The sequence below is a fragment of the Phalacrocorax aristotelis genome, chromosome 1 (assembly GCF_949628215.1).
Source record: "Phalacrocorax aristotelis chromosome 1, bGulAri2.1, whole genome shotgun sequence".
NCBI lineage: Eukaryota > Metazoa > Chordata > Aves > Suliformes > Phalacrocoracidae > Phalacrocorax > Phalacrocorax aristotelis.
Genome location: NC_134276.1, coordinates 153,465,127 through 153,609,305, shown reverse-complemented (window position 1 = coordinate 153,609,305; position 144,179 = coordinate 153,465,127). Strand labels below are relative to the sequence as shown.

Here is a 144,179-nt window from a genome sequence, read left to right as displayed (position 1 = left end):
AAAAAGACTGTTGGAAATCTTAATAAGCAACAGAAAAGGTAGTCTGAAAACTTTTATTTTTTGCTGCTTAGAAAACTTACTTTGTTATTAACAGTCCCTTCAGATATAACAGTGTCCAATGTAGCAGGGAGATAATTTTTAGTCTGGTTTGTTATTTTTATGTTAAGAACATCAGATAGAAAATAAGGAGAAGATCAAGAATCAAAAGAACAAGTTCATGTAATACGTCCTGAGTGTTGGAAGAACCTTTTTTGAGTGAGACTATGTCCATGGAGTGGGGCAAGATTCACGCCACTGAACATTAAGCTCAGATGCCAAAGTCTGAGCTTGGTTGCATTCTGTTCCATGGAAGTCAATAAAGAGAGAGGCGCTTCAGAGAGAGAGGTTAAGGACTTCTGTTCAAAGTCTGAGGTTTGGCAGGTTGAATCAGATCTTTGCTGTGGCCATATTCACATTAGGGATGTTTCATTCAGGACACCAGACTATATCTAGTCCAGAGTAAAACCCCATGTAGTATAGTTAGAGTGCCCCCAGCAATGTGTTGTGCTAAACTGTTGCTCCTGTAAACGTGTGTGTTTGCTGATGCAGCACTCAACAGAGAACATCAGCCTGGACAGAGCACTGAGGAGACACAGTTATACTGTCCCCAAGCTAACTCATGCAGAGATAGCTCAGAAGATATTTTTTGCAGAACATTGCCTTTGCCTGGGATTGCTAGGAAGACCAGGGGTGCCAAACATCAGTCACATGGTCCCCTCAAATTAGCCAAAGCAGTTGTCCAACACCCTGCCTTGTGGCACGCAGGCTTACCCACTGGCTGACATGCTGGAAAAGCAGGGCCAGTGTTGGCAACAAGGTGACACAAAACTGCAGCCTTAATACTAAGGCAACCGTGAATGCTGTTGCTTTTTCTGGTACAGGAGAATGTCAGGCTCTAGAGGCAACAAGTCCATCACAGCAGAGTCCACCAGGGCTTTGGTAAAGCAGATGGGAGGGAAAATGAGCCACAAAGGTGGAATCTGGACTTGATATTGAGAAGAGAGAGAGAAGTAGCCAGGAGTCAACATCAGCGCCATGTTCCTGTTGGCTTTTGTTTGCATGTAAAGATGGATTATATAAACGTATGCTGATCACATCATCCATTGGTGAGCTTCACTTGGGAAGTCTCAGGCTTTTAGTTTTATTCATCAATATTGGGGGCTTCCTATGATGACAGCATCAAGTCCAGTGAAGGGAAGGGGACTGTATTTGACTAAAGGTCTTATCAGACCAGTAAGAACTTCATACTCCCACTGCTGAGTGTCCTCTTGTCAGTTCAGCACAGGTGTTGAACTGGTTGTATCCTGGTTTCTTTTTTATGCACAGCCAACCTGATGTCATGAAAAAAATTGCAATAATATTTTTGCATTTTTAATCTAAATTTCTCCCAGTTGGTTTTGACCTTTCTAAAAATATAACTTACATGTGAGTTTTGACTAAGGAACAATTTTAATTCCTGTAATCCCTGACTAGAATAGGATGTTGTGATCATTCCCAGAACTATGGCAAGTTCTGGCAGTGCTGGTGAGCAGTCAGAAAGCTCTTTGGAGAAAAACAGGATATTTACAGGATGGGAACCCATCCTTCCTTCCATTAGCATAAGCTGCCATGGGCCAGTAGGTGATGTGCACTGGCTACACCACATACCTCTTCTTCTTTCTTTCTCCTGGCAATAGACATTCTACTGGCCCCTTTTCCAGTCCAAGCTATTCAACCTGAGACAGCTCCAAACCACAAAATTGAAACAAATTTTAATTTCCTAAAGCTTGGGGTAGGGTTTCCATCCCATATCTAGTTAGAAGGTTCCTTCTCATAACAAAATAATTTCTTTAAAATATACAAAATGTTGCTGACAAGTCCACATGTGGCATTATTTCAATGATTTGTTTTTGTGTTTTCAGTCTAGCCTAGACTCCCAAGAAGAACTGACATATAACTCCACTGATACTTGCCTCCTCTGACTTTCAGCTGGATTTCACAGAATCACAGAATCACAGGTTGGAAGGGACCTCAGGGAACATCTAATCCAACCTTTCTAGGAAGAGCACAGTCTAGACAAGATGGCACAGCACCCTGTCCAGCTGAATCTTAAAGTGTCCGATGTGGCCAAGTCAACCACTTCCCTGGGGAGATTATTCCAATGGTTGACTGTCCTCAGTGTGAAAAATTCCCCTCTCATGTCCAATCAGAATCTCCCCAAGAGCAACTTGTGTCCATTCCCCCTTGTCCTCTCCATGTGACTCTGTAAAAAGGGAACCTCCATCTTCTTTGTAGCTACCCCCCTAAGTACTGGTACATGGTGATGAGATCCCCTCTGAGCCTCCTTTTCTCAAGGCTGAACAAACCTAGTTCTCCCAGCCTATCCCATGGCAGGCTTCCCAATCCTTTGATCATCTTGGTGGCCCTTCTCTGGACCCCTTCCAGCCTGTCCACATCTTTTTTGTATAGCTGGGACCAGAACTGTACACAGGACTCCAGGTGTGGCCTGACCAGTGCTGAGTAGTGGGATAATGACTTCTTTCTCTCTGCTGGCGATGCCCTTTTTGATGCAACCCAGCATCCTGTTGGCCTTCTTGGCTGCAGCAGCACACTGTTCACTCGTGTTGAGCTTCATGTCCACCAGATTTATAGCTTAATTTCCCCAGGAGCCTTAGAAACTCCCAGCTGAATGATTTTTAACAGGCTCACTTCTGAGGCAGATCATTTCTCCTCCCTGCCCCATATCTCTAGGAAAACTCACCTCTACTCTTTCTAGTGAAACGTTCTGCCTATATACCAGGTTGTTTTAGGAAAACCCCAAACAACTGCAACTGTTTTAAATGGGATGTACTGGATATGAGGATATGAGGCCCTCCTCATAGCCTTGTTCACAGTGCAGGGGAGCCAATTAAGGTCTCAGAGGGTGGGTGAAGGTGTGTTACTAATTGCCTTGGGCTAGTATGAAGGAAAGAAGTTATTGTATTGTTTAAAACCAGTCCCTGGAGGTTTTAGATCAGAACTCCAAAACCCTGGCTGGCAATTTTTTGTTATTTTTATTATTTTCCAGAAAGAAAAAGTAGGTGACCTTATTTCAGCTCCTAAAAGTTTTTGCAAGCCACAGAACATTGTATAAGAAAGCTTTTCCCTGCTCTGCATTGGTGATGGCATCTGTTTTCTGAACCTGGATCTGGTTGCTGCTAGGCTGTGTATGGATGAATTGCACAGACAGTTTTCTGTCTCTGTGCTTTAAACCACATCATTTATAAGAAGTAGCCCACAGTATTATTTTTGGCTGGAGTTTGCCAGACTGCCTTGAGATTTTAGTCTTGCCAAATATTGCTATCATGATCAGTGAAATTCTTCACTGCACTTACTTCCTTCTGTAAAGAAATCAAGTTCAGATTTTTTTTCATATGACTGAAAAAAAAAGACTGCACAGCAGTGCTGCAACTTTTCCTCTACAAGGCCCTAAAATGATTAAAGCTAATGGGAGAGCACTCTCCCCCTTTGTCCCATCACCCCAGTGAAAGTGGATGCTATTAAGTTTCCCCTTTCCATTTCTATAGCTTTGTTAGAGGCTGAGGTTTGGCCAGGAGCTGGCATCTCAGGTATGGGTGAGCCCTGAGCCTTTTTGAGAAATCCAGCAAAGAAAGATGCTGGAGAAGAAACTAAGAAGCTACTAGAGGCATTGCTCTGAAGCAGATGCTGCAGAACTCTGAGAAACAGGGACACAAACAGGGAAACACTGTGACCAGACACTTAGTAAGGTCACTGATGGACAACTGTCCTTTAAAACCAGGTCAATCCCATTATAACTCCTCATTCATTACTCTTCCCATGCCTCCTGAGTGTGCAGGTCAGCCTGACTTATAAAAATAAATGCATTCAGCTGTGCCTTTGGTAATACATATACAGGAAGAAGAGGAGAAATTTTGTAAAAATTCTCTTGCTAACTAGTGACGAGAGTCAGAATGACTGAACCTCAGCAGCCAGTCCAGATCAGGAGCTGGGATAAGAGATGAATCTGACAGAAAGCTGCAAATAGGCTACATATTTAAACTGAATTGACTCCTGTGCGAGTCTGGCCCAAGGAAGAGCTTCTGGATTTGTCCCAAGCAATTTAAAAAATGCAAGACAGATTTAACCAAACATAATCAAAAAGCCTTTCTCTCTCTACTGAGAAGCCTAGTATTGGGAAATGGGACAGCAAACCAACACTTTGGGGATGTCCTCTCAAAAAAATGATCAGTGATTGTGATTAGCAAATCTCTAACAGACACTGGAAGTAGTGTCCATCCTTGGATATATTTACAACTTGTTTAGACAAGACCCTGAGCCACCAGTTCTTGTAGCTGGGTCTGCTTTGAGCAGGTTGAACCAGGTGATCTCCAAAGATCTTAAATCTTAACTTTTCTGCGATTCTATGAATCTAGTGTTACAAGAAGGTTCTAGCACATTATTAGTCATTCATTAAGTGTTATTCATGAATTTAAGAGATGACGACTACACCATTTCAGAGCCTGTTCCAGGTTTGCGTTCTTATATGACTTCAGGAATTTCTGGTGAGTTACTGAGTGAGACAATGCAGGGTACATGAAGTACAGATTAGGCCAAGTGTATAGGATAGTGAATACCAGTTTCACCTAACCATTTTTAATTTAACAAACAGGGCAACATATAAAGCATGTGGTTTAGAGAATCTGGTCACATTTAAAGGCTTTTCTGAGGCTTGCCTGACTTCAGCTCTTCTGTGTACTTTTTTACTATTAAGAAACAGATGATGTTTATTGTCTTGACTCACTCTCCCTTTCACCAAAAATGAGACAAGCACTGATAAAAATTATTTTGGTCATGCAGAGATGACATTACATCTTCACACCCTAAGATGCCCCTGATCTTATAAATGTTCCTTAATGTTTGTGCACATGTATTTCCCTAATTTCAGTTGCAATGCCAATGTGCTGGGTGTTTGGTCTGTGGGATCAAAGACTTAGGGCAGTCATTTGTCTGACAAATGAAAAGTGTCAAAACTGTTTACATGACTTCAGGCTAAATGGGCTAAGTTATTTAGGTGTCTAAACATGCAGAGGAAGACCATGGATAATTTTTGAAAGCCTCTTTACTGGTTGGGAGCAAGAAACTAGGTTCTTAAAGGTCCAAGTCTACAAAAGGGTGTTGACATGTAAAGTGAAATTTAGGTACCTAAATCCAAAATATACATCCTGATCATCTGCTACCTGTTTGGAGAGGTTCCAACAGAGTTTCCTGACTAGTAGATGTTAAGGTACATACCGCACAGTAGATTTAGTCAGCTCTTTCTGTTGAAGTTGTGCTTTTGCGTGGAGTAACTGAACTATCCCACGATTAGAGAAAGATGGCATATGTGATTCCCCCACTGAGTTAAAGAGGGTTAAGTTAATCCACTGAGGAAAAAACCAGATTTCCTGCCTAAAAGAGTGAATGCTGAATCATTCTGGTTACTTTATAAAGGAATAACTATCTCATCAAATTTGCCTTAGGACCAGCAAGAAAGTACAAGCACTCAGCTAGAAGAGATGAGGCTCCAGCTCCTAATCCCAAGGTTATTTCTGCTTCTTTTAACAGGTTAAAATCATGATGCCCAGCCCTAGACTTTTGGCTAGGTGAGCCAAGGCAAAGCTTTCCTGCCTGTGTGAGGGAAAGGGCACATACCATCGATCTTCTTGTATCATTGGACTGCTGTTATGCCTGGGGCATGATGGGGCTTTGCACTCAGGCCCAGAAAGAGTGCCCAGTTGATATGCAACAGACCAGACTCTTCCCAGAAGCATTGCTCTTTGACATTCATGCAATAAATCAGTCATCCTCACTTTGAGGGTTTATTTATGACAATGTTAACAATAGTATTTTTGCTGGGTTTATAGTTAATTATTTACTGGTTTTCTATTCAGCTTCTGAGGGGGTAAAGTTGTTTATTTTCCCACAGCTTAGTGTCGCTGAGAAAACGCCATTGTTGCAAACCTTATTAAAAGCCTTTTCATGTCTTTCTGCTTTTGTTTATAACAATACTAACTGTAGCAGTTAATACGCCAATACCTACTTAATGGTAAGCGCTGCTTTTTATTGTTGCTAAAAAGCAACAGCCAGGTTAGCAATCCACGTTTAATATCTAGTCTCTAATGTCCTTATCTCAGTAGGTAGAGAGAGTGAGAAACACCTGCCTTGGAGAACTCAGGTCTTTCACATTATTTACAGACTTACACGGACCTGGTAATAAGTAGTTGTAACAGGGAGGGGATGCTGGTTTTTGGTTGGGTTTTTGTTTGTTTTTGTTGGTTTTTTTTTAATTGTTGGTGAGATGCTATAAAGAAAGGAGCAAGGGCTTATTATCAGTGAGCATTCACAAGGCAGGCTGCTGAGAAATATGTGCAGGCTGGGGATTTTTTTGTTTGTTTGTTTTTAAGAGGAAGCAGATGTAAAGTTCAACTATTAATTTCCAGCCTAATCCATGCCTGGCAGAGAGGTTTCAGGCTCCTGGCCTGGCTTATTGCCCTGCTAGATGAAACCTCACTGTTGCTCTTGTTCCCGGGAGAAGCAGGGAGAGCCACCCTATGCGCTTCCCCGGCAGGGCAGTGCTGCCATCCTGCATGGCCAACAGCACAGTAACCAACACCGAGTGTAGCAGCTTCAGAACAAGGAACCCTTGGGACAGGGGTCCTTGGAAGTGGCACATTAAATACTGTTAATGCTGCTACTTGAGGAGCAGAGCGAGCTAAGCTCTCCTGTCCTGCTGGAGTTTAGAACAGTAATCATATGCTGCAGGTGGGAAGGATGCTTTTGTAATTATGTGAAAACCCAACAGTAAGAAGGGAAAATGTAACAAAGAATAATCCTCTACTAAGGAGCTTGCAATTTAAATACAAGCACATTGTTTCAGGATTTAAGGAGATTAGCACAATGTAACATGGAGGCTGGGCTGGCTAACTCCAGCCTTCCCAGCTCACCCTTCCTAGCCATCACCTGAGTTAAATGACCATGCGTGGAGGGGAGGCATCACAATTTTCTGTTGCTTTCTGACAGGTCTGTGCATTTCAGTCCTTGTATTATCGTCTGCAGTTATCTCAGCAGGTCCAGCACAGGCTGAGCAATGCGTTTCTTTTTCCTCCAACAGCACTGAGAGAGATTTTCAGTGGGCAAACAACTTCCCCAAACCAAAATGTTTAGAATGAATCCCTTAAAACTACTCAGTCTATATGCCTAGTGGATAACCGAGGACCTGTAATTTCCTGCTTTTCAGGAAACTCAGCTTCTTTAGGCTACCTCTTGGTCACAACAGACCACTGCAAATCCTGTGCCCTCCTCACTCTGCTCTCAACCAGACTCCTCAGCTTCATGGCCTTTTTGAGGACTGATTTCAATACTGGCAGAGAAGATGTCTCACTGTGGTTTGGTACCTGGAAATAGACTAGTAACCTGCAGTTACACACATACACTCCCTCCACTAAGTTGCTGGGAGAGAACATTTCCATAACATTGCGTTTTTGCAGTTTATGCCTTTCTCGTCCTCCATTAAGGCAGAATGGCACATTCACATAAAATCCTTTCAATCTTTTATAACTTTATAACCAAAACTGATGCACAGTATTAAAAATTGTCATGCTTGGGTTAGTCCATAGTGATTCCATGCCTATCATGTTAAAAGTAGATATATTTACTTTTATAAACAGATCACATCAGTCTGTTTACTACAAGTACTCTCCTGTTTAGCAGGTGGCTCTGCTTAGGTAAGAGCTTCAGTCACTCATACTATCCAAGAAGATATTGTGTGAAGCATCAAGTACTATATATACGTGAAATATAGAAGTATTCCTTTCAGGATGTGAAAATGAGAATATTTTTATGTTCAGTTTCATTTACAACTCTATGGAAAAAAATTAAACCTAGCAAGGATCACTCTGTTCTCCATCTCGTCCCTTAATGTACATGTACTTACTATTATTTTCTATATTTTTATATGAAGTAGTTATGGATTAAGTTTTCTGGATTGATTGGCTCAGCCAAAATAAATTAACTTGTTATGTTCTTTTTCAAGTGTCTTTCCAGCATTTTTTTTTCCAGATACTGGGCTTTCAGATACTTTTTCAGTACTTTTTAGATACTGGGCTCTGTAACAGGTAAAGTCAGTGCCCTGTAGTTAGTTCCGTGAAATTAGTTTGCGTTGGAGTCACCACCCAGAGAAATATAGCAATGTTTATTGACAGTTCTTCAATTAAAAGAGTGACTAGGTTCACTGCTTTATGAGCTTTTGTAATTTAATTACCAGCTTGTGTATCAACAGCACTTGAATGTCAGCCCACTTCCTCAAGCAGGTGAGCAAGTCCTAGGAAAAAGCCCCTCTGAGCTCAGGTCCCCACCTGAGGTTCAGTACAAATTAGTATTGCAGCAAAGACAAGCTCTCCATGAGACCAGTGCAACGAAGCTTGTCCAGCCCATTAATTTCAGTGTATTTGACTGTGACAGACAACAAAGGACTGATTATGACCTAATAAATAATTACTGAATGACTAACTACTTTCATATATAGCAATCTACCAATTTATGTAACTGTTAATACAGTGAATCACTTCTATATGTATAAAACAAATTACTGAGTACAAAAAGGTACAACAAAGATTAGGTTTCAGTTCTTCCATGCATGGACATGTTGTATCTAGTTTCATCTAAAAGGCTCGTGTTGGACTTCCCAGTGTAAAAGTCAAAAGCTAGTTGTAGAGTAGCACTGTGTGTATGTTTATAGAATTACTTGAAAACAAAGACCTATAAAGATCAGTTATTTCCAGCTTTATACTGCCTTCATTTTCAGTGCTGTTGGAAGAGGACAGGCACAACAGGTAAGTTTTTGATAGCCACTTCCAGATCACACAAACGTGTGCCCAATATTATTATTGCAATGGGGCTTACAGATGCTTGACAGCACATAGCAGATACTGTATCTTCTTTCATTTCATTGCTTCATTTACTGAAACAAGAATTTTATGAGAATTTGTTATTCTTGTCATTGACCTTTCCTCCTCAAAATGTTTACTACCGTGTTCACCATCGCTATTCCTTTCAGTGGCACCTATGTATAAGGAAAAATAAATCTTTTATTTATGCTCTTTATATACCAATATTTTTTCCTGTTATGTTTTGACGTAATAAAAGGCTTTTTAAAATTATCAGTAAACCATGCCTGTGAAATGTACCATCTGGGAGCAGAAAAAAACCCGGAATGCAGATGAGTGTTAAAAGAGGGGAAAAAAAGGGCAGTATTTTACAAAACAAACCAACCAAACAGAAAAATATGTTTTATCATTCTACTACACCAAATCTGAAAACAGCAGGTAGCTGCTTTCTGTTAAATGACAGAAAGAAGGGAGAACTAGACAAGGCAGTGCACTAGTGAAAGACAAATAGGCACATGAATGTCATTTTCAGATTATTTGCCAAACTACATCTGGTTTTTGTTCTAAAATTGTTGTGGAGTTTGTGTCAGCAAAATTTTTCCATTAAGATACTTCTTTAAGACAGTGCTGTCTAGGGACTTGAATCACTTCAAAAAACAGTAAGGTGGTTTTCAACAAATGGTTAATAGGCTAAAATAAGAGTGGTTTTCAGGATAAAATTACACTTAAGGCTTAAGCTGATCTAATGACTTCCTACCCCTGAGACAGGAAGCTCTCCTTTCCCCTGCCTTCTAAGCTGCACCCCTCAGTCTCAGCTGCATACTCGCAACCCCATGCCACACCGGGGGTGAGGGTGGGAGGGTGTTTCATGCCTACTGGCAAAACAGAAGACCAGAGATCTCATTTGGCCCACAAAGGATCCAGTAGGCACCAGAAGGGGCAGAAGAAGGGGAGCAAGGTCACTCACTCAGAAGCAGGGGTAGTGGGAGTCGGTCCTCCCCCCATTTCGGCCTGGAGTGAACTGTTGGACTGACACAGCTATTCATACTGTGTAACTTACTCTCAGGGTTATGATGCAGGAAATACTTAAGCCTGCTGTGATTCAAGGTTCATATGAAAAGAAGCAAGCCCTCTGATTTAAAAAGAAATAAATCACTTTAATCCCAGGCTATGAACTGTGGCAGTGATGGGAATATTCTCTCTTTATTTCTGCATTTATGATGTTTTTTTTACATCACTATAAAAAAAAAAAGTTAGGCTATGAACATGACAGTATGTGGCAGGCAACAAAAGTAATCTTGGAACACAGAAGAACTATAGGGAAAAAATGGCCTCCGATGAAACTGATTATTACATGCCAGATTTCTGTCCAATCCTGCAGCATCTGAGACACCCCTCAAGAAGGTCCATACTTAATGCTTTTTCATAACCTAGTCCTATTACAGTCTGAGAGCTCTGCAAATGCTCTTCACCCATGTGTGTTCAGCAATTACTGCTATCACTAAAAGGCAGCCATCCCTGACATGAAACACCAAGGTCATTTTAAACCATAAAAAACCCATCTGTGGAGTGGTTGGAAGGGATAGTAAAGGTTTGCTGTCATGGAATGCTTCTACACAGTGCAGTCCTAGGAATGATTGTAATTAAAGTGACTGTTTTACCCTGTGGAAAAATATTAAAAACTTTTGTGCTTACCATCCGCCTTATGAACGCTGTCATGCATTGTCATGAGGAGAGTGCCTTTAAATAGCTCATGAGATTTCCTGTGTTTGTGACTCTTTTCCAGGTTTCAGAAGCCATGTTTCCCATGTTTCACAAGGATCCTTCTCAGAAATATAATGTGAATCATTAGCTGTTCAAGGTGTATCTTGATAAAAAGGGGCATTTGCCATGCAGGAAGTATTTATCTAGGAAACGTAGTAATTTGTTCTCCTTGGTGCTCATGTGGTTCCTCTATAATACAAAAGTGTGTACAATCAAAAGATTTACCAACTACATCAACAACTAAAATGTCAGAAAAATGGACACGTAACCTGACAGTTCAGACACTCTAAGTTGGGTCTCTCCACACCCTTTGTCTAAAAAGATGAGACTGTAGAATCATAGAGAAATTCAGGCTGGAAGGGACCTTGGGAGATCATCTAGTCCAATCTCTTGCTCAAAGCAGGGACACCTTCAAAGTTAACTCCAAAGCCTTGTCTAGTTAAGTTCTAGATATCACCACAGATGCAGTTTCCCCAGCTTTCCTGGGCACCTCTTTCAGTACAATCCTTGGGTCAAAACCTTTTTCCTCATTTCCTACTAGAATTTCCCTTGCTGCAATTGTGTCCATGGCTGCTTCATGGCCTCCCACTGAACATCTCTAAGAGGTTTGCTCCATCTTCCCCATAGCCTCCTTCTAGGTGGGTGAAGACAACTCACTCCAGTTTGTCTAGCTCCCCATTTAGGTTGCTCTTCTGCAGGCTGAACAAAAACAGTTTCCTCAGACTTTTCTCATACCTCATGTCCTTCAGCCCCTTGACCCTCCTCTGGATTCTTTACAGTTTACTGCTTTCTTTTGTACTGGTATGCCCTGAAATTGGACACAGGTTAGATGTGGCCTCTCTGATACTGAGAAGGAAATAACCACTTCCCTCTACTTTCTAGCTACTCTTCTGCTAATGCAAACCAATAAATACTTCAGTGTGTATCTCATGTTTTCCTTTCAAACCATGTAAATAGGAGATTTCCTGTATGTGTTGAAGGCTGGTATTTCAGGCTTCTTTATACTGCCATGAAGACTGCAGAAATGGTGTTAACTGGTTTTGTTTTATTTTCATATTAAGGGAAGCTGGATTCTCAGGAGAACATTAGACCCTGGCAGCTTGTGGATTAGGGGAAGGCATTAAACATCTCAGAATGATTTGAGCTAGCACTAAGAAACATCTGCTGCTATAGACTTCATAAAAGGGAAGAACAAAAAGCACCTTGGAAAGAAGGTGAAGCTATATATATGGTTTGAAAGGTGTCATTCAGCCACTGGGAATGTTATTTGATCCAAAACAATATTCTCCCCTAGGATGCTGGCCAGTCAAGCAGGGGTGAGTGTGTCTCTGTATCCTGACACAACCCCCCCTTGCTGAGGAACCAAAGAACATAATGAGTCCCTGACTTAAAATTTCACTTCACCCTTTCTTTGGCCCATAGTGATGTTTCCTTCACTGGGAACTGCATCAAAATGCCAGTACTCACCAGGAACAAAGAACTAACAAGTGGAAAGCATAACATGAGGCTTGGTCTTCAGCCCAGCATAACAAAAGCTCTTCTCATTAATACAATGTCCCTTTTTTTAGCTCAGAAGTGAACCATCTCATTTTTTGCACAGGCAGGTTTACTGCTTCTTACAAAGTTTTTTTGAGCCTTAAAGGCAGTAATATTGTAGTTTCATAATGACTCATGATATAGATCAATACTGGAGCATCTGTTCAACCGAGGCACAAAAGGATTAATTCTTGTCCTCCTCTTACCGACCAGTATGCCACCTTTTCCATGCTCTAGCATACCTGCAAGTCTTCATGCTGAGGTGGTTTTCCATAGTGGTTGTAGCTCTAACCTATGGCTATATTCAGCCTGTCTTGCTGAAAACTCCCAGGATAATGGTATATTAAAGACAGAGTAACATGTCTGAAGCCATGTCTATGGTCCCAGTCCAGAGCCTTGATCACCACAAAACAACTATTCCCCCAACTTGACAGGTAACCTCAGTACAGATTATCTGTGTTAAATGTACACTTTTTTCACTGAGGATAGATTGCTACTAAGTTTCCTTCGCAAATTTTTTGGCTTCCAGTTAAACTTTTTACTTTTTCCTGATTGCAAATCACAAACTAAATTACAACAGAAGTCCTAGTATGCCGGAAATGCATGGCAAATTATGTCTCTGCTTAAATGGGGTTAGTAATCACAATGCAATAAGTAAAAAGAAAATGCAGGCTTTTTTTTTTGTGCATGTTACTGAATTGTAAGAGCAGTTAATCAACTTGAGAGATTTAACATAAGGCATTTACAAATTAAACAGTGTATGTGGAAGGGAGAAAGACACCAAGTGTAATGCTTGCTGCCATTTCTGTACTGAATCATTTCTAAGCTTAACTTGCCTGTATTTGGGTCAGCAATCAAAGTAAACATTAGAACGCTTGACAGCTAAATTATCCAATAAACCAACATGAATTCAGCCTTTTGATCACCTGCAGGAGCTTGCGATTAAGACAAACCCCATAACAGTTTCCTCCTGGAACAGCCCTGGGAGTCTTCATTTAGATGTCCATTTTCTAGGAAACCTTAGCAATCTTGGCTTAAAGATAATAGGCAAAAGTGAGAATGCTCTTTTTAAAAAGTATGCGATTGTTTATAATTTTATTCTTTCCTGGGTGGCTTCAGATTAAAGCACTGCAGTCTTGATAATGAGACACAGCTTTATGATGTGCATTAATCTCAGCTGCACCATCTGAAAGTACAGTAGTCGTGGTTAAGGCCTGGTTTGCTTTGCATAGCCATAAAAACAGTACAAAGCTGGTGTAAGATATTATTCATATGCAGTGGAAGAGCCAAAGGCACAGAGGATGAATTCCTGTGAACTCAGCAGGTTCTGTGGTATTGAGTTCATCCTTTCACTGTATTACTGTAAAGGGTACCTTACCTGTGCCCTTTTGCTCATATGACTGTGCTCTGCATCTTGATGTTCTCTTTAGCCATTCATTTCAAATTAACACCCAGAGGGCTATGTAAGTTCCATTTAAGCAGTGATTTTCCTCATTTTCCAAAAGGATGAAAGATTTTTCATGGTGAAACCTGTTTATCATGTGTGAGATTAAATATGGTCAGAGATATTCTTGTAGATGTTTCCATTACCCTTAGTGCTGCTTCGTTTTGGCAAGAACTCCTGGTCACCTGAAGGATGTACTGGGCAGCTGTAAAAATAAGGACAATTAATTTTGGAGCAAATTTAGAAGAGACTTGGAAAATTCACCATAAATTTGCACAATTTTACCAAGACAGGGCACCTTCCCAAAGGTGTAAGTCAACCACATCTTTGGTTAGTGAAGCAATCGTGGAAATTATTGGATCCAAATTTGTGACCGGTGCTTTGCTATAGTTCAGTTTTTATGACTTTCACAGTTCCTTTAGATGCTTTGATAGAATGATTGAATTCCAAGCATGAAGATGCCCATTGCAGCACTTTTGCTTCTGGTCCTCATCCAAAGATGTCTTCTCCTGCCACTCAGCAGTTTGTGGACAGGTACAGGGAGCAGTGGGGAATACAGCAGTAACGTTGTGTGGCTGTGTCGGCAGTGCTTGCCCGCTGGCTTTGCATACAGCAGGCTGTACCTACAACACCCAATACTTGATTACACAGCAGTGTGGAGGGCATCCTAGAATATGTAGTGTTGCAGCAACAGGTATATTTGATCCAACTGCAAAGATCCATGCCAGCTGGAAATGCAATACTAGTCAATTGAGAATGGAAACACTTGAGTATTATTTAAAGTTCAGCTTTCTTTGTAATGACTTGCTTTTTAACTATTTTGTAGAGGATGTTTATTATTTCCTTTTATTTCAGAACACATTAAAGCTTCAAAAGCCTTAACAAATCTCATCTGTAGCCAAATCCAGACTTTTCTTTTTTCTGTTTTCATCCAACCGCAAGGAATGTAGGGTAATTTCTTGTCTCCTTTAAGTGTTTGTAAAAGAAATCACATGAATCTGCAAATTTAGCAGAACAGATTTTTGTAGTCCAAATGCCCAGAATATAGATCATGTTTTATGACAGAGAAACTATTTCAGATTAAGTAATTTCACATTTTAGTTACAGTATTTTTTAGAAATACTTTTTCAGAAGTTTTTTTGTGTTTTCAGAAAGTGTGTTCTGGTGGCATTCAAAATAATAATTCAAATAGGTTTTCTTTTCTTTTTTTTTTTCCCCCCTGTGGCTTCATGCTGGTGTCTTAAAGCTTAAACTTTGAAATAGGAGAAACACAACTTGTTCCTCTTATTTCAAGAAAAAGCTAGAAAAAGTCTTGGTACAAAAACTGAAACAAAGTTTAAGGAAGTCCTAAAGTCTGGCACTACCAGAAGGTGGGAAATGCAGCATTCCAATCAAACATGAACCTCAGCTTTATCTGTGCTTAAATTCAAATCCAACCTCTTTCTTCAATTTCATCAGGCATTGAAAATTTCAGGAAAAAAAAAGACAAATGTTTCATGACTTTTTTTCTCCATTTTTGGGTAATTGGAAAGCCGATCTTTTTCTGGCAGAGCAGAGACTTTGTTGACTGGACCCAGCTGTCCTGTGCTTCATGGCCTTTGGCCATGCACTGGGTTGGTGGAGACAGGAGCAGCCACAGCCCCACAGCCACCAGGCAGCTCCCAGTTGGGATGTCTGCCCACCTGTGGGCAAGGTTCAGTCCCATGCCTCATGTCTTTCCTTGGATACAGGCAGCACAAGCCCTAGGAGGGAGGGGAAGAGGTTACAAAGGCTGTGGATTCCCGTGTGAGGTTTTCTCCTCCTCTAGTGTCAAAAGATTCAGGTCTCTACTGAACAAGGTCATACCTGAAATCTTAAAAGCAGCTACTAAAGGCAGTACTTAGGTAGCAAGACCAGCATTTCACCCTTTTTTGGTAGCAGCCGTCTGCCCCATGAGGCATTTGGGAAATATATTCCCAGTGCAGTGCCTGCTTAATTGAGTTACACTATTTCCTTTCTACCACACAATTTGAGATTTGTTTTTACAAATTTTTTCACAGTGTACATTAATTTCTTATTTCTTAACCTTTTCCAGTGCTTCTCCAAATATTGATCTGTACTCAGCAAATATTTTCTTATTTTTCTGATTATATGTAGCACTCACATATTTACAGTTGCTGTTAGAAGGGCTTTTACCCTGCAGGCAGAATTTTAGTCTTGCCTGACTTTCATACACTGCGTGAATTTCATACACTGAAATTTTTCTTTCAGAAACCAAGAATTCTTTACCTGCAGTTGTGGAGCAAGGCATTTTAAATACAAAAATAGCTCCAGTCCCAGGCTAATGGCTCTAAAGATCATGACATTAATTTTCTCAAGACACTTTAAACCAAATGCAATTTGTGTCAAACAGCAACATACCTTTCTAGCTAGCACAGACACCAAACATCAATGATGTCATTTTCTCACCACAAGCTGCTAATTAAAAAAAGTAATCTATGTAATGGTCCCTTGTTAAGAACAAACAGTTAATTTAAATAGGTTTCATAGCTTTTAAGCCAAGATTGAGAACCTGAAAAATAATTTTCTGTGTGGGAGGAAGAAGTGTGCTTTTTTCCCTAAATACAACTTTCCTCATTTTAAAAAAGGGGCATCCAAAGCACGGTGGAACTTCTTCCTTTGGTCTCCCAGATGACCTGCCAAGGTGTTAGCAGAAACACACGCCATATGTTCCCTTTCCAGGCGTTACTGTGGCTGCAGAGCACCTGTGTACTGCTAGCTTCTTCAGAGAACTTCTGTTTCTCCAGTACAGACTGTTTCTGTGACTGAAGGGTTGCACCTCTCTTTCCACCATTGTATACCTGGATTGCACCAGGTGGGATGGGCCATGGTGTACCAGGACACAGCAAATGCTGACTCGTTTGTTTTGACTCCTGGGTGTGCAGGTCTGTGCTAGCCTACGGGTGTCAGCACCCCTCAGAAGCACCCGTGGTCGTAACACCATGTCTCTTATGGGGGTGGCCTACAGTGCTTTCCCAGCTGATTGCAGTAAAACTATTCTGCCTTTTGCAGGGATGGGAGTGGAAAGTGAACTGGTAGGAAAGGCTTGAGGGGCTGCAGGTCTCCTTCTGCACTCGTATAGGTTGGTCTGCCCCCCCGGGCAAGGAGAGGGGATACCAGCCCAAGCAGATCCCAGAGTATGACCACTGGGCAGAGAAATCCAGTAATCCAGGTCAGAGACTGCTTTGTCTAGGAGCCTCCTTTAACTGTGCAGAGAAGATTCAGGCTAAGACACAGCCACAAGCTAAATAAAACACATTTTTCCTTTCCTTGTCACAACAGTGAAAAGTAATTTTTAAAGTATGTGCTCATTATGAGCCTGACAATGACCCTGTTGGGCGTCTTCCTAATTCCTTCAATAGCCTTGGGTGGGGTCTTGGACATTTTGGTTACCTTTTCTGCCAATGGGGTCAGCTGCTTCCTCTGTGGTGATGTGTGTGCATGTGGGAGAGAGAGACAGTATTGGGAATGCATTGGCACGTACATCTTCTCTGCCTCTCCTGGAATTCAGTAATGCCTCAGCAGACTATTTAGCAAGCCACAGGGAACCACTGAGAGTAGGCACTTGTGGATATTATAATTAGGAGTAGACTAATGAGAGTATTGGACAAAGATGGAGGCAGAGTAAACAACCACAGGTAAACTGCTGAAAACCACAAACTTGGCATACAGTGCTTGGCTCCCAACTCTCCTCTGCTCCTCCCATTCCCCCTGCTCCAGAGGCTGATACCAGGAGGAAGCAAGACACTAGGTCACTATATGAGGAACCTGTGGGACAAGGAGGAAGACAGAGGTAAGAACAACAGCTAGAGCAACCGTAGCTGCTGGAGAGAATATAAATCCTCCCCGCTTTGTGGCTGCTAGTAGGTCAAAACACTGGGGGAAGCAGTGTCTGCTTCAGCATCTGAATGTCCTATCTCCTTTCCCGCATTCAAACACCAAACCTAAAGTTCCTCCCCATTCATCTGTCCACAAAGACCTAACAGCTCTGTTGCAAATATTAGTCTGTGATTAAAATGGGACTCCTGAAATATGTACAGCCCCCTCGCCTGAGAGGGTGTTTCAGAACCAAGCCCTAGTTTACTAGGAGAAAATCAGAATAATGTCAGAGCTATTATCTCCCTAGGACACATGCTTGAACCCATTTATCTGCTAAGTTTCTTTCTGCTTTCCAACTAAAGACAGCAGGACATCCACATCCCCAGAGGGAGGGAGTAGAGGGAATAAAAGAGGTTATTGTCACAGACACAGTAACCTGCAAAATCTGCAAAGCTGCCTTCATCTTTTCCCTTTGCTGTCCAATGTTTCAGAAACTTAGCTCAGCTGTTGGTGTTTTCCATTAGGCTTACTGTCAAAATAAAAATAAAAAAGGAAGATAGTGGCTAAAAGAGAGAGAGAGGGGGAGAAGAGAAGGGATCAACCCTCTTTATTTTATCATTTCAAAAAAGATTACATTAAATTGCTTTTTTTCTGCTTCCCCAGTTTGTTAACATTTACATTTAATCTCACTTTGATACTTACCAGCATCTGCTTCATCATGATCTGTGTCCTTCCCTTATTCTCCCATTTTGACTCATATGTGGCATAACCATTAGATCCAGCTCTTAAAGGTACAGAGTCACATTTTGCTTGTCCCTCAGTTATGCTGGCAACGGCCAGCATTATGTGAGGAGACAGAGGGACCTTTTAGAAGGGAAACATACATAATTTTGGAACAGTCTACTCATCTGGTCCTGTTGTTTTAGTTTAATGATCAAGAAGTTATTCAGGCCACAAAAGGATGTTACCTAATAATGACCTTAATAGTGTGACTATTAAGTGAATGGCTATTAATAGAATGACTCTACAAGTCAGAGATTACTGGGGTATAGAAGTGGTCTCAAGAGGACTGTGTCTGGACATTTTCTCCTACTCTTTTTCAAGTGCTGCTTGGTTCCTGAACAACCTGCCTGCACACACTGTGCACAACACCGTTGTTATCACTGTAGTTGTGCCTACCTGTTTTCAGATGAAATTTGCCATGTTTTCCATATCCAACCAGCCCTGCATGCCTTCATTAGCACAAGGCATGAGATCTGTCCTGGAGCAGAGCCAGCTCCAGACCAGTGAGGCCAAGCAGTTCCCAGCTGCACCAGCCTGACCAGAAAAATGGCCAGGAAGACAGAGCAGTTAGGAACCCAGAGTCGTAATGAGGCTACAGGAGTGAATAAAGACATGCTGGCCAGAGCAGAGGAGCCTGTCCTCATCCCCCAACACAGAGAACAGGCTTCCTCTGGTGTCTAGGAGGAATGGCGGTGTTCACGGCCCAATAAGCCCCTCAGTAAATCAGCTCCTGTAATAATCAGTGGAAACATCAGGCTGGGAACGCTGAGTATCCTGAGGCTATAAAGCTCCTGAGCCATGGTGCAACTAAATCCTCAGAACATTGTGCTAAGATGGATTTTCTGTATTTTTTTTCTCATGTCCAGCCATGCTCTGCAGTTTGGCTCAAACCTTTGCTTCCACACCGCAACTGCACGTGCATTTGTCAGGATGTTACATCTTCCACATTTCTTCTTCTGTGCTTTCTTCTCCATTTTACTGTCTGCCTTGCAGCACTACACCAGTGGGGTTATTCCTTATCTCCCGTTACACCTCTGCATGCTCTCCTGACCACCTTATTTCTGCATGAGAGCACTGTAAGAGCTTTCCAGCCTCTCAGTTAATGCCACCATGCCAGTAATGTTGCACAGCTGTCCTACTGTGGGCTCCTACAAGTGGGGACCTAGTACAAACAGTGGCATGGGTCTGGTGTGGTTTTGCCCAGCTCTCATCATACCTTCCTCTGACTCTGTTGATAGCACCTAGCCTCTGCAGCCAGTAGGCTAAATGCATTTGTATTTCCTGCACTCTGGCTAGCTATACTAACGTATCCTCTTAATGCCGAGCTCTTCCAGGCAGATCCACATCATCAGAGACATAAATTCTGCTTGATGAAACCTAATATCTGAAGCCTGGTTTAAAGACAGAATGTCACAGCCGTGTGAACACAGGTGTATGAAAGAGAGACAGACAGATAGGCATCTTGTTTTGCATTAGCCATTTGCATGTTTCTCCAGAGAGGATATTCATAAAACCTGTATCTGTAGATAAAAACCTACCACTGCTTTCTGTGAAGCCTGACATAATGATTTGGCTCCAAGAGAAGCCAAACTGGAAGGGTTTCTTAAATTGTTTGCATAATCCTTTTGAGATTTGTGAGTTCAGCTAAAAGAAGTATTAAATCCAACCCACTCTTGGTTTGGATTTTAGTACCCAAACCTCACATAATGAGGTTTATTAAGGCTAGTGCTGCTTATCATGTCTCCTGTTACAAAGGCACAATTAATGCTGAGTGGAAACCAGGCTTCCTGCTCTGTAAAAGTTTTTCCATTGTCAAAAATGTTCTGTCTATGTTAAGACAAATACAACACCTTTCAGAGAGAGAGGTTGGCTCCTGTTCTTTTGTTAAAGTGGTTTCACTTTGTGTAAGTAATTACACATTAAGAAGAGTGAGGAAGGTGTTAACTAGGGTTATAACAATCTCATAGAATGTGGAGGAGCCAAGCTGGGATCCCTGTCTCAGTTAGTAGTGGCTTGCTTGAAGGAAATAGAGTGTTTACAATGGAGGAGCCTGGAGGACTCCCTTCTCATGTAGTCAATAGGCAGATAAGGCTCTTTTGTCAGATGTGGGAGTTATGAGGATTTGAATCTAAGTTTTCCATACCTTGTAGCAATGCACTATAAGATTTCATTTATATGCTGAGGACTGTGAGCTCTCTCAAGTTTGACTAACAATTCTTTCTGGGGTTTAGAAATGTTTCCTCCCAGAACTGGTACACACATTTTCCCATACCTTGGAAAATTTCAGTTTCATTTAAATGATGTTTTCCAAGAAGAAACATGCTCATCATACAGTTCCCTACCACCTCTACAGTACCTGAATCTCACTGGTTTTACTGTATAGAAAAGGGAGACGGTACTTTATCCTCTTCTGCAGTATGGCTCATTTTGTGTAAACATGTCTCTTTTTTAGCCACAGGTGATGTACAAGAAATGAGGTCAGTGTGGCCACCATTACAGGTTTTGCTATTGTGTAGTATAGAACGCGTTGGAAACAGTGGTAATTGTTTAAGCTGCATCGAACTAAAGCAACTTAGCAACAGGGAATTGTTCAGCTTACAGATACAGGACAGGTATCTCTCAGTGTGGCTCGTACCATTAGTTCACTGGAGGTCTGGTGCAAGTCTGGAGCTAATTAGACTGTTGTCGTGGTCTCTTGGCACTTGAGAGCACAGCCCAGGATCCAAGGAGCAGCTGATACAACTTCTGATGAACGGACAAGCTGAAACACCAGAGAGGTAAGGTTGCTGCAGTGCAAGTGATTCTGTACCTCCATGCTTTGCAGCTTTCCCTCTCACTGAGGGATCTGCTTTAAGCTGTACGCTCTCTCCCTCTATATGCATACACACAGAGATACGTATACACTTATATGTATAGGAAAAAAGGAGGTGAGAATTTGCTGGTTTTTCCATCACGTTTGCTTTCAAACTTTTGTGCCAAGCTGAGGAAGGAAGAAAGTGAGAGCACTTCAGAGACAAACCAGCCCACACCCTTCTCAGCAATGAGAAGGTAATTTGGTTGTGTTGTCACCCGTGCACTGTGCCATACACAATCAAGAAATCTTGGTAGATAATAAGAACATTACACTGTTAATTTTGGTGGTTTGTGGGTGCTAGGCACAAGAGAGGCAGCCTGTTCTGGAAGGGATCAGAGAAATGTAGCAGTCAGCGGCACCACAAGCTAGATTTTCCCCTGAGACAACGTCTGACACAATTGGCAGCTCATTTCTCCTACCCTTAGATGTGAGCTGCTTCTGAACGCCTCCCTTGTGCTCGGGCTGGTACTGAGCTAAATGTGGGCCTGATGCCAATGATTACAATTCCCATTAGCTGGAATATACATTAATTTGAGAGATTGTGGACCTCTCCAGTGAGGGAATAGCCTGCCGTATGTACCCATGATTTTTCTGGAGAAGGAACTGGATTGTGTGCATATTATTCACTCGCACAATCTGTTTGTTTGGCTTTCCTTTTTTGTTGTTGTTGTTGGTTTTTCCAGGTTTTTTTTAGGAAATTGGCACTATGAAAACAGTTTTATAATGACCCTGGGCCAGTTTCATCACCACACTGTAGCATTTTAGGTTGTCAAGCAACGTGGCACTGGGCGGCTGCAGCCTGCTGGGGATGAGGACATATCCCAGTAATAGGTGGCTCCTCAAGCACAGCAGGATGATGGCCGGGAAGTTTGCATCCCCCCCTGCCCCACCACATATATACATGCAAGGCGAGAGGATGCCCTGTAACCTGAGCAGAGGCAGAAGGATCACTGCTGGGAAGAAAGTCTCTTAAAAGCTGCAATGGTTTAAAGCAGCTGTGAGAGCTCTTTTGAACCCAGGGCATTAACTATGGTTTACACTCACCTTTGCTTCTTTATCCTTGAATGAATCTGCCATCCTGGACAGATTTTAGCTATAAGCACGAGTTGTTAAATCAGTGACCTGTCTTACCTCCTGAAGCCTAAGATACAGTCTATGGCTTTAAGATGCTATTCACTTTACAGCTGTTTACCAAGAAAAGCCTGGTCACAAGTGGGAAAAGTGTCTTGAACAATCATCCAACACTTCATGTGTTCAGGGTATTGATTACTACTTTAGCCTGTGCAGCCTAGGAGATTTAATTGGTTCTGACCTCCACTTCCTCTCCAACCTGTGTGTTATTTTCTGTGCTGTCAGTAAAACTGTGTGTCTCAGCTCTTATCATTACGATCAAGTTGCTGTTTCACACAAGGGACCTGAGGAAAGGCCTGGAGAAGTGAGGAGCTAGTATCTGGTGCTGCTCTTGTGTGTCCTCACACACTCCCACCATGGAAACCGTTGTCTTGATTTTTAACTTGGAGGGTCTGGTCATTTTTTCATCCCCTAAGGCTGCTAAACCAATCTGTGTGCTAAATATCTCTGTTGGTTAGGTCATTCAGGAATTAATCAGGATGTGACCTTTTTGAATAAAATAAGATGAAAATTCCCTTCTCGCCTCTTTCATTGCTGTGGCTCACTACAATCAGAGACACAGTATGGTAGATTGATTGGACACCTAAAGCACCCCAGGGCCTCAGCAGAGGTGAAGGCTCATCTGAGCTTGCTATGGCAAAGACAGTCTCTGGCCAAAAGGTTTGAAAGTCTAAAGAGATAAACAGATGAGGAACAAGGGCAGCATTGTCCTCCCTTTTCTGCACACAGATAACCAGGGCAGAGAAAAGTCAATGGTTTACTCAAAGTTTGCCTTTTGCCTGAAGCCTGCATCACACAGAGAAAGAAATGGAAAGGTCCGTGAACTCCTCTTGAAGACCTTTGCCACAAAGTTGTTCTCATATTTGAAAATTTTGCTGCTTCAGAAAATGATTAATTGCTTCTCTGGAGGTCTGACAGCCAAGCATGCTGGTAGCACGGAAAAGTAACTCTTGCATCTATAAATATCTGCACATTCTCAGTAGGTCTGAGGTGTCAGGCACACATCAGGCCTCCCATTTTTTGAGGATGTTTTGACTCCCGGCATTCTCTCTACCTGCAAACTGGTTTAAGGGGCTTATTTAGGCAACTAGGAAATAGCAAGATTTCATTTTGCAGCAGAAATTAAATTGCTTTGTGATTTTTCAATGTAAAAAACTTGATGGGGTAGGGAATTCTCATTTTGCAAAGGTGAATGTTCAGGATACAGACTAGAGTATCTTAAGGTTCAGCCTTTACTTTTCATGTCACCTGTTCCATCTCTCATTGCTTTGCCCACATGGCTGCTCAAGCAGAAAGAAAGAGCTGGACCATGCTTCTTCTTCCATCTGGAGGGAACGGGTTAAGTTGTCCTCTCATCTCACTCCTGTTTTAAATCACCCACACTCCCCTGAAGGGTCCCACCAGTGCTACACTGGAGTACAGAAGTGGGCATGCCGGTGTGTTAACCAGAAGAGGCAGTAGGCAGAAGAATTTTTCAGAGCAGGAGCAACTGGGTTCTAACTTTCATGTTGTGCTTCCCGTTGACTCAAGTTTTATCTCAGGCCTTTTAGAAAAGAGTCCAGCTCTTTTCAGTTCCTGTGCCTGTATGCTGATGCCATAACCTCACCTGCATCTGGTGCTCATTCTTAATCCCACCTTTCTTCTCTCGTCCTCTGTGTATGATCCAGCCTCATCCCATTCCCTTTTGGCTCTTTAAGTAATGCCACTGCATTACACCCCACCTCTAATGCTATCACCATCTAATCCATCTTTACTATGTCTCTAAGCTCTTAGTAGTATAATTATTAGCCAGAGACTTTGCCTGTCCCTTTATCCCAGGACAATTTCCTTCCACAATGTCAACAAACTGATGAACCTAGGGTTATACTCTGAACTAAAACATAAGATCTGTAGAGAGCTCTGGTCTCGCTGCTCTTGGTAGTGACTTGTGGTAATAAGCTTATGTTTATCACTTGGTGTTTCTCTCAGCTCCAGAGATGGTATCAGTTATTCTTGGTTTTGTATTGTCAAGCTCTGTTTTTGTTTTGCTTTGGATTTACCATTTCATTACTATATTTACTGAATATAATTTTTTTTTCTGCTGATCTGAGGATTTAATCATAAAACTCCCCCTGTGAATGTTCACTGCTGTCATTATTGACTTTCGAGGCTGAAAGGCAGGAAATTCTCTGCATAGCTGACCTTCCTTTATGATATTAGCAGTGATTTGTGACAGAAAATTCTTGTCTGCTTCATTTCAGACCTCATCCTACAGTAGCACTGCTAACAGCATTTTCCGTTGCTTAACTGCAAGTCATGGCCTTCATGTTTACATTGGCTTTGTGCCACTGGAGCTTACACTGGCGGCCAACAGGTTGCAAAAAAGCAGAATTGATGGAATTTTTGAAAAGTTTAATTTTCCAAAAGGGTTATGCTGCATTACCCAGCAAGGACTACAAGCTTATAAACTGGTATAAATCAGCACAGAGTCTCTAAGTTAGGTGTAGCTCTAGTGATTTACATCAGCAACTGCCCTAGCAGCCACACAGAAAATTAACACTCTTGTTATTTATAAGGTGCAGGAAGAAAAAGAAGTCAGGCTCCCATGAGTGACTTTCCATACTAGCTTCTGCTGACTACTGTATCTCCATGCTCCTTCCTCTGTGGGTTGGTGTGAGTAGTACCACCTTGACTGATGCTTGAGGAACTGAACAAAAAACCACTTGCATATTGTCTTGAAAATTTTGGGAAAAAATTTTGCATCCTTAATTTTTATGTAGTGCACCATACATCTGGCCAAAGCAGCCTTCCTAGCACATCAGTTTTATGAAGGCTTGATTTAGGAGAGACCCTGGCTCAGCATTGCTGGACTTAACTGTCAGCATGCTTAACCTTGCTCTGAGCTGTATTCACAGCCCCAGTTTCAGTATCTAGGCTATATTGTACAGCGCCTGGGGAGAAAGCCTGATGTCTGAGAATGATTCACATAATCCAGGCTGAAACACAAAGACTGTCTAAGCTAGTCAAGAGGAAATACCAAGGAGAAAGGGGCATATTAAATTCTGTGTCTCTTTTGAGCTTAAAGCTAGTGGGAGTTATTTGTCTCTGCTCAGCTTTTCACTGTAAAAGTGAATCCTCTCCTGACTTTTTATATCTAAAACAGGGGAGGAGTCTCTTCATAGTTAATTAGTTAGCGTACTTGACTAGGATCCAAGAACCTGGATTCAAATACCTCTTCTTCCTGGGGCAACTAGAACTTTCACCTTTTTTATGAACCTGAAGAATCATGAACTGTCAATAGACTGTATCGTGCTTCTAAATAAAAAAACAGGTAGGCATCTCGTGTGAGTGATGTGATCATGGTGAAAGAGCCACCCTCTCATTCCTTCTCTCTGCCACAATGAATATTTAATTACCTCCCCCATATAGTAACAGATTCAGCAACAGAGTTGAAAAGCTCCATCCCAGAAGATCCTGAAATTCAGGTCTCGGAGTAATCTCTTATGGTATGTGTATACATCTCCTCAGGCAGAGAAAAGATCTGAACCAGGACACCTTATAAAGCAGGCAACTTCTCAAACAATCGAGTCAGTGTAAAATATAGCCCTTTCTGCTTCCTGATTGTGTGGAAAAAAACTGAAATGTGCAACATGGGACTTGAGAAGGGGCATTTACAGTCATATATTTTTGTAAATATTAAGGCAAGTCTCAATATTTTCTTTGAAATATGAAATAGGATGTGGGCGGCTCAATACTTTCAAGGTAGATACAGTGATACAGGCATTTAAGGAGACTCACAGGGGAAGCTTAGGCACACAAGAAATTTAGATACCTGCAAAGCTGCATGGGCAGAATTTAAATTTTTGTTATTTAAGTGTAGATCTTTAAAGTATAGGCTCAGCATCTAAGTGCTCTTGTGACTGTGAGCTCAGGCATTGAGATCAAGGTAGCAAAGGAGCTCTGGGATGGGACAACTAAAAGGTGCCTCAAAGTCCCTTCCAATTTACAACTCCATTGCACTGTATGACTATGCAAGGTTCGTCCTGGCTGCTGCTCCTTTGAGGCTCTGTGAGATTCTGCCATCCAAACTGTTGCTGCAGGAAGATGCAACCTCAGCTGAGGGGCCAGCAAGGGTCATTATGGTTAACAAGGTTCAAATGCCACTAGTCCAGTTTTGAAAGGACTTATTTTCTTCTCCTGGGAGCCTGTGTACAGCTATCTTTTTTTCTGCTTCCGTACTCCTAGTTATGATGGTATTTCTTGGTCTCATATGGAAGCTACTTTTTCTTTTTGGTAGATGGTACTGGTGCTGTGTTTGCTACTGCCGTAAATATTTTGGACAGAGGAGTGGGTCAGCTCTTGGTTTCTATCCCCCACTCCACCATTCCAGTGAGTGAGTCACTTTGTGCGTATGTCTCCGTTTATCCATGTCTATGGTGGGAAGGAGACCAATGCCTGCGTCATGCACCAGTATCGTTTCACTGTGTTGGCACACTAGCAGGCAGATGCTGCACTGCCTATGGTGCAGGGCAGAGCTCTGGCTGCAAAGCAGAGTTTCTGGTTCAGAGGAACTTCCTCCCCGCAAACACTCTGTTTTCTAATTGAAACAGGGCAAATCTAAAAAATATATGTCTGTTTGATAGAAGATTTGCAAGGGGCTACCACAGCGACTGAGGTGTCAGGGCAGACTGCAACCCCGTCTTGGGTTTGGCAGAAGCCCATTAAAGCCAAAGCTGAACAGACATCATAAGCTGGTGCTCTCCAGTGAAAAAGAGATTATTTGTCTTGGAAGGCCCAGAGGCTGCTGATCTTGGATTACCCATTGCCTTGTTTCCCCTTCTATTCTCTTTTTAGATTATAAAATTTGTTTCACACAATGAGCTACTAAAGAGGACATAGAGGCACCTCCCCTGAAGCACTGTTCATTCCAGAGCATTTACTAGGAAATACAGGGTTTCTACACTCCCAGCCTGCTGAAGATATCCTTTCACCATGACACCACCTGTGATGGGAAGGAAGGGCAGCTTTGGAGTACCACTACCAGGTCGCTGCTCTCATTGTGCATGGGCTGCAAAAAGGTAGCTGGCAGCTTCCCTGTCCAGTCTTCATCCACTTCTTTCCTCCCCTCCTTATTTCCAGGTTTCTTAAAAAGAATCTGGGAGTAGCTGCATGTACAGATACTCACTGACAGCATCAGGAAGGAGGAATCAAATGGAAATGCTGCTCCTTTGGTATCTAGTCATATTGCTGAGGGTTGCATAAATGTCTATTTTCACCTCAAACAGCCTGCCAGAGGCCACAGTCAGTGCCTGAAAGGTCTCACAGATACTAGGAATACTGGATGACTTGCAGCTCTAACACCTGCATTTATGAGAATGGGTAAAACATAAAACATTTGTCTTAACATGACTGTGACAGTGTCTAGCAGTACACTGATTTAAGACCTGAGTATTGACCAGCTGGCAGACCAGCTCTCAGCCTCCTGGCTTCAGCAGCATGGCACCTTCTCATACTCGACACATTTCAGGATGAATTCTTCACCATAAAGCTCCTCTGCTTGATACTTCCAAAGCAATATAGCAGTGTTTAATATTTATAAAGAGTGAGGATCTCTACCCTGCTTCAGCATTTATTAAAGTTGTAGTGATTCAAACCTCCAGCATAGGCAGAAACTGCCTTGAGCTGAAACAGAGCAACTACCTGATAAAATATAGTCATGAGATTAATAGAAGCTGTATAATTGAAATGCCCTGAGCGTGCTTGAAAGATTTATTTCCTGGCTACATCTGAAGGGCTTTTTAATAGGGAGGATATGACTCTCTGTGTATATACATCCATATGGGAAAGAAAAATATCTACAGTTTTAAGGGGAGAGGGGGGTATTTACACTTCTTGAGGACATGCCACAGGGAAAACATTCTTTATTTTACATGGCACAGTTATATTTACAGCTGCATTTCCTGTAAGAAAACAGATGTGAGTGCATCATTCACAGTCTTAAAGTCAAATTTGCCCCACAGTTGTGGTACACACAGAGCAGCAGTCAAAGCTGGAATGTCTGAAGACCACACTGAGGAGTGGGGCCTTGAACCACAGACGGGGAAAGTTTGTATTTGAGCTCAGACAAGGAAAAGGCTGCTAAAAAGGATTCTGTAGCCAGACTCAGATTAAGGAGAAAAAAAAAAAAAAAAAAAAATAATAATAATAATTTTAAAATCACATATAATATCACTTTGGAACAACATACCCAGGGTCTCAAAAAGGATAGTAACCATTTCATACTCTCATATCCCTTTGACCTGTATGCCAGTCTTATTACACTTCTATTCTGTCTCTCTCAGCTGCTGCTTCTCTGATCGTCCTGGGGTGCTTGCTTCAGAGGCTGGAGGTGGAGGGGAAGATTAGGGAAGAAAATTCCCTTTCTAGGCTGGTTATATTAAGCAGTGACAACGAATGAGCAGGGGAAGTGTCCTGTTGCTGACAGCCAGGAGGCAGAGCCATCCTGCGGGCCTTTTTCTGCAAAATAATTCCAATTCTGAGTTGTTGGGGGTTTTTTTTGGGGGGGAGGCCATCTGACCTCCTTCATCCTTTCTTATCAGCTGCTGTTCCCTTAGATGTAAACAAGGAAATGATACAACACCTGAGAATAGTTTCTACCACGCCCCCCAAATACCACTGAAATTTTTTTCTTTTGTTACCCCACAGGATTTAAAGTTTTCTCATAATTTTCTTTCATTTCTCAAGCCTGCAATGCGCATCCTGAGCGCTGCTTGTCCCTTGTCTACCTGACTTTGAAGCATTTTGTTTGCAGACCCTGCTGACATTAAGATCACCTTGCCAGGTTACCTGGGCTGATGCAGTTAAGTTAATGAAGCCATCTATACCCACTGTGTTTGGTTGCTAGAGGGCTTCCACTACGGTGGTTTACTAAATTAAAGTGTACTTCCTCAAGCCTTCCCTACTGGTTGAAGTCTTTCCATTAGGAGTTATTCCACAATGGTTTTTCTTCAGCAGCTGACAGATCATTATCCCCTTACTATGGTGCAACTTTCACTTTCTTGATGTAAATCATCTTGATACACATCATCTCAGAATTGGCCATGCTGATGACTGGATCCAGCCCCTCCAGAGAGCAGCTCAACCTGTCCTAAGTGACTTACCTGAGCTAAGGAGAAACAATCATGCTCTAGTGGCATCTCTCTCTTTCTCTCCCTCCCTCTCTAGGGAGTGTAAAACCAGTTTATTCCAGCTTCATAATGTCCAAACAGATACATATGAGTGAGCCCACCCGTAGCTTTAACCCTGCATTCAGACCCATCCCTAGTATGTTACGGTAAAAAGAAGGGTATATAGCAAGAGAGCTAGTTACCCACCCTCTGCTTGAATTATACTTTTTGTCATCTCCTTGGCATGCAAAATACTATCTTACATTCATGTGCTGTTCATGTGGGAGTAACCTGAAGCAGTCTGAATGTAGGAAAATCTGTACATGTAAGAAAAGGTGTGGAGTCGCCTTAAGCAAGACAACCTTATTTGACCCCCCTCCTTCCTTTAGGAGGAGGTGTTACTTGAAGCTGGGACAGAGAAGAATAAGGAGACTGAGGCTAAGGCAAAGACTTTGGTGTGGGGCAGACTGGAGCTGAACAGGTTTTCTCCATGCATTCCTGCCAGTGCCCATTAACCCTGAGCCACAGTGACCTCTGTCATTCCATCACTTGGTCCTTCCCCTTCATTCTTCTATTTATAGCTTCTGAGCTGGAGTCTCCTTTCTTATGTGCCAACTTTACACCAGTCTAAATTCGTGGATGTCTGTGGATTTGTTCCTGGCTTACACTCACCTATAAAAGAAGAGAATTATACTTGTCACTTCTAGGCACCAAATGGAGTATCCCCTATCCCTTGATTCTGCTAAATACTTCTTGTGTTCCTATTTTTCATCGGTCTGTTCCCACACACAGCAACCTGCTGTTATTCCAGTGCTGTATTCCCACAAAGCACCCCCTGATGCTGCTGATGAAGCTGTGCCAGGGACAGTACAACACTGCAGCTTCCTCCATGCTGGGTTGCTTTGGGATAAACACTTTCAGCGTTGTGTTCCCTGGGGCCAGTGTCAGCAAGGAGATGTCTATCAGTAGCCTTTTTGTTCAGCATCACCTCTCCACATTCAGTCTGGCTATTCTAGATTGTCCTTAGGATTGCTTAGTGTTCCCTGTATTAATGTTGAAGAAAGCCACTTAAGGATTTGGACCTTCCTGTTCACTGAACTGGCCAAATGGAGGAAAAGGCCAGGGCTTGCCTTGAAGAACTGAAGTCTAAGCGCTGCATTATATGTTCTTAATAAAGGAGTGATTATATGAATCACAGTAGCAAAATGTTCTTGCAGAGCACATGCCCCACTCCCTGACTTAAGCATCCAAGGGCAGCTGTACATCATTCCAGGGGAGGCTTTCGCCTTAGGCACAGGTTAGCGTATAGCTCCCTGTGTTACAGAGGAGTAGCTACAGAGCTAGGATTCACAAGTGTCCTTTAATGAAATTACTTGTGGATGTTCATTGGACAAAAATAAATTCCAACTGGCCCATATAGCAAATGAAACTCAACTACAAAAATGTAGTGATATTTATTCACACAGCTGCCAGCAAACTCACATGCACCATGAGTCATTCCAGATGTGGATAAAAACAAAGTCTGTCTGTGAAAGTAAGTTTCCTGATCCCGAGGAGACTTGGTTTGGGAGAGAAGCTGCACACTGACTTCAGCTGTACTCAGAAGAACAGACAGGTTCTCCTTCAAAGGGGGAGGGGGAGAGGAAAATCCATTTATTTATTCCTGAAAAGTAAGGAGGTAGGAAATTATAAAGCTACTATACAGCTAGACATATAAATTCTAAAGAGAAGGATGCTTTGGAAGACTTTGCTGCTGCTGCTGTTCTATTACAGTGCTCATGCCACTGTGACCAACAAATGGAGCAGAGGTAAGATTTAAACATGAAAAACTATTTAAGAGAAAACTTTGAGTTTGTAGATATGGTCTGAAATTATGTTCCATTATACATATATATACACACATATTTATACAATTTGTCCCTCCCAACCTTAGAATTCTTTTTCTCTGTTAAACAGGTCAGCTAAATAATTATATAGACAAATAGAAAATACACATGCATAAGTGCATGAAGGTAAAATAATATATGTATTCTAATACAAATATATATATACAAAATATCCAAAGAACCAAACCTATGTTCTTTTCTTATTTTTTCCTTTCTCTCTCCTCCTCCTTTTTCTCCTACATTAACAAAAATTTTAGGTCATGAAACCTTAAAGCAAAAGCCTGTGCAGTCATAGGTGACATAATCTTCTGCTCCACCAGGCAGACACCTGGTCATAGCAAATACAACAATGCCTGGATTGTGCAAGGTACCAGGAAATGCCTACACCCTACCCTGACAGATTAATACATACAACATAGCAAAAGCTACCTGTGGTGTTACCAGGTTTCAGCTGTCAATATGACAATATATAGTTGTGACATATTTGTATTCAAGCGTGTGACCGTAACAGATGAAATGGTTTGGGACTGTTGAATTGCATAGGAGATGCTTGCTTAAAAGCTACTGATGATGTCTTTTCCTTTTTTTTTTTTTTTTTTGTTTTGTTTTGTTTTGTTTTATTCTCTCTGGTTTTTGGCATGAGTTCTGTAGCTGCTGGAAGTGGAGAAAGGAAATACCTCCCAAAAGATGTATTTGGTTATGATATTGAAATTCACAGATATTTAAAAGAACGAGAGTCTGTTAAAAAATCAGGAATTCAGATGCCCCCCCTCCCCACCCCAATCTCCCATGTCTTCCTTGTTATAGCTGGCTCCTTTCCAGTCTGCTGTTTGGGTTTGGTTTTGATTTTGTAGGGGAGGCAATGACTGAATGAAGCAATGAAGAGCTATGCAATTCTGCTAAGGCTGTATGAATGCTTAATTGTTCCTTAGAGTTAGTGGGGGCTCACAGACAGGGCATTGACCTAGGACTCAGAATGGCAGGTTCTTTCCCCAGATTTCCATCAGCCTCTTGGATGATACTTGATGAGTCATTATACCTGCATGTACCTTACTTTTTTCTTACTGTATAATAGAGCTAATGATACAATTGTCATCATAAAATCCCTTCATCCTGTAGATAAGAGTTTGTCTTTCTAGGGATGACACATGAAAAGGTGAGGAAATCAGAACTAGATCTGCATATATGAAAAAAATCTTCCCTACCTTTGGAAGAATAAGGTTACCTTACATATGAAATGGAAAAAAAGCAAAAAGAAAGGGGTTCATTTCCATGGAATAATCACTATGCAATTTAAGGTTGTTCTTCACTTTTGCTAACACACTTATTTTACTTAAACAACAACACAACCCTAAAAGGAATCCATGCAACTATTAAAGTCCAATTCTAATCACCATGAATATTTCAAGGGAAACACCAGAACTCTGTCATGTCTTTTGGGAAAGCGGATTGTTTTCAAGCTGGAAACTCTCGAGCTTGTTTTTGGAGACTTCAGAGGGAAGAGAAGATAATTCCCTGTTGTGATAAGGAGTTCAGTTCTCACAAATATTGTATATAGCCCTCTGCCGAGGAGGAAACCAGATTTCTCCTCCACAGCTGCTGAGTCTCTTCAGCTCCAACTATGTTTTAGAGGCATGACTCCTTCAACAACAGCTACTTCAGAGTACCTCCACTCCCCTAAACTACCTGTGTGTCAGCCCAACCAATCCCATCCTAATCTGCAGTACCTAGAGGGCCAAATCACTGCCCTAACTTTTTATTTGCATAGAAGCCTGAGAGGAAATTTGAATACTGAGGCATGACACACCCTCCTGCACACTCAGAGTTCTTCCTTCCCTCCACAAATGACAACTGACTCTTGTCTGGGTTAAACCTCAGTCATTTAATTCTTAGTCAACTCCTGATCTGAGTTTTGCAATGGAAAAGCAAAGACAGTCAGCATTTGGTCTGATGCAAATGAAAGACAAGCTCTGCATGTTGACTAGTAGTCCAGTTTGTTTACAAAACAGTAGGACAACCAGTCCTGCTTTAATTACCAACAGTTGTTGTTTGCAATAGAAATGAACAGTCAATATTGGCTAAAACAAGGTGTAGCTTTTACCATTTTTTCACTAGGGGACACCAGGGCAGCCTTGGATGCCCAGTCCTTGTAACCAAGTATTTAAGCTTTTGCTCAAGAAAAGAAGTCAGCCATGAAGAAAGATAAACATACTTGTGCTGACTGGTGAGTGGGAACTCCAGACTGCCACCTCCCTGTTCCCTTTGCTTTTACGAGCATCAATAAATGGGGAGAAAAAAAACCCCAAACATTTCTGGCAGGAAAACTGAGTGCTTTTTTTTTTTCCCCCACTCCCTCAGCCATTTGCATTAAAAATCTCACACACTCATCACTATGCCTAGATCCAGCTGTTGACATTGGTCCAGAAGTCACAGGCAAATCTTGGTCCCTAGGACAGACATGTTTAGAATAATAAAAGATCCTGAGTGGTGACAAAATAATTTGCTTGCCATCATCTCAGGTTTCCTTGAGCCTCTTGCAGACTTATCTGTATGGTGTTACCTTCTCAGATTTTGTGAAGCACCTGTCTAGGCAGAAAAGGTAACGTAAGGGCTCTACTGAGTGCTATTCCCAATGCAGTGGCAGAGGTGAGGTCCTATTAATTTCTGAAGGTCCCAAATGAGAATTCCAGATCTGAAGAGATGTTTTTGCTGGAATAACCAAGGAACAAATCTTGTTCTTTGACAGCAAAATAAACAGAAAAACCCACGAAGCGTTGGTAACTGTTATTTTGTACCCATTCTCTAGTAGTAGGTGAAAGTAGAATGGTTGTTCCATTCAGGTGTCACTGCTTGCCACCCAGTTGCTTTCATCTAACTGCTCTGACAAGTACCAATACATTGGAGAGCAGAAGCTAGCTTCAGATCTGCATTATAAGAATTGCCTGTCTCCTGAGGAGAAACCCTATGGCAATCCTTATTAGCATGGTTCACCTTGGCTGGCTGTAGTTTATTTGCTGTATGGGCTTCCTGATTCAAATAAATGGTACACATACAGTAGCATGCCTGCTACGTGGTTGCTCAGGTAGTGAAGATGCAGTATGATTTCTTGTGGTTGTGGTTTCTTGAACAGTGGGGAAGCAGCTGCGATGGTAAGTTTTCCCCTCAGTGGAGGCTGGAAACAGAGATGTTGAAAGACACAAAATAAGAAGGTAAAGCTCTTTTTACCCATCAGTGAGAAAAGGTTGTAATCACTATATTAGCACCACTGAGGTTTCTCGCTTTTAGAGAATGGCTATGCTGTGCCTTCCAGATGCCAAAAGCAGTAGTATAGTCGCATCCAGGTCTATCTCGTCCACATGCATTATTTTGTATCTAGTCTCCAGTACTTAGTGAAAGTTGAGTGGTTGTTCTATAACACCAGGGGAACAGTTTGTCCCCCTCAGAGGTTTTCTGCAGAAATAATTATTTGGAAGAGCAAGAGGCCCATCCTCCTCGATTTCCCCACAACAGTGCAAACTTTTAGTATTTGCTCTAGTGTTGTGGCAACTGAGTTTGTGAGTTTGATGGCGCAGCTGCTACATGAGCAACTTTTGCAAGCTGCTTCTGCTTGTGGGCTTAACTACAGCAGGCTGGCAGCTCTCTAGTGCCAGGAGAGGGAGGACTCTGTACCAGAGAAAGAGAGACTGGCTGTTGCTGGAAAGCTAGCCAGTCACTTTATAAGGAAGCAGTGTTTAAAATGTTCTATACTCTGTGATCATTTGCTGCATACCAGGTTGCTGGTGATCTTGCCGTGTGGGCAAAGGATGAGTGCCTTGGAGATTAGGGCATGCACCACATCCCCACACCTTTTGACCTTATTTGCTTCTCTTCCCCCCATCTCATATTGCATCCTTACAGCCAAGCACTCCTTCTTGAGCAACCTCTGAGATTTCACCACTGACAGTAATGCTTGTTTGACATTTATGGCTTGGACAGCACAAGCAAAGGGAATGTGGCCTGCACACAGCATGTAATTACAACACAAATAGTCAAACATATATGCATATATGCCCAGCGAGCCTCGAGTGTACCAGGTTATTGTCTTGGCTTATCTATGACATGCTGAGGTTTCCAAAGGTCTGGTTCAAGGGTAAAAAGAAATTACACCAGCTAGACCAGATACAAGAATATTTTAAAATGCATCATCTATTTAACTCCCTTTAATTTCCATAAAGCCATTGTTATCCAATTCTTAAAATATGTAGTGCATGTAAAACAATGGAAGATATTAAATGTTATGAAACAAAGCCAACTCTGTCTAAGCCTGGCTGTGTAAAGAATGTTTCTTTTTATGGAGAAAATGCAATATTTCCCTTTTCTCTGTCTCCTATGTGACCACTTGGAAAATTGCCTCAACTTCCCTGCTTGATGGACTCATTCCAGTGACCTCACTGGAGCTGCAAAAAGCTTGATCGATCTGCTGCAGTTTTTTTCCCACCTATCCCGAGTCTGTTCCATAAGTCCAACCCAGTTCCTGGGAATGCATGTTTGTAGGCTGGAGTGTCCTGGTCTGGGGTTTATTTGCCTGATGCAAACTATTACTGCACCACATATCGCAACTGTGCCTGTAAAGAGAGGGAAGCACTGCCTGAAGGGCAGTCTGGGATTGAAATTCAGAGGAATCAGCTTTGCAGCTGGATAACCTGAAGAAAACAATTTATATACCTATGCTTTTACTTCCTGAATTCCTTTGCAAAGAGCTGTGTAAGAAATGAGTATAAATATACATTATAGACCTGAGAATATATGCTTAAAAACCAAATCGTCCTGTTGATTAATTAATCTGCTAGATTTATATTAGATATATATACCTAATGTAATCTATATATATAAAAAATATATATTATTATCTGATATGTAAGATATATATTTCTAAGATATATATAGATACATATATCTATTATATAGAGATCTATATCTAATATAATATCTAATATATCTAATATAATCTATATCTTTTAGGTATCTTTTAGATATAGATTAGATATACAGAACTAATTACTGACTGTAAGTAGTAGGAAGGAGGCATTAAAAGGATATTTTCTGCCCTAGAAGAAAGCAAAGACAAAAATATGTTTTCAGGAAGGTCTGAAAAATATTTGAGAATTAATGACCTAAGGAGGCCTTAGGATGTCTGCATGGCACAACGGTGTGTGGGGCAGAGACCACAGACCCAGGGCCAAGGCATTCTGCCTGCCTTGCACATCACAGGACAGTGCAGGGACTTTAGCTGGTGTCCCAGCAGCATGAGAGTCATATGCATGTGCCTGAGGGAATGAGTTCAGCCTTTCAACAAGGATCACCTGGTTGGACCCAGTGCCACACTGATATGGTCATACTGTTTCTGGTTCTGTCGTCTCTGCCCTGTGCTTTGTTGCATGGTGCAGACATGGCCCTCCCATTCCTTGTGGCAGATCCCTTGGGCATCAGCGGTGGTGGCAGTCTGAAACTGTTAAATAAAGCTTTATTGCAGAAAGAGCAGGGAGATGACTGAAGAAGGGGCTGAAAAGGGATTAGTTATTAGTACCTGGGAAAGCTGCTTGGTGTTGCAAAAGGTAGCTAGAATATAACAGTCTTTGAATGGATTTAACCTGCATAGGATAAATAACCAATAGGATAGGTCTGCGATTGCAATCAAAATCCTTTCTAACATGTCTGGATTCCCCAAATGCTCCTTTAACGGCAAGCTGAATTAATTTAACCTGCACGGAGGATGATCCCTGAATCAGAATTCACAGTGGAAACCTGAAACTGAGAGACATACAAAGGAGGCTTAAAAAAATCAGTTTATAATCTCTTCCAGGGCAATGATGCTAAACTGTGATGAGATCAGAGGGAGGATAGTTTATAGAAGCTTCCACATTTTCGTTTAGAACATAGATAGACATTGTACCCTAGAAAAGCAGTCATGCCATTAGCAAGGAAGGATCTAAGTGATTCTAAGGCTCTTTTCACCACAGGAAGCAGCCAAAAAACGGCTAAAGCTTACAGCTCGTACAGTCATAAACTTGTTGACAGAATCAAAAGCTAAAAAGATAAAGGAGCTAGGCAATTTTGAAGAAATCTGGGTAAGCAACAAGAGGGAGACACATGAGGTAAAGCTGTTTTCTCTTTGATATGTGCTAGACTAAGTGAGAACTATGAGCTGAAAGTGGCACCAGTCGAATCTTCTCAGTGATCCCAGTTCCATTGCAGTACTGAGGAATGGCAAGTCAGTAAGACATTTGCTGCCACTTTGGTAATATTTTTATTATTCCTGCATGCTGTAGTGTCCCATCTATTTGCCTCAGTCCCAGGTATAGAACTGTCATAGGATCCAGATCAGTTTGCACAAGGGTCCTCATGTCCCAACCAAAGTCCAGCTCAGAAGGACCTCCTGCCATTCAAATCCCTCCTTACACTTTCACATGGAAATAGCTCCCTTCACCTTACCTTTAACAACCACCTCACTGCTCTTAATGCATGCTGTTAAGCCAATGCTCCCTTCCATAAGTGAAGCAGCTCTGTTACAAATGAAATAACTCATGTACACATGCAAACACTGTGAAGCATTCGGAACCCCCTCCTGATTATCTTATACTCAACTGCTGGGCCCAGAGACCCCTACTGGCACCTGGCATTATGAAAACACACAGAGTTAAAAAAAAAACAACAAAAAAAGAAATCTTTCCTTCTCCAAAGACCTTTCAGTGTAATTAAGGAGAGGAAGCGTTAGCATTCCTTTTCATTGTGAGGCACAGTGTGATTAAAACACTTGTCCCAGATCTCTTCAGGATGACTGTGTTCATGTAGTCCTGTATGTTGTTAAAAGTGGTGATTTTTTTTTTAATTCTGTTTCTGAAACATAAAGTGTTTTTCTTGTTTTCTTGGGGTAGAACATACCAGGTTCAGCAGGAGCATAATAACTTCTCAGGCAGAAAGAAATCCTGTCAGAAGCACTGAATAGTACAATGTCATTGAAAGGAAAGTCAGCAGGTCTTAATGGAACATCATCAGGCTGAAGGGGCTCTGATTACTCAAATAGTGATGGGCAAGATGTAAATTGCTGAGGTAAAGCACTGAGTGGAGGAACAATTAACTTTGCACACAGTGCCTGCACTCAGGTTCAAGGCAGGGCAGGACCCTAGGCTGCTGGAGATGAAGTCTGGTGCTTGCTCATGTGCACAGCCTGAACCCACTTTGAACTGGGGCTCTGCAGAACCCTGCACTATCCCTCTGCAACCCAGTGCCACTATCCCTCTGCACCCCAGTGCCTCTGCTAAGGGAGCTGCGTCCATCCAAGATATGGAGAAGCTAGGTGGGCATATGGACCTGCTGCAGCAAAACAGGGAGTGTCTTGGCTTACGTGGCCAAACCAGTCTGCTCCTTGCTTTAATTTTAAAAGCACTAAAATGTGCAAACCAGCACCACTGAAATCAACAGGAGTTTTGCCACTCTCAGGAGAGAGGCCACAATCTTGGTCATTATCTGGAATTTGGTTTCCTGTAGTAACCCTGATTGTTATAAGCTTCCAGCCCAAATACATTATTTGCCAGTTAAAGTGTTTTTCAGCAAAATGGCACCAGCACGGGTGAAGCTCATGCAAGCCATCTACATGGATAGCTGATGGTGGGAAGCAGAAGAGGAAATGTATCAAAGCATTACAAAAAAAAAAAAAAAAAAAGCAACTTGAGGATAAGCTGCAAATAACGCTTGTGGGGAGACACACAGACAAAAGTCCCCAAGAAGACAGTAATTTATGGAGCTTTTTCTCCCACTGGAAGGAAAGAAAGCAGAAGAAGGGATCCTGAATGCCTCTATTGTCCCTGTGCCTCTCATTACCCCAAAATCCTGTTTTATCTGGGTATTGCTATGGCAGCTTGATGATGTATTCCCCACAGCATAGTTGCTAACACAGAGACATTAAACTAGCCTGAGTCTGCACCAAAAGTCACAAGGCTTCCTTGCCCACTCAGTGGCTAACCCTTAGCCGGTAACTCCTTTTATCCCCGCTGAGGTGCTCCAGGCTGTAGCAGTAACCTGGCTCCTCTTGTCTCGCTATCGCATTGCTTGTGGCAGGGCGAGCGCAGTGCTGGGCTTGAGACTAAGAAGAATGTGACGAGGAGAGGAGCAGAGTTAAATAAGCTCCACTATTCCCGGTTTCCACAAACATTCCTTTCCTCTGGTGAAAGCGTATGTGGGGCCTTTCCTGGCCCAGTTTGTCGGTTAGGTTTGGCAGCTCCCCAGTTCCCCTGAGATCGGCACGCATACCACTCATCCTCTGGAAATTCCTCCCCAGCCACAGGGAAACAGGTCACCAGCCAGGAGCCAGGCTCCGAACTCACTGAGTCTCTCTCCGCTTAGGACGAGCCAGATGGGTAACTGAAAAAATGCCACTGAGAAAGTGAAAAATAAGTTGTTCAAAGCTCAGAGGAAATGGGACAATGGAAGGGTAATGCTGTGCTGCAGTCTTGTGCTGGAGACCCAAATGCACACGACCTTCTGCGATGCCTGTATGACCCCCACCCCCACCTGCAGGCATGGCACTGGGGGAGCCGAACACTTTGGTTAGGTTTTGCCTAATTGTGAAGAGAGTAAACTGCACCGGACTGGATGTGGATAGCTGCTGCGAGCCAGAACATCAGGATTTCATTGTCTCCATCTATTTGGCAGGTGGTGGCATGCCCCAAATGGAGCTGATACTTCTAATCTCTTTTCTGCCTTGGAAAGAGTACAGACTTTCCAATCTGGCAGGGCTTATTTGAGCCACAGAGAGAGAGAAAAGAGAGTCAAAGGCAAAAGGCAGAGATGTTGAGAAAGAATAGAGAAAAAGATGGAGGTAAAAATAGAAAATGGAAGGAAGTAGTATGAATGAGAGGAAAAGAGGAAGAGAAAGGAAAAGTGTGAAGAGAGAGAAAATGTGATAAATGCGGATGGGAAAGATTAAAGCACACATACGTTCAAGATTAGGGTAGCATTCACCCCCTTGTCAGCATGGTATGCATCCCCATTTGAACCTGCCCTTCAGAAGATGTCCATCTGTCACAGCTGGTCTTCATCTTATCCATCTGCTTTGCAGGCTTATGGGATGGTTGCATTTCTCTGGAGCTGGCACTGCCTTTTTCTCACGTAAGCAGGACTTGTGTTTGTTTCTGGTCCCCACCAGCCTCTCAATACACCAGGATATTGAGATACATTAGTCTGGGCAATTCACCACTAGTCACAGTATAAAAGTTAAAGTTACTGCTACTGAATCAGCAATATGTCAAGGACTCTGCACACCTTTTTTTTTTTTTTTCTCCTCCCTTTGAGCTTTCTAAAATATGTAGGTATGTAAAAAGACTCTTCCCACTGCCCAAGAAACAGCCTGTTTTAGAAGCTGCAAGAAACTTGCTCTTTTACATGACTGCATGACTGTGGGGCTACAACATTTCCCATTAATACCAGTCAAGCTTTCCCATTAGCACCAGTCATAGTAATAGTGCCACAGCTGCACAAGGCCCTGTTTCCCCCTTTCAGTCCCTGGAGGAAGGGATCAAGTTCTGCAAGCCCTCAGTTTCTTCCCTGGTTTTCATAATGCTCGCAGCCATGATATTACAGTTTTGTTTATGCTCTGAAGAAACACAAAGTAATTGTTTATTGAATTTATTTATTAAACTTGGGTTTTATGTCTGAGGGAATTGTTCGTGTCTTCAGCTGCCTCCTAAAATAAGACATTTAAGGCATGCCTCATTTTTATTTTCTGCAATTGTTCATGGCTTGGCACTGAACAAACTCCTTTTCCAGTTAAACACTACTTGCAGACATCCTAATATAGTACAGCATGCATTAAGTGAAACCATTCATTTGTCATAGTTGCAGCAAGTTCAGGTTTTTTGGATTGCCGTGCCAATTTGGCGGAAAGATTTGGAAGGTAATAAGCCTAATGATAAAAACATATACACTGCTTGTTTTGTTGCTTTCGACCACCAGGGGTTTTAATAAACAGAACTCAAAGGGGCTGACCTACCTTGACTTGCACTTAGCAAATCTAAAGTTCAATTTGGTCTTCACAAAGATACAAGGATAGAAAAGTACCTGAAGATTTCTCCACTCTGGGATGTCCTGTAACAGGAATCAGATACAATCAACAAGAATCGGTTACAGTCAGGCCCAGTTACGCTCAAGGGGCAAAGGGCAGTGTGTGACCGCCATGTTGGGCTCTCCAGCAGAAGAAGAATGATGCCATGGTCCTGCTTCCACACAGGATGCCTGGAAGAAGCCAGGGTGAAATGACAGGTAGCATGGTGTCTGAGCTCAGCTCAAAGGATCCCAGTTTTGATGAATGTCCTCTGTCAACCATCAAGGACAGCCAAATGCGGCTTTCTGGCCTGGCCTTGGGGTTTTTAGTTGCATTATCTAACCTTCCTGCCTTCTTGTACCATGTCCCTGTCTCTCAACTGTGCCCCATCTCTCCCTAAAACCAGCTCTGCTGTACAGAGGAAAGACAGCAGCCACTTGGCTGAAGTCTGGGCAACACTGCATGCTGTGGATGGAGGGAATCCTCCAGGAACACAGAGAGCTGAGAGGGGAATTTAGATGTTTAACAATGGGACTGAGAATGATGAGGCTGTTGGAAGCTGGCAATCACACAGACTGGGGGCTTGTCTTGCCCTGGTGCTCTATTTCTCATGTTCATATCAGGGAAATGGTGTGCCTCCAGCTGATGAAGAAGTCTGTCTTTAAAGAGTCTGCCTGGTAAATAGCTAGGTGTTAGGCATACCATAAGAAATCGTATTTCCCTAGAAAGACACTCCTTTTCTAGCCAGAAATTGTATTTAGGGAGCAGGCTGTGGGATATTTGCTGGGAATTTCTGGATGCCCTTCAAACCCTGAATGACTAACTGCATGTGCCACAGACCATGGCTCCAGCATGCATCTGGTTATGTCAGCCCTAATCTCCATGCACGCCACTCACAGCCAGCGTGGTCCAGCTGAGATGATCTCCAAAGTTGAACACATGCATATATACCCTCCAAAGGAACATATGGTGACTTTTAAGAAAAATATCATCATCAAGGCAAAGAGCTCAGTTTCTACTTGCACAAATGTATCGGTGAGGTAAATGTAACCAATTTGTCACGTGTCTTAAATACACTATACCCCTCCCTCCTTTCTGTTTACATGATCAAAGATGGAAGCGTGTATCGTGTCCAGCTGGCTTTTCAGGCCCATCTATGTTGTGCCCCAGGAGCTTTTCATTCCTGGTTGAATTCATGCTACCAAACAAGACATAAACTGACAAAGAAGCAAATGTATCTCCCCTGATGCCTCCATATGTGAATGCTGCTGAACCCGAGGCCGGACCTCAGCACCCTCTGAATGTCTGCCCGCTGAGGTGAAAAAGAGCACTAGTCCTTCTCACTGCAATTCAGCTGGGAGTAGCTACTTGAACATATTGTGGTTTACTTACCTGTTTTCAAAACCCAGGGCATTTCCCTATGGGTGCTTTTGTTAACATAGTGCATGCATTATTTAAACAAAGTTATAAATCACTGTCTGAGTGTTTCTTTCACAACAAACTGGAGCGCTCATACCAGTCTCTCTCTGTAACACAATGCAATGGGTAACAGCTACTAATCCAGCGTGACCAAGGAGCTCAGCCATGTCAAGCTAGTTTGCATTCTGCTTCATCCTTAGTATCTGCGCACCGCTCAGAGGTTACATCAGAACTTAAAGATTACTGGGGCTATCATTTAGAAGTATAAGTAGGGGGACAAGTATTCCCTGCCTTATTCTTTGGCTATGCTAAATCATAGAATCATAGAATCATTAAGGTTAGAAAAGACCTCTAACTGACATGTCAATCTACCCCTGTAAATGATCAGTTCTTTGTACTAGTGTGCTCCAGTATCTCAATGATTACCTCTTACCTATAGCCCAAAGACTAGTAATAAAATTCCACTAATATGACAAAAGGAAGTCATATGACAATGACATAAGATGAATACCAATCACATGTTCAAAACAAGACTATCTCTATAAGCTTACCTGGGAGACCATCATCACTACCAAGCTGAGGAAGAACTGTCATGCAGAATTATCACATGATTAAGTTTAGTTTTTGCAAGGAGTGCTTCTGTAGACACAAGATAACAGATGTCAGATTGACCGAAAAATTTTTCATTAGCAGCCTATAAAGACAACCCATGGGGAGTACACATGCTGGCAAAAGCTTTTCTAAGTAAGCACATTTAATTATGCAAGCTTCAGAGTGTTTGAATTAGTAAGAGAAAGCCCAAATCCAGGAAGAGAGAGGTGGAAATTTACAATGTGAATATCACAGCAGGTTATCTAAAGTGCTTCTCCACAGCAATAATGTCTTCTTTACCAGTGCCTATGCACAGACGACTTAAATCAAAGAAAAAATTCCCAGCTGGTTTCAGTCAGCAACATGCTAGATTTTTTCACTAGAAATCAAGTCTTCCTCCCTTTCTCCAAATTTATTCTTCTGAAGGTTAAAGCATGAGGTCACCAACATCTTTTCCTTAAACATTTACTTAGACTATTTTCCTGTAAGTCAAAATCTATTTTGCAAGTTCAGCTCAAAAGACTCCAGGAGAAGAGAAGGTATGGTGAGGAAGAATAGCACTGAATCAAATACACAGGACAAATTGGCGGGGTCCTCTTGGGCTGGGAGCCATTGAGAGATGGCATCCATAGAGGCAGGAACTGCAGCAGCGTAAGGTGTTGAGTTTTGAATTTCCATCAATTTCAGGAGCAACTGTCAGCATTTTGTGCCTTTTGGGTCCCAGTCCTCAGAAAACAAGATATTTGGGTTATTTTGTTGGCTGTAAGGTTTCTGTAAGCCTGAATCTGACCACCTTCTCTTCCCTGTGATCCCAAGCATGCCTTTCACAGCACACGGCTCTCTGTGACCTGGCTGCCCGCACAGCAGCATCACGGGGCTGGTGGTGCCAGCTCAGGTCATCTGAGGACCTCGTCCACAGTGTCCAGCTGCCTTTAGCGATTTGCAATACTCCAGGTTCTGGCAGGGCTTTCTGTTTTTAATGGTGAATCCAGGTGTACGTCAGCCTCAGCTTTATTTCAGCAGATTGTGAAACCTGAAAGATCTAGGAATAGTCAGATTTTAGGAGAGCATGAAATAAAAAGGAGAAGTGGAAAAATGACAGCTTGGTGAAATGGAAATCCCATATGTGTGTTTGTGGAGTGGGGAAGGCAGCTATAAAAATAACCCATTTTGCATTCATGCTTCAGATTTCTTTTCTATGTTTCTGGCAATATCACAAAGATTGTATTGGCCCACTGTTGCATCTGCACACATTGAAATCCATAGATTAGATTTTGTAGATGATTATATTTGAGTTCCACTAATTTTTTAATATTATTTTCATGCAGATGCAGAAATTAACTTAATGGGGCACAGACATTCATGCAAGTGTGAACTTGACAGAATAGATGCCTTCTCACTGGGACCCTCGCACACTGCTCCAGAAGAGACATGTGGTTCCTCTGCCTACCCAGGGATACAGCACAGCTTTTCACCCTTTATGTTCTGCTCAGGTGGCAAAACAGCTGTACCAATCCAGTTCAGAAGCATACCTGAATCTATCTTCAGCTCTGGGTTACTTTCTCAGACTTCTTGTCTTTATCATCACTACTAGAAAAACATACAGTGTTTTGAAAGGGCATTGTCTCCAGTAATAACTCATTTCCTCACAAAAAGGACCCAGTTTCCCCCTGTTTTTTGTTTATTGGGCAAGGCTGATTTATATGCTTTCTCCATCCAGCACATATTCATGTCATTAAGAAAACCAGCAGCAGGTGCACTGACATTTGGAGCTTAATGAACAGCTGGAAAGTCAGCTGGGGTTTCCCTGTTTTTGAAGAACAAGTGAAATCCTAGAGCAGAGGAAGCAGAAAACTGAGATTTATGTATTCTCCTCCTAATAATTTACTTCAACTTGGATGGGGATTTGAAGGAAAGCAGAAGGAAAGCGGTTCTTTCTAATCTGAGGGAGAAGAAATGGTCAATATGATGTTTATTCCTCCTCAGTTTTGAGATGTGATATTGATACTTAGTGAGTCTGAGAAACAGCTTGTTTTGCATGTGTGCTACTAGGTGTGGGTGAGCAGTTCATACATGAAGAAAATAATAGGTTGTTATTATTTCAATAACAGTTCCTAGATCCACCATCAAACACTTGCTTGTTGAAACTATTCACAGGTGGTTTAAGTGAATAATTCCATGATCCCCATAATTTCTTCTGGTTTTCTTCACCTCAGCTAACAGCTCCATTGATCTCATTGAGACAGCTCCCATAGGATAATTCACTACAGGATAATTCAACCAGCAATAATAAGGAACCTTCATTATTTTTCTTAACCTGCAGATCATACAGCAACGGTTTTTAAAGTCAGAATGTTCATGTATTTTTTCAATTTGGCCACCTGCACAGAATTTAATGTAGTGTCCCTTTCAGGAGATCCAATGCATTGTGTTTCATTAATGCTTATTTTCTGAAAAGGCAGACAGTTCGAACTGGAAGACATCATGAGATGGAAATTGCTAACTCTCTTGTTAGCATGTAGTAGGGTATTGCCATTCTCTCAAATAAAAAGGCAAGGTAATTTCAAAGAGAGCTCCTAAATCTAAATAGTATTGTTTGTTTAGATAATGCACATGATATTGTTCCTACTCTCTGAATAGATATTTTATGGATCTAGTCAACGGCAACAGTTAATACTTGGACTGAAGAGTCTGAGCTGTCATTTGTGATAATGAAATAAAATTCATACTTCTCCCTCCAGGGTCTGTGGTTCAAACGGGACCTTTGATTCCTTTCTCACCATCCAGTCTTGGAATAAATTTTAGATATTTTTTGTGCCAGTTGAATTTACTCTGTTAAAAGCTCAGGGGCCTGTAAGCATAGAAAGGAAAGGAGTGTTTGGCAGCTAGTGGTCCTGCAGCTGATCCTCACCTCTAGCAGGAGCAATGGCTACACTATTTGAGGCAGCCATCCATGAGCTTGGTGCTTAGATCAAGGGTGTGTAGGCATGAGGAAAGGCTTCTGCTTTGCCTAACCAGGGCTGATGTCCATCCTTATGTCACCTGAAAACTGGAATCATAACCAAATGTCCTAAGAGCAGTTGGACCACACTTGCACTGGGAGTTTCTCACACACAGGAGCACTGCTGGCATAGCAGCTGTAATGGGGAGTGAGACAGCTAAAATCTACCACTCTTTTTTTGGTTTGCTTTTTCTCTTCATTCATGACCAGGCAGATCCCTGGCTTGGCTCACTGTGTGTCCACACAAAGTGGTGTCGGCACAAAAGGAAGGAGGGAGAACCTGACCGGGAGACAGGCATGCCAGCCTGCCCCTTGCAGTTGCAGCTGTGATTAGGTCAGCCTCAGCAAAACCCTAGCTAGTCAGTCGCCTTTGCCTGCCAGGAAACCAAGGAAGCCCGACGGAAAAAGAAAGTACAACAAAATGTAAAAAGGCTGTTCTTAAATACTGGATGCCTCTCCTCCGTGCTTCAGTGTCTCAGCTCTGTGTAAATAACCCCCCGGGAGGTGGTGCAGGGCTCAAGCCCACCCCTTTAGACTCTGTGATGCTATTATAAAAAGGGCAGAGAACTGGAGAGACACATTTGGTTTTGAAGGGCTTTCCTTTCAGAACAGCAATAACATGATGCATAGAGTTCTTGGAGCTGCTGCAGCTGTGTCTTCTCCTACAAAGTAGTGCTCTGATTTCCATTGCTCTCACTTCATTGTTCAACAGGAGAGTCATCCACTTCCCTCTCCTCCTAGGGTCCTTCCCCACGGCTCAGCACTGAAACACCAACACTCAGCGGTATTTCATCCCCCTGTCACTCCCTCCCTTCTCTGTTCCTTCCTGGGAGAAATGGAAGTAAATTGGATTATCATTATATCCCTTCACTTGTTCATTTGTAAGAAACATTTTCAAATGTGTTTAATTAAGATGGCTTTGTGTCTTCCCCTTGCATAAGGGCTGTTGTGAGCAATACAGATACGGGAGGTAGGATAGGAAGATTCCTGCAACAAAGACAGGGATATAAAGCACTGGTTCATTTCCCGGCTCTGCCTGAAATTTCCTGTTACCAAAATTGCTTATTGTCTCTGCGCTAAACCTGTAGAACAGGGTTGACATTTCCTTTCTTTATTGCTGCCCTTCACGCGTATAGTGTTCACCATAGTTTATCCCCAGTTTCTGGTAATATGGCAGCAAACTGAAGTATGACACTATATTTCACTTACTGCGTTTTTGCTTCAGTTTCTCTGTGTGCATTTTTTTCTCTCCACGCCTTCTGCAGCAACTGTATTCCAGTACGTTAAGGCCTCTCTTGGCTGACTGCATCTTTTTTTGTCAGCGTAAATAATTCCAGATGGGGACCCCCTCCTTATGACCAAGGGAAGAATAAATAACACAGCATACATCGCTCCAGGCTGGGAACAGGTGAAAATGCTGCATAATAGAAATTCCATCTGAGGGAATAAATTCTCAGACCATTTTAGTTGGTTGATGCTCGTCATATCTTTGAAACTATTTTACTTAAATCATGAAAGAAAAAATATCCTCCGCCTCTGACAAACTCAGGCTCAGATGCACCATTTCTTTCTCTAGCAATATCAATTTCTCTAAACGTAAGTTTTTTTTAGTCTTTCTAATACCCCTTTACATTTCTTACTCATGCCAAGTAGCTTGAAAGGCTATTACCACTCTAGTTTTTTATATAGAAAGTTTGGGTGCACATTAATCTAACCTAAAACTTCTCAGGGCATTTATGAAGCACAGAAGTGTAGGTTGGAGCGGGTTCTATTTTATGGAACTGGGACTCCCTTTCAGAATTTGTGTGTTTCTTAAAAAGGAGAAAAATAGTAAAAGGTAACTTTGAAAAAACTGTTTATGTGGTGAACTAAGGAACTGAATAAAATCTGTTATTAATTCTAAGTGTTTTAAACTTTTTTTTTTGTTCCTAAAAACAGTGTTGCCTGTTGCCAACTTTCGTAGGGAGATCTACTTCCTACATTCTTATTGGCAAAACTTAGAATTTCAAGATGGAGCTTTTTTCTTTTAATTATTATTTTTATAACTATAGAAGAAACAAATGTCTATTCTTTTAGTGAACAGGCAGGAATAAAAAGAGACGATTGCCTCTATTAATTTTAGTCTTAGGAGCTAAGATAGCAAGGATATTGAGCTGAAAGTAAAAAGAGGCAAATTCTTTTGGTAGGTGCTTTTAAAAATGTGCTAGTTCATGTTGGTTTGTAATTAAAATGTCTTCTCCATCTCAATGCTGTGTTCTCTTAAGGGGCGTTGGGATTTAATCTCCCAATAATGGAGATCTAAATGTATTAAAGTTGGAATGCACAAGACTGCATTGCACTTGTTGTCATGGGAGCTACTTATGTGAGTAACTGCAATTCCAGATACAAGTTTCAGAAGCTAGCCTATAGCACTGCACTGTTTTTCCTTGTCTTTCTAGGTTTTTGTGTGTGTTTCCATTATTTTATTCCTCTTATTCTTCCTCCAGCTTCCCACTTTTTCCATTTCTCCTGTGCTAGGGCAAAGTCTTCAATCATTTCTAATGTAGCAGTATTGATACAGAAAAGCAAAAGGTCAGGAAGTACAGATGAACTATGCCTGAGCATGCTCCTTTGCAGGACTGGCCAGCCAAAGCTCAGGTTCTGCCCTGGCAGTGATTGCAGGCCCAGGGCAGTATAAACACCTTGCAGATAGATAGTGAACACTCATCCTTCTGGGGATGAGGCAAGTGCAGGACAAGAAATAAAGAAGGATAGGATTACTATGCATAAAACCTGTTTATCACTTATTAACACTGCACTTTTTGTGATTTGCATTACTACTTTCACTGCCCACCGCACACCTCTCATAGGCCAACACCACCCTGGAGGAAGAAATGCTTCTGGAACCAAGATCTGCGGCTGGCACAAAGCAGGGAGCTGCTCAGGGCAGAAAAATATTTAGTGACTTTGACTGCAGAATGGTAAGGACAGGTATTTCACAGTTAGCCTGAGACAGTAAATTTGGGATAGGGAACTGTTACTCTAGCAATGGAGCAACTCAGCCTAAGGACCCACCAAAGAGTCATCTGATGGAAATAAAACCCTTTACGTATAAAATATACTTCTGGTCTGATTACAAACCCTCATAAGCAAGGTAATCAAAGAGGGCATGAAACAAAAAGCCTTTATTAAGGGTATGCAAACTTTGCCACTCATGTCCTCCTCTCTTCTGCAGTGTGTGGTCAAGGAGAAATGTAGAGACTGAGTTCAATACAATGTTTCCCATACACTGTTAAAGAAAATCCTCTTGTGAGCATTTCAGGCACTTGCCCTAAGATCCAAAGCAACAGTGACTTCTAGGAACTCCCCAGCAGCCTTTGCAACAAAATAGGTTCAGCCAGCCTAGCTCACTCATAATTTTTGCATGGCATTATAATGGCTGCTCTGTCTGCCTATACAATCACCTTTTGGACAGCGCTGAGTTCATTTGCTTTGGCAAATGCTTAAATTCATCTTGAAGAATCATCCTCATCTTTCAAAGAAGTCAGTACAAGTGGGATAATCTGTTGTCAGGTTATCAACAAATGTCTTCTCTTGACAGGAGCCTATGGGTGTGCTGAGATCTATTTAGTGCAAATTCCAGGCAGGTTAGAGAAAAATGTCAAGACACATGGAAAATTTCCAGCTCACTAGAGAAACCAGCATATACTCCAGGCTGACTAACATATGGCCGAGGAGATGGCTTTTTTTGACTCTTGCAGAAGCTGGTGTATATAAAAGGCTGAGCATGGCCATGGATTTTTTAAATTTTATTTTCTAGCCATGTGATATTTAGGCTAGGGAAAAACTCACACCACTGGAGTATAATTCAAGTGCTCTGTTTCTCTGGGCTTGTTATAGGACAGAACAAAACTATAGCCAACTTACAAGACAATGTTTTACATACTTTAGCATGCCTTCGTGAACCTATAAAGTTTTACATTTTCCTTTCCTTTCAGCTATTATAAAACAGCTATTTTATAGTAAATTCTTTTATTCCCTGCTTTACCAATAAGATAAAGCCAAATAGGGAGAAATTGCTGTCATTATAATTGGATGCATTAATTCCTTTCTACTGAGGTCTAGGAGTCCTGACTTCAAAAGTTCTGAGCAGGAAATGGAAACCTTTGCTGTGAGGGATCAAGCTAAATGTTCTGCTGAGCTTGTAGCCATTTCTCACTACTAAGGGGTGGTTGTGAGCTTGCAGTAAAAAGATGGTTGTGGTGGTCTAAGAAGATATGGTTTTGCAGAGCCCTGTTACAATTGCTGGAGAAGACATAAAGGAGTTTCAGAGATCACTTTTCTTTTTTAGGTCCACCACCGAACAGGAGCTGCTGCTGCCTGCGCAACCTCTCCCTGCCTTGCACTCCCAGAAACAGGGGGCTGGTCCTAGGAAGCCAGTGATGCCCAAACAAATGATTTTCATGAGTTTCTTTAGAGTCAGGCCCTAGTAATAAAAGACAGGAGGACAAAGCTGGCAGCCTGCTGACTGAATTCAGCTTATAGGACAACTCCAGCTGGGCCGCTGCCTTTCCCTATGCCAACAGGCAGCGCTCCTTTGCTTTGCTTGCAGGGAGGCAGGAGTTTTGGCCCACAAGTCCTTCTTTTTCCTCTACACTTCCTGCCCTTCATGAAAGGGGTCCCAAAGAAGCAATGAGATAGCCCTTTTCCATGCTGCTGAAGTCAATCAAAATAATTCCTACTGAGTCATGACCCCAGTTAAACTGTGTTCATGTCCTGGAGCCCCGGGGAGCTGTACGTGCTTTGGAGCAATGGCCTGCACAGGGCCTGATTCATGCTCTTGGCTTCATACCTCCATACCAAAGGGCATTGATGATGCACAAATAATTGAGAACTCCTGCAGCTATGCTCTGTACTTATTGAGCAAACACACTGCAGGCAGCAACTGGGAAATCATGAGCAGGAGTGTGTACTGGAAAGCAAAACCAAACATCTGTACTGTCACCAGTGAAATTGCATGAAACACCTGGAGAGGATCACAAATGTTTATCATGTGGCTGATGAGGTCCAGAAAATTATGGTAAAAAAGATGGAAGCATTTTAAAAATAAAACCATTGTCAGCCTCAGATGTGATGTTACACTTAAGCTGTAAAGAAATTTCTAAGCTGTCATGAACACAATAGTTAGAAGCAGGCCAATGAGTTGGCAAACTTGGCTGCAGCTTTTGTTTAAAAACCTGAGTAGTCCTTAAGAAGAACTGGAATTGAGTCAATTGAGTCCAGAGTAGACTGGACAGACTCCTGCAGTGAGCAGTGCAGAAAACAAGGGTCTCCTGGACTACATTTTGATTGGCACTTTTAGCCACCCTTAGAACTAGACCTGTTGGCTGTCCTGCATCTTTGGGCACAAGCAGTGGTGCACTGCAGGGCACAGGATGAGGATGTACAGGGTCAGGTAGGTGGGCTGGCAGCAGTTGGCTGTGCTTAGGCACACTCCTCCCATCCACTCCAGCCCTGACGCCTCAGTGGGCAGCAAAGGAGGACAGATCAGGGCACAATCCTAAGGCCCCTCTGAAGAAGGAATTTGGAAGAGGATGAGCCTGGTAGTACACAGATATATAATAGAAAATGTTTTCAATAAGGATAATCAAAACCTTATTTTTCCTACCTCGTCTCTGTAGATCATAAGCTTTCTGTTATGTGACTGTTTGGCCCTTAGGACAGCAGCACCCACATTTCCATTGGAGATGTCTTGACACATTTGTAAGAGAAGTAAAAACAATAAATCAATAGGAGTCTCTCCACTGACTTCAGAGATTACTGGATTGGTCTTTCTCAGTCAAAAGTGATTAGGCAACTCTGCTCCTCAGACATTCACAGCTACTGCCATTGAAACAAATTGGCTGCAACATCACCATAAAATGACGCATATTGTTCTGCATCTTCCTATGAAATAATTGCTTGATAGCTTTACATGGAACTCCCTTGGGGAAGAAAATAGTAAAGAGATGGTAAGGCACAGTAGTACTTCCCTGCTGTTCTTTGATACTGTCTAGCTAACAGATGTCAGAGATGGAAGTAAATGCAGGAGAAAGTAAAGTCAACACAAAAGTTTCAAGTGGAATTTGCAATTACTAAATGCTGCAAATAATTCTCTATCTCAGCTCTTGTGCTTAACTTACATGTGTGTTAAGTAGGTGTAATGAAAATCAGAGATCAGTTGCTCTAAATGTTCGCACAGTCTCAGAGGAACTCATGAATTCATGGAGGAAACTGTGGAGGTACTGATGGTAGAAGGATTTGACAACTGTGCAGGAAGAGAGAGAAAGGGAAGGACTGAAATAAAATGTGGATCAGGAAAATCCAATCACCGTGACACATACAAATGAGCTCTGAAAGAGTTTCTGAGTAGAGTCTCTAAGAACTGTGACAAAGTTTGATATGTTTTGGGAACAAGATAATGAGATCAGGGAACCAGTGCTAGCCTGGTCCCTACAGAGGATGGCATGCTTCTGGTACGCATACAAAGTCCTTTCTCACAATATAGCATCTCAGGCTTTTGTCCATTTGAATCTCGTAACCTAACCCCTGTCATCCTAGGAAGAGCTGGGTAGGAAACTCCAGCTTCTTTTTGAGGTGTTACTTGCGATTCAGCAAATGGGTCAGTACTAAACTGATTATATGGTATTATTTTTTGTGCAAGTCCTTCACTGAGGCTTTTCTGCGTGAGTGGTGATGGGCTGAATCTGATGACTTCTAGCTCAGCTCCCTGGTAGGAATCTGCACTTGTCCTGAAAGCAGTGTGATGACAATAATCATGACAGCACTGAAGCAAGATGCCATAGACACCTTTTCCGTGGCTCAGGGAATATTTGAGATGTAAAACATCTGCATATGTGGAGGTACTCTGCACTCTGAGGCTGTTTCCACTGAAAGGGCATCTAAAAGAGATAAAAATGAATTGTCATCATTATGGATGGGGTTTCTGCCAGCTGCTTAGTAATTAGAGTTTTAATTGCCCAGTAATAAAAGTTTTAATTACTCAGCAATTAGTGCTTGAAGTTTCAAGTGCTTCACATGCACTCAGTTGCATTCTCGAATTGCCAAGAGCAAAAGATGGAATAGCTCCAGTGTGTCTCAGCAAAGCTCTGAGCAAGAGGGTTGAACATCAGTGACGGAGCAGCAGCAGAAAATGGCTAGAGCCCCAGTTGCCAGTGGTCAGCCAGGCAAACAGTCTCACATAGCAGAACCTACAGGCGGCTTGTTACCTCTCCAAACTCACCACCTCCTCAGCTGGGCCAGACAAGAGGCTTGGGTGGTAAAAGCATCATGCTGGGGAAAGGCTACTGCAGAGTCCAAGTCCTTTTCAACACCTCTGTTCTTTTACTTGTTGCTTTCATTCCTTCAGGCTTTTGTTAACCTACACTGCAAGCATCCTTTCAGTAGGAACTTAGCTATGGTATCCACCTGGTGGAAATCTATGCCCTCTGCACTCACCAGAATGGACACAGCAACTCACACAGAACTCCCACGAAATCATGCAGCCATCCAGGTCTCAGGCTGCAGGGAGTGCCAGAGCCTTTCAGTGGTAACGGATGGGAGCTGTGAGAACAGCTGTCTGAGGTGTGACCAGGTGGATGATTTGCCTAGCATGGTGGCAGAGCTACATGAGGAGGTAGAAAGGTTAAGGAACATCAGGGAGGCTGAGAAAGCGATAAACGGGTGGTGTCATGCTCTGCTGTCCCTGAAACAGAAACTGGAGCAGCCATCAGAAAAAAACCAAGACCAAGGGGTTTCTGCATCCCTCACCCACCAGGCAGAAGGCAGTAGCTCAAAGGAAAAGAGTGAATGGGGGCAACCCATGCTTGGGGCAGCAAGCAAACACCCTCCTTGCCCACCTCACCTTCCCAGATACACCTGTATAACAGGTATGAGGCTCTGCAGGTGGAAGACCAGTCAACGGAAGATGTGTATAACGGTCCATCTATACCAGTGCTGTTGCCAGGGTCAGAAAGGCCTACCCCCCATACCAAAACTCCACGAGGAAGAGAAGATGGGTTATAGTTGTAGGTGACTCCCTTCTGAGGAGAACAGAGGGTCCAATATGCTGGACAGACCCTCCCCTTAGGGAAGTCTGCTGCCTTTGTGGGGCCTGGGTTAAGGACATTTCTAGGAAACTTCCTAGCCTGGTACAGCCCTCAGACTATTACCCATTATTCATCTTCCATGTGAGGTGATGAAGCTGCAACACATAGTCCAAGGACAATCAAAATAGAATTCAGGGCCTTGGGGTGGCTAGTAAGGAACTCTGGATCACAGGTTATTTTCTCCTCTCTCCTTCCAGTTGCAGACAACAACACTGGAAGGAACCAGTGTGCCCAGTCCATTAACTCATGGCTCTGTGGCTAGTGCAGTCACCACAACTTGGGGTTTTTTTTTGATAATGGGATGGCCTACACAGAACCAAGCTTGCTGGCTTCTGGTGGGATTCACCTTTCTCAAAGGGGAAAGAATGTTTCTGCTCATGAGCTTGCAAGGCTTATTGACAGAGCTTTAAACTAGACTTGAAGGGGGAGGGGGTTAATATCAGGCTTGCCTGAGACAAGCTGAGGGATGACACACCAAGGCTGGAGGGACAGGATGCCAGTGAGGGCACTCAGCCTGTCTCTGAGATGCACTGCGTTCACTGGAGCACAGCTGAAGTTGTACAGAGATGAGCTAGGGGTTACTGAGGTAACAGGAGCCAAGAGCGGAACACTGGCGAAACAATTCAAAGGAATTAAGGGGTGTTCCTCTAAGAAGGTGACATGGATGACAGCCCAGCTGAAGTGCCTCTACACAAATGCACGCAGCATGGGGAATAAACAGGGGGACCTGGAAGCCACTGTACAGCAGGAAAACTATGATGTAGTTGTCATCACAGGAACATGGTGGGATGACTTGCACAACTGAAGTGCTGCAATAGATGGCTATAAACTCTTCAGAGGGGATAGGGAAGGCAGGAGAGGCAGTGGGTAGCTCTGTGTGTTAGGGAGTGTTTGGATTGTCTAGAGCTTAATGACGGTGACAATAGACTTGAGTGTTTATGGGTAAGAATCAGGGGGAGGGCCAATAAGACAGATATCATGGTGGGAGTCTGTTACAGACCACCTGACCAGGATGAAGAGTCAGATAAATTATTCTCCAAGAAGCTGGCAGAAGGCTCACGATCTCTAGCCCTTGTCCTCGTGGGGGACTTCAATCTACTGGATGTATGCTGGAAATACAATACAGTAGAGAGGAAACTTCTGGAGTGTGTGGAAGATAACTTCCTGGCAGAGCTGGTGAGTGAGCAACTAGGGAAAATGCCCTGCTGGATCTGTTGTTCATGAACAGAGAAGGACTTGTAGGTGATGTTATGGTTGGAGGCGACCATCAAATGACAGTTTTTGATTCTTGGAGAAGTAAAGAGAGGGGTCAGCAGAACTACCACCTTGGACTTCTGGAGGACAGACTTTGGCCTGTTTAGGAGACTGATTGACAGAGTCCCCTGGGAGGCAGCCCTGAAGGGCAAAGGACTCCAGGACATTCTTCAAGGAGGAAGTCTTAAAGGTGCAAGAGCAGGCTGTCCCCGTGTGCCAAAAGACAAGCCAGCAGGGAAGAAGACCGGCCTGGAAGAACAGAGGGCTTTGGCTGGAACTCAGAAATAAAAGGAGAGTTTATGACCTTTAGAAGAGGGGGCAGGCAACTGTGGAGGACTACAGAGGTATAGCAAGGTTATACAGGGAAAAAATTAGAAGAGCCAGGGCAGGATGTATTGATGGGCCAAGGCCAACTGTATGGGGTTCAACAAGGTGAAGTGCCAGGTTCTGCACTTGGATCACAACAACCCCATGCAAAGATACAGGCTTGGGTGAGAGTGGCTGGAAAGCTGCCCGGCGAAGAAGGACCTGGGATGTTGGTCAACAGCTGGCTGAACATGAGTTGGCAGTGTGCCCATGTGGCCAAGGCGGCCAACAGCATCCTGGCTTGTATCAGGAATAGTGTGGCCAGCAGGAGTAGGGAAGTGATCGTGCCCCTGTACTCCACGCTGGTGATGCCGCACCTTGAATACTGTGTTCAGTTTTGGGCCCCTCAGTACAAGAAGGACATTGAGGTGCTGGAGCATGTCCAGAGAAGGGCAACAAAGCCGGTGAAGGGTCTGGAGAACAAGTCTTATGAGGAGCAACTGAGGGAACTGGGGTTGTTTAGTCTGGAGAAGAGGAGGCTGAGGGGAGACCATATCACTCTCTACAACTACCTGAAAGGAGGTTGTAGTGAGGTGGGTATCAGTCTCTTCTCCCAAGTTACTAGTGATAGGACAAGACAAAATGGCCTCAAGTTATGCCAGGGGAGGTTTAGATTGGATATTAGGAAATACTACTTTACTGATAGGGTAGTCAGGGATTGGAACAGGCTGCCCAGAGAAGTGGTTGAGTCACCATCCCTGGAGTTATTTAAAAGACATTTGGATGTGGTGCTTAGGGACATGGTTTAGAGTGAACTGGCAGTGTTAGATTTACAGTTGGACTTGATGATCTTAAAGGTCTTTTCCAATTTATCCAATTCGGTGTATTCTGTGTAAGTTCTATTTGGCTATTTTAAAAAGTTTTAATCTAAACTCACAGGGATCCAATAGGAAGCACCTAGATCTGTAGGCAGCTTATCAAAATGCCTGAAACCCACGCTTGCAGGATATATTTACAGTTAGTAGTATCCAGCTGCACTATGTTTATTGCAATTCAATGAACTATTTTACCTATACTATATTCCCTAGCTAATTCAAGGCCAAAATACCCTTTGCTGGGTCAAGCATTAATTACTTCATACTAGTATTATCCCAATTAATTTTCCTTATGCTAGATAGTAAAGGTCCTAATTAACACAATCTCTGAGGGCCTGGTTTCTTTCTCCTTGCATTACTTGAACTGAAGTATCATTAACAAGTCAAACTTTAACAAAGTCAACAGTTGGCAACAGCCCAGGAAACAGGACTGCATTTAGGCTACAGAGCCTATGCCTTTCAAAAGGTGGGGTTTTTTTTCCCTTTTTATAACTGGTTTCCAGATTTACCTGTTGGTAAACAACAGTTAAAGTTGAGAAGGGAAGTTTATGAGGAAATGTACCAATAGTCACACAAGCACAGCTTTACAAAAAACCTTCCTGTTCCTGAGTATTAGAAAAAAACCAACAAATCCAAACTAGGGTTACCTAAACATCAACATTTTAATCATATACACATAACATTAAACAAAACAGGGTTTTTCCCCTCTGCTCTGAAAGGAACTGACACCTTTTAATAGGACCTGGTTACTTGGTTAGTAACCTAGTTAGTAACTCAAAGCATTTAGGTGGTCTGTAATGTAGCATCAGATGTTTTATCTACCTTGGACTGTACAAGTCATTGGTTCCACAAATGCTCTACCTCACTGGGGTGCTGAGTTCATGGCCTGTACATATGCTTTCTGTTTCATTTTCCTGAGACAACATCTGTAGTATACTTCAGAGTGATTAATAAATACCTGATCATAGCAGACTTTGTTGTTTCTAGCTATAATGTTGTGAAGTATTAAAGTCATACTAAGCCAGTAACAGGCTCAATGAATAGACACAGACATCTCCAAAGGGTGAGTCACCCCTTCCAGACATATATGCCCCGGACAGATGAGGTGAACTACTCTCTGGAGGAGCTGCCTCTATCAACTAAGGATAGAACAACTTTTAGACAGCTGAAACCAGGAGAAATGTAGGGTCTTAGATGTGTGTCAGCAGGAGAATGGCCTGAAGAAAGTAGGCTGTGTTGAGGGTCAGTACTGATTTCCCCTTGCAGAGCCAGGAGAAGAACATTTTGTACAACAGTATTTCAGGCAATGTTCATGTTGCAGTTACCATTATTATTCCTTACACCATGGATGCACCTCAGAGTCCCAGGCTTGGATTATAAACTGCTCTGTGATAGACACTGTATAGATACAGAACAAACAGCTAACCTCCATCCCTAGCAGATTATACTCAAAGCAGTCCGTGTCACCCATTTTATTTAGAGTGGGAAGTCATACTGTACAGTAAGTCTTTGCAAGAGGCAGTTCTTTGGTTGAATCTACTGTTGAAAAGTGCTTCCTCTTCTCAGTGTTTGCCACCCAATGGAACCTCTCTTTTCCCATTATTATTTTCCAGCTATGCTTTTCCCAGCTGCTCAGCGATTCAAGAGGTCCTCATCCGCCTTCCTTAACCCAGTGCTACAAAACTCGCTGGAAGATGTGGTCCTGCTTTACGAGGTTCAGTATATGGGAGTAGATGGTACCTTAAGCTGTAACCAAGACCAGGGTTACTGTCCATACTGGGGTTATCCATTATCTGTCTTCAAGTCACTTTTACTCATCCCAGCAGCAAATCCATTGCTGACTATGTAATAGCTTACCAGAAGGGAGGGGACAGACATATATATGACAAACTGTGCTCTTTCAGCACTTAAGCAGGCAGCAGTTGCCTGCTGTACCTCAAATGTGGGCTCTAGCTCATTGACAGGCAAAGTGAAAACCAGGGCATATGGCTTTCCACTGAAAGCAACTTTCTTCCAGAACAGTTATGTACTAACAACACAATGCATTTAAATTCTTTGGTCTAAGTCTCAGTCCCAAATTATTTGTTAAAATTATTAAAGCTACAAGTATCAGTCATTGTAAATTAATCCCAAGGGCATGACTGTTTCACTTAAAAATGATTCCGGTCCCCTCTTTCACAGCAGTGGAGACTGCAGATGTAATGCACAGTCTGGAACAGTGTCATATGGTTAGCTAAGATAAAGTGGCCCACCTGAAGAAGGTGCATGGATCAAATCTATCTATCCTATACCTTGAGAAACTGGCACTGGATGTCCAAACAGGGTAGATGGGCTGGGAAGCTGCTGCTGTGCTCTGATACACAGAGCTGGGCCACCACTGCTACCCCTGAGAGGGTAAATGGCCTTTCCCAGCTGTGCTGCTGTCTCCACCTCTCTAACCCCCATGTGGCACCAGCAACAACCCATGCCTGTTTCAGACAACAGAAGACTACCTGTTTTTTCCTTTTCCTCTTGCCTTTCCCCACAGTCCACCTCTAATTTTCCCACGTAGGTAACACAAGGTCTAACATTCACATAGAGACTTTCTGGTCTGCCCCACCTCCAGCCAGTGTAATGAGAGTTTTGTCTCCATTTGACCTAAAGTAAAGACCTAAGGACATGTTGTTAATTCACATTTATTCTGCCTAGAGTCTCTTGGAGAAGATAAATAGCTTTCTGTGTTCTGATTTTGTACCAGTTTCTTTTAGCTGAGCTTGACATTGACAAAAGTCAGAGGATCTCCATCAAAGATGAGGAGCTCGCTTCACTGAGGAAGGCTGCTGAGTTTGACACCATCTGTAATGAGATTATCCCCAAGAGCATCACAGAGATCCGCAGGCTGAGTAGCAGGCTGTCTTCCTACCCAAAGGTCCTCAAGAAAGAAGACTTTGAAAGGACAGTGTTGACCATGGTCTACACGGCCTACAGGGCTGCTCAGTCCCAGGGGCACCAGAAAGACGCTTGGGTTGAATCTTTTGTTAATCTTTACAAAGCCCTGAAGCACGACTTGATGTTCCCATACAACAAAGAGCCATCATAGTGGGAGACGATGCAATGGTAACTCAGCCACCTCTTCTGGTTGATAAGGGACATTTGTAACATGTTCTCCCCTTCATTATGTAAAGAGTTTAATAGCCTGCTTCAAGAAAGATTATTTGTTTTCTAGCTCCCTCTTGTGGAATCCACTTTATAGTTCTGTGTTAAATAGGGAAAAATGTTATCTTCAGTCCTGGGAATTTTATTTCTGTGCTGGCTTGGAGGCAAAGAAGGGATTCTGGTGTACACCCCAGACAGACAAGTCCTTGTTTCATCCTGTGGGTTTCCTATAAGCAATATATAAGTATACTATGCTTATGCTCACATACCTATGTGTATGTGCTAGAGAATGCTGCTTTCCTAGCTGGGGAAACAAGTTTATATTTTGGCTGGACAATAAAAGAATATTATAGAGATGCAAAGGCCCTCTGTAAAAGGAAGAGGTTTCATAACTGTCAGCCTTCAGAAATTATGCCAAATGTTATTCATTCAAAATATTCTTGTAAATAAGCACTGTCTGGTTCACTTCATTTGACTGAGCCAGTCTTTAGTTGTAATAACATTTACAGAAGACAAAGGATATTGTGAACACCAGCGGCAAACAATGCTTGTGAACATAATCCCCACTTCCTAGAGCCATCCTCCTAAGCAGGCTGCAATGATTCTTTCATTATTTGCACATGACTTTGCTTCTGCTCCTTGGTTTTTGAAAGGAACATGTATTTGTCCTCAGTGAAGACAAAGGCAAGACAAAGACCCTGTTTAATTTAAAAATGATACATTTTTCCTAGTTCTATCACTTGAACATTGGTCATCTAAACCCGTGCTTCAGAATCCCCCTGAGGTAAGGGAGGAAGGTGCATTAAAACATACCTGGTGCTGAATTTAGCAGTGTGGCTCATTTTTGATTGAAAATTATATATTCACTTGTGTATATGTGTGTGTATGTTCATGCATGTGTGTACATGTAAGTGCTGAGTACATGGAAGAATCCTAAATTGTTCAGTCAGGGAACAACTGTGTCCAACCACCTAGCAGAAAAGGCCATTCACCAATCCAGGGGTGGGAATTATGAATTTGGGAGCAGTGAAAAAGCAGTACTTGTTTACAGCAAAAATTGTTTGTAGAAATAGTGCAACTCATTATTGTAAACTGCAAAAAAATCATGGATAGAAAATGAACAGAGAAAGGACGTATATCTTGTCAGACAGATGAAAAATCCAAACTCTTCTAAAGTAAATCCCCTAATTTTTGTCAACAAGTTATACAAACTCTGTTCCTCTATTGATACTAGAGGTGCTTCTACTTCCAGAGCATGGGAAAATAACTGAATGTTTATTTCATCTTTTCATAACGCCATTCTCTCTCTATTTGCATAATATCTTAAGGAAGTAGGCCCAAGTCACAAATCCCTAAGTCTGTAAAAGAGAACTGAGAATTCCAGCCCCAGTTTTGAATCATGTTTAACTGTTTTTGCATCATTTGATGCAAAATGAACTCTTCTGTATCCCTTAACAAGGATACTCCAAGGACTGGAGCTGAAAAAGTCCATCCAGCACCACCTTGTTGTAGCAAACAGCAAATAGTGCAAGCAGTGAGAGCACACTGGGTTTGGCAGTCACCTGTGGGAATGTGGAACCACAGCAGCCTTAGGGGCAGGGTGGCAACAGCGTAAACAGCTGGGACAAAGACCTTTAAAAGACAGTCAGTCTTGTTTCTCCCAGCTGTTCCTGTATGTATATGCATGAGTGGGCTTATCTGCGTTTAGACACACATATGTGTAGGACTTTTATACCTGAAGATTTTGTTGGCCATCTTCAAAGCCTGGCTGGCATATGGCAAAGGAAACTGAAAACCTCAACCACAAAGCTATAAGCCACAAGTATTTCCATCTCCTCTACTTGCACACACAGCTCAGCATCCACAAAGCAGCCTTGCGCTACAGCCCCCATGCCCTTTAAGCCTTCAGCATAAACAGTGATGATCTGTTTGTGTTTTCTTCCCACACCATGCTTTATATACATATGGAGGGGAAATGCCACGGGGCGCACTCCTGCCTTTCCAGCTCTGCCTCTTGGCTCCCTGAAGCACCACTTGCCAGAACAGCCTGGAACGAGGGCAACTCATAAGACCCTTACAGCCAGTGACTCCAAGTCTGCAAAGACAACAAGAAAGAGCACCACAGGAAGTATCAATTCCTAGCAGTCACCATCCACAGAAATACCTCTCAGCCACTCTTCTCACCCCACAACAGGACTGTCCAGCCATCAGAGTCTATTCCTCATATCCTATAGAAAAGAATTACAGATAATTTTTAATACCTGATCATTCCCTGTGGCATACATACTTGACTGTACCTTACAAATTGGTAATTGAAACCTTTATCTCCTCAACAGAAAATAAAGTTTTTCTGAGTTTGTTTCCCTCCTCCCATTACTGTGTGTAGTGTAGGAAAAAGATTTATTCCTTGGGAATGTGCTTGGACTGCCCAGGTTAATTTAACAGAGACTGTTAATGTAATAATAAAAATATTCTACATAAAACTATTTGGTTTTGTATCGTCTTGATTTCGGCATCAAATTTACTATTTAGCAACTTGCAGCTTGACTAATTTGTTGTCTCAGACTGTGAAACTCTTCATGGGAGAGGTGTTGTGTGGTGCTTAGTTGCTGACTGGGGCTAAACCACGACAGAGCAACGGTACAGGAGAGAAGATGGAACAGCTCTTCCCTCTGACCGGCAGGAGGAGGTAATAAATAGGAATGAGAGTCACTCATTTTTCCAGAGTTCAAGTGGGAAGGAGCACTCTGCCTCAGGGAAGATCTTTGGGCTTAGGGCAGCTTTTCTCCCTCAGTATTGCTTAAGATGCAGGCGGAGGTGGCCTGCTCCTTAGCTCAGTTTGCATCTCATCATTTTGGACTGAGTCGTGTTTCTAGACAGTCCTTCTCTCACAAGGTAAAGACCCATTGCCTCTAAATGGCACCTTTTACCCACCTTTTGACCTTGCATATCATAAAAAAGTAAAATAAACAATAGATTTTTTCATTTAAGATTAAATATTTTAAATTTTTTTTTAGTATTTTAGAAATTCTTTTAGTTTCTCTGAAACAACTGACAAAACAGATAATAAATTGCCTGGCTATATTGGCCAAACCAAAATCTTGGCATTAACTATATTTATGCTTCCAGAAATAATTGCTAAATTTGCGTGAAGGGTCTCAAATTTCTGTTGCCTGATGGAAGTTTCAAGGTACAGAAACATTACACAGTCTTAGATACAATTACTAATTTCAGGAAGAACTCACCCTGCACATCAAACTCCTCTGCAGGTCTGCCACTGCCAGTTCTCCAGAACTCAGCATCACAGAGACATCCCAGTTCAGTCTGGGGAGCTCAGGTTGTGTCCGTCTAGCAGAGCGTGGGGAGATGATAAGCAAGCAAGGTTTGGGAGAACAGAAAATCCTAGATGTGTGTCTTCCCATGAGATACAGGGCAAATGGTTCTCCGTCTACAGGTTGTGCACGCGACCAGACAATGGATTCAGTCCTAAATGTCCAGTACTTTCTGCCCCACAGAAAGGATTAATAACAGCAGAGTTGTAGAAATGCTTCTCCACTAGAAGACTAGAGTAGAAAGCCTAAAAATTCCCAGTGTGAGTCTGAATCCTACTTTTAGTGAGGGCACATGAATCAGTACAGATATCAGCCCCTGCCTTATGAATAAGTGATGTTCATGGATCAGGATGGAAGAAACATGAAAGACAAATGAAACTGCCTAGGAAACAAAGATTATTTATTTATCACCAGTACTGGGACCTTGAAACAATAACAGGCTGTTTAGCAACTAAAAAAGGTCTTTTTATCTGTTTGTGTGCATGTCAGAAAGAGGAGGCTGCTGACTTTCCCAAATGTTGTGACTGGGTTTTGGCTAATGGGTGGAGCAACTACTGCTTCCACAGTCCTCATTGGTGAATTAGAGTTGCATGAAGCTTTTTAACAAGTTTTTATCTTGAGGTCAAGTATAATCTGTGTTGGAATTGCTGCCCTGTGAATTCCAAGCTCAGGGCAAAAGTAGGGTAAAGGTAGATACGAAGTAGAAGCCAAAACTACAGCAAAGAGAAAATCTGGAGGGGCTGCAGCCAGTTTAACTTTTATTTTTTTTAAGAAGAAATACCTGCACGTTTGTTTCTGTGCACTGAACTATACATTTTTAGTTTTAATAATCTTCCAGCGGAAAAGAAACCTGTATTTGAGACATTCAGACTATCAAACAGGAGGAAAAGAAGCAGCCTGAAACATATCTCACCCAGTTAATGAAAACAGGAATTACATTGCTGGATGATGGAAGAAAAAACCCTTCCAAAACATGGGGATAAGAATGCAACACAGCTACACCAGTGATTCTGAATTAGAAAGAAAAATTGTCAAAAGATCACTATGCTCCAACTTGAAAACCTCTGCATGTTATGGTGTGATAATAATTTGGATGCACTGGTGAGCCCTACCTAAACTGAATGTCTTTTTAACTGAAAAATCATTAAGGTTTCTTTTCAAAACAACGGATTGAAGACTAAACAAATTAAGAAAGCTATTTTAGGAGCCTGAGTGTGGATAGGAAATGAGGCAGTGAGAGACCTTTCAGGGGAATCCAGGCACAGGTGAAGGAAAACGTGGAGTGGAAGTTGGAGTATCTGAGTAACTGGAGAAGAAAGCCACCAGAAAGTAAAAGAGTATGGCAATGATGAAGGAGATTCTCCGGTCCAGAAATCTCTTGCTCGTTGTTCTCATTCCACTTCTGCTGCTTCCTCTGCCACTCTTATTCCCCAGCAGCGTAAGTACATTTTCATTTTCTTTTTAACAAAGCCTCTGAGTGCAGTAGGTAGTCATGCTGGATAAGTCTGCACTGTGCAAAAAGAAAGGCAAATACCTAAATAAGCACTGCTCTTAGAAAAATCAAGGACTCGAATCTGAAGGACTGGGAAGGTCACTGAGAAGTCATCACAGTAAGAACAAGAGCTACCTTAAGTCATGTCAAGCAGAGCTGAAGATCAGGTGAAACTAGTAAAGCGCTACTTCAAAGCAGAAAAATTGTCTCGCTTCTTTTTTCTACAATAATGTGTGTGTGGAAGAGGGAACAGAACAAACCTATCAAATGAAACTTTCTTTAAGGAGAGGTCTTTAAAAGGAATACTTTTAATGGCTAGTTTTTAACAATAAGTGTGCATGGAGAGACTTTCAGTTTAGTGTGGGTTTATAGGACAGCAATTCAAGTGAGGCAGGAGCTAAGACTCAGTGACAGACGTGTAGGACCTTATATGACATTCATTACTCTAAAGCAAGTGTAGGCATCTCATCTGAAACATTGCAGCTCTGGCAGTGGCTAATAAATGATATCTCAGAGACATACATACAATACAAAGGAGGGAACAGTCTGTGCTTAACACACAGACCAGGGAGTGAGAGTGAATGCAACTGCATTCCTGACACTCTTTTGGAGCTACTGAGTACCCTTGGCCATGTGGTTAACTCTTCACATTTCTGCAGTTCTAAACCATCAAATAACAATATTTTCCTACCTTGTAGAGATGGTGATGTTTAACTTATCAAAATTTGCAACATATTAAAAATTCTGCAGCTGGTGCTTCCATAGTGCTAGACATAGAGCTGGCCAAATGGTGCAGCAATTTCCGTTCCTTCCTCTACCCTACTAAAGATTAATTCTTCCTTCTAGTACCAGAGGATTTACGAACACTACTACTTTATCAAATAGAAATGCAATAGATTAGAAATTGTATAGCAGTTTTCAAAAATAAAACTGTAGTATTTTGTTTGGAAAGAAAAAGAGGATTCATAGAAAGGAAATTTTCTTACACAACCAAACTGTATGTTGCAGTTTGAATGGGTTTTCCTGCTCTGAACTTCTGTTTATCTCTCGCCTGCCCTTTTATAGCAGTTTTCCATCTCTTCTCTCTCTCTCTCGAGTGAATGAATGACAGAAAATTGTGCTCCTTCAGAGAACAACAGGGCTCACCATTTCCCACAGGCTTGTTTTAAAAAAGGGTTTAATCTCCCCCAATGTCACTGGAAGGGCAACATAAGAACAGATACTCCCTGACATGCCCATATGGCGCTGTAACTGCAGCATATTCTACTTCCCTTAAGAACCTAGGGAAGACGAGATTCACTGCACCAAAATTTGTCACTCATATTTGCTCCCTGCTGGATTCAGAGGCACAGGATGCAATAAAGGAACTCTTTAATAACCAAGGGAATTGTAATAGCATCATATGGGTGCCGAAACAGAAGTTCACTGGCAGTATTGCTGCAAGAATTGCTATTGTACAGTACAAGCTCCTCTGCGCTATTACTCTGCACCTCATGGTGTTGCTTTGCTGCAGAAAAGCCATCAGATGATGCTTTACATCCACTTTATATACACATGAATGACCACAGATGGTGAAGTATAGCCGTGAATCTGACACAGAGTTGGAAAAATGTTTATAATGCTATTAAGAAAATATCTATGCCAGATAAACTCAGTTGACAACATACTATTCAAGTGGTTTAGTGAGTATTTACTTTGTTACAACCCACTGACTATGATTACTTCTTAAACCTGAAGATTAAATTTGTCACCTGCTGGCTTACATATATTTTCATTTATCAGACAATTATACTAGTTTTCTGTCTTTCGTATAGAGATCAGAATTACCTGGTGGATTATATTTGCATTTCTGCAGAGAATCAGCTTTCACTTCTTTGATGATATCAGCACAACTCTGGAAACGTCAAAGGAGCATTACAGGTGTAGTGGCAAGGGCGATCAAAGGGAGCACAAGGACTCAGAACCCTTTGTAGTTATGGCCTATGGCAATAATGTCCTCAGCTTCTTTTCTATCATTTTATGACAAGAAACGGTTGGGTAAAAAATAAACCTGAGAAAACTTGCTTGAATTTTTCTTCTGTTTCCAAGGTCTGCACCTGAACTACAACTTGTGCAGCAGGTTCAGAACACAAATAAGTGCCTTTCAGGTCATGACACATACAGAAATAACCATTGTGTGCTTTACAAACTGTGAGTCTTTTTCATCCTGTCCTTATTTCCTTCATTGTTAACAGTGACATGGGAGCATTTTTGCCTTTTCATCTAACACCCTTTTTCATGAAGCTATTAGTGATACCATAAAGCATGCCACATGAATTCAGTCAACCGTGGGCAGGTTTTCCTATGACCACTGATCCTGTGGCCACGCTGAACCCAATCAAGGCCATGTGGATGATTCTTCAAGTCAGCAACAGTTGCTGTAAGCTGTGGGACCTGCAGCATCAGGTGATGTTGACACCTTGACATTGCAAATCAGCAGAATTGACCCTAAAGCACAGAACATGCTCTGGAGAGCCATGGATGGCATAGTTTCATTCACCTTTGTTTTTATTTACACAAGCTGAAGGGAAGGAATTATAGTGTGATTCCATCAGCTCAAAGATGGTAGTCCAGAGGTTAGACTACCTCTTCTTTGCACAGCTTAACTATGTGCCTGCATGCAAGATATGCAATGCATATTCTTAAGTGGGTAAATCTGCAACACAGAGTTTATTCTTCTTTTTTAATAACTTTGAGATCTTCAGATATTTTTAGCTACTTAAGTTTTATGCATTACCATTATTGTGGAGTTTTTAGCCATGGCTGCCTTTCAGTTCCTCTTTTCTTTTCCCCTAAGGGACTGACTGAAGATAGGTGGTAGTCCCTCCAGCCATCACATGTTTTCCTATTCCCTGCTTCAAGCCCTGAAGTAGGCTTAGGATTAATTTTCAGCTGTACAACAAGAAGTGAGAAGGGTGAAACAGTTAAAATTATATAGCCACTGATTCAGTCCAGTACTTAGTAGCTCTGGTAACCATTAATTCGTTATATAAATTCAGTTCAATTAAATAGAAGAGATTAATATGGTTTCTCCTGGCAATGAGCTGGTTTAAAGCACTGAGAAAATAAATAGAAAGTTGCTAGACAAGCTGATTAAGTTTTTAGTGGAGATTATCAAACTTGGCTTTCCTAGTACTTGCTACCTAGTTTTATAGCATTTAAAAATGTGCTTTATTTTAGTTCTGGTTTTAAACTGATTACAGCCTGGTATATAGGAAACAGAAAGACCCAATGCCCTTGCCAGCTAGGTTTTGATAGAGATGAAACTTCCTTTGTCCTATTCCATTTCCACTATCAGTCTTCTTTATTGCTACACACAGAGGAGCAATAGAAATTAATAGACATTTTGGCAAAACATATCTCTTGGATCTTACATCTGCACTGCTTTAAAATAAAAATCAATGTTTTTTCATTAAAAGGCATTTTTCTCCTCACACAACTGCTGGATGTCATAGAGAGGCAATGCAAACACAGTAGTTTTTTAGCAGAAACTAATAAGTTAAAAAATAAAACCTATGTCAAATAGTCACTAGGTCACAAAAATGACCCTATGACCTGCTCTCTATGGAATACTAAGCATGAAGTATAATGTAGTTATAGGTGACTGAGCAGCAAGTTGGCTAATGTTAATGAGCCAATCTATTTAGCTCTGTGACTGACCTAAAATAGTCTTCTTCCTAGTAGAGATTACTAAAAATCTCTAATGCATGTCACCTCACTTTTAAATTATCTCCATTTTTAAGTTAAAATTATTTGGGGTTTTGGTTTTGTTTTGTTTTGGTTTTTTACTGAGTGATCACTTGAACTTGTTACAAACTGAACACCAGTCTTTGGAGTTTCAAACAGCATAGCAATTCCGTTTTATGGAATGCATGATTCGTAATTCATTAATATTAAAGAAAAAACCTGATCTCACCCATTCTAAGCCAACCTTCTCTAGCCTCTCTTATCATTTTTTCTTGATAGCAATGAAGCTACAACTGCAATACAATCTTTTATTGTAATATTTTGCTGAAGGACCTGATCATAGAGGAGCAGTGAAACCTGTGTTGGAGAGCTTAAAACCTAAAAGACTCTTCTATAATAGTTAAGGAAGAGAAATAAATATGCATGTTTCTGTATGGTTCAGAAAATCAAATGTACTTGTCTATCCATAAAGGAGCAACCCAGAGCAAAATTTCTCCAACAGCTATATTTTTTATAGCCTCTAAAGTCACTGGATTTTATCTCAGTCAAGGAAATTACTTTTCCCGATAACCTTTTTTCTGTTATTTTGGTGGTCCTGCTTACTTGAATCAGAACTGTTCGACATTACAGTTTTCTGAAACAGGAGTCAGAGCAAGGTCTGGCAGCAAATTTAAGCCCAAGCTTCTGAGTAAGCTTGGCTGCAGTTTTTAAGAAAATAAAGGAAATGACACGTAGCAATCTACTTCAACTTTTTCTCTGGGCTATGTTCTGCCTGTTATTACTATAAGCTGTACTAAAAAAGAGGAATAGCTGAATGTGGCTCTTTGTTGAGGTAATGTAAAAAGGACATGTATACACATGAATTTAAATACACGGTATTGATTCATGCCAGTGAATCCATATCTCTTACTTTAGACTTCACCATCACAAAACTGATTGCAAAAAAATTAAGTGCACACATGCTGATTGATTTGCACAAGGCTCTGTGGGGATTCCTTATGTGACTTCTTGAAAGCTGCATAATTTGGGAATCATCTGGTCAGGAAACAAAAGTAATGACATTATATTTTAACACACTCAAATAACATTTGTGAACAGCAAATTTTAAAAATAATAGTCATTGTGAATTCTGAATCCATATGGCTTGATAAGTTCATAGAAAACATCCAGTGAATAATGAAGAACAGGTAGGTTTACAGCCGGTGTAAATCAGTGCAGAACTACTAGCTTCCATAGAACTGCCAGTTAGACCCAGTACAGGATCTGATTTCAAATCTGAGAAAAGGAAAGGAAAAACATTTTCCTGATGGTAATTACTGTAATTATTAGCAGGAAATATCCCCAGGTTTCTAAGCATAACAAACTGAGCCTAAGGACAACTCCACTGAATGCCATAAATACATATCTATCTAAAAAATGGACCAGAATATTTTCTGGACTAGCTGGTGTTTCATGTAAAATTATTCAACAGATAACACCTTCCTCCATCATATACCAGCTCTCCATGAATGTTCAGCACGATGTTGTTGTGCCTTTCTCTACCAGAAACTTGAACAGCAGCCAGTTTGTTTGATTAACTCAGTTAACCCATTGCCTCTAAGCCCTTCGGGTCTGTGGTCTTCTCTCAAGGGTCTGTAGAAATCACCTGAGAAAATAAAATCAACTGACAAAATTGTAGGTTTGCACACTGCTTAAAAAACCAAATCTTTCAGAGCATTTCCCAAAAGAGCCACCACAATGTGGCTTTATCAAAGATATAGCAAATGCGAACATTCTCTTCTGATCCTGAAAACTATGGGTTCCCGCTCTTGTCCAATATTGGAGCCATGCAGAAGTACCAGCTCCACAGGCCCAATCTGAGGAGTCATGGTTGAACATTTGGTAAATATTGGATTATTAAATTCAAACCAAGCTGTAAATGCACTTGGAGCCATTATTTTGCTGAGAAATACATTTATCCCAATGTTTTGCCCCATCTTAAGTGCAAACCCCTTCATTAGCATCATCTTCTGGAAATGGTCTTTTCTATGGTAGCCCAGATTGAGAACCAAACAGCTGCACCTTAGGAGGTCATTATGCAGTCCTTGTTGAGTTTTTTAAGTCCAGGCATCCTCAGTCTGATGACTCCTATGAACACTTTCACAAAGGCTTCCACAGCAGGTGGTGTGGCAGTAACATGTAACCTCCATGCTTTCTCTCTACAGGAAGCCTCATGTGCCTACGTGCTGACTGTGACAGCTGTTTACTGGGTCTCTGAAGCAGTACCTCTCGGTGCAGCAGCTTTAGTTCCTGCTTTCCTGTACCCACTTTTTGGAGTCATGAAGTCCAGTGAGGTCAGACCAGTGTGCACATTTTTATCATTTAATCTTCTTACTCTCAGCTAATTATTTGAATAAAACTAGTCTTAGCAGACCAGCAAGACTAAGAGGTGTGGAAGGAAGAAGTGTACCTCTTGTGATGTGTAACTTGGGCCAACGAGTTCTTTCTTCTACTGAAGATGGCTAATAAAGCTATTCCTATTATCTAAGAGGGGTGTCCATCCTGTCAGCTACTGCATCACCAGTTCCCAAAGCGTACTGCATCAAAGGATCCCCCCCTTTCCCCTCCTCATGTAAACAGCAGTTACAGGATAAACTGTAAAGTTTCCTTCCAATTGTATTTATTAGAGATGATGTATATGGCACATATTCTAAAAGGCTATATTCTATATTCTTATATTCTATAAGGCTACATATTCTAAAACCAGCTACCATCTACTGTATAGGGCTAGATAATTTTGTTATTCAGATGAATGTCTAGTCCTTTTTCCAAGCTGTAACCTTAGTGCTGCCTTGTAGTCATGAGTTCTCAGGCAAAGGAGTAGCTCTACAAAAAAGTCTCTTTGATCAGTTCTGAATTTGTTTATTTGAGGTTTTGGTGAATGTTATTTTCTTTCATGATATGCCAAGAATTTATTTTATTTCACCTATTTTCCTGCTATTTTCTCTCTCTTTTTTGGGGGGATGAAAGGGCATCACACTTGATTTATAAGGACTAAAAATACAGGTAAGAACACAGAAGAATATGTAGCAACCATAAAATTGTTGAATTTCTAACACAATCAGGCACTGAGCATGACCATAAATGGATGGAGTCAAGCATGAACCAAGAGTTTTATGACCTGCCTATTCCTCCCAATGGTGTAACAACTGTGTAATAGGATCGCTTCCATACAAACACAGTTAAATATTTTCAGGATTTTTTTTTCCTAACATAAAGTATTTAAGCATTTTCATCACAAAGTTCTGCAGCATATTGGAGAAGGAAAAATTAAGGGCAGACAGACAGAAACACAACGTAGTATCAAATTAAATGACAGTGAGACAGCTGCAGAGAATGTATGATTTGCTTTAGGAACAGAAATTAAGCCCTGTATTTTAAAATAAACAACTCTGATGATGCTGCAGTATTTCCAGTCCGCTGTTCTGGAGTGCCATAGGAACCCAGAGCTCTTGCCTAGCAGCTTAAGCTACAAATAACTCACAGGGGCTTAAGAACATGAGCCAGTGTGTCATGTATATGTATGTGTGTATTAATAAGAATATTAATATTCACTTGTTTCTCCAAATGACTGTGAAAGGAATAAAGGAAAACAACAGATTCTTTGTGTTGCTGGCTTGATGGATTCCTTTCATTCAGTTCAAGATCTTTTTTTTTTAACAAGGTGGCAGGAAAATAAAGAAAGTTAATGAGAAAGAAACCAGTGGAAGAAAGCCAAAAAGGTGATATTTAAAAGTTTTGGCACACAACTATGATGGCCAAGTCTATTAAGGTCACCATGGGGATTTGTTAAATAAATATAATTAAATACTTAACTTGCTGCAGCTTTCACAAAATAACATAAGCGTCATTGTTGCACTTTTATGGAGGAACATCAGTATAACTGAGGACAATGGGAAAAATACTGCTTCTACTGACTTTAATTGTTTTAAAATGCTGGTGCTTACATTTGGTTAGAGGAATAGTTTTAAACTGAATAAACTACGTTTTTGGAAAAATATTCCAGTAACAGTTGGGAAGTATTGCATCAGAATTAAATGAAAAAGCTAGACTCTAAGTGTCTGGTTATATCTTTTATTTTCTCCCATTTTGTTTGCTTTCACACAAGACTCTGTGTGTGTGTGTGTGTCTTTGTGTGTGTATGTGAATGTTTTGGTTTGCTTCATGTGTTATTTTTGCAGTCACTTCATAAGACATCTTATCATATTTAGCAATCCACACATTGCTTTGGAGGACTGTGCGTGGCCTCTGAATTCTTTCCTGAGCCAGTTGATGATTTTTCCTCATTCCCTTTAAATTAAAGTTCTCCTTTTGAAACTTTGCCTTATTTTCCTAATACAATGGAGATGAATTTCCACTGTGAAAAGTTCTGGCACAGGTATTGTGGATCATCACAGCAATATCCCAACATTTCTCTATTGCATGCAGAGAGCATGTCCCAAAGGACTTTTCCTAAGAGAATCTAGGGATGCCACATTTTGCTCAACAGTTGAACAAGACATAAGAAAGACAAAGAAGATAGAAAATGACATCTCCAGAATGAAAAAGCATACGAAGCACATGAATTAGCTGCCTTCGGTGCAGAGGTTTGCCTGTGGTTGCTTCAGTCTGGGCCTAGCTGAGTACGATTAACTTCAGGCAGTGAACATCCTGCTCAAAGAAGTAACATTGCCCTTGATCTCTTCAAAGCTGAGAAACTACTAACAAGTGGGTATACAGATTTGTTATTTGTAAACATGACATGAAAGAGATTAAATGAACATTTTGACTTATGAATTCTTCATTTTCTCCATCTCCCCATCATTCTTTCTCTAGGGGGAAAAAATTCACAATACCATACTTCTCATTCAGCATGCTCTCTGTGTAATGTATTTACTGCTTTTTAACTATTTTCCCCTTGACCTTAATGCAGGTGGCTGCCGAATATTTCAAGAACACAACTTTGCTCCTCATGGGTGTGATTTGTGTGGCAGCTTCTGTAGAAAAGTGGAATCTCCACAAGCGAATCGCCCTGCGTATGGTCATGATGGCTGGAGCAAAGCCAGGCATGTGAGTGAACCTTTGACTTCAGGTAGTCTGAGGCTGACAGCAGCAGCTTGAAAGGGCAAATAACAGCTCTGACTCTCTCATCCACAGGCAAAAGCTAGCTTGGTTTAGGCTCTTTTTCCTACCCACCTTTCCTTTCAGAGTTTGAAAGGTTACAAATATTCTCATCCTTGTTCTACCACCTCCTACTCCTTGGCTTGTTGTCCCTTTGCTTTCTATTTGCTACTGATACTGATTTTAGCCTCTCTGTTCCTTCTTGACCTATTGTTTAGCAAACACAAAAGGATGCTTAAATCCTGGATATGCTGAAAATTGCTGTTTCTCATGTCACATACTGATATTCGTGTGGGACAGAAAACAGCTTCCAATGACACATTGTCCTACGACAGTTCTCAGCACAAAGCAGCGTTTTATCTGCACACAGTGTGGTGCAGATAAAGACCCCATGTGCTGAAAAAGACCCCGTGTAGTTATCAGTTGACTAATGAAAATGTTAGGCAAGGAGGCCTTTAATATTTGTGAAAGTGCCTCAAGGTTTCCCTCTGTTGTACTCCAGGTTGCTTCTTTGCTTTATGTGTTGTACCACGGTGCTCTCCATGTGGCTTTCCAACACATCCACCACAGCCATGGTGATGCCAATCGTGGAGGCAGTGCTCCAGGAGCTAGTGAATGCTGAGGAGGAGCATGAGGTCATCAATACCGCAGGAAGCACCATTATTGAAGAAAACGAGCCAATAGGTATTTTTCAATATTGGCCATTCTTTTCTCATTTGTTTGTCAGTGACCACACTCATTGATACACATTATTCAAATTCTATCAAGGTCAGAGCCGTCTGACTTGTACTGCCAAAGACACAGGTATGTACTCTTTCTTTTTGTACTCTCATATTTCTTTCAAAAAAAAAAAAAAAGAAAGAAAGTTTCAAGATGTGATGGGAGAACTGGAGTTGGGAAACTACGTTGAATTAGGGCATGTACCGGAGTTTGTGTGTCATAAACTCTTAGGTCATAGGATTTTACAGGGTTGGATGGAAACCTCTGAGAAGTCAAAGAAATGTAAGAGAGGCTCTAAAGTGTGCTCTGTGACAATCTCATGCTTCCCCATTCTATCCCTGCCCTTCCAGGCTGCCCAGGTCGGAGCTCTAAGACCTCTAAGGTTTGTTTTGTTCATTCCTTCCGAGAAATAAAAGATTTGGGAAGAAAAGAATCTCTCTTTTCTTTCAGTTCACAGATTCCAGGCTGAAAGTGATGTCATCTATCCTTGTCTATTATAGATATTTAATTGCCAGAGGCACGTGATCAGGACAATATGACACAATAAAATGCTGCCTAAGGGTCACAGAGTACCTGAGAGGGTTCAGACAAGCTTTTGTTTGAGTAGCTTCTCCATGTGCACTGGTTTAGCCCAGGGACCCAGCTCAGTTCTTACCCCAAGGGCTGCTTTCTCTTCCCTTGTTGCAGGTCTCAGCGAAAAGCATGGCCAACCTTCACTGGAGCTTATCTTCATCAATGAGGAGTAAGAATGAACACTGTACATCACGACTGGAGATTTGAGCCCTACACAGGTTGCAATGAGATGAACCCAGGAGTAGAGCCAGGAAGGGCAAGCAGAAGCTTACAAGTGAATGTTTTAGATGTGACTGACAAGGAAGGCTTATATGAGAAATGGGATTAATGCAATGGTCTGGATCTTGCTAAATCTTCCCAGGATTCATTTATTTTTTAACACTGGCCATTTTAGAGAGAAGGAAAATGTCTCTCAGGGTTTGAAAGATCTTCCTTCGAAGTCTGTGTTTCTGCTGTACAAGAGAGTGCTGTCCATAGATTTTTATTTCTGTTCCCCTGAAGGAACAGTGACGGAGAAGATCCAAGCAGAGTATGGAGTGCCCACAGGAGATATCCGAAGGGAAAACACTTACAAAGGATTCCTAAGGAAAGCCTGAACTGTCAAGAGCATTCAAGAGAGAGATAAGAGCTGGGAGGGGAGACACGACCAACAAAAAACACCCCTCTTACCCCCCAAAAAAACCCTGTAAAATATTTCTTTTAATACAGACAAAGTTCTGCAGAAGTCTGAAACACTAACAGTTTCAACCAGGTCTCTATTTGGGGTAAAATCTAGTAAGGTGGAAAGGTTAAATCAAGGAAAGGACTAATTTCTTTGTCAAGTTATAAAATTAACCAGAATTTCAAGACACAAAGTCATTCTCCTAAAACTATGTTATAGGCTAAATCCTAAGAAGCATCTTCTTACAAGATGTGAGAATAAATTGCACAATCTCTTCTTGAGCTCCTTCTAATTTGTTCGCAATTGTTCAAAATAAAATAGAAACAAGTTCTTGTTACACCTTTAAGAATTTATTTAAAAAAAAAAAAAACATTATCATTCAAACAGCACGTTGATGACTTTAAGTTAACTTACAAGACCTAAATAGTTTTCTCATTAGTCTGGAGACTAGAGGGTTCTCCAATATTGCCTCTGTTGTTATGCCTTTTTACCCCTGCCATATTTTCTGTGCAGTATAGAACCAAATTTTCAGTCTGGCATTGTACCATTAATCCCTTTAAACCCTGTTGAAGAGTACGCATGGGATGTTTCATAACAGAACTATTATTAAAATAGTATTACTTGAAAAAGAGCTTGAAACTCGATGGGAAAAGAGAAGTAGCACGTCTTCTGGAATTGAATCTGTTTTCAATGTCAAAGTAAAAGTTCAGTGGATTGTTTGGGTGGTCCACATACCACACAGGACAGATTTTAGTGAAGGCTTTAATGTGGTACAGGTAGGTGCTCAGAAACGTCATTGGACAGATTGGCGGAGGAAGAACTTGGGTAGAACAAGAGAGTGGTAGTGCTGGATTGCCTGTGATTCACTCCACTGTGAATGAAGACCATTCCTAGAATGGGATCTATACTACCTAGAATACATATTTTTCTTTCATGGAGGTGGAACCCCATTGCTACACCGAGAGCACAGAGATAAAACTGTGAAATGTAATGACAACTCTTATATATCTGGCCCAGATACCGCATAGGAGGCACTAATAAATGGTATTCTTCATCATTTTATTAGTCACTAGTTCCACTGCAAATGTTGCCCCTCCTACCCATGATGTGTGCCTTTTGAGAAAGCTGGGTGAACAGGCATTTTTACAGTATATTTCCTCTCTTTGTTTTTAGTGCTACCACTACTGACTTCAGCTCCTTGATGCACTCAAAGGTATTGTCATAGGTAGTATCTTCTGAGCTACACTCTCTTCTAATGCAGGAACCATCAGAGCAGAGTCCACACAGCTCTGCAACAAACTGCTGTTTCCTTTATTTCAAACAGGTAGCGGTTGTTGGCAGAGAGTACGTATTGCAGAATGTTCTGCTTTGTATTTAACCTGTCAGCCCAAATCAAGCTGGGCAACACTAGCTCTGTAGTGTTTGTTGTACTTATTGCTGGAGATCCTGAGATCTAGTCAGCAAGCTAACAATCCCATACGGCTTCTAGCAAGTTCAGATATGATCTTTTATTGTCTAGATATTGCCAGCTTCTGCAGCTGAGACATCTCGCTTACTGGAACAACCTACATATATCACAGAGTCATAGCCTGTAGCAAGGGATTTTTAAGATTCTCCTGTGTGGCAGAGTGATAAGACCTATGCTTATCATAATTTGACTTTTAATATCACTTTGAAATAAAAACAGGTTGGTGGGGTTTTTTAAATCTACTTTTTCCCAGTGTAAAGTTTACAGCTGAAATTTTAGTGGGGTTTTGTTTTTTTTTTTCCAAAATCCCCCTACCCATGACCTTTACAAAGCCTCATCAATGCTAATCTAAGTGACCCTAGGAACATAAGAAAGGCTAATCCAAAGGCATTTTCCTCCCTACAGAGTATGAATGGTGTGCACATGATAGCCAACGCTATTGGAACGATGAATTCTAAGAGCAATGGGCAGTGCCTACCTCAGGTAAGGAGATGATAGACCCGGGTTAGGGTGGGGTGAAGAAAAAGACAGACATGAACATCACCTGCTCCCCACTGTTTCATATTTGTTCCTTGTAAGCTGTGTTACATTGAATCATTCTGCATCATCTTACAGCAGTCATGGCTTGGCCTTTTGTTAGTTCTTAGTCCCATTTAGATGCCCCCAGTACAGGTATTTTCAGAAGACACACTTGCACACACCCCACCACCCCAATGGCTAGCAGAATTCATTTAGCTTTACATCCAGTACTGTGACTGCAAGTTTGCCTTCTTATTTGGCTGTTCTACCCACTTCATTTTTGCAAAGCCTCCTTGGAAAATAGACCAACTCAAAAATAACAAACCCTGACAGACAATATCCTACTCAGAACTAAACCAGCAGTAGGCATGGACTCTTCAGCCAGTTCGTTAGGTAGTCTTAGTATCCACCTTTTTGTCTTGCCAAATATCCACCCTCCAAACCCCCAGTTACATCAGTCCATTCCAGTATTCCTACTTCTCTTAAGTAGATCCAAGATCTCTTAAGTTGATGTCCAGAAAGATTAGGCTAAAATCAACACATGAATTTGCATTCAGAGTTCAAAAGAATCTGCGCGTACATTTCCAAAAAAAAGGCTAATGCACTGGTCCTGATAAATAATTTCCTCTTATACCCATTTCCCATACACATTCAGTGGTTATTTTGTAACAAATATACTTGCTTCACTTTTAACCTACAGGGATTTTAGCCAGGGTACCCTCACAATGATGAACCTGTAGCATGACTGATTTTACCATATAAACCTAAATCCAAATTAATAAATTTAAGAAATCTATTTGAGCCATTTGCTGCCTTTTTTCTGATCCTAAATTACAGCTTTGGGTTGCATGTGCCATGCCTTGAAGTACTGTACCTTTTTTCCCAGTACAAAAACTTGATTTACCAACATGGAGACCTTCCTGTCACTGCTAAGAAAGCTTCTTTTGGAGCAATATTCTCCTACAGCATTTTCTTCCTTACTCCCATTTCCCAGCCTTTTTCATGCCCTTTCTGAGACTTTTAGCACGCCATTCCTAATTAGAGGCCCTGAGCCAGTATAAGTGCAAAAAATCCACCAAGCATTTGTCTGGTGGCTGCTCATAAGCCTCAAGGATTATGGATTCCTGCTGCTGCAGTGCTGGCATCCCACCCCTGCAGCCCACAAAGGCTTTTGGTATCCACTGGGATTCCAGTCAGAACTGGAGCTGGCCCAAACCATTGCCAGAGTCTGATTACTGTTTGCCCTACATTTCTACCACAGACCAGGCAATTTCAGGCCCCCGGACAGGTTTCTAGTTCTGATCCCAGCTAATCACTGTGAAGAAAAAACTGCCCTCTCTTACAGAAACCTGTTGTTTCTCTGGGACCAGTATCACCATGGCATTAGAGCAAGTTGGGCTGCTGTTCTGATCACCTGCTTTCTTTGGTGAATGTATCTCCTCACAGGCTCAGATACTGGTCCTGCCTCCTAAGCCCTCAGAACTGGGCCTGAGCACTAAGTACCGGTATCAGACCAGACATGACCACATGGTCTGTAAATGCCTCTCACTGAGTATCTCCTACGCGGCAACCATTGGAGGACTGACAACCATCATAGGGACTTCCACTAGCCTCATATTCTTAGAACATTTCAACAAGTAAGTCATGTTGCTGTTGTGTGGGAATGGTGATTGGGTCATTATCATATCTGTGGCTTTCCCCATGGTTTATTTACTACCTCAAGGAACCCTTGTAAGACAGTGTCTCTGAAGGCAATTTTGTTTCCTCCTCTACTCTAATGTTATTACTAGTGGTTAATGGTTGAAAGGGGGAGCTTAATACATATCCGTGTCTTTCTCCCATGCAGAATAAAAATTCCTCAGCATGGGGTAACATTTAAGTTTCTTTAGCAACTTCTTTTGATTTTACAAACTGATTATTATGAAGCCAGCAGGCACCCTGGAAGATTAAACATTAAAGCCATGAAGATATAGCAAAGAAGACAAAGAGAAATATAAAAGAAAAAATGTCATCAAATCAGCTTCAAGTTGTTCTATGGGTTTTAGACTGTGAGTTCTTATGGTGAACTTAGAGGCATCAGCAGTGCTACTTGACTGCTCAACATGTAGTGCAAAATAGAATCTTAGAAACACAGAATGGTAGGGGTTGGCAGGGACCCCTGGAGATCATCTTGTCCGACCCCCTGCTTGAGCAGGCACACCTAGAGCAGGGGGCACAGGAACGCATCCAGGAGGGTTTTGAATGTCTCCAGGGAAGGAGACTCCACAACCTCCCTGGGCAGCCTGTTCCCCTGCTTTGGCACCCTCACAGGAAATAAGTTTTTTCTCATATTGAGGTGGAACTTCCTGTGTTCCAACTTGTGCCCATTGCCCCTTGTCCTGTCATTGGACACTATTGAAAAGAGTCTAGTCCCATCATCCTGACACCCACCCTCTAGATATTTATAGGTATTGATGAGATTCCCCCTCAGTCTTCTCTTCTCCAGGCTGAACAAATCCAAGTCTCTCAGCCTTTCCTCATAAGGGAGATGCTCCAGTCCACTGATCATCTCGGTTGCTCTCCACTGACTTGCTCAAGCAGTTGAGCAGGTTGCTCAAAGCCCCATCTAACCTGGCCTTGAACACTTCCAGGCATGGGGCATCCACAACTTCTCCCAGGCAACCTGTTCCAGTATGTCACCACCCTCACCGTAAAGAATTTCTTCCTAATATCTAATCTAAATCTACCTTCTTTCAGTTCAAAGCCATTACGCCTTGTCCTATCACTACATGCCCTTGTAAAAAGTCCCTCTCCAGCTTTCTTGTAGGCCCTCTTCAGGTACTGGAGGGATGCTGTAAGGTCTCTCCAGAGCCTTCTCTACTCCAGGCTGAACAACCCCAACTCTCTCAGCCTGCCTTCACAGGAGAAGTGCTCCAGCCCTCTGATCATCTTTGCGGCCCTCCTCTGGACTCACTCCAACAGGTCCATGTCTTTCCTGTGCTGAAAACTCCAGAGCTGAAAGCAGTACTCCAGGTAGGGTCTCACGAGAGCAGCATAAAGGGGGAGAATGACCTCCCTTGACCTGCTGGCCACATTTCTTTTGATGAAGCCCAGGATACGTTTGACTTTCTGGGCTGCAAGCACACATTGCTGCGTCACGTTGAGTTTCTCATCAGCTAGCGCCCCCAAGTCCTTCTCCTCAGGGCTGCTCTCTGCAGCCCAGCCTGTATTTGTGCTTGGGATTGCCTCAACCCATGTAGGCCCTTGTACTTGGCCTTGTTGAACTTCACGAGGTTCACACAGGCCCACCTCTCAAGCCTGTCAAGGTCCCTCTCAATGGCATCCCTTCCCTCTAGTGTGTTGAATGCACCACACAGCTTTTTGTCATTTGCAAACTTCCTGAGGGTGTACTCAACCCCACTGTCCATGTCACTGACAAAGATGTTAAACAGCACTGGTCCTAATACTGACCCGTGAGGAATGCCACTCATCACTGGTCTCCACTTGCACATGGAGCCATTGACCGCAACTTGTTGAGTGCAAACATCCAGCCAAGTCCTTATCCACTGAGTGGTCCATCTGTTAAATCCATGTCTCTCCAATTTAGAGACAAGGATATTGTGCAGGACAGTGTCAAATGCTTTGCACAAGCCCAGGTAGATGATGTCAGTCACTATCTCCTTATCCACCATGCTGTAACCCTGTTGTTGAAGGCCACCAGACTTATCAGGCATGATTTGCCCTTAGTGAAGCCATGTTGGCTGTCACCTATCACCCCCTTATTTCTCATGTGCCTTAGCACAGTTTCCAGGAGCATCTGCTCCATGATCTTGCTGGGCACAGAGAGGAGACTTAGAGGACTGTAGTTTCCTGGGTCTTCCTTTTTCCCCTTTTTAAAAATGAGGGTTATGTTTCCCCTTTTCCAGTCAGTGGGAGCTTCACTGGACTGCCACAACTTCTCAAATATGATGGATTGGCTTAGCAACTTCATCCACCAGTTCCCTTAGGATCCACAGATGCATCTCATGGGGTCCCATGGGCTTGTGCCCCTTGAGGTTCCTTAGGTGGTCTCGAACCTGATCTTGTCCTACATTGGGCAGTTCTTCATTCTCCCAGTCACTGCCTTTGCCTTCTGAGACTTGGGTGGTGTGGCTTGAGCACCTGCTGGTGAAGACTGAGACAAAAAAGTTGTTGAGTACCTCAGCCTCCTCCATATCCTGTGTAACCAGGTCTCCCATTTCCTTCCAGAGAGGGCCCACATTTTCCCCAGTCTTCCTTTGTCACCAACTTATCTATAGAAGCTTTTCTTGTTGCCCTTGATGTCCCTGGCAGGATTTAATTCTCTCAGGGCTTTAGCTTTCCTAACCTGATCCCTGGCTGCTCAGACAATTTCTCTGTATTCCTCCCAGGCTACCTGTCCTTGCTTCCACCCTCTGTAGGCTTTTTTTTTTTTGTGTGTGTTTGAGTTTGTTCAGGAGCTCCTTGTTCATCCATGCAGGCTTCTTGGCATTTTTATCTGAGTTCCTCTTTGTTGGGACGCATTGCTGCTGAGCTTGGAAGAGGTGATCCTTGAATATTAGCCAACCCTTCTTTCCTCCAGGACTTAATTCCATGGTACTCTACCAAAGAGATCTATGAAGAGGCCGAAGTCTACTCTCCTGAAGTTCAGGGTAGGGAATTGTGCACCCTCCTTGGTGCCCTAAGGATCCTGAACATCCTCATTTCATGGTTACTGCAGCCAAGGCTGTCCATGAGCTTCAAATTCCCCACCAGCCTCTCCTTGTTGATGAGAAAAAGGTCCAGCATAGCACCTTTCCTTGTTGGCTCCTCTATCGCTTGGAGAAGTGAACATTCCAGGAACCTCCCAGATTGCTTATGCCCTGCTGCGTTGTCCCTCCAACAGATATCAGGGTGGTTGAAGACCTCCATGAGGACCAGGGTTTTTGAACATGATGCTGCTCCTATCTGTCTGTAGAGGGTCTTATCAATTCATTCTTCCTGGTTGGGTGGCCTGTAACAGACCCCCACTATAATGTCACTTGTCCCTGCCCTCCCTTTAATCCTGAACCATAAACTCTGGGTCAGGTCCTCACCCATCCCCAGGCAAGCTCCATGCACTCCAGCTGGTCATTGACATAGAGGGTGACACCCCATGCTCATTTCCACTGCCTGTCCTTCCTAAAGAGCCTGTGTCTTTCCATTCCAACACTCCAGACATAGGAGCCATCTCCATGATGCCAATAAGATCAAAGCCCTGCAGGCATGTGCATGTATCTAACTCCTCTTGTTTATTCCCCATACTACGTGCATTTGCATAGAGTCATTTAAGTTGGGCCCCTGAGGAAGCTGACTGGCTTGAATGGCTGGAATACCCTTGTGCTGCTCTTCAGGCGCTCTCCTGCTGACCTGTGATCCTTCTGCAGGCTCTGGGCATGTATTGCTGGCACTGGTATCAAACTGGTAGGAATGGGATGGATTGACGTTCTCCTGCCCTGGCAACTTTAGAGCCTTCTTCGCCAGCTTGTCAAGCCTATGACCAAAGATGCTCTTTCCTTCTCTGACAGATGGACCCCATCAGCCCCTAGCAGACCAGGTTTCTCAAAGCGAGTCCCACAGTCTAAGTAGATGAACCCCTGGTTGTGGCCCCAGTCCTGTAACCATTTGTTGATTTTCCAGATCCAACTGGCCCTTTCAAATCCCTTCCCTTTGACCAGGAGGATTGATGACAAAACTACCTGCACTTCAGAGTCCCTTGCTGCTACTCCCAGGGCTCTGTAATCCTTCTTGATACTCCTCAGACTGCTCCTGGCTGTATCATGGGTGTCCACATGAAAGAACAGCAGTGGATAATAGTCAATGGACTGTATGATGCTTGGTAGTCTCTGTGACATTCTGATAGGAGCACCTGGTAAGCAGCAGACCTCTCTAGAGAGTGCATCAGGTCGGCAAATGGGTGCCTCCGTACCTCTCACAAGAGAGTTGCCTACTACTATTGCCTTTTCATAATTGTGCTGGTTGTTATACAGGGAACAGATCAGGCTGCCTTACTCAGCTCCAGCGTCTCTCCTGGTATGACAGGTCTTTCCTCTTTAGTCTGCAGAGTGGTGAAGTGGTCCTGCAAGGGCACCTCAGGCTTTGGGAGTCTCTTCCTCCTGCTGGTCCTTGCTGTTGCAACTGTCCATTCTTCTGCATTATTGGGTCCCCTCCCTTTTGTGTGTGCCAGTGGAGAAGTTTTTGGCTGTTTGGCTGTGGGGTGTGAGTCCACTGCAGATTGTGCTCAGAACCAGCTATCTAACCCCTTCTCACCCTCCCCGATATGACGCAGCCTTCTCACCGCCTCCTGCAGCTCAGCCACCTGCTGCAGGAGATCCTCCATCTGGGCACAACGTTTGCAGGCAGGTCTGCTCCTGTCCCTGCCCCAGGAGAAAGGGCTAGGCACTTCCTACAGTCTGAGGTCTGCAGTGCAGCCTGTCTCTTCAGCAGCTCCATCTAGGTGGAGGCATTGGCCACCGCTGGGGTAGATAGTGCAGACTCCTCCCCAGTCAGAGCTGCAGCCTTTGCTCTCAGATGAGCACCCACCATTTTGCCTTGAGGGTCAGGTAGGATGAGTGCCCTTAACCTGTGCAGATAGCCACAGAATGGTGCCCAGTTGCTGGGTAATGTGTACTTCAAGTCTCCCGGTTGGCCAGTGGAATGCCCCTCCTTCAAAGAGGTGCCCTCTCTGGGTGCCCTCCCATCCAAACTGCCATGCCATGCCCTGGAATTTATTTAAAATAAATAAACTTAGAAACATGGCCTTACACCTTTGCTTCAGAGCAGATGGAAAGCAGCTCTCTGATCCACTAAGTATTTAATTTATCATATATGCCCAGGGCTCTCAAAGTCATGAAAGTTACCTCTGTCAGAAGGCTTGTGGTAGCTCTCCTCATGCACAGACACGCGTCCAAGCTCAAACCTGATTCTGATCATCTACTGCTGCCACTCCTGCCATGGTAGCCTGCATTTCTCTCTGTGAAATAGTGGTAGCAAAGAAAACTAATTTTGGAAGCCATCCTTAACCCAAGGATTTGGATTTTACAGAATCTCCAAAGATCTTGCTGTTACGACAGTTCCATCAAATGTACACATTAGACATCTTTGTCAGAGGCCAGCAGAATATAGTCATTATTTTTGTGGTCCACGATAAAACATACAAAGAGATTCTGGGTGAAATCATTCTGAAGTCTGCCAACACTAAAAAGAGCTTTAACAAAAACCACAGGTAGGGCCAGAATTTCACTCCTGGTAACTCCAAGGGTTTTTGAAGCTGGCTTGGCAGCCCAGACCATCTGGTCTTAAGGGTGTGAAGTGTTATGTGGCTCATCAGTTGGTCAGGATGTCAACAATTGACATTCTTTGGCAATTGGTTTCACGATGCACATGTAATGCAGCTGTTGTAAATACATACCGATGCAATTTTTCTATCACGCCATGACAAGTCTATTTACATATATATTTGTGCACGTATATATTTGTGCGTGTCTATGCACACTGGAGGTGCCTGTCCATTTACTGTACTAACAACTTGTGGATCCTTGGTTTCCTTTACAGCCACTACCCGAATGCTGAAGTGGTGAATTTTGGAACCTGGTTTTTGTTCAGTTTCCCCATCTCCCTCATCATGTTGGTCCTGACTTGGTTCTGGATGCATTGGCTCTTCTTGGGTTGCAAGTGAGTGCATGTTGTTCAAGATGCAGGGATAATGAAAGCGGGGCATTTGTGGCTCCTCTAGAACATTTCATAAAGGTGTTCCCAGCTGCAAATGACAAAAACTAAGGCACAACTTCCTTCTTCTTCCCAGAACTATTACCAGAGGAAATCTTATTGCTTAGCAGTGCTGCATAGACAGCAGTGTACAGTATTGCTGCTTTAGAGTAAAGTGCCTAGGTATTGCTGATGGAAATCCTTGCGATGCATTCAACTGATTTTTGACTCTCATGACCATGAGGATCCCGTTGTGGACCACAAATCTTGCTATAAGTTCTTTTGGAAAAGTACAGCTTAAAAGGTGAATAGAAAAATAACTGCAAGTCAACAAGTCACTTTTCAGATCTGACCCCAGCACAATGAAATTAATGTAAGACCACTTAAAATAAAAGGTACACAGACTCCATATATATTTCTCTTTAAAATGGAAAGGACTCACAGCCTAAGAGATTAATATCTTTTGATACCAGTAAGTCCCTTAGTCCCAAAATAAGAACAAGGCTCAGTCTCCTAGTTCATTTGTACCATGTATTTTCTTTGCAGAGGCACTTAGCAAAGTTAATGAAAATGGACTAAATGTGTGCATTTAGAGTGAATTAGTTAATCTGCATTAAATTGTGGTGCAGATACATTTACTCAGAATTAAAGTGTCCTTAATCTGATTTAGTTTACTCTTAAAAGTAAGCTGAACTGACATCACTAATTTATTTCACCTAAGACAATTAATAAAATGATAATGACTTCTGCTTGCTGCTGACCTTGACTAGATTTGAAGAGGTAATTTAGAGGTGAATAGCTCCATGTCCTTCTCTCAGTCAGCCTCCTGAGCCTTGTAGTTCCAAATGAAAAGGCTAAAATAAGTCCTTTTTTTAAAAAAAAAAATCTTGAGATGAAACAGGCCCTAACATGACCCCTTTCTTTTTTTTTTTAAATAAATATAATTGAAATTCCGCATTGCATCCAAGACCTCATGCTGATTAGTGTTGTTCTAAATAACACCAGAGACTGAAGCATTATCGACTTTTTGAGAAGTACTGGTTGATTCCAACCCTCCTTAATCTCTGACTCCGGTTCAGTGCAGTTCATTAAAGAACATACTATGTTAGGAACTTGGCTACAATACTGTGCCTTCACATCCTTCTAAGCTTAGAAACACTTATAACATGTTGAAACAGCTGCCTAATGCCTGTGCATAAATGTTTACTGAATTCCCATGACGTTCTTGTTCTTTTCCTAGGAAGCCCAGCGTCATCAATCTGTTCTTACTTGAGCCAGTTGGAACAACATGTCACACTTGCTTTTTAGGCTCTAGACTAGGTCAAAGGGGAAGGATAATGGACCCACCAAACATTTTTTGTTAGCAGAGCTAAGAGTAAAATCATGACTATAGAAATGGCCATTGTAAACCATAAAGCTCTTCTCTTCCAGCAGCTGCATTACTGCTGGTGGATTTTACTGGAGTCTAACAGTTTGCAAGGAAATTTAAATACTTATAGGTGCAAGGCAGTGCTAAGTGCACTAAAACCAAGTGTCACATAGGTGCCTATTTACAATGAAATGAAAAGCCTGTTTAAGACTTTCTGTTAACCAGGCAGGGTCTGCCTCCATCTTGAACTACGCAAACTCCTTTGAGAATCTGGCCATAACCAGACACAAGGAGGGAGATTGTAGTCCATGGTTTGGCCAGTGCTATGGCATGGATCTCTAGTAGGGTGCCAAATGAGATATTAAAATAGCGGAAACTATAAAAGCAGGCCATTGTGCTTCCATGGTACTTCAGTCACTGAAGTCCCTGATGCTGCAGTCTATATTACACTGGCTGAGCTGCAGATGTTTCTCAACCCATCGCACACACCTCTGTGATATTCGGTACGGCTGCAGAGGAAAAGCAGAGATCTGTTGCTCAAAGCACAGGAAAGTAATGGTACTGGAAAGAAGAAAAGGAAAAGGTTAAAGGGAGCTTGCAAGTGTCTTAATTTCAATTAGAAACGTCCAGGCTTTGTTACAGTAGGAAGGCAATCTGAATAAACTAAGGACTTAACCTAATTTTCATACAAATGTATAGCAGGTTTAAATATATTCAGCTATGAAATGTGCTTATGCTTCTATGTCCCTGGCAGAAGTACAGGCATCTTTTCACCAGGACAAAACAGTAGGCTGAGTGCCTTGACCTCTGTGGCAGAGGCAATTTGGTGTTACACTGATTGTGCCTGGTTTAACAACAGCTAGTATTAGTAGAACCAGACAGGTCATGAAAGGCATTGGATCCTCAGCACAGCTTTCCCCCTTTCCTTACAGTGAATCCTAAATATTCAAGTCAAACCTGGGCTCAGAAGCCAGACCGGGGCTCATATATGTTGGATACCCCTGATCCCACTGGGAAGCATATAGTTCCCCATTAAAAAAAATCTATTGATAGTTGGCCTCTGTCACAGTCTTTCCATGTGATGATAGAAGTTAGCCATAGCCTTTGGACGTTTCTGGTCACCACCAGCTGCTTGAGGAAGCCTACACAAAGGGAGCACAGGCACAACTCAGGACAGCTCAGTGATACCAGTCAGTATTAGTCTGAGCACATTCCCTACTCTGTCTAGGATTGAATCTCAGATCTGGAAACTAAACTACGCAAAGCTCCCATGCAATAATTTCCCTTCTGATTGCCATCAGGCCTTGCCCCAGTTACATCTTCTCCCAACAGCCTCTGGCAACTGGAATTTTCAGTTTGCCTCGTTGCTGTTATTTTTCATTACTTTTTTTTTCACTCGATATCCGTGTCTAATTTTACTGTGCTATCTACTTTAGTTTTAGAGAGACCTGTTCTGTGAGCAAGAAGAAGAAGACCAAACGGGAAGAAATGTCAGAGAAAAGAATTCAAGAAGAATATAAGAAACTGGGAAATGTTAGGTAAAACGGACCTGCCTTCCTCAGGAATTTGGCTCTCTAGGCAGGGCCATCTTTTCATATTGCCTTCTGTGTTGCCTCTGGTTCATGTAGATTAAACTGTCAGCTCTTTCTCCTCCTTTCCAGGATAGGAGTAGAACTAAATACAAAAATGAAATAAAATCAAAGACTTTGTTACAAGCAGGCATTTATTTACTCCTTTATTTATTTCTAAAGAAAAAGGAAATAAAAGGAAAGATTCAGGTTTATGCCAAGGTCCAAAGGTCATCTGAGTCAAGGGTTGTCTCTACTTTTGAACTAAATCATTAAAACACCCCGCTTCCCAATTCAGACACATACTTATTTTGGTGGATAGAAGTTCACTGTTAGCAAAGGCTTTGCAGGTATCTCCCACACCATGACATGTGCAGCCCTCCCAGCTGCCCATAATCTATAAAAATCATGGTGGCAAGAAATGCCTCTTGAAAATATTATTTTGCAAGATTTTAATTTTCAAAAGGCATGATACCTCACAAAATCCATTCTTCCCAAAACATTTTTGTGTTGTTCAACTGAAATGTTGACAGATCAACTTGCTGAATATGATCAGCTCTGAATCTAGACTGTTGTTCAGGCTGTGCCTAAATATGAAACCATACTTAATTTACATCTATCCTGAATTAAATCTCAGTATCCTCAAGTCACCTTATATTTATTCCATGTGTTCAAAATATCTATGCTAATTTACATTGTCATTTGCTCTTATGCTTTTCACACTTTTAAAAAACGCAATAGAAAGTGTTTACAGTGGAATAGTAACACGAGCTTTACCTTGTTAACACATTTAATGAGACAATAATGCAAATACAAAACAGGCATCCATAAATATTTTCCTCCAGGTCTTGTCCATGAATGATTGAATTGCAAATACAGATGGATATTTTTGGCCTATTTTTACTGGGATTAGATGGTTCTCAGCTGGGAGCCAAATGTAGAATTCTTTAATTCAAACTAATCTTCTTTTCCATTTTCTGTTATGTTTTCTATCCTTGTTTTGGAAGGAATTTCTACTTTCTTACTTCTGGAATTTGCTCTCAGGTTTTCAGGCAGACCTTGGATTTAATTCCTAGCTTTTTTTTTTTCTTGCTTTTATTTCTAGCTATCCTGAGATGGTGACTGGGTTTTTCTTCGTTCTGATGACCTTGCTTTGGTTTACTCGTGAGCCTGGCTTTGTACCAGGATGGTCATCTTTTTTTGAGAAGTAAGTGAAATTCCCTAAACAACTGTGAAGGAATATGGCCTTGCATTGTCTGACTTTGTGCAATAATTTTTGGCCTTAAAACATCAGCCACTTTTGAAGAAGTGGTGAAAAATGAAGTCTTTATTCAAAAATAAAGATTTTTGCTTTTTAAACTACACCTGGTCACATGGCAGCAAATTGTATTCTTTCTCAGTAAACATAGTGAATTAAGTAGAGAAAGTAAAATAAACATTTCAAAGGTAAAAATATAGGAGGGTCAGATTCTGAAGTTAAAACATTTTAGTGCATTCATGGAAAAGCTGTCACTGGAATAGATTGCAAATATAATTCAAGATTTTTAAAATTTGAAATAATATTTTTGACGAACAGTGCATTTTTTAAGGTAGATTTTATCAAGAAAATATCAATTTCAATGAAATATTACACAGAATAGTGACTGAAGCAAATAGTTGTTCTTTTAAGTAATGTTGAAACAAATTATAATAAAAGTAACTATAACACACAATGTATATCAAAGAATAAGTGATTCAAACTTAGATTTTCTTTACATTTCTACTGTATAATTTTTTTTAATCCTAATTTTGACAGAAAACCGATTTCTAATATTGGAATTTCCTAAGGACCTCTGGAGCTTGCCACTCCACAAAATACTTTCACGGAATGAGTTCTAAACATTTAATTTAAGATCAATTTACAGTTCATTTGTAAAGGATCACTTGGTTTTGGCTTTTCCCCAGAATGTGTTTACTGTTTCTTGCTTCTAGTAAATACACTCTCTTTCTGTACCTCCGAGTTAATAGTTTTGTAAGCCAAAAGCAATTTCTTTTTTTCACTGGGATGTTAAAAATTGTTGAGCAGTGATTGAAGTTTGCTACAGGAGTCAGGTTAATAAATGGGAAAAAAATCCGATTTGTATCCTTGATATGCAGACATATTTTTCTGTTAGTAAGACTTCAGACGTGGAAATACAACTTCAGCTGCAACAATTTGCTTGGAGCCATGTACTTTGTTTGGAAATGTTTCTGTTAGTGTGTTTTTATTATAATCTCACTGTTTCTTTCCTAGGAAAGGTTACCGGACTGATGCCACTGTCTCTGTATTCCTTGGCTTTCTTCTCTTCCTGATTCCAGCAAAAAAGCCATGTTTTGGAAAAAGGGAAAAAGGTGAGGAAGATGCAGCAAGAAAGAGATCTAGCACACTTTCCAGTGCTTTTAATGACATTTTTATGTTCTCATAAAATGTTCCAAGAAGAGATTTTTATTGCGGAAGGTCAGGTTTCAGTTTCTCCTCTGATGCCAGCCCTTCCCACATTAACCCCCCCCCTTTTTCTTTTTTTGTTGCTTTAATTCATATTGTGTCATCCAGCAGATTAGAAACAAATCTTTTACCCGAGGCCACTATCTCTTCTGTGTTCCCAGATTTATCAGAATTTAGGACTAAGTTTTAGGAAAGGTTCACACAGAGTTCCATATAGCAAACTATAATGCAGATGTCTGCAAAATCATTCAAAGATAAGCTCTAGTAAATAATTCGGTCATCACTTATACAACAGAAATCATTGATAATGTCATAAAATAAACATAAAAGGGGTCAGTAAGTGTCAGACAAAGCTCCAATTTTGTGTAATGTTTCTCTCACAGTCTTCGTGATAATAATAATGATGGTTATTTCACATTCATGTTTGGGTAGCACTCAGTAGTATTGATCAGTTTGCTGTGCCAGGCATTCAGCAGTCCTGTATGAATATAGAATTACCTGTATGGAGTCTTATGTAGAGATTGCAAAGGTATACAGATATGTTGGGTTATTTTTTAAACTGACCTATATTATGCAGCATTTAGGAAAAATTACACTCTCTAACTCCTACTTCAAGAAAATACTCAGGCATCAAAAAAACCAATGTCCTCAGATAAAACCTAGGGGCATAAATGCACTTTATCAAACTTTGTGGCCTACTGGAGAGAAAAAATGCCCTTTGAGAAAATAACCCCATTGTAACTCCAGCCTTGCAGTCTACAGATAATTTGCACATGCATATACACAACAGAGCAGTCCCTCAAAAAGCTGTAAAATTTAACAGGGGGGTTTATAATTATTCACATCAACAGAGCAGCCAAGGGGAAGTCAGGATATTTGGAATTAATATGCTGCATTTTCTGAGGCTGAGCTGATCGCAGAAGTAGCCAATGTGCTGCTTCTTCACCTCTCTCACAGATAGTTCTCAAGATAACTCCCATGGATATTATATTATTCCTGCTAGTATGAAAAATATTAAGATCTTTGCAAAAAGGCTAATGTAATACTGGTCACACGCTTTATTTTTATATAGGAGATGGTGAAACGTCAACAGACGTTAACACACTGGATCCCATCATTACTTGGAAGGACTTTCAGAAGACCATGCCCTGGGAGATTGTAGTGTTGGTTGGAGGAGGTTATGCCTTAGCAGCTGGATGCAAGGTACTAATTTAGATTTTTTTATTCTCCTTCCTAAGAAAAATTACAACCGTGGACTTTTATCCCTTTGCATGCTTCACAGTTTGGATTTACAATGTAGATACTTTCAAGTTTGTACATAACCTAGTCCCCACTCCTTGCACCCAATGGACAGCTATCTAGCTAACAAAAAGATGGTTAGGGCTCAAGTCAATTGTGTAAGCATCTGTCATTTCAGATGCTTTAAAATATCTAGATATTCCTGCAATGCTGGCAGACATGACACACATGAGGGAAACCTCACACTTTCTCTACTAGCAGCTAACCAGACAAAGTGGGAACATTTCAGCTGCCACTGGATGCTCCTCTTTAGGCAAATGAGTCAAGCTCCTGGCGCTGATGGGACAAATCATACTCTAGGCTCTACTGACTGTATCTACACTCAGTATAATTCATGAATACACATCTACCTGTCCTATAGAGTCCTACATGTAGACAACTAAATCTGTGTATTTTAAGCTCAAAATGAATTCTACCCAGACCCTCAATCCTTCATCACCAATTCGCAATACTCCAGTTCACATGCTGAAGAAAGAGGGAAGATCAGCCTTGGTACCTTTTTAATGTTATTAGCTGCCAAATGTACCTCTTTGTTACCATGGACAACTATTTATTAGGCACTGCAGCAAAATCCAGTTTACAAAAGGAAATGCAGAAAACATTGACCTAAACTTTATTTGCTGGTAGGATTCTCTGATGCAAACCGCCCCAAAGAGAAGAATCTGTTTTACAACCATACTAAGTATTTAGTAATCCTTGCCCCTCTGTCCTTCCCCCAGACCTCTGGTCTCTCTACATGGATTGGACGCCAAATGCTTTCCCTGAGCAGCCTTCCCTGCTGGGCTGTAACTCTGCTGGCCTGCATTTTGGTGTCCCTGATAACAGAGTTTGTTAGTAATCCAGCAACCATAACCATCTTCCTGCCTATTTTATGCAGCATGGTGAGTAAAAACAATGACATTTTTAGTCTGATGTTTCCCATGGGAATGTTTCAGGACATCAGGGTATTGGCACTTGGTTCACATGAAACCCAGCCTTGGTTCCCAAGCTCCTGTTCTGCAATCTTGGGTTTAGGAAAAATAAAAAACTCAGGCAGCCAAAAGCATATTTTAGCACCAAAAATTTTGCTCAATACTTCTCAGACAACGTTCCTGCACTGACGGATGCATAGTCTAAGAAAAGGTGATGATGCAATCAACAAGATAGGTGAAGTCCACATAAAGCTTGAGTTATTATATATTATATGAGCTTACCAATGTTATTGTAAATGTGTTGATCATTAGTGGTCACCCACTGACTACTTGTAAGAAAAGACTAGTAGGGAATTTTATCAAATTTAAATGTGTTCAAGAGGGTGATCTGGTAAGCATACTATCATCCAACACAGAAAGCAGAGATGTTTGTAAGAGACACAAGAAAATCAGGAGACTGGTGACAAAGGCAGAGGAAGGAGATACAAATTTCATTCTATATTGGAACAGCATTTACAGAAAACTGTCTTATTTCTTTTCTTTTATGTAATGTGAAGCAGAATGTAGGTCATGTTTCCCTATTATAACAATTTTATGGGATTGTCCCAAAGTACATTATGTGAACAGCTCTGAGGTAATATGAAGTTATGGTCAGATGAAAATAAGTAGTTATGTTTGTATGGTTTATGAGTTCAAATTTACTTCTGTTCCATGCAGAAAGAGACCTTCCTAAAGAGAAATTTAGAGCAGCAATCTACTTTTAGTAGTCTGAACTGCCATCTCAAGGAAGTCTCTCTTTTTTGACTGTAAAAGTAACCTGGAGACACTTCCCTCTCCAAAATGAAGGTAGCCTTGTGAACACCCTTCCCTTTCCCTCTGACATAAAACTAGGCCGTAGCAATGTAAATGAAAATGCAAAATTTCACCACCACCGAAGGCTGAAGTGGAAGAATTCTTTAGACCACTGTGAAGAATATTCCATCATTACTGCCTTCCTGCCATGCACGTTTGGGCCATGAACATCTAGTTTTCTTAACCACCATTCAGGATGACTTTACATAACAGTGTTGGTATCTTCCGCAACTGAAGGAAGTAAGTTCTTCGTGCCAACCTGTTGTGATTTCTCTCGGATGAAGGCTGAAGTGGCAGTCAATGTTAAGGTCCAGAAGATACAACACAGAATGACATGGAGAATGAGTGGGAGGAAAGAGCAAAGGCGGCCTAATAGTAGCAACCTCCACCCTCACCCAGTGTAAAAGGGCTCAAGAGAAATCCCTAGGGAATGACCCAGGGATTATAGCACTACCCTACTCTAAAAAAAAAAAAACAATAAACAACCAAAAAATACTTCCACGCTTAGGTTTAGAGACTAGGGAGGTGAGATTCACAGAATCTTGTTTTCTTTATGTAAAGCAGAGAGGGTCCCTTCATCCAAATTATGAGCAGTGGCTTTTATTGGTTCAGCACAATTTCTCTCCTCCTCTCTCCTTCCAGTCAGAAACCCTGCTTATCAACCCTTTATACACCCTGATTCCTGTCACCATGTGTATCTCATTTGCGGTGATGCTGCCAGTGGGTAACCCTCCAAATGCCATTGTCTTCAGTTATGGGCACTGCCAGATTAAAGATATGGTGAGTCTTGAGATTGTGTATATCCCCCCATGCTTCACACAACCTCAACACCTTGTCCCAGTCACATCCATCAGCCAATAATAATAATGATGATATTGCTGCTAACATAAAGTCATGTTGAGCTGCACTGCTCTTACGTGACTGAGCTGTCAGGTTAAGAATATCAACACATCTGCTGTAGGATATGCACAGTTCTCTTCTTTAGTTTTTCATTAATGTAGTGGTCTAAAGAGGTATCAAAGAACAGTACACAATCCTCTACATTGACCTGTTAAGACAAGCACAGGAGGGAGAACGTGAGAAAGTAAATTTATTGCATAGCTCCACAGTAAGTCATGTAGTTATCAGCCTGCTATGTGTGGTATAACACCCTGTTATGATTATCTGACTGAGAAGTTCAAGTGACAAACTGAGCAGTTTTCCAATCAGCTGCATCTGCCTCTGACTGTCACTCCTGAATACTCCCACAATGTATACTCGGAGACATAATACTCACTATGCTTTTTTTGGCTCTAGAAATCAGTATACATAATTTGTCACACGACATATAAGTCAGTATACAAACACACATACACCCTACTACCTTCTTTTTTCCACGTTAACTGTTTTTGATCAAGTTGTCACTGATTGTGCTCTGATACATTTTGCTTTTGTAGGTGAAAGCTGGCCTGGGTGTAAATCTGATTGGCTTGGCTGTTGTCATGGTGGCAATCAACACTTGGGGAATTAGACTTTTCCAGCTGAATACTTTTCCAGAATGGGCAGCAGTCAGCAACATCACTAACCAAACATAACCTCCAATGAAAAAAAAAAAGTGCAAGACCAAAGTGAGTTGGGACAAAATATTAAACCTACATTGCACGCATGAAAGAAAGGAGAAAACTTGTGTATACATACAACAAGGATCCATAGCAAACCATGAAGAAAACCCACAGGGAAGTCTTCTGCAAAACCTTTTCAGTTCTGAAAATCAGTATGGGTTAAAAGGAGAGATTAGTTTTGCTCTATTGTTGCTTTCCCTGTGATACCATAACTCTGAAAAAAGCATCTCCCCCAAATTCTCTGCCTATGGCCTTTTCATGCCCTAGAACAATTACGTAGGACTTGTAAAACAGGGGATATGGGAGTCCAATGACAGAAGTGAATACATACACTAGTGTGCTCAGTAGTGGGATAGTCAATCCTACCATTGACTCCTATAGTGAATGAAGAGTGAGTCTTATTCCCAAACCTGGAGTTTTATAAGCCTACTTCTTTTAAAGTCAAATTATTAGTCTTCTTTTGAGGTGAGTCATCACTGTGTTGGAAAAAAAACACTTTCCCAGCTAATGCAAGTGGCCCGGAAAGAAATACAGCTACCAACCACAGCACTTCAAAGGGATAATAGAAACCACCAAACAGCTAGGAAGGAGAAGTCTCCTAGGGGACTTGTTTTTCCACTGCACTAGTATAAAGTTTCCAATATTGCAGTACTTGCAATCTCTGCTTTGGAAGGAAGAGCTTCAGAAACAGATAGAAAGTTTTGGTCAATGCCTTCTTTCCTTATCATTGTACTGCAGCGGGAGCTTTTTCAGCAGGGGAAGCTGTGACCAGCAAAACCTTCCCAGGCCAACAGACCCATTGTTCTCCTCTCTCTTTGGCTGCTGTTTAGACAGTTCAGCAGTTACGATTCCCAACAGAGAAAGTACAATCTGGTCCAAGGTGGCACTCAGCACTGCTCCATGAATAAAAAGGGAGAAGGCTGAAGTGGAGTGGTGCTGGTCTATCTCCTTATGGTGCGCACTCACGTGAACATCACACCCACCTGCTCTCAAGCAGCTCAGAGAACAGGAACTTCAAACGTAGAAAACTGTGACATAGAGTGGCTAACTACCAAACCAAAACACCAATCTCCTCATCATCTGCAAAGTGAATGCCCTGCTTTTCTGAGCGGATCCCTGTGATACTCAGTAAACCTTATCTTGTATTATGTCCTGTTTTTAATAATTTCTTTCATGTCAATGCATTTAAGCTCTATATTAGGATGATTGGATCTTGTAATCGCACTCTTTATATATACACTTTAATGAATTTTTATGCTTTCCACTTATAATCTGGGCTACTTAGATGTTAGTGTAAATGCCTATTCTGCAAAAATAAAATGTCAATAAAATAAATTATTCACTATTGCATATTCTGGTGCTCTGTGAGAATATAAATAGGATATATTTCACCTCATAACCCAGCAAGCGCTCAGGGAAGTAGCATTGAGACAGCAAGAAGTGTTGGTTTACTGCTTCTGTCAAAACAGAGGGATCCCGGACTCGTCTCGGAAGTAAACAGTAAGAGGTCATAGGTTGGCAGAGGTGAAGCAGAATGGGCAAATCACAAACGCACATCTTAGCCCTTGTACAAAAAGCAGGAGACAGCATCCTTTAGCAAAACAATTTTTATTCATAGTACTTCCTGTGATTTTGTTTTTTAAAAAAAAAAGTTTCTGTGAATCAATGCCTCAGTGCATCCCTATGCCCTCCTAATCAATGAAAGATCTCAGCCTCACTTTTTCAACCCTTCTCACCTCCCCAGTTCCTGTGTTCCCCCTATCCTGACCTTGCTGCTCTGCTGCACCTCAACATACAAAACTCAGGCCTGCCTCTAGGATCCAGACGCTCAAGTCTTCCTGCTCCCCAGCAAGTGGCTGCTGCTGGGCACAGCCCCCAACATGGTGCTCAAAGCAGAGGCACGCTGGCCTCCCTCCCAGCACACAGCTGCGGTCCCCCAACCAGCTGCACCCGGCACTGAAGCAAGAGAGAGAGGCTGCAACACCTGTCCACCAACACGAGCAACTTTCTCCAGGAACAAGCACTTCAGTGGGTGGGGGTGTCTGCAGTACCAAGGGTCCTGTCCCTACACGAAATCAGGACATCTCTTTTTTCACAGTCCCCAAAGTTACTTTCAATCATTCTCCCCCTGCCAAGAAACTCTCTTTCCAGTTTGCTGTCTTCCCCAGGCTTTAGTAGCTCTGTGCCTTTTACTGTGTACTCACTCACCTGCTAATCTTTTTTCACTTCACACTTCATGCACCACCATCTTCAAATTGCCTAGCTGCTCAGCAACAAATCACTCTCTACCCTCCTAATACTTATTTCTGGGCTCAGCTCAGCTCCCATCAGGCCTTTCTATGCCACACCTTTCCCAGGGGATATAAACACAGGATATTCTCATTTGCAAGAGATGAGCAGATGTCATGCCAATCAGCTTTAGGGAGACCTAGGATTACTCACAAATCAAACAGGGTGGCCACGAACACTCTTTGATAATAACACCGATATCAATAGGTAAATGGAAATTATTTGGTGCTGTGTTGCACATCTCAAGCAATATTTCTTCAGAAACATTTCCACGAGTCTCTGGTGTAGTTTGTGTCTCACAAGATCAGTGCAGAGAACTTTGGAGTGGGCTCAGGCAAGGAGTTTCCCAGCAGCCTTCCCTGCTGTATCAGTGCTCTCAGCACACTTCCAGATCCACAGCTGCTGGCACTTGTCACTGCCACGTCCTACCAGGCATTTGCAGGAAGGCAGTGTGCTGCATTGGCCCTTTTTGCATCTCAGATCAGTCAGTGCATGCACCACAGCCAGATTCTGCCCTTAGATGTACATGTATGACTCTTTTCATTTCACTGAAGACTTAAGAAAGTACACGAGAAAGTATTTAGTGGCAGGATCTAAATATCACAAAGGAAAATAGCAGCAGATGAACAACAAGGTTAGGGTTGGGCAAGCTATACGGCTCATAGTGTGACAGCAATGGGTGCTGATTGCTGCTTTGTTTCTTTTTTAATTAGTATTAATGGCAAGTTGACACAGAAGTGGGAAATTATCACTGGTAATTTATGGCATACTGTCACTTTACTTCAGGTTTGCCCCTACGAATAACCAAAGCTGAAGTCTTTTCTTCAGAGGGGGAGATAAGCCTAATTTCAAATTAAGTGACTCCCAGATGCTTTCAACATTCAGCACATACATCAAGTCCTAAAAAGAAAAGTTCTGCTTTCAGGCCAGAATTTAAGATTCCTATCCAAAAAGTATAACCACATTAACTAGTAGCAGAATACTATTTTATCCTACAGTTTTATATTACCTTTTACTAGAATCTTATTAAGGCTACACATATATGGTTTTGTCACACTGGTAGAAAATCTGAACAATTTCACTTAAGTAAACTGAGGTGATTTATACTGAGCAATTCTTCATTCTGTAGCTGATAATGGTATTTTTCTCAGGAGAAAAGCAGAGCATCATAGCTGTATTTAATACTTGTATAAAGGTTATTCAGTTCTCTCTGGTTTGCAGAAAATGTGAATAATAGAATTTAAAGCAGGCCCTTATATTCTTTTTCATACATTGATTAGTGTCTCACCACTCGGGCTGCATCTTTGAACCCAAAGGTGCAGTTGTCAGAGGAGGTCTCTAATCAGTGTGATGAAAGGTTGCAGAATCCCTGTTTACACACAGAAAACCATCAGTATGTTCCACACCAGCATTTGGGCTCACAGGGTAGGAAGGTTACTAGTGAAGTTATGGTCTGAGTTGGTGATTTACAGGAATGGGGTATTTAGGTATTTTCCGGAGGTACTAAGGCCAGACTAAAGCCAGAATTTACTTGGGCGGGAAGAATGTAAATTTGACTGTCCATGAACCTATGTTTCATGTGAAAAAGCAAATAACCTCCACAGCTATTTTATCTCGGTACAAGTTTAATAAAAATTACCTTGGCTTGGGACTTTGTAAAGTAAAGGTTAGCATATAGGACTGAGAAGTGTAACAAATAGAACTAAGTGTCTGTTTCTTGTCCCTCTGAGGCAAAAATAAAAAGAGCTTTACAGGAAATTTCTCCATGGAGTTTACCAGTAACACATGCACTCCGATATCTACCATCACTTCCTAATATTCAAAGTAATTCTGCATCACATACTCAGCAGATATTACTTTTTACACATGAATACCAATTCACAATCATCTTTCTGCAAACACAGATATAATCTAGGCTTTTGAAACCAACTCCTTATTAATTTTAAAAATTCTAATTTCTTCCTTTGCAGCATTTCAATTTCACTAGTAACCTAAGGGCCATCTGTAATCTGGGCCAACAGTAGCCTGGGCCCTTCAAAGCACATTTGCAGATGCCCAGCATATATATCAAATCTCTCCAGGAAAGTACACATAAAGGAGTCGTAACAGCTGGTGGTACACACAGCTGCCAGCACCACAGGACAAAGGCGAACCATGAAGGAGAACCACAATGGAAAAACTCTGCCTTCACAAAAACAATAAATCTTTTGAGTGATACCACAACTCCCCACAGCATCACCGAGAGAAATGTTCTGTGCTGCCAGATCACCACTACATTACTTTACTCATCAGAAATCACTGTGAAGAGTGATACTCTACATTAACAGGAGTCATGTATCTTTACCTGAATACATAATAAAAGTTTCTGATGTAGATGATTCTACATAATGTAAAAACATACAGAAAAAGAGTTGGCTTTGTTGAACTTTTCCCTGTCCTTGAGTAATTCCTCTGCAGTACAATGCATTTCTACAGAAGGTGACTAGAGGTACTAGTGATTTAACTGAATTGGATGGGGTTAGGAAAGCCAGTGCCAGGGCCCTGAGTGCTTTAATGGCTCTGGCCAGCCTCCACATGAGCAAACAGTGTACTGCTGCAGTCAAGAAGGCCAACAGGATGCTGGGTTGCATCAAAAAGGGCATCGCCAACAGAGAGAAAGAAGTCATTATCCCACTCTACTCAGCACTGGTCAGGCCACACCTGGAGTACTGTGTACAGTTCTGGTCCCCGCTATACAAAAAAGATGTGGACAGGCTGGAAGGGGTCCAGAGAAGGGCCACGAAGATGATCAAAGGACTGGGAAGCCTGCCATATGAGGATAGGCTGGGAGATCTGGGTTTGTTCAGCCTTGAGAAAAGGAGGCTCAGAGGGGATCTCATCACCATCTACCAGTACTTAGGGGGTAGCTACAAAGAAGATGGAGGTTCCCTTTTTACAGAGTCACATGGAGAGGACAAGGGGGAATGGACACAAGTTGCTCTTGGGGAGATTCTGATTGGACACGAGAGGGGAATTTTTCACACTGAGGACAGTCAACCATTGGAATAATCTCCCCAGAGAAGGGGTTGACTCAGCCATGTTGGACACCTTTAAGATTTGGCTGGACAGGGTGCTGGGCCATCTTGTCTAGACTGTGCTCTTCCTAGAAAGGTTGGATTAGATGATCCCTGAGGTCCCTTCCAACCTGGGATTCTGTGTTGCAAACAGCATGAAACACTTAAAAAGTCCTGGCTTTTATACTGATGAGCATATATTGTTCCCACAGCACTACAGCTATGGCTGGTTCACTTCATAATATGATAGGAAGAAATATCCTAACATCTACTGGGAATGCTCAGCTGGAAGTTTCAGCTCCAAATTACACTTTTAGAGTAACAGAGGCTTGTTTGGCAACAAATACAGATATTCTGAATATTATTTTCTTCCTCATCTCTATAAAAAAAGGGGAAGAACATAAAGTATGTTTGAGGAAAGAAATTTTAAACACTAATAATTTCATATGACAAGCAAAGAAATATGAATGGATTGCAGCCAGCAGTTTTCAATACTCTGCTCAAGAATAGAAAAGAACGGGGGGGGGTGGGGGGTGGAACCGAATGGGAACCCTGGGGAAACTAAGTTTATCACATTCATGAAAGCTGCACAGTGCTGTCTCACTCTATGGAAAAGTTTATGTGTGTGGGAGACAGTTCCTTGAGTCTGGTCTGAAGTCTGTTGAAAGCCAATGGAAACTGCTTTCAAAGGCGAGAGCGAACACTACTATTTCAGTAATAGCTAAACATAGCTGTAGTGTATTTGTGAATGCCCTTCACCAAGCACATTCTTGGTATCTTCAACACATACTTCTACTGTAAGGTTTCTGATAACAATAGTTATCGGGATGAGAAATTGCAGGTGAAATATTTCTCATATGTATTATACATATATTTTTTCTTTAAGGAGAACCTTTAGATGAGAAATACTTTCTTCAATTGCAGGACTGCACTGTGGAAAAACTGTGCCATCACCGAACTTTGGAATAGGAAGCGAAAGTTTGGCATAAGGTAATCTGTAATGTGTCTTTGCTGATTCAGTGAAAATTCCTGAGCTTGGAATCCATACCGATACATTGGAGTTAAAGGATTTGGGGTAGAGGGTGAAAATTACAGCAGGTACATAGGGAGTCCTGTATTTAAAAGCTTTTATGCAATAGTTGTCTCACACAGCACAGTCCACTGGGTCTACAGAGCAAAATAGTGCCCAAAGCTTGGGATATTTTACCTCTGAATGTCTCTAGGCCTGTCTCATTGACTAAACACCCATTAGAGATCAAAACGTATCTTGATTAGTCTCTTCTGAAAGGAATCTGGTCCATGTGCTCTACAGTTTTCCCATGATGAGAGTGAAAACATGGTAAAAGGAGAATTCACTTCAAAGGCACAGTCCTTATCCTAACTGAAACACTAATGGAGAAGCACTTAGGTACGCTTTAATCAAGAGCCTGAAGGAGTGGAGGAGGCCATTCTCTGTGCTTGTTCCTCCTACTTGCCCATAGCGGTCCATCACCAGCCATTGTTAATAAAAGGAAGGAGAATATATTTCTGGTACTTTTCTTTGTCCTTCACATCCTACAAAAGACTGTCAAAGGGTCTTAGTGATTTAAGCCACCTTACAGGGTTTGTAGGACTCTTCTGTTTTACAGGAAAAAAAAAAATTGATAGATTGTTGAATTAATAAGACTTACATCTATTCAAATTACTGCAATATTTTATTTAGAATTTACAACAGAATTTGTGCAAAACTATTGTTTCCAAATGCAGTTTTTGCTTTCCATTCAAACAGAAAAGGACAGCGCTACAACACGATGTGTATTTTCTCACATACCAGAGTTTTTAGTGGCAGCAATGGGGGTAGAGGAGCATACCAGACAAACAATAAAGGGGACAGCAGATAAATGGTTCTAGTCCTAAGAACATACATGGCAGACAACTGAACCAAATGCAAAGGCAATGGGCTGAATGCTGAAGACCATGCACAGGAATGAGGAAGTAGTGAGAATACCTGACATATTTGATAAAAATACTGAGCTTTAGTCCCTGTTGCTCACCAAGAGGCAGTAAAAAAAGCATACTTAGAACAATTACACACACTGGACCATTCAGTACATAGAGTGAATGGTTTGGATTCACAGTGTAACTGCTGACTCCCACGTGCCCCACTTACTTCTTAGGAGGGTAATGCTTCTCTCACCCATCCTCCTCATCACTCCAGCGACATCCTCAAGCAACCAAGCAGAAGGGAAAGAGGAGGAAGAGGCAATAACAGAAGAAACAATGAATTCGAAATGCATGTTGAAGTTGATGCCCTTTCACACTTTTTGAAATCAGCCATGTTTGCGCAAAGTCTATGCTGCTGGAAGGGATCATTTAACATAATGGAAAAAGCAGGAGCTCCCCCCTTCCCCCCAGGTTCATAGTTTGACAAATGAACTTTCCCATCTCCAATAATGGAATGCAGATCTTAAGGACAGTGAAGTACCGCTTCTCACAACAAATGACATGAAACCCTGAAAGTTACTTCTTTATGCATTTAATTTCTTTTGCAATGTCCTAAGAACTAGGGTATTACATAGAGTGAGGTACGCTTAGTAACATAACTAACAGGACTCCAGTTGGATCAAGTAAAAATGGGTTACAAAATATTAGGAAAAGCAGTAACAAAAAATACAAATGATCTTATCCAGTCACATATCGGCTGCAAATCCAAATTCTGAAACCCTTGAAAATCAGTCCCAGGGAAAGTTCACGGCTGCTCTTTCAAAAGAGGGACATTCCAGTTCTAGGAGACTAAAAGTGGAGGAACCTCCCATGCCAACCCTCTACTTGATCTTTGTTGCCTGAAAGGTAAGTTGCATCCTTGATGGATGCACAGATGTGACATTGCTCTCTTAGGACTTGTCGCTGGGGGGTTTCTTCTTAGCTTCCACATCCTTCTTAAAATCTTCAAGCTTCTTTGCAATGTTAGGAATCTTTAAAGAGAAAACCAGAAAACAAACAAAAACCACACAAATTAACAACAAAAAAAATCCTGAGCTATGTGAGCCTCAGCAGGAAAAACAATACCATAAAGACAGCAAGAAATTCCATCAAGTTTAAGCTGATTTCTAAAAATGACTTGCTTCCAGGATCCATTACCTTGCACAGAGGTTAAAAACAGAAGAACACCAAGCAAACAGCAGATGAAAGCACCTCACATGAGGCTTCAGGAAATGTTTTAGATTGTTAACACTAAAAGTTAGCCAGTGATGATGGGAACAGGAGGGAGGAAAAGAAGATCACGTTACAGGAAATTTAGTAAGACCAGACTGGCTTCCTCACTGAAAGAGGACAAACTGCCAAGAATAAGCCGATTTAAACACTGAAGCACAGACCTCAATAATGACTTTCAGAAGGGAAATTAGATTGCATTATACTGGTCACGAACCAAGAGAAAAAGAGATGTTCAAGAGCAGCCAATAGGTACTTAAGAAATTTATGAAGAAACACTTCTCCTGATTCATCTTGTAGGGTGGATATTAGGAAAAGTTTCTTCACCCAGAGGGTGGTGGAGCACTGGAACAGACGCCTCAGGGAGGCATCACAGCACGAAGCCTGACGATATTCAAGAAGCACTTGGACAACACCTTCAGAGATATGGTGTAGGTTTGGGGTTGTCCTGTGCAGGGACAGGAGTTGGAACTGATTCTTGTGGGTCCCTTCCAACTCAGGACATTCTATGATTCTATGAACCAAAAATCCCCACTGGGAAATTCTACTGCATTGCAAATTGGCAACCTTTTGCCATTTCAAACTTGAATGAAAATTCAATTTGCCGCTCATGAACCTCAAAACTTCAGCTTTCTCTTGCAAATAAGTTGTTTTGATAAAGGAATCCAACAGTAAATGTTGACAACTTAAAAAAGCAGCAACTTCTAAGGGCAGGAATAGATTACCTCTTTACTCTAGCTAAAACTGGGAATTGACAACGTAGGATTTTTACAAACTAACTGATCGAAATGAAAGTAAAGCAAAGTTCCCACTGGTCGTTGTGAAAAAAATCATGGGCTTTTATTTCACGTGTAACCTGAGCACAGAGCAGAAATTAGTCCAAACAGACTGCAGTTCTCTCATTGGATGGTTTGAGGCTGATAGTATGGGTAATATCATAAGTTTCTCTCTTCCCTTTCAAAGTTAATCTCCATTTGAGAAAGCCAAATTAAGAGCCCAGCCTGCAACATGCCTTACTTACAAGCTAAACCAAGAGAAGTCCACTGCTGTCAGCAGAACCCTCCATGTGTTTATAACTAAGCATGTGTGCATACAGCTGCAGAATTAGGACCTCATTATGACAAGTTTATCTTAGATGTAATCTAAAACAAATCATCTTCAATACCAGCAATAAAATTACCATGTTTATTCTGCAAGTCTGTGTTAAATTCCCAGGTAACCATTTCCTGCAAATCAAAAGCATAAGTCCCCCTCTTGTGGCAATACTCCACTAGTGCTGCCAGAAAAGCGCTATGCCATGCTTACAATACACATTGATGCACCCAAATAAATTCTTAGGACTACATTTTCTTAACTTTGTAAGACATATTTTGAAAATAAACACCAGCCTTTTTTATTAGTACTCTTACTGGAGGTGACCGGACAGGGCGCATCACAGAAGTTTGCCCATAAGCAAGGAGAAAAAAAAAGAATTCTGCTAGCAAGACGACTTCAATATTGGAGAATAGAGGAAAGCAGAACAAACGTCAGAAATTTGAGCCTCGACAACTTTTTTTTTTAACTAGGCTAATACAGATTGCATGGGGGGGGGGGTGAAGTTCATTACATTTCATCAGCAACTCGAGCCTGTAAACAGCTAAGTGGCACTGCTCTTACAAGGGATTCTGCTGATTCTACAGAAATTAAAAGCTTGTATTGAAGACTTGGCTCTAAATCTTCTTCTACTCTAACTCTCACGGTGAAAATTCTCAGTTCACTGTGAGATCTGAGGAAAGAAAATTCACTTTCTCGCTTTTCTCACTGTGAGATAAGCAGGAAAAAGATTGCAGGTCAATATACTGTTTGAAGTAGAAGCAGGTGCTGAATTTTCCCAAATGGCTGGCAAAACTTATTTTTATGGCTGGTACAGAGGATAGAAATTTCAGATGCTCTAGAGGATTCTGAAGTAACAAACAAGTATACTGAGCTGAGAACACTGTAACAGGCTATCAGAATCAAGAAAACAAAAATTTAGTGCTGGTACAGTCCATAAGCAGCTGCTAGACCTTTTCTGTTTCTCCTGCCTCTATCTATGTAGATGCCTGGTTACAATATCTGTGCTCTAGGGACCCAACATCAATTAAGGCTCTCAGCGTTACTCTATTAAAGAGGAGATGTCAAAGAAGTAGATGCTTTTGGTCCATTTACATTTGAGTTCAACTGTAATTAAAGTCAATATGACCTGCATTCTGTTCAAATACAATAAACAATCAAAATAAAGATTGATTCAATTCTGATCGAGGGAAAACAGCCTTATATTTTCAGTTCAGAATAGATTCAACTCTAAGAATACAAGGATACTCACATCATAGTTCTGAGCCAGATACATCCCAACCACATTGCCAAGAGTAAAACCAAGCTAAAATGGAAGAAAGGGAAAAAAGAATTTTTAACATCCTTCCACCAAAAGCACATTGGTTAAAATAAAATAAAAAAAAAGGAATACTGCAAGTCATGTGAAGACTAAATAGTTTCAGTTCCACTCCTACTTAATTTCTCATCTTTCTTCCAGAAAGAGTTGCAATTTTACCCAACTTCCTCATCAGAAAAACCATACCATAATTTCCAAAATACAGCACAGTTGTGTTTTCAATACAGATGTCCAAGACTATTCAGATCAGGCTATGATCATCTTTGCCTGCAAAATTTTTGCACATGCACAAAGGCAGTAACTCCTAAAAAAAATAGGGAGATAGCAGCAGGGACCTACATATCACTGAGCTCTTGGTCCATGCCTGGAAAGCCTAAAGCAACACCCCACTAAGACAATGTTCAATAGTGGGGAGGGACACATGCATACAAAGTACAAAACACAGTAACAAAAAGTTTCACAAGCTTGAAAGTCAGGACAGAGGCTCTGACTGCAAAAATATCCCAGTCTCACCTTAAAAGGTTCGAGAATGCAGTTCCCCCATCAACTTAAACTAATGTAAAACTGCTACATCTCTTCTGCAACAACTAACAATCGTGCACCTTCCAGATCCCTTTGCCCTTCAAGAGATTAGTTTTCAGCCAAATCCACTCTGATCTAGGAGCTCCTCCAAGGCAGGAAAGCACTGCTGGTGGAAAGCTGGGCACAAACTCTTTTGACACCTGTGCAAATTCATAGTCCCTAAAGGGTGTCTGTGAAACTGCACCCTGGAAGGAGAACATGAGCAAAACAGAAGCAGAGTTCCTGGCCTCGTCCCTACCTGCCAGTTGAGGAAGCTCCTCAAGTGTAACAAAGCTTTGAGAAGGAAAGAAATTCCTCTCTCCAAAGAAAGGTGATGAGATTTTCATTCAGCAGCTCCCCAAGGTCCTAGATTTTATCTTTATTGTTATGTTTGATAAGTACATCCTATACTAAGAAAGCTCGTTTGACTATTTTCGAAGAGGAGACCTCTAACACTGTGCCTTCGTTGTCAGTAGATAAATTACTCTACATGGCAGCTGAGGCCAGTTCTATTTAAGAAAATTGTTATTACTCATGGTCACTGCTGTCCAAATAAGAATATTTTAAGAAAAATAAAACCACTGTCCACAACAGCAGCTTTGCCATCACATACTGACTACACATCTTTTCCATGCCCAAAGCAGGCTACAGTACAGCTCATCTTTTCAGTGACTCAGACTCCATAGACATCACTGGTGAAAAGCTAGCTGTAGAAAACTAAAAATGGTTCAAAACGGCCAAATGAACCACGACAAATTACCTCAGTATTTTCTTAAACAGATTTTTGATCTTAGTCTTCGTTTATTACTTTTTAAGGAGCTTCACTTTAACAATTTAAGAAAAAAATAGAGTTCTTTGTGTACTGCACTGGTTATCATTTGCTCTTATGACTTTAACTGCTAGTTATAGTAGTACCCTGGGAGATATTAACAAATATCACACTGATTTAAACCAGACTTGTGACTCCTCTTAATGCAGAGCGTCATTCCAGTAGAAGATAATTTCCTGTATCTTTAGCACTGAGAACTCACTTGAAAACACAAATTAGGTCCTTGTTTATTAGCAGTTTTATAGGCTTTCACCCTAGAACATTTCTAAAGAAGGGACAACTATTATATTCTGCAGTATGATAAACCTTATTCAGTACAGATAGTACTGAGATCAGTACTCCTTTAAGTGTACTCCTTTATTGAAGTGTCTAGCACTACACTCACTCAATAGCAATCCACCCAGTTACTTTTATAGCTGACAATTCAAGCAGAGGGAAAAAAGTCACTATTTAGAGTTCAATTACATGGAAAGCAAAACATATAGCCAATTAAAATGTGCATCTAACTAAGGATAACAGGGCTGATGAGAATCCAGGGTCTCCCACTTTCTACCCAGCATTTCAAGTTGCATTTTAAACAAGTGTTTAATGCTTAACTCTGGATAGCAAAAATATATGGTTTGTGAGATTATCACTTTGAGTCTCGCTCTCCTTTGTTAGGGCTGTAGCAGGGAGATAAACGCCCAAACTACACCCAAAGAGGGAAGAAACCCAGAAGTAGTGTCCCTTTTTTCTAACTTTCAGGTGTTAATTAAGAAGTAATAATTAATAAGATGTTTTTATCTAGCAATAAAAAATTAGCAGCAAGCAGTAGTGTTGATAAACACAGAAACTTTGAGAATGGCTACACCTATTTACCCTTACTGAGTGTTTTCAGCAGAGTGGAGAGAGACTACAAACAGCTACAGAAATGACTGAGGCTTTCATAGCTGTTATTACAAAGCTGAGATAAGAAATAGGCCTTTTTTATTCATTTCATAAAAACATGCAATAGGCCATCTTATCTTGCTATGTATCAACACTTGGTATGAAGCTTATTAGCCTGCTAAATTACTCTTCCCCCAAAAAAAATAGAAGAATATCACTTATAGTTTGTACGTACTGGGACATATGTGAACACAACTAAAACCCTGGAGTACCCCTCACATCACTAGGATGAAAACAGGAGGCTGTTTGCACGCTTTGCTACAGCGGAAACCAGTGTATTTTTGGTCAGGTAAATTATTTCCACACCTGGCAGTAAAAATACCAGCATTAATAAGTATTTAATGAAGAGTAGCCAGGCACCTAACTTCAGACACCCAGAAGAGTTACGGGGAACACACAAAAAGACAGAAAGGAAAATTGCAAAAAAGTATAAGAACATTTCGTCTATTAATTCTGCTGTTCTTAAGGGGATTTAGTGAAAGGCAGTAATGAAACGTGATCCCTCCCCTTAACTTCTATATATAAAAACCTCCACCTCCAGAGGTAAATTTTTAAAGGCGAGCAAAACGGCAAGGTCTGAAAGCCCCTGCTCCCATAGAAGGAGGAGGGTACATATGCTATTACAAAGAAATCTGAGAAGCAGGAGGGCATCACCGTGAGCAAGCGAAATCTGCCGAATCCCTAAGGCAAATTAAGGGCGCGACTTGGAGAAAAAACAAGGCAGGAGCTCCGCGTTGCCCGAGCAGTGTCAGGGCACCGCTCTGCGGGGCTACCGAAAAGCGGGTCGGGTCGGGTCGGGGGGGGGGGACGGACACACCCGGGGGGGACCCGCCCGTAGCCGCGCGCACAGGGATGCCGCGCTGCCGGAGAGCCAAACTCGGGCGCAGCTGCCCCGCGTAAGCGGCGTCGCGGCCGCGGGGCGGGAGCACCCACGGCGCGCAGCGGGGGGCTGAGGGGAGAGGCCGCCGCCGGCCCCTCGGGCGGGGGACGGCCGCCCGCCCCGTATCCCCAGAGCGGGGCGCGGGCGGTGACCGCACACAGCCACTTGCCTCCCCCACCGCCCCCGCCCGCCTCGCCCCGCCCCGCCGCGAAATGGCGGCGCGGAGCCTTACCAAGAACTGCAGCATGGCGCCCGCCTGCCTGCTTCCCTCCCCGCCCGGCTGCTGGGGAAGTCAGGCGGGCAGCGGAGGCTCCCCTTCCGGGTGCCGGCCCGCCCTCTCTCGCCGCCGCGGCTGGGAGGGGAGGGGACGGGACCCTCCCAGCGCCGCCCGTCCGCGCCCCTTGGGCGGCCCCACAGCCTCTACCCGAGCGGGCCCCGGGCCCGCCGGAGGGCGATGCCCGGGGCGGCCTCTCCCTGCCGAGTTTTGGGATGAGGACCCGCGCACGGGCAGCGGTGGCCCATCTTTTAAGGCCCCCGTCCTATTACACTGGGAGGTGTCTGGCGCCGGGCATCGAGCCCGCCGCTCCCGAGGGGCTGCCGAGCAGTTAAATGGGAGTGCGGGTTTTTACACTACGTGTAATTTCAAGCTGGGGTCTTCAGGGAAAAACCATGGGAACTAGGCATTTAGATGGGGGAGAAATCCTGTGTGGTTTGAGTGCCCAGTTCCTCAGTGCGTGGGAAGTCTCAGCCTTCCATGCCAGAGAAGGCTGAAAGAAAACCTTTCTTTCTTTTTTTGTGTTTTGTTTTTTTTTTTCTCCTTCCCTGCTCAGCACTCACTAGACCGTATCTAGGGGCCCCAGCGATGGAAAGACTTGCATAAGCTGGAGCAAGCTCATTAGCGGGCCCTAGAGCTGATCTGGGCTGGAGACCTCCCTGCGAGGAGAGGCTGAAGGAGCGGGACTTGTTCAGCAGCCACCCAGGGCCTACGAGGCAGGTGTTGGTCCGGTGGTGCCGTGCTCCTCACAGCTGTGCACGATGGGAGGGAGAGAGGCAGCAGGGACAAGATGAAATGAGCGGGCTGGGCTGGATTTAATGACAGACTGTTTTGTCGCTTACAGAAGGCAGGCAGGTAGCTGGCCCAGATTGCCCAGAGACGTTGTACCATTTCCACCTTTGGAGGTGTTCAAGACCCAGCTGGGTTAAACCCTGAGCAACCTGCTATAAGCTCAGAACTGACCCTGCCTTGAGTAGGAGGTTGGACTAGGGACTTCCCAAAGCACCCTCCCAGCTGAATCAACAAAATATCCCACAGGAGTGTTAAAAAAAAACCTGTGCCCCATCTTCCCACCCTCCCATCCTTCTTCTGTAGTTGTCCTTTGTGAAACACCCTGGGTTTAGTTTCTTTTAATAGCTACACTTAATTAATTGAGATTTGGGCAGTTAATATCAGTTAGGGAGATTTCTCCTGTTTTAAGTCAGTAAGAGATTGGAGACTTTGTTGCAATGTATTACAAGTCTCTTTTTCACATACATTCAGGTTTAAAAAAAAAAAAACCAAACCCACCCAAAATAAATCACATGGCTGTTGTGGAACTATTAGGCAACTCTGCCCTGAAACCAAGTTAACCCAAATTAAGCCTCTGTTCCCAGAAAGCTCAAGTGCTCCATCTAATAGAAAACATGTAGCTTCCTGCCTTTCTGGGACAGGGACCTTGGTGAGATAAAGATGTATCGTGTACCTGTTTTAGGAAAGGAAGCGCAGAAAGATACTAAGTAACTTCTTTTTTGGGCCTGGTGATAACTGTAGAGAGGAACTGACTTGAGACAACTTTCTCCTGAATTTCAGGCTATCTCAAAGCTGCTGAATTGTGCTTCCCTCCCTGGGCCAGAACCGACATCTGGAAATGGCATAGAGAGGTTTGGATGGGTGTGGCGCAAAAGCCAGAATAGGGATTCCTTGCCTTCTGGAATGACACTCCCAAGTATCTTGGAAATGAGCTTTGTTCTGGAAGCAAGAACAAATCACCTGGTAATAACTATTTTCCTAACACTGAGGCCATCTATACGTGCGCGGCATCAGAGTGCTGAGATAATATTACAGACTCCAGCCTAAGCACATGTCAGAAATCTGAAGGAGGAAACAAGGCTTTTAGTAATAATAATGCCTCTACAGTATCACCACAGGTAGATAAGGCTTTCCCTGTTTTATGCTCATTAAAAATGTTGTTATTACACTTAGACTATAATAAGTACAACATCTGTTAGACCGTCTTGGCTCAACAGTACTGTACGCAGTTGTTTTCCTACATGCCATGGATTTCCTCTGTGACATTTAATGGGCAGCCAAAAATCATTTTTTCCTTTAAAGTAAGTCCTTTCCATTTACATCAGTCAACAGTGAATCATTTTGAGTTAGAGACTGTAGAGGGTGGATATGGTGAATGGCATATGCTATTGGAAGGAACAGCTCTGTCTGACAGCTATAAATGTAACCATAGTGCTTTTTTTTTTTTTTTTTGGGGGGGGGGAGAAGGAAAAGAAACAACCATTCTTTGTTTGAGGTCCCCAAAATATGCCTTCACCTCAGACCAGAGAGTCCCATATGCAGGCAGCACTTACTCCAGCATGGGCATTGGCTGTACCTCAGCTGGAGTGCATTTATTACATTTTGAAGAAGAGAAGGAATCAGGAAAAGGTGCAAAAGACTCCCCACCTCCAACACCACTGATGCTATTCTGGGCAACGTTCAGGGGGTGGAAAGAGTCCATTTTGCTACATGGCACCAGTTTTGTTTTGCCTGCTTGGTTACATGGCCTGCTTTTCATTTGCTTTGCTTTTTTTCATTCCCTGCTTGTCCTGCCACAGGATGATACAACTTATAATCCTTCTCAGACCAGGGGCTCAAGGCTGTCTGGGTCTTCTTTAAGGTAGCTCTTGCAGCTTCTCTTGTAGCTACCCGCTGTTGCCATAGAGAGTGGTAACAGTATGTGACAAATAAGGATGGGATAAGGAGCAGCAGCGCGAACAGGAGTGCACTGAGCTTGTGTGATACTGAGCTGGCTGCACTCGCCTGCCTACCCCAGGTAAACCTGGGCTTAGTGAGACTGACAACTGACTAACAGCATCTTTGATTTAGCTTCTTCCACGTTGCTATTATGCACATATGTTTTAGGAAATAGAGCCTTTTGTGTGGAAAAACAACAGATCTGAATCCAGAAGTGTGAATATCTGCAGTGTAAAGCAGATTGTAAAAGTCATGGAGCACCAGTGAGCTACTTGCATGCATTCAGCAAAAACCGAAGCTGAAATGCTGAATATCAAGTACAGTGAGTTGTTCAGTGACTTGCAGATGAGACATACAGATAGTCCGATAATTTTGAACAATACGTATGTGCAGGCAAGTTGTAAATGCCATGGTAATACCCATACATATAACGAAAATGTCTTTGAAAACAGATTCTCCCTTGTTACCAAGAATCTTGAAGAGCAAGGCACTCAAAATGATTAAGTTGGAAAACTCATCTTTCTAACTGAGATAGGGACAAAAAAAGGTATATTTTTAAATACATTTGCTGCTGCTGAAGGCTTTCTCAATATTATCTACTTTACTCGGGTGCTCTACAAGTATAGTCAAGCTTGTGAGGTATGCAGAAATCTTGTTTATCAGGAAGCACTGGCTATTCTACATTATTCTTAATTGCTAAATCATATTTGAAAATGCATTCATATTGATTTAATATTGGTTTTAACATGCATGTGCAGGGGTATATATATACTCCACTCTATGGAAAGTGAGAATCCCTTTCTTAAAGGATAATACTTAATTTACACTGTGTTTTACAGTAAGTTCGCTGGTGTATGAACATACCAGGACAAGACAGTTTTGTATGTTAGGCCCAGTAGAAAAAGGAGGTTCTTATGCCATTATGTTATGAGAAATGCTAACAAGGAAGAGCTTATACTCTTATACCCATGTAAATCTATGGGCCCAGATGGGATCCACCCTAGGGTGTTAAGAGAAGTGGCTGACATTGTTGCAGGGCCACTGTCTATAATATTTGAACAGTCATGGTGATCAGGGGATATCTGTGATGGCTGGAAGAGTGCAAATGTCATGCCCATCTACAAGAAGGGCCCAAAAGAGTGCCCAGGAAACTACAGACCCATTAGTCTTACTTCAGTCCCTGGGAAAGTAATGGAACGAGTCCTCCTAGAAAATTTTACAAACCAAATGAAGCAGGTGATTGGGAAAAGCCAACACAATTTACCAAAGGCAAATCATGGCTGACAAACCTGATCACCTTCTACAACAAAATAACATTTTCTGTCAACGTGGGGAGAGCAATGGATGTTGTTTACCTGGAATTCAGCAAAGCATTTGACACTGTTTCCCGCAGCCTTCTCCTGGACAAACTGGCAAGTTACAGACTGGATAGGAGGTCTGTGAGATGGGTAGGAAATTGGATCACAGGCCTCACTCAGAGGGTGGCGATCAATGGCTTTTCCAGGAAAGACTGAAGGAGTTAGGTCTTTTCTCCCTGGAGAAGAGAAGGCTCAGGGGGTACCTCATCTGGGTATTCCAGCACTTAAGGAGCAGCTACAAAGAGGATGGAGGTTTTCTCTTCACATGGGGCCACATGGAAAAGACAAGGGACAATGGGTGCAAGTTGCACTGGGAGAGGTTTCGTCTCAATATGAGAAAGAAATTTTTCACAGTGAGACCAATCAATCACTGGAACAACCTTCCCAGGGACGTGGTAGAGTCCTCATCACCAGAGGTTTTCAAGATGTGATTGGAGAGGGTACTAGATAACCTCATCTAGGCTGCCTCTCCCACAAAATATTGGACCAGATGATCTTTTGAGGTCCCTTCCAACTTGGGATGTTCTATGATTCTATGATACCAAAAGTGATTTATGTCGCAGACTGTACGGGTGCTTTCTCCACAAAACTTTGACCCAGGAGGTGGTCAAGGGGTGATCTTCTCACTCCTCCTTCCAGCTTGCTTCTTCTGTACAGTCAGTAAATATGTCGTTATCCAACCTGAAAGCAGCAACAAGAAGAGATTTGATGTGAATAGTTGTAATAATTGTGTTGCAAGTATTTGAGAGTTAATTTGAATAAAGCACTAGTACTGATGATTTAGTCATTATGAGGATGTAAGGAAGGCAAGGTTGGGAGGGAGGAATAGTATTTTAGCAGTCTAACTGATATCATGAGGGGAAATTATAAGTTGTTGGCCATAGAAGCCCTTTCTCAGATCTGAATATGATTTAAGTCACAGGAAATAAACACTGATCTTAAAAAAACACAAGTATTCTTGTACCTTCACAGTAGCTAATATACAACTTTGAATGTAAGGCCTCAGGATGCATAAATTTAAGTGTCCTTTTAATACCACTCCTCACTGCCAATGTATAGCTGAAAAGGGGAGTGGAAAACAAATTTCCTTGAGCTAGAAATTCTGTAAAATAAACACCAGATGGAGCCATAAAACCATATATTAAAATTTCTGTTTATGTTTTACTATGTTTAATCCTCAGATTTTGTTTTCAGTTCAGTTTATTTTCTTTTATTTGCTTTAGTAAAATGCCTTTTATAAAATCTGTGATGTGGTTGAACGGTTTCTGAGGAGCTGTAATTATCCAGGACTGTTTTTGCCATGCCGTGGAGACATGCACCATTTTAGTACACAATAAATAGAGAATGTATTATAATATGTATAGAACAATAAGAAATAAGAATTACAGAGCAATCAGCTTATCAAAAACTTACCAGAACTTACCACATTTAAATGTACCAAGTATAATTGCCTACCTGAAAAATACTAAATAGCCTTTCAGTTTGCACCTCTTCTAGTCTTTTCCAGTGGAGGGTGCAGTTTATTGTTAATTTAAACCCGTTGAAAAGACCTTTTTTCAAAATAACTTCCACTCCCTCCTCTGTCCTCTTAGATGCTGTATCCCAAGGATCCTCTGGAGTTCTCAGATCAATGGCCTAGTACATTTTTCACAGAAAACCGGAAGTCATCACTGACTTGCCATGTGAGTCTGAAGTTGTTTACGGTCAAGTTTTCAAATGTAGTTACTGACTAGAAGAGATAGTTGTTTTATGGTGGTTCATATTGACCCTTTTAAAGTCTAATTTTTACACAGTGCACTATGAGATTCAAAGGTAATTCCTGACACCACAAAACACAGACAGCTGGCCTAGTTCAATACAGAAAAAAAAAAGCATCAAACTATTTACTTTATAAAAATGGTTAGTTGGTTTGTTTTTTGGTGGGTTTTTGGGTTTTTTTTTAGAAAAAAAGAAATTACATTTTCCTCCTAATGTGTGTGAGAATTAAAGCCTTCCTTATGTTAGCCGTACACTTGAGCCTGGCCAGCTCTGGTTAACAATTTGTCAGGGGCAGATGAGGCAGCTCAGCTCTTTGTATCAGCCCTTGGACAACCTGCAAGTGTTTGCACCTCTCTGCTGCTGTGGTGGCAATGGACCATCACCAAAGCCACAGCTGGAACAGGGAGACTGTCAGACATCACCTGGCCCAGGGGCTCCAGAGCAAACTCCAGAGCTCTCCCTTGTCCTAAAAGTTCTCTTCTCCAGAAAAGGGGAAACTTTAGAGCATGAGGAGCATAAGCCCCAGGAGAAACAGAAGAAATAACCTACAGAAGGTCTCTGAGCAGCAGGGCTGAAGGGCAGCATGACTCACAAATTGGAGTTGAGAGGTCTGTCTCAGTCCTGGTGTGACACAACAACACAGGAGTCTGGCCTAGCTTCACTGAAGATTGTTTCTACATTTTCCAGTAAACCAAGAAATTGGTCCTTATTCTTGTGGCATGGTCTGATGTTTGATGTCCTAATTCTATGTCCTAAGTCTATGAACTTGCCCCCCTGTAAAGTAACCCCACAAGTTGCTTAGCACAAAGGAATGGACTCAGAGGGACTTGAGAAATAGCTAGAAAACCCAAAATACCCGCTGAATTTTCTTTATGTGCAAAGTAATAATAATGAGATGCTCCTAAAACAAACAAACCACATGAATTTTAAAGAAGTACTTTGATTGAAAAACAAGATAATTCAAGTGCACTTTTTTTTCTTGTAGATGCATGAAGATGCATTTCCTCACCAGTTCAGCCATTAATTCCACCTTAGCATTTTAACTTAATTCTGCATTTCCACAAAAGGACATCTGCAAGCTCTATCGATCATATACCTTGGAATTACGTTACCCAGTGATATACATAGGCTACAGATGGTTCTAACTTACCTGCTTAATATCTGACTACACACCTCAGTGGCTCTGGTTTCCTTCATGTAAAGGGCTCTACTTTATCCTTTTCTCTCCATTCCTTCAATGCATATATATGTCTAGGCAACTTATATTTTAACTTGGACTCAGTTTTCAAGTGTTTCACCAGGAGGTCAGCCAGGTGGTGCAGCAGGGTGCCCAGAGAGGCTATGCCATCTCCATTCTTAGGTGTTTTCAAGACTCAGCTGCATAAAGCCCTGAGCAATCTTGTCTAAGTTCAGAGCTGCTTGAATTATCCTAACATATGATTTTACTATGCTTTCTCTTTATATCCAGTCACTCATTTCTTCTTTTTAATGAAGGAAACAGATTTTTCAGTCTTACTGGCCTTGCATCCAAAAATCACTAAATAACCATCGACCCTGCCAGGCAAAGTAGAAACCTGTCCAGTAAAAGTTCCAGTATATAAAGAAAGAAAAATCTCAAACCTGAAAGACTGATCATTTTATATTTAGGCAGGGTAATGGAGTATCTTGAATGAAAGTGAGTCCTGGTTTTAAGTTTTTCCCCTGAAGCTACAAGATCTAGTAATGTTCTCTAAACAACTCCTCCCCCAGCCAACTGAGATGTTCAAATGATTGCACGTTCCTGGGACAATGAGATCAAGAACACTGAAGACTGAGCCAAGCAATAAATTATTGTGCAGTGATACCCTTCAGCTCTAGCTGCCAGGTTGTGGCCTGAGAAGGGCTGTAGCATGGGAAGGACCTTAATTCTCCTGTGGTCACAGAGAAGCATAATTGCATGAGCAGATAATAGACATGTGAAGAAGTCCTCCCTGTGCCAGACCTGCAAAGGGCATCAGTGCCAGTCACGGAGATTTAGCTGGCAGTTTCAAGCTGTAGTTGTTCATGCAGCTGTGGGAGCTCCTGGTTCAGCACCTCACATTCTGGTTTAGAGACAATTGTCACAATCACATCAGATATGAGACACTGGGAAAATAGCCCCATCACTCATAGGATGACAGCAATCAACAGCACACCAATTTTCTGAAATCACTTTTCAGAACAGCACTAGAGCTTTTTAAGAATTCAAGTCCCATCAAAGGTGCAGGAAAATGAGGAAAGAAAAAACTCTGATTTATAACCAAGCTTGCTTGCTACTATTAGGGCCCTGAGCGCACCAGCAGACTCTGCAGTCTCTACTGCCATCCCCCGAGTTGTGAGACAGAGCTGGGAGAAAGAAACCTCACTGGGAGCCTCTGTGCCTTGGCTCAGAGGCTGCATGGGCACTCCAGTCCTTGGCCCTGTCCAGAGCAAAGCTGCAGCTGTCCTGGTCACTGTCACAGCCTGGCTGCCTGGTCAGCCAGATCTCTGCCCCACTAGAGCCTGCTGGACCACAACCCTCAGTGCCCAGCCTCTTCCCCACACCTGCTGGGCAGCCCATCCCGCTGCTCCTGGAGCACTGTTCAAACTAGCCAGAGTGCAATCACTTATTCCTAAGAGAGAAAGAATATAAAGAAAAGAACTTGCCTGAGCAACCATTGTGGAAAAAAAAGTCAGTGCCTTCAGAGCAGCAATAAAAAGAAGACATATGTGATATAATTAAAAGAATTACCTGAGTAATAACCTGAGATTTAAGTATAGCTACATCTTCTGGGTGTAAGTGGGGAAAGTGTTTATGGCATTGGATGAGTGTTGCTCTCTCTGGTGAATACTCCTTGGTGTAATGTTCTTTATCACAGCTGGTTCTCTGGCAGAAAAGAAAGCTCAAAAAAGAGCTTTGGAGGTGAACTCAAGAACTCACTATCCTCTTTAGTCCAGAAGAGATGCATGTTTTTAAGGCAACATTAAATGTATGGTAATTTGACATAAATCTGAGCTGGGACTGGAAAGGGCAGTCCTTGTCCTCTGCCCCTCAGGGCAGCTCAAAACCGGGTCCTACTTAAAGAAAACAGCTTGTCCCCTGCTTAAGTTAGCTCTTCATATGACTGAAAAGGGACTTGTGCCAGCAAGAATCGGGGACCTGTAACAAACAACTGTACTAGGAAAGTGTTTATGATCCTTTTAGTTATAATGTGTGTTTATTGATATCACCATAGCTTCTGAAGTACTTAAGCATGCTTTCTGCTTCTAAGGTGTTGCTGGCTACTAGTAACAATAAAATACCACAGCGATATTAGCTGGTAGCTGAAGATACGTAAGCCTTTCACACGTGGTCCAGAGCCATCCAGAGCTTCTGGAATTAAGATTGTGATATCGTATATTAGTAAAGGACATGCAAATGAAACATCATACTGGAATTTTAGAGTGATGAGCAGTAGATGGCACTCTTTTCCCAAGTAAAAATTTAAGAAATATTTTTCAAATTATCAAAATATTATCAACCTCTTTCAATCTTTTTATCCCACAGTTAGATAATATTTATTAAAAATTAAGTTTCAAACACTTTTTTCCTTCCAAAAGTTACTCCAGATTTTCACTATAATACATAACAGACAGAGAAACACTAGTTTAACCGACGCACTTCATTAAACTTGGTGGAATAATCTAGTTATGGGGTTGCACTTTACCAAGTAGCTCTTAAAAAAGAATGAGATTATCTGTCCAGATTTTAATTAGCTTTCCTCTTTCTATCTTAAGGTTGTTTGTTCTGCTTTTTATAAAAACTCCACAATCCCCAAACAAAAAAACCTCATACTGTCTGGTGTTATTTTCTTAGACATCATTTCTTCAGTTTATTAAAATAATCTGAATGAATGTGGAGATCAACTACAGAGACAGAATATTTTACCAGCTGTTCTCCTTACAGTAGGAATGTCAAAAAGAAGAGATTTTTTTTAAAGTGCTCTCAAAGTCAATCGAAAACTCTTGTCTTGGAAAGACTGCCAGGTTCGCACTGGGAGAAGTTCAGTTGGCTTTATGGGATGCATCACAGAAGTCATGCCTTTGCAGGGCTGTAGCTCTAAATATTCAATTAATCTCTGATGCAAGAAAATCAACAGTGATACTTTCTGCTGAGCCCTGTTTATATTTCTTTTTAGTCTTCAACAGAAATGAAAAACCTGCACACACTACACAGAACTGAGAAACCCTACTTACGTGATTGCCTATTTGAAACTCACTTTTTTTCTGTCTGTCTCTGATGACTGTCATACTCACTGGCAAGCAACCAGAGTTCAAATGCTTGCAGTACCAAGTTAGCAAGAAAGTTTGCGCTGGCACTTCCCAAGTTTCTGTCACTGAACAAGAACAAGCCATACAAATAAATCTGTGAAGCACAACTTCTATGAATGCTGCACGCGGGAGCCCCACAGCATCCCAGGAGTTGTCCTGGCTTTGGGGTTTGGGCTAAGTATTTTAAAGGAGCCCAAGGAGGATTTAAAGTTTCAATTGCTAATACAATCCAAAAGACTTCAGATGTATTTCTGAGGTGCTGGCTTTCACTATAGAAAGTCTTGGGTATTTAGAATAATGGCTAATCTCATTCACATCACTGTAGTGTCTGAGAAAGCCAGCACCTGAGGCTAGCAAAAGGAAGGAAAGTAAAAGCCACTTCAAGTGAAAAATTCAAACACTTCTTAAACTTAGTAAGAGATACTTTTTTCCCCCATAGATTTTAATGTTTGATTGATAAACATTGTTTTTATCCCATGGGATCTTCAAAAGCATTGTAACTATGAGGACATCTTGACCTCTTTTCCATAGCTGTCCATTGTGTGCCAGGTCTCATGTGACAGCTGCCCTTACAGAATAGAAAATTTATGAGAATTTAATGAAAATGAAACAAAAAGCCTGAAACTCGTACTATGTATAAAAATTTTTCCTACAATGATTGTTTTTTAATCCTTTGAATGATTCTTCTGTTTAGGCCCTACAATATGATGTTACAGGGAGTATACAAATCATTGTGATTTTAGACATCTAAAGTCAAAGACATAATAGGATATGAGACTCTAGCTTAAGCAAAAATATTTTTCTTCCAGATTGATCAATGTAAGATCAAGTCTGTGCTCTATACCTGTCTGCAATATGTTATTTAGAACAGGTGATTTAGTTATATTTCAGTAACTGAGTGCTCCTGCTTTCATAGACTCATTTAGATATGAAGAATGAGATCCTTCGCTTCAATAGTGTAAGTTTGTAAGATGGACTGATAGATATGTCTCTGTTATGCTTGGGAGCATTGCAGCTGCATAGGTTGTAAACTCTGTGGATAAGGAAATGTGATAGACTTAAAGGCTTGTCATGGTTTAACCCAGTAGGCAACTAAACACCCCACAGCTGTTTGCTCACTCTCCCCACAGTGGGATGGGGGAGAGAATCGGAAAAAAGGTAAAACTCATGGGCTGGGATAAAGGCAATTTAATAGGATAGAAAAGGAAGGGAAAATAATGATAAAGCTAAAAAAATATACAAAACAAGTGATGCACAATGCAATTGCTCACCGCCCGCTGCCTGATACTCAGCCAGTTCCTGTGTAGCGGCCCTGCATCCCAGCCAACCTCGCCAACATTTTTGTTCAGCATGATGTCATACGGTATGGAATATCCCATTTGGCGAGTTGGGGTCAACTGTCCTGGCTGTGTCCCCTCCCAGCTTCTTGTGCACCTCCAGCCTCCTTGCTGTCAGGGCAGTACGAGAAGCTGAAAAGTCCTTGACTTAGTGTAAGCACTGCTCAGCAATAACTAAACCATCAGTGTGTTATCAACATTATTCTCATCCTAAATCCAAATTATGAAACACATTGGGCATTTAGGGCCAAATTCACAACAGGACTAATGTTATGCCTTGCCTTCTGAAAGGTTGCTGAACTAACAAACTGAGACAATCCAGCTGACCCTAACTTCTCTCTGGTAGTGTTTCAAGAAACAGCAATGCAAGCTCATGCTTTCCACAGACATTGTTAGTCACACTGTCATATCTGCACACTATTAAAATAACACATCATGTTCGTGTATAAGTGTCATGTAAGGTTTATATAATATTGTGTATTGTGTAAAAGTCTAAATGAAACTACATTACATGCTCTGATGGTTCTGAATGAGAATAATTTTCACTCCTAAGGAAGCATTTTAGATATATACATTTTTTTTTATTTCAGATTGAAGCATCTGTCGCTGTTGATATTTAATTTCTGAATGGGAGAGGAATGAGTAAGCTCAGGGATGAATTGCTATGTGTATTTGATTCTGTGTTCTTGTGGGAGGCTACACAAAGATGTCTTAACGTTGGAAGTACTATTGTGTGGTATAATGTGTACTAGTTCTTGCAAGTCCTTATCATAATGACCCTTGCAAACTATTGTAGGCCAAAGCTAGCATATATTTTCTGAACATATTATTCTCATTTATCACAGGAGAAAAAAATAGGGAGACACAAATGCTCCAGCTTCACCTAAAACACTTCTTATTAGTCATGGCCTTCAACAACACATACAGTCAGATAGTCTTAGTCTGATCCTGCATGGCAATTCTTATATATCGGCGCTTAGTATCTAAGTGGGTGTTTTGGCCTGGCTTTTTTTGCTGATTTCTACTGCTTGTTTCAGGATATCATGATTAGTCCTGCTGTTTTCCAGGCAGAGCTCCCTTCAGAATTCTGTTTACAAATTCTTTTTTGATGTTTTAGCAAAAGTTGTTCTTCAGATACAAAGATCTGTGCTTCTTGAGAGGAGTCTTAATATATTGACTGTATTTGCGAGTTCTTTTCACTTTAATTCATGTCCTGCTGCTTAGGTCAAAGCAAAGAGGTTCTGGCAACATCCATTTTAGAGTGAATATTAATAAACAATGTGGTAGTTAATGAGCATGAAGATATAGACTTGAATAACAGGTATTGAATGCATGCTCCTGTTGCCTTAGTAACAATTCGCTCCCCACCGAGGATTTAAATTAACCCAATATCCATTGTAAATTTAACCCTCAACTATTCAGCTATTTCCCTATTATAATAAATGGAGACATTTCCTAGAGGCTGGATAGAACTGCTGGAAGAAATGGTAGCTAATTTTTAACATCATATCAGATCTTTGGCTCAGTTTACTGCTCACCTGTTAAATACCCTAAGGACAGGACATTTTTCCCTACCATTTTTGTTTAAGAAAACTGCACATAAGGGTCAAAAGCCTCATTAAAAATCATTTTATATCTGTGGATGAGTTTCTGTGGAAACCCACAGGTAAACAAACATTCTAAGGTTACTGATGCCTGTTTTGCAAAGTGGTTAGCAAAAAAGAAAGGTAATAGCCTTTCTCCCTTCCTGTCCCTTATTTACACCAGATAGTTACTTGCACATATAATCCACTTAATCATCACGAAGAAGGGTAGCTAGATGTATACCTTTTCTGCTTTTTAGCGTCTTTCTTCAGTGTAACCTTCAGCAAACACCAGCTATCTGTAGAAGAACAGAAAACTGCAGGTAACAACTGGCAAAAAGCGAAGACAAGTCTTAGTGTTAGGGCTAGAGTGTAACTCATGGATCTTTCTCCTTTCTGACATTTCCATATGGTGATTGTGGATCCAGGAGCACTTTTCAGTTTGTGCAACAGCCTCTTTTCTCATTCCTCTCTCAACTGGATTTCCAGGGAAAGAAAATCGCAGTGGGCAGGCCAAAAGGGGTCATGCCAGATCTGGGAGACCAGGAGTCCAAGGCTGCAGTACACACCATAGAGCACAGCAGCCTCTCAGTGCAGGGACAGACTAAGATAACTTAATGGTCCCTCTGTCCTCTCTCCATACACAGGGTGCCCAGGCAATTATCCTTGCAGTTCATTCCAAAATCTAGCTCTAATTATTATGGTTCACATCTGCTGAAGCGTGAAAAGAATTAAGTCAAAGCTTAAAGTAAGAAACAAAGAAAGAACCAAACTGTTACGCTGCAGTTAGAACTGCTTCTGTACTTAGGGAATTTTTCATAGTACACAGTAAGTCATATCTTAAAGATGTAAAGGGAGAAAGGGAATTAAACTGCTCTCCCTTCATATCTTCTTGAACTAGCCCCTAAAAGACCAGGCATCAGGTGAGCTCCACAGAAGTAAAATCTAAACTACAAATTTGTGCTGGCATTGGTCAGGGGTATGAAGAGGTATGATCCCTGAGCGACAGACCTGTGCTAGCAGAGAAACCTTGGTAAAAAGAAGTTGCAGATACACATTTCAGTGTGTCACAGGTTGCTCTGTATGAAGTGTATCTGCTAGAGCTGTATTGCCAATCAGAGCAGTTTGCATTAGTATGTCCCAGAGTCAGTGAAGCCTCACTAGACACAGTCCTCTTATTTAGATTTTACCAGATCTGTGTCATTTTTTCCTTTCAGAATCTTGTTTTGTTATTTCAAAAGTTTCATCTTCCATCTAAAACACTCAGCAGAGCACAGCTGTGTTGCGCCACATGGCCCTGTTAAGGCTGTTGATGTGCAGCAACACATAAAACAAGTACATTTTGAATGGTCTGTTGAGCTGATGGCCTGGACCCCAGGCAAGAATGCTTAAACTCAGTCTCCAGAGAGCCCTGAGACTTCTTTATAGGGGAAGGGTGCCTGCTGAGAAAAACAGTATGCAGGCACAGAATCAAAACTTACGTGACTCTGCAGGAGCAGAATGGCTCAAAGGGGAGAAGCATAGTTGAAAAGACCTCTTTAATCCTAGTACTCCCTAATTTTCCAGTGTAATATATAATTATTTTTCATGCAGTATATTATTTATTATGTGAATGCATCAGGACAAGCTCAATGATTTTCAAAGTCCCATTCCACCTCAAATAAAAAGGCCCATATAAACAGCAGAGAGAGAAGTGAATTATGCGAATAAGTCTTATTTGGGGAAACCATTTTGTTGCTGTTGTTCATAAATTATCTTTGATTTCATTCCAGTTAGGCATTTTTTCTCCCATCACTATGTCTGTTCCTTCTGCCTGAGGATTCCAGACAGTTTGCCCTGGCTTTTCTACCTCAGTGTTTTCACCTCCTTTACTCCTTGGCACAGATTAAAGCCTAAAGCTCAGAAACCATGAGAAGACCCTTTGCTGCAAAACCGAAGCTGCAGGCTAGGCAAAACAAGCACATTCTTCCCTAGTACTTGAATATGTTTCTTCAAAGGAAGACAATAAAATATCTATTTATGACTAGATGTGCCAGGCAAGGTGACATCACAATGCTTTTTTCACACAGATGACAGTAATGGTTATGATGTTCTTTGTTCTGTTTGTGGTCCCTCATTTCTTTCTTCAAGCAGACCCACCTATCATTGCACTTAAAGTGGAAGCAGAAAAACCCATTCTGAGGAACCCACACAGTTGCAGTCATGAACTCGGCAGCCTAGTCTTCAACACACATTTAAGCCTAAGACATGAGCTCAAGAGCTTGTTGTGATTAAGGGCCACTTCCCAATAGCCTATGAATTTACAAAGAGAGAGGAGCCAAAAGATTTGAATGTTTGGCTTTAGAAGTGGGGCTCTCATGCTGTGGAAGTGTCATGGATCATGGTGCTGAAGGACTTTCAACACGTTGTAGAATCAGGAACGGTTTAGGTAGCAAGGTTGTTGAAGAGGCGCTACACCTTATCTGGGGCTTAGGTTTGCACCCTATCCTTTGCAGTAGTGTCACCATCTGTTTGGTCCTGCAGTGAAGTGATTCAAAAACTAATCCAGGCAAAACCAAATCAGCCCCACAAGTACAAGGTGTAACTGATTACTGGATATAAAAGGTTCATTTCTTGGAAAATGTAACTATTGAAATGGAGGTCCATTTCATGCATGTGTTCTCATCTCACTCTGTTTTTCATAGCTTGCAACAAAGAGAAGTTTTGCTATTGTTTGTTAGTAGCAGAATTTCAAAATGGTTTTTTGTCTACAGACTGCACATCTGTTGGCTGTCAGGTATTATTCAGATTCCTTTTTGCATTGAGAAAGATGTATGGCAACATTTAAGAAGATACCAAATAACCATCTTGCAATAAAGCTTTTGATGAGCATGAGAATCATTAGGCCAGAGAGGCAGGTAGCTGTTCAGGGCCTGCTAGAGTGGGAGTGTGAAAAGGAATCAGTGAATAGGCTCTTAGATCCAGAGAGTTTCTCCTCTCCCTTCTTCTTTCCCCTTGTATTTCTGAGCCTCAGAGGAAAAAACACTAACAGCATGAAAGTTAGCAATATTGGAAATGTTGTGAAGAAAGCAATGCTGAAGGGTACAAAGGCAACTGACATGAATGCATTGAAAACTCCCGTTATAGATCCCTGAGTTCTTTGGGGCAATGAAACCTTTCTGGGGTCTCTGTCCAAGTGCTGTGACCTGATAAGACTTCTAAATTGTACCACAATGCCAATGGAAAGAAAATGTGCAGCAAAAAGCAGCGTGCTGAGTAGGGGGTAAAAACACTGCCGCTGACACAGTATTTTCTTTTGAAATCAAGCTCATGGCTATTATTTTAACTAGTTCATATTAGTGAGAAGCAGCTGTAAAAGATTTTCAGTCCATTACCATGAAATATTTTTCATCAGCAGATGTCAATACACTTCATGAGGAAGTCAGTATGATTGACATCATTTTGTAAATGGGGAAACTGAGGCATACAGAAGTAACAAAGTTTGATTCAAGGTCACTCATCTCTCTGACAGTACCACAGTGAATACAGTTCAGGATTCTGGAGACTGAATCCAACATTTTCTGCAATATTATCTTATTTAAAGTGTGTGTGTGTGTACTTGTGTATATAGATGCACACACGTATATACACAAACACGTTTATTAGCAGATATTCTAGAAATATTGGGAAGTATAATTCCATACCATTCCATGCAAGTAATCACCTTGTCAGGAAGGCATTGAGCACAAATTATCAAAGAGGGTTCAGAATAATCTTATCTCTAATCACTTTCACCTTTGTAATCCATTAAAAGGCACATCTCTGTTGTGCCTTCCATCTAATTTTTTTTTAAGAGACCCTACTGATCTGACATTTATTGATCTGAGCTTGTCTTCCAAATTGCTAATTTGTTTATATGCTTCTAAATGGCTCTAAGCGGGTTTCTGCCGGGATTCTGGTAGAATCTGAAATAGGCTTTTTTTTGATAAACGAACATGTAACTTGTATAGTTTTTATAATAATATTTGATTACTGGTCATTATGTTTTTACGAAATACTTCAATATAGTAAAGGACAACACCAACCCGTGGGTACAATGGCTACTTTTGTAAATGCTGTAACTTAGCCTTTCAGTGAACGCATTTAAGTTCACTGAAGGCTGACTGAAGTCAGCCTGTTTAAAATTGTCCCAAGGGAACAATATGATCTATTATTTTTTATTATTTAAAAGGTACATTTCCATTATCACAGACCCTGAAAATTAAAGTCATATTGGCTATTATAAAGAAATACTAGCTTAGTAAGTATCAAATGCAAGCCACCAAGTCACTTTCTTCCTTCAAGATGATCACATCTGTTCCAGTCATACAGGAATATATTCAGGTATGAAATGGTGGGTGGGAAGGTAGCAAGGATGATACAATAGGACCAAGTATTTTGTGCCAGCACCGTAAACTTGCTTATTAATTTGGAGAGTACCAAATCAGATTTCTTTTATTTTTCCTGTTACACTTGTCAGGTACTTAATTTGTTGTGATGCTGGTCCAACCCTCTGCTATTTTAAAAGGCAGAACAGGTTAGAAATTTGGTAGCAGTACTTCAACTTGAAATCACTTTTTTATTCAATTTCTTTGGATAGTTGTTTATGATTTAATTAGAAACGGCAGTATAATGGTTCCATACTATTGTGGGAGTCAGTCGCAGTGTAACTTCTCAGGAGCTACTTTCTTCCTGAGGACATCACTGTTAATATTCAAGGGACTTTTCTAGATGACATGTTACAAAAAGATGCACTGAAATGAAATGCTCAGGGGATAAATTTGATCATAACATCTGCTGGGGATGTTGCAAATCAGATCGTCAGAAAGTCTCATTTCCAAAGCCACCATTAGGCTATCAGAAGCAGATCGAGGACTTTCAGCCAAGTAAAATCTGTAGGCTTCTGACACTGGAGGTGTTGGAGGTGGCACTCTTGCAGCAGATGACTATGTGAGTCTGGGGTAGGATATGGGTGCAAGCCTGTCAGTAAGAGGCTGAGCCCACTTGAAGCCACTCAGTTTGCCCTCCTTGGCAGCCTGTTTTCCTTAGGGATCTGCTAAAACCCAACTCAGTTCGTTGCAGTTTGTCCGCCTGTACTCAAGACAACCATTTCCATCCTGAAGCAGTAACTTTTGCACACTCGTTCTGCCTGGCTGCAATCCATTTCAATGGCCTTATTGCCATCTAGTGGTCAACACAAAAGAGTTTGCATTTAAGTGTCATGTTTTTAACTCAGAAAACCCAAGAGAACAGATCTAGCTCCAAAGAGAGAGATGAGAGTATTACCAGCAACTTAAATGGACCAGAATTTCCCCTCTCATCCATGCCATCTTTGGAGCTGATTGATCGCATCTCCATTTTATCTCTTTGCAACACACTGTAATGTTACTCCCTGGAATAGGTTTTGAATGCTTCAAAAGCAGAGGGGTAGAGATGGTGTGGTGTGTTGACCCTGGCTGGATGCCAGGTGCCCTCCAAAGCTGCTCTATCACTCCCCCTCCTCGACTGGACAGGGGAGAGAAAATATGATGAAAGGCTTGTGGGTCGAGGTAAGGACAGAGAGGGATCACTCACCCAATTACCGTCATGGGTAAAACAGACTAAACTCGGGGAAATTAATTTAATTTGTTGCTAATCAAATCAGAGTAAGGTAATAAGAAATAGAACCAAATCTTAAAACACCTTCCCCCACCCCTCCCTTCTTCCCAGGCTTAACTTTACTCCCAATTTTCTGTACCTCCTCCCCTGCAGCAGTGCAGGGGGGTGGGGAATGGGGGTTGTAGTCAGTTCATCACATGTTGTTTCTGCCGCTCCTTCCTCCTCAGAGGGGGGACTCCTCACACTCTTCCCCTGCTTCAGCATGGGGTCCCACCCACAGGAGAGAGCCCTCCATGAGCTTCTCCAGCATGTGTCATTCCCACAGGCTACAGTTCTTCACAAACTGCTCCAGTGTGGGTCCCTCCCATGGGGTGCAGGCCTTCAGGAACAGACTGCTCCAGCATGGGTCCCCCATGGGGTCGCAAGTCCTGCCAGCAAACCTGCTCCAGCCTGGGCTCCTCTCTCCATGGGTCCTGCCAGGAGCCTGCTCCAATGCGGTCTTCCCACAGCGTCACAGCTTCCTTCAGGCATCCACCTGCTCCAGTGTGGGGTCCTCCCTGGGCTGCAGGTGGATATCTGCTCCACCATTAATCTCTATGGGCTGTCAGGGGACAGCCTGCCTCATCATGTTCTTCCCCACGGGATGCAGGTGGATCTCCGCTCTGGAGCCTGCAGCACCTCCTCCCCCTCCTTCTTTACTGACCTTGGTGTCTGCAGGGTTGTTCCTCTCACATATTCTCACTCCTCTCTCTGGCTGCAATTGTGCAGGGTTTTTTTGTCCCCCCTTCTTAAATATGTTATCCTAGAGGCACTACCTCTGTTGCCGATGGGCTCAACCTTGGACAGAGGCAGGTCTGCCTTGGAGCCTGCTGGCATTGACTCTGTCGGACATGGGGGAAGCTTCTAGCAGCTTCTCATGGCAGCCACCCCTGTAGCTCCCCTGCTACCAAAACCTTGCCACACAAACCCAATACAGATGGAAAACTTGTTAACCATATAAGTGAAATTCTTCTCTTACTAAAAGAGTAGCAAGCTAGTCAAGAAAACACTCAAGCAGCTAAAACAGCAAGGAGTAGAAATGTTCTATTTCATGCATAGAATAAAAGCTGTAATTCTGAGAACTGAAGAATGAAGTCTCTGTGCAGAACCTGGGCACAGTAGGAAAGGTTCACTGGTGCCTATAACCTACAGCACTGGCTTGGTGAAATTACATCACACACTCTAAGTAGATAGCTAAGAGATATTTATGGCATTTATGAAATTATATTTATAAAATTATTTAAATAATTTCTCTCTCACTGTAGTGTTGCAGTTATTGATTATGAACTAGAAAATTAATTCTGTAACTCTCTCAGCATGAAGAGAAATGTGGAGATGGGGATACATCCATAAAGCCTCTTCTCATTTGCTGGTAACTCAGAATGCCCCCAGGAACTGTAATAATGCAAAGGACATCTCAGGCTCAGAAAAACAGAGAACATAAACATATCACCTCCTATGTACACAGTAATATATGGTTATCAAGCCTTTGGATGTGACAGACTGATGTTTTACCAGATTTTGCTATGGTCGAAATTTATCTAGACAATGCTTCATTTGTTCTTATGGATAATGTCAGTATTTATTGAGGCTCCTGGGTGTCCAACTGGGTGCACATGTGCATGCTTACCTCCTGCCAATAATGGTTCATCTATAAAATATGCACTGCCAGTAGATGGATAAAAACAACTAGAGCCAAGAACCTTGACCATAGAACAATTCTCATTGCAACAAACTGGCTGAAGCCCCCCAAAATTTCTTTCATTACAGGTCTCACCAATGCAGGCAGACCTTAACTTTATTCTATTAATCAACCTTTGCTGATCCACTCAGAACAGGAGCTGTGGAGTACTAGGTATCTTGCACTTTTCATTTAAAGTTGTTTTTCTTCCATGTTTTTCCTCTAGGTTTTCTCTTAAGATGAAGTTAAAAGGCAAATTTCAATCAACCAGGCTGACGTTGTCAAGCTCATACACTGAATTCCCATGGGGTGGAAAGAAACAACAAAACTTTCTACTGAAAAGTGAAAAACAAAACACTCTGCTCCAATTATGTTAATCGGGAATCTGTCTGGAAGATGGGAGTAAAGGACTGAGTAGAATAAATGGAGGGGAAAAAACAATTTAATTATTTATGTCTGAGTCAATGCATCTGACATCTTGCACTCCAGGACCTTGCTGTCAATAAAAATACTCCACCAAATACTATTAAAGAATAGCATTTTTATATATTTCCTCTTTCATAGGAGGCAGAAAATATATTAAAATATACATCAGAACATTACAGTCATAGAAAATAGGCTTGGAGGGGACCTCAATTAATCATGAGGATCATGCTGGCACATCATGCCTAAAAGGTACCTGGCAGCCATCTGGAAAACCTCAGGCAGTGGGCATCCCACACCTTCTTTGGACTATCTGTTCACTTCCCATAGTATTAGTCCCTTGTGAGAAAGCACACACTTCTACCTGAAGCCCTGTCCTGGTCTACCAAAACCAGCCTTTTACAGTGCAGCCGGAAGCTACTGTAGACCACTGGAGTTAGTCCTGTCAGACTCTCTCTTTTCCTTTATATGTAATATTAGCCCAGTCATATATGCCTGCTGACAGCTGTTGCTAAGCGGGGCCTAAGGAATAAGATATTTTCTCAGATTTTTGTCTCAGCTAGGTCTAGATTCTGCCCACTCACTAGTGTGGGTGCAAAATGGAAGAACAGAAAATGAAGCTGAGAGAGGAGCAAGTACAACACCTGTAAGATGTTCGCCTGGCCTTGTATTGCATACGTTCTGCCAATTTTCCTCTGAGTTGTATGGCAGGACTAAAGAGAAGTGATGGCAAGTGGCATGAGGGTAAATATAGTTGATCAAGTGTGATAAGCCATGAAGCTTTCATGCATTGTTAATCAGAAATTTGGTTAAATGCCTGTTTTCCCCTCCTTTTTAGTACAGCAGTTGCCATCATGTGCCCTTACCACCAGGAGGACAGGGCAGGAGTAGGACTCTCCTAGGGGTGCACAGCTTCAGTTGTGCTCTGAAAAATTTGTTTTCAAACACAATCAGAAATACCTGGAATTGTGGGGTTTATGTGGTTTTGGTTTTGTCTTTTTTTTTTTTTAAACTCTCTTTTCCATTACCTATGGAGTATCCTGTCAGGTAGCAGCATAATCTTCATACCACATTGTTTCCTCCAATTCATCTGGTACCTGGTGCTTTGTAGCTGTGTGATACACAAATCAGACAGTCTCCTTTTGATGCTTAGCTTCACATAATCTTGAAAAAATCTTTAATGAAATGGAATATCTAGCAGCTTCTGCTATTTGAGTGTGATTTTTACAAACAATGGAATTACTTCCGTAATTGTGTTCTTGCCTTTTGAAAATGTATCTGCCGTGTATTTTTAGCACAAATTTACTTTCATCCCAAAACAGTTTAAAATATTTTACTTCTGAATTGGAATAATGATATGGTAGGTTTTCAGCAAAAACAAACCTATTTCTAATTTAAACGTTGTAGGCTTTTCAGAGAACTTATCTCTTTCCATAATGTTGAGAAAACCTACCATTTTATGTTACTGAAAATTCAGCCACAACTGGTAAAATAACTAAGAATTCCATTTCTGTGTAATGTGCAGCAGGAAACAAGCAACTCCAACCAGTTTGTTTGCTTGACTGAGTCGACAGTTTTAAAAATTACGTTGGCGTCTATGAGCACAGAATCGTATCCAGATCCTGTGCCCTTCCAAACGCAATCTCTTCTCACCAAACATGCCCCGTGATGAAGACCTGTCTCATATCAAAATTGCCAGGCAAGTCACAGTACATCCCTAGCATCATGATAAGGACTCTGTTTTGTTCTCTTTGTTTATGCAAAATTTCCATGAGAGCAGAAGTGGTTTCGTTGTGAGTGCTTTCTGCCTTGCACAGTAGGTAGATTTGCTGAGGGAGGGGAAGGGATTAAGCCTGCTGTGAGCACTGCTCTGTACAGGATGAAAGCAATGGATTTGGCTGTGTCCTTTTGCACTACCCTCCTCACTTCTACCCCCACCCCTTACAGGCCAGCTGCAGCCAGTGTTATCATCCAGTGAGGCTCACTGCCCAGGATGGTGATGCTAACGCCATATAAATAAGTAGAATCAGTAGGCCAAGGGATGGAGAATATTTCCCCTCCCTTTAAAGAGCATCCACAGATCTCACCTTGTCCTCAGTCAGCAGGAAAACATCTCCCCTCCTGTTTCAATCTACTTTTAAACACATTGCATCGGTCAGGGGGAGTTTGGCCTCTTTAAGAGACAGAGAAGGGGCAGAGAAGTGCTCATTTCCAAATCAATCTTTCTCTGTTGGAGGGTGCAAGATGCTATCTGAGGCAAACTGGAGAGGCAGGAGGATGATTTTAGACAGCAGGCTCGCTGGGATAATATATTTATCTATTTATCATTTTAAGCTTTGTTTATAAAGAAACATGCTGGCTATATCTGTAAATATTTTAAATACTTCAGTTGGTGGTAGGCGTGGGAAGGGGATCCAAACAGGGATTCTGGGCATTTTCCTTGCTGTTCCTTCTGACATGTCAGTTCAGAGCAGTTGGTAACATAGCGACAGGCTGCAGCACTTCATTATCATCACAATCTGCTACCTTTTTAATATAGTATCTGACATTTCCATCAGACAGAGAGCTTTGTCCTTAAGCTGACAGGAACTTTATGCCTTGAACTCGAGAACATTGCCTTGCTGGGTATATGGACCAGGCAGGGCACACGCTGTCTGTGTTTATCTAGATATGTCAAAGCATGGCATTCAGATGAAAGGCAAATATATATAAATACAAATGGAAAATTGCAAACAAGAACCAAGCCATCCTTTGCAGTTGGCAAAATCATTTCCTTGTTACACAGTTTCCCGCAAGGGATCACACAAGCATCTTATTAGACAGGAGAAAATCCAGAGCTCACCTGAACTGAGGTAGCAGAGCAGAGGTACTCACTTGGGCAGGCACTTGCATTGCCCGTGCCATGGGGTTGCAGGGGAGGTGCTGGCACCGAAAGCCAGAGGGTGGTGTGGCTACAGGGAGACAGGGCTGCGATTGTGCTAACAAAGCAAGAGGCACACGCAGGAGTGTACTGTTGAGATTGCGGTGCAGGGAAAAAGAGCTTGGAAAATTCTGATTTAAAGGAAGTATCTCCATGCCTAAGTATTTTCCTTAGGTATATTAAAGATTTATGATTTCAAGCCTGTCTTCTTTGCGTGGCTTTGTGTGGCTCATCTTTTCCATTTTGTTTTGCTCTGTCTACTTGCCCTTATTGGGAACCAGTAATCAGAAAACCAAACTAAATGGCAGAAATGGGAAAGTGTAATGATACCTAGTGTTTATTTGAATCTCTGCATCTCAGGATCTCTAAGTATTACCAAAACTTTAATAAAATCAGACCTGGAATGTAGGTGTTACTTATATTAATTTTTCAGATGGGCAAACTGAGGCACAAGCAGTCTCTGGCCATGTACAGGCTTTCCTGCCTCTACTGGGTAGCAGCGTGTCTCACGGGAAATCCATGAAATTTGTGTGTTATGCGGACAAATGCCATTCCACATATATAAAAGTGATAGGATTTGGCTCCAAATAAGTAACCTAATTTCTAGATTAAAAAGGTCTGATTTTGTTGGGTTTTGCTTTCCCACTTTAACACCACTGTCAAGCCTGATGTTACATGTTACAGTCAGTTGAGATTTCAGTCTGGGGTACCAGCACAGCTGAGAAGTCTAGCCTTTCCCGTGTTAGATGCTGATCAGCAGAAGGGCTGTTGTGTTTACCCCAGAAGTAGCTACACAGGAGCAGTATGTGAAATCTTCGTTTCTGATGCCCTCTGTGTTATCCAGCTTGAAAGGCTAGATAGGCTTTTGTTAATATGTCAACAAAAATTATATCTTAAAAGAAATGAATCTTTGATCAAAGCCTAAAATCACCTTATTTGATCTAAGCTGACTTAACAGATAGAAGTAGAATAAGAGGATGATTTTTAGTACTCCGATTTATCTTGGCTGGAATATTTTTCCTCAGTAACTCATGTACTACAACAACCATAATTTTTTATTAAGGCTAGACTATTTGCTTTAATGCTAGGTTTAAAATGCCACATAGGGTAATTCTAGGGGTTCTGTGAACGGAATTGTTGACAACATTTTCTCCTTTATAATTCACTTAAACCACAGGCTGATTGTGAGAATAAAAGCCAGTAGCTTTAAGTTATACTGACACATAATGTTTATAGCAGTGAAAATAGAAAGGTAAAATCTTTTTCTTATCAAGGAGAAGCAAACATGTAAAACATAATCCTGATCTGATTTGTGTGCAGTATTCCACAGCAGTGATTTAGGGGGAACTTTTCAAAAGTGCCCAGTAATCTAGGAATATTTGTCTTCATTTTTAAAAACCTCCAGGACCTGTGAGAGCATAATTTTCATTGCAAGTCAATGGGACTTGGACTCCTAAGTCATTAAGGCCTTTCGAAAAACAATTATTAAATTCTCAGGAGCCTGTTTTTCCCTCTAAAACTCTCAGCTGAAATTCAGGGGGTTTGTAATATATTAAACTGCTGTAATTCCAATACAAATTTTCTTCAATCAGTCTTTTGAACTACTGAGTGGGTACATGTGAGAAATATGTAGCATTCTATGTTATACCAAAATACTTTGAATTTATTAGAGCTTTGATTACCTTTAAGAAAACCACAATGGAATTGTTATTTGCTGTTGAAGAAAGGTTTATCACATGCAGCAAAACTAATCTCTTTGTATATATCTCCACTACTGCACAAGACACTGTCTATCTTCAAATGAGCTAATACATGTAAGCAGCTCATGCACTGCGTGCCATGCTGGAGTGCTGCGCAGCTAAGTCTTACAGGAATCAAAGCGGGGTTAGTCCAATCTTTGTACAATATAGAGTTGTTCTATAGGGTTGCCAGCACCATTGAGAACTCATATAAATGCTTCAAAATAGCCCAGGAGGGTGAGGCAGGGAGTTAATCCTCTCTGCTTCCTCCATCCAGTCTTATTTCTGGAGCAGAAGACAATGAAAATTTGAGTTATGGAGGCAGGATAACTAACTGAGGAATCAATCATCTTTTGAAGGCCTAAACTAAAGGCATCATGAGGAGATGATATATCCCGGAACAAAACTGTGTTGTAGTCCAACAAGATGTCTGATCACTTTAAAGAGTCACTATTTTTGAAACACAATTTAAGCAATAGCTGTGGTAAAGGGAGTTGACCTTATTCACTGTCCTTAGGAAACACCCACCATTGCAGGTGTGCAGATGTTTGTGTTGCCAGCATCCCGACTGATCACTGGAGTACATTAAAGCTAAGGCCCAGGAGTACTCTGAAGGTTAAGGCTTGCTCTTAACATAGCACAATAGTTTTACTGGCTTAGGAAACAGTAAGTTTTATCACATCTATGACATCATGCGGATCTGGTTGCTAAACAGGGTCATCATGCATCACATGAGAAAGAGCGAACTTTCACTGAGGTTCGCTATTTGTCTGTGAATGGTGGAGTAACAACACACTAAGAGAGGCTGCTGACCATGCGTTAATTGATCCAACACACCACTTGCCCAGTGGAGGACTAGCAAGCACCAATAGACTGCACATGTAGTCAAAGGAGGGCATCGAATTCTCATGCACCTGGGAATCATCCTAATACTGTTTTCAGGTGTGTTGAACATGCTTCTCATAGTGGTTGGAAGACAACAGTGTGTTGGTCATCTGACAAAGCTAGCAGTCAGCTGGGAAACATGCAGGAGATACCAGGCAGCAGGCAAATGAAGAGCCGTTGAATTTATATCTCTCAGTCACTGGAGCTGCAAGACAGCTTGAGTCTGCTGGACAAAACCAGGCTCCTACCATTTTTACACTGCATAAAAGAAGTTGGTTGGCCAATACCATCAAAGGATATGAAACAAACACTCAGTGCTTAAGAAGCTGAGTAGCTTCAGTGCTAAGGCTGTTTTCCACGATTTTGCTTGTTCAGTATGAGGTGAAAGGGATTCTTCACCATTATCTCTAGACTGTGCAATACTTTGCTAAGACCACTCTAGGCTTTGCATCTCATTCTGTAACAGCTATTTCCCTGATAATAAGTGCTTGCTGAGGCAATCTGGATCTAAAAATAGTGCTGGAGGGAAAAGAATGGGATCTGAATGAAGAATTTGTTTTAATACATAATATTAATGTCTCAGCTGAAGAGATTTCTGACATTACTTCTCCTGCAGTTCTGTAAAACAGAACTTCCATTTTATTAACAATGACTGAAAGAAAGAAACAATTACCTACTTTTTTTCTGAGGCAGCAGTTTGTACTTCTGAAGCCCTTACAATGAATTGCCATTCTCTCTTCCTCTCCCAAAACAAGTTGTTCGTTATTGCTACCTTTGAAAAAGAACATGTTTGAAGATTTCAATTTTCAACTTCCAGGCCAGCCCTTTAAAGTAGAGAGGCAAAACAGATGAGCATAAGCTCAAAAGTTCTCCTGTTTTGCATTTCTTTTTTTTGTTATTTTATTTTTTTAAAATATAAAAATGTGAGCTAAAATAACAAAATAGGCCAATGCTCCATGGAGCAATAAAACTTTGCAAAAAGAACGAGAATTTTCCCATCAGGAAACTGCCTAATTGTGAAACATTATACAGTGTCATAAAAAAAGAGCGTCTGCCTAGCTCCAAGTACTGAAATTTTGTATTCTGTAGGGGAAAAGAAAAGACCTGTGCATCTCATAACTCATTATCTGAGAAAATACAGCCTGTCAGTTAAACAAAAAGAAACTGCTGTAGGTCATTTTGGGTACATTGCCAAGTCTATCATTGATTCACAGCACAGCACTAAGCAAGGATCTTGATCTGTTTGCAGTCCAGTTTATATAACAGTTTAAAAGATGTAATGAAATCTACCTCACAAGGGGTTTTTAAGCCTTGCTGTTTATAAGATACAGGACAGGACCAATCACTAGAGATATTTCAAAGTATAATTAGTATCCTAGGAGTACTAGAGGGATTAATGCTTAGGTGATACTTAAGCAGTTAACTCTCTAGGCTATTTCAAAGTGCCAAATCCCCAAATTTCAGTCTAACACTGCTGAGCAGTCCCAGTCCATGGTAGTACATAAAATGGATAAAGAAAGATAAAGATACAAAGATAAAGAGACAAAGATAAGGATAAAGATAAAGACAAAACCTGCAAACTCCCTTGTTTCGTTCTTCAAGCTATGTAGCAAATGCCATATCATCCAAATAAGAAGTGCTGAATATGTTTTTCCTTTTGACCGTATTGCTGGGATATTCCCTAATTTGGTCCCAGATGATGATATCAGCAGTCTTGGATGTAAAGCAGGCATTTTGATAGTTTATCTGAATTAACTTGCTGTGAAAAAAAGATGATATTTTAAAACTTTTCTATTCTATGTAACTGAAATTGTATGAGACTGGAAAATATTAATCATTGCTGATAATTACTGACTTAAGTAGAGCCAATGGATAAACTAAATACTCTCCTTCTGGGGTAAATTGAAGGAGCAATTAAACATTTGGGTAGGCAGGGATAGATGCAGCCTCACTCTAACAGGAGGTGCTGAGCAGTTCTACCTTATGACTCAAGAGAGCACATGCCAGAGCAGCTGTCGCTAATGGGTCCAGGGAGCCCAAACTCATCCAACCCCGTGTAAATTTGTGTTCGGTGGTTCAGCTGGTGTGGTGCAGGCCACTGCCAGAAGCTCTGGGAAGCATAAGGCTGAGCAGAAGGTGAACAATATAGATGAGTGGGTTCTTGGGGGTGACTGGCTGCCAGGGCCGGCAGTGGGGTACAAAGGGATTATGGAAGTTGTATGCGTGTTTGTGTGTGACAAAAATGAGAGTAGCAAGTGTTAGCAACACATTGAGAAAAAGCCAAGAACCCTTATTTTATTTCACAAAAACAGAGTTTTCTTTCTAAACAAAGACATTTTTTTCCTGGCGGCTTTCTGGAAAATTTTACTTAAGGCATGTTATAGAAGGCAAGTAATAAACTAAGTTTTAACCAGTTTCTCCTGTCAGTACTTGCATCTCAAAATTTTAAAGCTGTATCTTGGTACAAGAGTTTCTTGACTTTCCTGGGAAGATTTATTTAAAAAATTTTTCATTGGAGAGAGACTATGCTAATGTTTATATGAGTAATAGAGAAGCTGAACATTTATATTTATTTTTTTCCTTTGCAGTTTAGGAGCTTAGTGACAAATTAAGTCTTCTAGATAAAATGAAGTATGTCCCAATATATACAAAACACTCTGAAGAATAAATGCAGGATTGTCAGGAAAATATTTGCTTTTCAAAAGTACAAAATTTGAGCTCACTTCAGATTCAGATTGTCTGGAAAATTCAGGCCATCTCTTAAAATGTTGCCACTACAAAGGGTCTAACACTGGTTTCAAATGAATTTAATATATGGAGCAAGCATGAGACTCATACTGTTTCCTCTTACAGCTCTCACTGAGAGGGCTAAGGGCAGAGGATTTGTGCAGGTCTTGAGTGAGAGAAAACAGTTACAAACTGGAAACCTGTAATACAAAAAAAAACCAACAACCCGTGACTTTTTCAAGGAAGTTACCCCAACCATGAGCTCTTATGTAATGCTCCAAAATACTGGAAGATTAATGAAGCCAGCCTCTATTTCTGCATGTCTCAGGCTTCCTTTGTATTCCTGTTGTCTCTTTTTTCCCCCTTCTTACGTGTAAATATTTTTTTCTTGGAATGTCATTGTTAGTATTTCATGCTAAAGTTTATGTTCTGCAAAATAAATCCGTTCAATTGCATGTTTGGTTCTGTTCTATCAGAGTGAAAATTTATGTTCTGTCATGGTTTAACCCAAGCCAGCAACTAAGCTCCACACAGCTGCTCACTTACTCCCCCTCCGGTGGGATGGGGGAGAGAATCAGAAGAGTAAAAGTGAGAAAACTCGTGGGTTGAGACAAAGGCAGTTTAAGTGGTAAAGCAAAAGCCACGCACACAAGCAAAGCGAAACAAGGAATTAATTCACTGTTTCCCATGGGCAGGCAGGTGTTCAGCCGTTTCCAGGAAAGCAGGGCTCCATCATGCGTAATTGTTACTTGGGAATCAAACACCATCACTCCAACTGTCCCCACCTTCATTCTTCTTCTTCCCCCAGCTTTATATGCTGAGCGTGATGCCATATGGCATGGAATATCCCCTTGGTCAGTTGGGGTCAGCTATGCCAGCAGTGTCCCCTCACAGCTCCTTGTGCACCCCAGCCTTCTCGCTGGTCGGGTGGGGTGAGAGGCAGAAAAGGCCTTGACTCTGTGTAAGCACTGCTGAACAATAATGAAAACACCTCTATATTATCAACACTGTTTTCAGCACAAATCCAAAACATAGCCCCATACTAGCTACTATGAAGAAAATTGGCTGTAGCCCAGCCAAAACCAGCACATGTTCCCATGTTAAGTCACCTAGTCTTGCAGCATCATGTGTTTATTCCCCTCAGATATCTAGCTGTTCTCCTCCAGAAAGACATAAATCTAATTTCTCTTCCATTTTATTAAAAATTCTACAGTCCTTGTATCACATGGGTCACTTTTGGTACCTCTTCTTATGCATAAGGCTGCAGGATGGACTTTTGTCTATTAAAGCTGTCTTTTTTTTTTCCTTTTTTCCCTCCTTCAGGGTCAAGAGTGAATAATCTGCGTATGTTTTCATTGTACTGCCAGTATTGAAGTAGCAGTTTTAAGTATTCAGAACCCCACTATTTGTTTTAGATTTAGGGCAGTCAACAGCTGTGAGTTTGGATGAAGTTTGAAGATCTAAGTTTATATGAATACGTTAACAAAAGAGCCAATATTACAAAAAAGAAGTAAACATAGAAAAGAGGCAAAACCAGAATGCTGGGCAGGCTGGACAGGGTGCTGGGCCATCTTGTCTAGACTGTGCTCTTCCTAGAAAGGTTGGACTAGATGATCTCTGAGGTCCCTTCCACCCTGGGATGCTGTGATTCTGTGATTCTGTGAAACTAGTCACAGACCTTGCAGATTCATCAGGTAAGGTATTGCTGGGTACAATCTCCTTGATGAAAGGAAATTATTGGACCCATGTAGGAAAGGTAAACAATTATACTGCATCCCATACAGGGGCAACTATAAGAGAGAGCTTCTTTGACCGCAAAATGAAAATGCACCAAAGGGGAGCCTGATTCCAAAAAGTGTCCTTCAAAGGGTCTGAATCTGTCAGCAGGTCCAGTCATCTGCAGCTCAGTTTGCAAAACTTTTTCAAATGTTTCCTTAAATGTGAGAGTTATTTTTTGAAAATTGATTTGTCAGATATCGTAGAAAGAGAGCACAGAGATGTTACTAGAAGAATGTTTGGTGATCTTTCTTAACTCCCTGTTATCCTAATTGCACCTTCTTGATCACTGAACGTCATGCTCAGGTCCCACACTGTCTAATGGGATGGAATAAGGGGTGAAGATTGTACTGCTTTTTGCTGGGATAGAATTTGTTTCCTTTAGAGCATCTTATGTGATGTTGTGTTTTGGATTTGTGGCCAAAACAGTGTTGATAACACATGTATGGTTTAGCTATTGCTGAGCAGTGCTTACACAGTGACAAGACCTTCTGTGTTTGTCATGCTGCCTTGTCAACGAGTGGGCTGGGGGTGGGCAAGAAACTTGGGGGGGATGCAGCTGGGACAGCTGACCCAAACTTACCAGAAGGATATCCCATTCCATATGACATCACACTTAGCAGTAAAGATCGGAGAAAGAAAGAGGGAACATTCAGGTTATGGCATTTTTCTTCCCAGGCAACCATTATGCGTGATGAAGTCCTACTTTCCTGGAAACAGCTGCCTGCTGATGGGAAGTACTGAATAAATTCCTTATTTTGCTTTGCTTGCATGTGCCACTTTGTTCACTTATCACACTGTCTTTATCTTGACCCACGAGTTTTCTCACTTTTGCTCTTCCTATTCTCTCCCTCATCCTACTGGGTGGGGGGCATGAGTGAGTGGCTGTCCGGTGCTCAGCTGCCTGCTGGGGTTAAACCACCACAGGCTTCCTTTAGTATTCTGATCAGTTTCTAGGCCAAAGGATCAGTTTCATAAATGACACCCTCCCCTGGCCATTTCCCATGATGTGTCCTAGATAACAGGTAGTTCATCAGCTGGTAGAATATTTGGCCACGTTAACAGCACAACCTGTGTTTTGCAGTGATTACAGAACAGCCATCAGTCTGTGCAGCTGGCATTTCCCGTCTTCATCATAGATGGCTTACATCATCTAAGTAGGCAGCTTTGTATTGAGTGTTAGTCTCAGGAGGTGATCCATCAACCTTGGAAAGGTGGCCGTGACCTCATACATTGTGATTTGCATCAACCTGAGAGAATGAGTATATGGAAAAGGAAATTAAGCTCTTTGTTGCACAGGCTGTTTGTATGCATCTGCTCTGCAAATTCTGTTGAAAAAAGACTATGTCCTGTGAATTTCTGAGAACACACATTTGAAGAATTTTGTATAATTTGGAGGAAAAAGTACATGTAGTTATTTTCTGGTTTTACAATGGGGAAAAATCCAGTGCAATGAAATAATTGTCACCAAGTGATCTAAAATGTCAAGTGCTTTGATTTCTATCAGTTCAGGCTGCTTACAAATGCAAGAGAAGTCCAAATATGTCTCTGAAACACAATCAGTATAGCAGATTCAAGAGCGTTACAGAAGCAACTATTTCGGTCAATTGCATAGCTGTGGTAGCAGAAGACAGAAGAAATGGCACTGTGCATACCTGCACAGCTTAAAACCTGTTGTTCCAGATGATTTTTTAGTCCCAATTGCTGTTACTATGAAAGCTGTATCATCAGTGAGTGGAAGGCGCAAAAGCCTGCCTTGCGGAAGTGGAGTCATTAGCATGATACAATTCCTGAGCTAAACCTAGAGCCCATATTCCCGAGAAGACATCTCCTATTCCCTTGGTCAGGACAACTACCAGCAGTTGCCAAGAAAGCTGCAGGGTGATTAGAGGTACTTTTCAGAGACTTTTCTTTTGGGGAGGCTCAAGATGGAATGTGTGATTGAAATGAAGGAGAGAGATCTGTAGGACAGAATTCCTATAATGCCAGGGGACTTACTGGAAATACGGCAGATCTAGTTTCAAACCCCAAGATCTCTTGCAAATACTCTAACTTGCTTGCTTGTTTCTCACGGAATCCTTGTAAAAGTCTTGGTTTTACCCTGATGCATTGTAGGCCATACTGCTGTGATCACCCAAAGTTTCTTTGGTTGGGAAAACCATTTCCCACATACATTTATAAAATATAAATATATATTATAAATTCAATAAAGTGTTTATAAAATTTTAGGAATATGAAGTGCTATGCTAGCATTTTATTAGATACAGATTACATGATGTTGAAAGCTGAGAAAAGAATGAAATTTCATCAAGCCCTGGAGGTGGAAGACGCGATTTGTTTCTCACTTGACTTTGGTCTCTGGTCTTGCTACTTGTGGATGACTGTAAATAAGAAAGGTAAAAGAAATTAAACTGAAAAGGAGAAGATTCAGCAATGGAAAGTAAACTGAAAAGACCATAACCATGTTGGACAGGAGCCATGTAGTGTCTGCTGTGACATATCTCAGAAGTGAGGAGGAACCTTTTTCCCCACACTTAAGTCTGTTCCTTCTAATGCTCCTGCGCCCAGCTGAAGTTGTTTCAGTGATTACCACCATTCCTTCACTAATTCATACTTTCCCCAAAAATATCATCCACAAAAAACACTTTTATTGAAAAAAAATTAGGAAAATTAATAACAAATGTGATTGTCAGTTTAACAGAGAGTTTTCCATGCTCTGTTTAAGGATTCAGTTCTAATCCAGGAGTTTCTGAAGGTGATATTTTAGGCAAACATCACTCAGCACATCATCTTTCATGCAGTATTCAATATCTCTACTCAAAGGTTAAACCTACTGTTTAGAACAGACTATATTTCTCAAAGATTTGTAGTGCTGGGAGTGGTGTGGAGTTGTACAATTTCAGGGGTGGCAATTGCCCCCAGGGAAGATATTTGTGCTTTGAAGAAACTCTGCTTCCCAAGCCTACTTACTTTTTCTATGAAGAGATTTCTTCCAAGAGGCCAGTGTACTCCCTTCACCATGCTGCCAGACAACAGTTGACAGTTCAGAAGAAAAATAAGCATTTGTGTTCCCTTTATTGTCCAAATGCAAAAAAGAACAGAAGACAGCACATGAAATGTAAAATGGCAATGAGGTAGGTCAGCAACGTCCTTGATAAGAAACTTGCTAAAGGCAGAAAAACTTTTAACAGGCATTTTTCAAAATGCATCAAAGCAGAGACCCAACCAGAGAGTCAATTGAGATAGGTAGAAAATTATCCAGGTGTAAAAGGAAAAATAAAAAAAAGTTAAATAATTTAATTTTGTTGTTATGCCCCAATTTTCACTGTGGAGAGGATTA

The 144,179-nt window shown here is 41.6% G+C and overlaps 3 protein-coding genes across 4 annotated transcripts; 2 read left to right on the top strand and 1 right to left on the bottom strand.

Annotated features, from left to right (window-relative positions):
• The first annotated feature begins 30,737 nt into the window (after positions 1–30,737).
• On the top strand, positions 30,738–62,614 carry FAM180A (family with sequence similarity 180 member A). Its single transcript, XM_075116789.1, has 3 exons — positions 30,738–31,265; positions 58,607–58,707; positions 59,731–62,614. Exons 1-3 carry the CDS (start codon positions 31,190–31,192, stop codon positions 60,070–60,072), a joined length of 519 nt encoding a protein of 172 aa, XP_074972890.1. The 5' UTR covers positions 30,738–31,189; the 3' UTR covers positions 60,073–62,614.
• A 1,471-nt stretch (positions 62,615–64,085) lies between these two features.
• Positions 64,086–96,894, top strand: SLC13A4 (solute carrier family 13 member 4). 2 transcript variants are annotated; one of them, XM_075116769.1, is made up of 17 exons: positions 64,086–64,898; positions 70,883–71,011; positions 73,630–73,766; positions 74,320–74,501; positions 74,586–74,621; positions 75,225–75,279; positions 76,945–76,984; positions 77,645–77,722; positions 79,205–79,395; positions 85,328–85,447; positions 88,286–88,387; positions 89,523–89,624; positions 90,690–90,787; positions 91,954–92,084; positions 92,900–93,061; positions 94,586–94,723; positions 95,380–96,894. In XM_075116769.1, exons 1-17 carry the CDS (start codon positions 64,800–64,802, stop codon positions 95,515–95,517), a joined length of 1,938 nt encoding a protein of 645 aa, XP_074972870.1. In that variant the 5' UTR covers positions 64,086–64,799; the 3' UTR covers positions 95,518–96,894. The 2 variants fall into 2 exon arrangements, with proteins under 2 accessions (XP_074972870.1, XP_074972878.1); XM_075116777.1 differs by lacking the exon at positions 74,586–74,621.
• A 6,491-nt stretch (positions 96,895–103,385) lies between these two features.
• On the bottom strand, positions 103,386–110,054 carry STMP1 (short transmembrane mitochondrial protein 1). Its single transcript, XM_075116759.1, has 3 exons — positions 109,918–110,054; positions 106,423–106,476; positions 103,386–103,840 (listed from the first exon to the last, which is right to left on the bottom strand). The coding sequence occupies exons 1-3, from the start codon at positions 109,930–109,932 to the stop codon at positions 103,760–103,762; spliced, it is 150 nt and encodes a 49-aa protein (XP_074972860.1). The 5' UTR covers positions 109,933–110,054; the 3' UTR covers positions 103,386–103,759.
• Between the last annotated feature and the right edge of the window lie 34,125 nt (positions 110,055–144,179).

Coding starts and splice junctions, on each gene's coding strand:
- FAM180A (XM_075116789.1), top strand. CDS start 31,190: ATGCTTTGGAAGACTTTGCTGCTGCTGCTGTTCTATTACAGTGCTCAT. Junction 31,266..58,606: donor GACCAACAAATGGAGCAGAG/GTAAGATTTAAA, acceptor ATTATTTTCCAG/CTATGCTTTTCCCAGCTGCT. Junction 58,708..59,730: donor ATGTGGTCCTGCTTTACGAG/GTTCAGTATATG, acceptor ATTTTGTACCAG/TTTCTTTTAGCTGAGCTTGA.
- SLC13A4 (XM_075116769.1), top strand. CDS start 64,800: ATGGCAATGATGAAGGAGATTCTCCGGTCCAGAAATCTCTTGCTCGTT. Junction 85,448..88,285: donor TGGCTCTTCTTGGGTTGCAA/GTGAGTGCATGT, acceptor TATCTACTTTAG/TTTTAGAGAGACCTGTTCTG. Junction 94,724..95,379: donor ACTGCCAGATTAAAGATATG/GTGAGTCTTGAG, acceptor TTGCTTTTGTAG/GTGAAAGCTGGCCTGGGTGT.
- STMP1 (XM_075116759.1), bottom strand. Junction 103,841..106,422: donor ATCTGGCTCAGAACTATGAT/GTGAGTATCCTT, acceptor TTCTCTTTAAAG/ATTCCTAACATTGCAAAGAA.